Source organism: Pteronotus mesoamericanus, unplaced genomic scaffold (genome assembly GCF_021234165.1).
Source record: "Pteronotus mesoamericanus isolate MK-2021 breed Mesoamerican mustached bat unplaced genomic scaffold, CSHL_Meso_final scaffold_167, whole genome shotgun sequence".
Lineage (NCBI taxonomy): Eukaryota > Metazoa > Chordata > Mammalia > Chiroptera > Mormoopidae > Pteronotus > Pteronotus mesoamericanus.
The window spans coordinates 19,999,877-20,134,120 of NW_026555308.1; the positions used below are offsets into that span (position 1 = coordinate 19,999,877).

A 134,244-nucleotide genomic window follows, 5' to 3' on the forward strand; every position below is an offset into this window, starting at 1 on the left:
ACACAAGTTTTCATTTCTACTGGGTAAACTCCTAACAGTGCGATTGCTGGGGCATATGCTAAGTGTGTGTTTACTTTTATAAGAAACTGCCAAACTGTTGTCCAAATTTTTTCGTGGCGTGTGTGCGTGTGTGTGTGTGTATCCTCATCAGCACTTAGTGTTGCCAAGTCCATTTGTTTATTTGCTCATATTTTTTAAAGATTTTATTTATTTAGTTTTAGACACAGAGGAAGGGAGGGAGAAACATCAATGTGTGGTTGCCTCTCATGCGCCCCCTACTGGGGACCTGGCCAGCAACCCAGGCATGTGCCCTGACTGGGAATTAAACCAGTGACCCTTTGGTTTGCCAGCCGGCGCTCAATCCCCTGAGCAACACCAGCCGGGCTGCTCATATTTTTTAAATCATTATAATTAGTATCAAGTGGTTTCTCACTGTAGTTTTAACTTGCATTTTTCTAATAGTGAATGATGATTAGTGTCCTGTCATGTGCTTGTTCATCATCTATGTATCTTTGTGGCTGCAGGGTTTGTTCAAATCTTTTGACTACTTTTTTTAAAGATTTTACTTCTTTATTTATTTTTAGAGAGGGGAAGGGAGGAAGATAGAGAGGGAAACAACGATGTGTGGTTGCCTCTTGAGTGCCCCCAACTCGGGACATGGCCCACAACCCAGTCATGTGCCCTGACTGGGAATTGAACTAGCAACCCTTTGGTTCAAGGGTGGTACTCAATCCACTGAGCCGCACCAGCCAGGGCTGATTGGGGGTTTTTTTAAGTATATTGTATTGATTATGCTATTAGGGTTGTCCCATTATTTTTCTCACCTTTATTCCCCTTTATGTTTTGAACTCTGCATCTGATAGGCTGGCTATCTCTTCATCACTTAGTTCTTTTTCTGGAGTTTTGAACTGTTCTTTCATTTGGGCCATATTTCTTTGTCTCAGCACAGCTGCTATGTTGTAGGGGGTGGAGCCTTAGGTATTCACCAGGACGGGGCAACCCACATGGCTGCATGGTGGTGCTGTATGTGGGGGAGGGCTCAGAGATGGAACTATGTCACTTGCTTACCCTGCTTTCAGTCACTTGCCCACTACCCACAACCAAATTGGGCCCTTCAGGTGCTGATTCCTGGGTGGGTGGATTTGTGTACATTCTAGGACCCTGTGGGGTTCTCCAGTGGACTCTCCTGTGAGGCCGGGAGTTTCTCCCACACTGTAACCTCCACAGGTTTTTACAGCCAGAGGTTTTGGGGCTGTCTTTTCCCCCGCTGGAACCCTGGGTTGCCCGGCTTGTCTCACTCCCCAGTGTTCCTCCCAGTTTACCCACATGCAAATGTGGGACCGCCCAGTCCTCCAGCCACTGCCTTGCTGCAGGTCCTCTCCTCCCAGCTGCCCTTCTCCGCCCCTCCTACCGGTCTGGAAGTAATTTTTCTTCTTTAACTCCTTGGTTGTCGGACTTCCATACGGTTCAATTTTCTGGCAGTTCTGGTTGTTTTTGGTTTTAAATTTGTTGTTCTTCTTCTGGTTGTGCGAGGTGGCAAAGTGTATCTACCTACACCTCCGTCTTCTTTTGACCACTTTTAGTTGAGTAATTTGTTTTGTTATTATTGAGTTTTGAGGATTCTTTATATTATGGATACAAATAACTTTATTACACATGTTTTGCAAATATTTTCTCCCAGTTTTTTAGTTTGTCTTTCCATTTTCAAGTGTCTTTTGAAAATCTGATTTTGATAAAGGCTAATTTAGCACATTTTTCTTTTATAGTTCCTGGATATAGACGCTATACCTAAGAAAACCTCTTAAATTCACAAAGATTTTATCCTCTTTTCTTCCAGTAGTATTTTAATTTGGGGTTTTACATTTAGGTCTGTGATCCATTTTGTTCATTTTTGTGTAAGTTGTGAGGTATGGGTGGTCAAGCTTCATGTTCGGTTGTTCCAGCACCATTTGTTGAGATGACTACCCTCTCTCCCTTGAACTGCTTTTGTGCCTTTGTCAAAAAAATGACTGACCACATATGTGTGGGTCTGTTTACAGTTTATAAAATATCAAAATGTAAAAAACAAGGTAGGGCTTTACCTGCTAGAAAGAAAAAAGGAGGACTTTAGAAAGATAACATTAATGTAATTTTTTTCAAAATATTTTAGCCATCTTACTGGATGTATAGTTGTCAGTGGTGAAGTTCCCAGGAAACAGACTCAGAGATGGAGTTTAGTATGATGAAGGTTTATTAGGAAGTGCTCTTGAGATAAACACCTGTGGTCAGAAAGGAAGCAGCAGCAAGCAGAGGGAGAAGTTATACTTCCACCAGCTTGGCCCCGGAGGAAGCCCTAGAGGTGCAGTGGCCTTTCCCAATTATCAGAGTTGGACAAAATGGCTCCAGGCCAGGCATAGGCAGCAGCTTACCTGGACCTACACCTGGGGACCTCCCAAGAGGTCCCAGAACCAACACACCTGGGAGCTAGCTTCAGTTCACACTAGAGCACGACACAACCACCTCCATAAATGACACACCCAAAGGGTGGACTCAGCAGGCACCAGAGCCCCACTAAAGTAAATCCTGCTCCATAAGTTCAGCCCCCACACAACAGTTTATCAGCTGTAGTCATGGCCAGTACCCAGAGCCAGGCAGCATGAGGGTCAATCACACCCAGGGACATGCCAACAGCAACAAGGCTCAACTATAACAGGAAGACACACACAACCCCCACAAGGGACAACTCTTGAGCACCTCGCTCAGATGACCAGGGAGACCCCGTCACTGGGCCCACAGGATACCTACTACAGAAGGCTAATCTGCCAAGACTGGGAGACATAGCAGATCTACTTAATATCTAGAAAGAAACACAGGGAGGCAGCCAAAATGAGGAGACAAAGAAACATGTTCCAAATAAAAGGAGAGGAGAAAACTCCAGGAAATTAACTAAATTAAATGGAAGCATGCAAGCTACCAGATACAGACTTCAAACCATTCGTTATAAGGATGTTTAACAATCTTAGGGAAAGAATAGATTAATTCAGTGAGGACTTACACAAAGCGATAGAAAAAAAAAGAACAAGTTGGAAATTTTAAAAATGCAATAACTAAAGAATACATTAGATGGACTCAACAGCAGAATAGATGAAGCAGAGGATTGAATAAATGATTTGGAAAGCAAAGCAGTGGAAAACACCCAATTGGAACAGAAAAAAAATAATTTTAAAAAATGAGGATTGTTTAAAGAACCTCTAGGACAACATCAAGCATAACATTTGCATCATACAGCAGGTACCAGAAGGAGAAAAGAGAGAGCAAGAGATTTAAAACCTATTTGAAGAAATAATGACTGAAGGGGGAAAAAAAAGATATAATGACTGAAAACTCCCATAACCTGACAAAAGAAATAGACATACAAGTCCAGGAAGTTGAGAGAGTCCCAGACAAGATGAAACCAAAGAGGCCCACACCAGGACACATTATGATAAAAATACCAAAGGTTAAAGACAAAGAGAGAATCTGAAAAGCAGCAAGAGAAAAGCAGTTAGTTACCTGTAAGACTGTCAGCTGATCTCTCAACAGAAACTTTGCTAACCAGGTGGGAATGGCACAAAATATTCAAAGTGATGAAAAGCAAGGACCTACAGCCAAGATTACTTTACACAGCAAGGTTATCATTTAGAATTGAAAGACAGATAAAGAGCTTCGCAGACAAGAAAAAGCTAAAGTTCATCACCACCAAACCAGTTTTACAAGAAATATTAAAGGGATTCTTTTTAAAGAAAGAAGAAAAATATTAAAATATGAATAAGGAAATATCTCTCATTGACAAAGGAAAACCACATAATAAAAGCTTGGATCAACCAACTATAAAGTTAGTAAAAAGGTTAAAAAGGCAAAACTAGAAATAGCGTGTGTAATTAGAGCATTGAATTAAGGAAACCACACAAATACATAAAAGAAAAAATAATGACAAAAACATAAACATGGGGGGGTGATTAAAAATGGTAGTGATTTTAGAATGTGTTTGAACTTAAGTGATCATCAACTTAAAACTGACTGCTATAAGCATAGCTTGAAATATAGAAAGCACGTGGTAACCATAAACCAGAAATCTACAAGAGATAAACAAAAAAAATGAAGAACAAGGAATCCAAACACAACACTACAGAAAGTCATCCACAAACACGAGAAAAGAACAAGAGAATAGAACAAGAGAATAATAACACAGAACTGCAAAAACAATTGGAAAACAATAAAATGTCAATAACTATATATCTAATAATAATTACTTTAAATGTAAATGGATTAAATACTCCAATCTAAAGACATAGGGTGACTAAATGGATAAGAGAACAAGACCCATATATACACGGTTTACATGAGACTTACTTCAGATTGAAAGGCACACACAGATTGAAAATAAAGGAATGGGAAAAGATATTTTATGCAAATGGAAATGAAAAACAAGCCGGGGTAGCAATACTTATATCAGATTAAATGGACCTTAAAACAAAGAGTATAACAAGAGACAAAAACTGGCATTTCATAATGAGAGAGGCATCAATCCAACAAGAGGATATAATTCTTGTAAACATTTACACACTCAACATAGGAGCACTTAAATATATAAAGCAAATGTTGACAGACAGATCAACAGTAACACAGTAATAGTAGAGGAATTTAACACCCTACTGATGTCAAAGCATAGGTCATCCAAACAAAAAAATCAATAAAGAAATAGTGGCCTTAAATGACATATTAGACTAGATGAATTTAATTGATATTTTTAGAACATTTCACCCAAAAGCAACAGAACATACATTATTTTCAAGTGCACACAGAACATTTTCCAGGATAGGCCATCTTTAGCCACAAGACAAGTCTCAATAAGATTAAGAAAATTCAAAGCATATATAGCATCTTCTCTAATCACAATGGTATAAAACTAGAAATCAACTACAAGAAAAAGACTGAAAACACACAAATGTGGAGGCTAAATAACATGCTACTTCACAATGAATGTGTTTCTCATGTTATGGAGTTGATTTTTGCATTGAACACAAACAGTAAATAAAAAGAAATGAGTGAAAGAGCAAAAGAAGCAATGAATAGGTTAATAAAAGAGTAAGGAAGAAAGCCAAAGATAATTTAAGACAAATTAAAAAGAAAACACAGTGACACACACACACACACACACACACACACACACACACACACACAGTCTATGAAACACAGCCAAAGCAGTCCTAAGAGGAAAATTCATAGCAATACCAGCCTACCTCAAGAAACAAGAACAATTTTAAATGAAGAATCTAGCCTTATATCTAAAGGAACTAGATAAAAAAAAGAGCAAACAACCCCAAAGTGAATAGAAGAAAGGAAATAATAAAGATCAGAGTAGAAATCAATGAAGTAGTCTAAAAAAATACAAAAGATCAATAAAACCAAGAGCTGATTCTTTGGAAAGATAAACAAAATTGATAAACCTTTAGCCAGATTCATCAAGAAAAAGAAGGAAAGGATCTAAATAAATAAAATCAGAAATGAAAGAAAAGTAATAATTGCCCTGACCTGTGTGGCTCAGTTGGCTTGGCGTCATCCCACAAAGCAAAAGGTTGCCAGTTTGATTCCTGGTCAGGGCATATGACTGGATTGCAAGTTTGTTCCCTGGTCGGGGTGTGTACGAGAGGCAATCGATGTTTCTCTCCACATCAATGTTTCTCTCCCTCTTTCTCCCTCCTTTCCCCTCTCTCTAAAAATAAAATAAATAAAATCATTTTAAAAAATAAAGAGAAGTAACAACTGACACCACAGAAATATAAAGGATTATAAGAAAATACTACAAGAAATTATATGCCAACAAATTGAACAACTTGGAAGAAATGGACAAATTCCTAGAAACATACAGTCTCCCAAGACTGAATCAAGAAGAAACAAAATCTGAACAGACCGGTTACTACCAATGAAATCAAATCAGTTATCAGTAAACTCCCAACAAAAAAAAATCCTGGACCAGATGACTTCTCAGGTAAATTTTACCAAATATTCAAAGAGGAATTAACATCTATCCTTCTCAAACTATTCTAAAAGAAATTCAAGAGGAGGAAAGCTCCAAAGCACATTTTATGAAGCCAGTGTTGCTGTGATACCATAACTAACCTAAAACATTACCAAAAAAAGAAAGAAAGAAAATTATAAGCTAATATCCCTAATAGACATAGATGCAAAAATCATCAACAAAATATTAGCAAATGAAATATAGCAATACATTAAAAAGATCACATAACATGATCAAGTTGGATTTATTCCTGGGATGGTTCACTATCCACAAATCAATTATGGGATACACCACAGAAACAAAATGAAAAATAAAAATCATACTATTGAATGCATATAAAGCATTTGACAAAATCCAACATCTTTTTATAATTAACTCTCAGCAAAATGGGAATAGAGGAAACATACTTCAACATAATAAAAACCATATATGACAAACCCACAGCTAACATCATACTCAACAGTAAAAAGCTAAAGCCGTTTTCCTTAAGATTGGGGATAAGACAAGAATGTGCACTTTCACCACTTTTATTCAACGTAGTATTGGAAGTCCTAGCCAAAGCAATAAGACAAGAAAAAGAAATGAAGGCATCCAAATTGGAAAGGAAAAGTAAAACTGTCATTATTTGCAGATGACATGATACTATATAGAGAGAACCCTAACAATTCCCCAAAGAAAAAACTATAAGGGCTGATAAATAAATTCAGTAAAATAGTAGGATTCAAAATAAATATTCAGAAATCAATTGTATTTCTATATACCAGTAACAAATTATCAGAAAGAGAAATTAAGAAAACAACTCCATTTACAATTACATCAAAAATTAAATACCTAGTAATAAATTTAACCAAGGTGATAAAAGAGCTGTGCTTCAAAAACTAAAGAAGATACAAATAAATAACAGTATATATCATGCTCATAGATTAGAAAAATCAACATCATTAAATGTTCATATTACCCAAAGCGATCTTCAGATTCAATTCAATACTTAGCAAAATACAAATGACATTTTTTACCAAATTAAAACAAATATTCTTAAAATTTATATGGAGCCACAAAAGACCCCAAATAGTCAAGGAAATCTCGAGGAAAAAAAAAAGTTGGAGGTATTACACTACCTGATATCAACCTATACTACAAGGCTAAAGTAATCAAAACAGCATGGTACTGGTATAAAAAGAGATACATAAACCAACAGAATAGAATGCAAAGCCCAGAAATAAACCCATGCCTATATGGTCAATTAATCTATGACAAAGGAGGCAAGAATATGCAATAACATAAAGAAAATCTCTTCAATAAATGGCATTGGGAGAACTGGACAGATACATGCAGAAAAAAATAAAAATAGACAATTTTCTTATACCATATACAAGAATAAACTCAAAATTAATTAAAGACTTAAATTTAAGACCTGAAACCATAATACTCCTATAAGAAAACATAGGCAGTAAACCTTTTGACATCAATCTTTGTAATTTTTTTTATGGATCCTTGGGAAAGGGAAAAAATAGAAAAAATAAACAAGTGAGACTACATCAAGCCAAAGAGTTCTGCAAAGCAAAAGAAACTTTAAGTGAAATAAAAATACACCCACTCAATGAGAGAAGATATTCACCAGTTATACATTTGATAAAGGGTTATTATCCAAAATATACGAAGAACTCAGAGAATTTAACACCATCAAAAAAATCTGATTTAAAAATGGGCAGAGGACCTGAATAGGCATTTCTCAAAAGAGAACATACAGGTGGCCAATAGACATATGAAAAGATGTTCAACGTTACTAATTATCAGAGAAAAGCAAATTTGAACTACAAGAAGATATCTCCTCACACCTGTCAGAATGGCTATCATCAATAAATCAACAAACAACAAGTGTTGGAGAGGATGTAGAGGAAAGGGAACCTTTGTGCACTGTTGCTGAACTGCAAATTGGTGCAGCCTCTGTGGAAAGAGTATAAAGAGTCCTCAAATAAATTAAAAGTAGGACCATGATATCACCCAGCAATGCCACTTCTGCATATTTATCCAAAGAAATTCAAAACACTAATCTGAAAAGATAGATGCATCCCTATGTTCATTACAGCTTATTTACAATAGCCAATACATGGAAGCAACCTGTGTCCATCAACAGGTGAATTGATAAAGAAGTGATGAATACATACAAAGGAACATTACCGGGCCATAAAAAAGAATGAAACCTTGCTATCTGCAACAACGTAACAACATGGATCGACCTAGAGGGCATTATGCTAACTGAAATAAGTCAGACAGAGAAAGACAAATATCATGATTTCACTTACATGTGGAATCTAAAAAGCAAAATAAACAAACAAAACAGAAACAAACTCATAGATACCAAAAAACAAAAAAACAAAAACTGATGGTTGTCAGATGGGAGAGGGATTAGAGGGATGGGTGAAAAAGGTGAAGGGATTAAGAAGTCCAAATAGGCAGTTACAAAATAGTTACAGGCATGTGAAGTACAGCATAGGAAATACAGTCAATAATATTGCAATAAATATATGGTGTCAGGTGGGTACTAAACTTATTGAGGAAACATTTTGTAAGTTATATAAATGTCTAACCACTATGTTGTAAACCTAAAATTAATGTAACACTGAATGTCAACTGTAATTTAAAATTCATTTTAATTTTTAAAACTCTGGCTGGTGGGGTCACAAATTCATAGAAGACTATCTGAGCAATACACCTTTGCAGTCAGTCACAGAAGGGGTATGGCTTTGGGTTTTCATTTGCATCTCCCCTCTACTAAAGAGGGTGAGTGCCTTATACACGCTTTTGGCCATTTGAATGTATATTCCTCTTTTAAAGGAGCCCATGAGAGGGTGATAGAGTGTCTTGGGGCCTCATTGAGACACAAGGGGACCCCTCTGTAGCATCGACTTCTATGCATATAGCAGAAGGAAGCAGCACCCAGGGCAGTGGAAAGCCAGGCAGACCTGGGTCCAAATCTCAGTCTTCCATTTCCGAGCTGTATGCCCTGAAGAGTAAGTCAATTTCTCTGAGCCTGTTTCTCCTTCATAAAATAACTGGGATTGTAATTAGGGGTGGAGGAAAGGAGGATAGGAAGAAGATGCCCTGGCTTTAATCTAAACTCTGGTACTCCAGGATTTAAGAACACCCAGTTAATTGAGAGGACCAGTGAACTTGTTCCCATGGGTCAGTTTGCAAGAGAGACCCAAGAGCTTCCCAGGAAGAGGCTCATGCTGAAGAAAGAGAAATGTAAGTCCCCAGTGCATGGAAGATCAGTCCTTTAACCTGACCCTGAGCTCAGCCCTCCATGTCTGAGTCCCATGGGAGAACAATGCAAGAGAGAAGTGGAAGAATTCTGTATCAGTGGTCTGTTGCAGTGAAAACAACCATGCCACACTTAGTGGCTTAAAAAAACAACAAATACTTATTTTACTCACGAGTCCATAGTTTGGGCAAGGCTCAGTGGGGACAGCTCATCTCTGCTCCAGGCAGCATTTGCTAGGGTGGCTGAGGAAAAATGATCTCGTTTCCAAGATGGTGTACTCACATGGCTGGAAGGTAAGTACAGGTTGCAGGGAGGGAACATCAGATCATCCCCATGTGCTGACTGGACTTCCTTCTAACATGGTGGCTAGGCTCCATGAGCAAGAAAACCAGTGGGAGCTGTATCACTTTTTATGACCCATTGTGTCACTTCTGCTAGAGTCACAGTCTACACAGATTCAAGGAGAGGGAGAAATGTCAAAGTCACATTGCATGAAGACCATGTGGGATGGGAGATATTTTTGGAAAATACATAATTTGCTGGGAGCCCTTTCCCAAAACCTCTGCACAATTCTGAGAGCTGATGCGGCACTTTTTGTAGTTGTGTGACCGTGGATAGCCAGCCTGGAGGGATCCGTGAGGAGAGGAAACTCCCTTTTAGGGTGGTGGGGGCAGCTCAGAGGCCTGGGCTGTGGCCAAGCCAGGCTTCATGCAGGAGAGGTCCTCAGCCTTCCCAGAAGTCTGGGCCGCAGTGGGGGAAGGAGACTCCAGCTACAGCACATCTGCTTTGGGTTCAGCAGAAAGCCTGAAAGCAGCCTCCCAGCTTGGAAGTCAATCACAGTAGGAGGGGACTCCTGGAAACAAACAGCAGAAACTTTGAGAGGCATAGAGGTCTCATTATAGAAGAAAGGAAATAAGCCAGAGGAATACTTTTTATTGTCATTGATATAACCATATTTTTCTCCCCAGCCTGGAGAAAGGCAACTTACAAGAGAGAGAGTATGTCAAGTGCCCATGACATCGCTTAAAACATTGTAAGACTTCAGCAATTGCTCTTCTGAACTCTCTGATATGTTCCCCACCCACAATAAGCCTTGATTAATCTATTACAGGGAAGGAAAGCTAGACTTCTTGTTCTCTTGGTGTCCACCACCCAGTGGGCCCTGTGACTGATCGCCAACAGATAACACACAAGCAGCTGATACAAAGGTCCCCAAACTGCCATCAGGACTGAGACTTGACACTGCAGCATCAAGTGTCCAGGCCCCATACAAAGGGCTGGTGAGCTCCCATCAAGACCAGGACCATGGGAGCCAGAACAGGGTTGGTCCCAAGAGCCAATGACCAGGCAAGGGATTTTCCCAGAGAACACTATTAGCTTCCTGTGGCTGCTATAACAAATGACCAGAAATTTGGTGCCCTCAAACAACAGAAAGTTATTCTCTCAGAAGTCTGGAGGGGAAAAGTCCAAAATCAGTATAACTGGGCTGAAATCAAAGCTTCAGGGGAGAATTCTTGTGGCTACATTCTGATGGCTGCTGACATTCCTTGGCTAATGATCATATTATTCTAATCTGTGCCTCTGTGATCCTACCACTTTCCCCTCTTCTGCCTATGTCAAATTGTCCTCTGCCTCTTTTTTGTAAAGTTACTGTGATTACATCAGGACCATCTGGAGAATCCAGGGTAATCTCCCCATCTCAAGAGCCTTAACTTAATCACATCTGCAAAGACCCTTTTCCATAGAAGGTAATGCGAACAGGTTCCAAGGTGTTGGACTTGGATATCTTCAGGGCCATTATCAGCCACCACAAGCACAGACACAGGGGTAAGTTTGAATGATGATCAGGAGGGAGGCTAAGGTTGGAGCAGAAGGAGGAAGGTGGAGATCTATATGCAGAAAGTACAGGAATGTCAACAGGAACGAATCTAGAATCAGGAATCAAGTAGACAAGAGTAGGTCAGGAAGCCAGCCTGAGATGGGGCCAACAGTACCAACTGTGGAGTATAGCTGGTTGTCCCTCCTCCCCCAGGGACAGAGCAGGAAGCAGAACCCTACCATAGGAGAGTAGGGGAAGGCAACCAGAGCAGTGGGGGAAGGCTGGGAAAGCCATTCATCCATACTGATCTTTGGACAAATTACTTCCCTCATTGGAAAATATAATGTACTGATTTTGTAAGAGCGGGCAACTTTACTGCTTTGTTGGGACAGTATTGTAAGTAACACAGGTCAAGCTCCCGGGCCGGAATAGGAGGCTGGCAGAGGCTTTGACAAGGTCCAGAGATGGGGTCTGATGCTGTCGTGGCTGGGTTTTGACACCCATCCATCCATCATCTATTTGCCAAATGGGCAGCATCCACTGAAATGATCAAGACAGGATGGGCAGACGAGCAGGAGGTGGCAGCCTCAAAGGCTGTTTTAGTTGGTTCTGCGGTGTGATTCCAGTGCAGAGCCATGGGTGTGAATGTCCTCAGGATCAGCAGCAAGAATAATTTCCTCTGAGAACTTTGGGCCTCAGGGTTCAATTACACTAGCCAATGACAACTGCCACTTACAGTCAGGCCCTCCCATGTTGGTGTTACCATTTTATAGATGATGAAACAGAGGCTTCAAGAGAGTAAGTGACTTTCTTGGGGACACACAGGAAGGAAGCCACAAGGTTAAGAGTGACCCTGAGCTGCTGGAACTCCACACCAGCTCCCCTCACCAGATGGGCAGTTCCACCTGAAAAGGCCATCAGCACACCCGGTTTGCTCGGCCTCCGGAGCTGGACCCAGCCTTCCATCTACTCAGGCCTGGGGTGTAGAACAATGTCTAATCCTCTCACTCTGTTTGGATGTTGAACAGTAAATTAAAGGGCTTCATTATCTCATTGAGAGTGGAATGAAACAGTTTGGAAAGGCTGGTGCACTAACTGCAATCAAGTTCTGAAAGGTTCTTCATCGCTGGAAGGAACGTCCCCTGATAAATGGCTCTTTTCACAAAGATGTGGCTAACATGTCATAAGCGATCCCAGCAGTGTCCACTGCAGCTGCTTCTGCATCTTCACAAAGGATTTTAAAGGAACAAATTGCTTCCCAAGAGAGCGGATCTTCTTTGCAATGTCCAAAAAGACGACCTGGGCACAGCTCCCTCTCCTGTGACCTGCTGAGATGGAACCCGGGGGCCACTTCGGGTCTGCGGTTGCTCGAGACCCCAGGACACCCCACCGGCCAGTTGCCAGTCATGACAGGTGCACTGTGAGCCACTCCACAACCTTGAATGAAAACCACTGCAGGGGAGGTCCCAAGTCGTCCCAGCTCTGCCCGCCCTGGACCTACCATTCAAACTAGGCCGTGTGTTAGTTCCACAGGGTTCAGCCATGATCGTCCTGTCCCCAAGATTTAATGACCAACATCTCGCCCCCCTCCTGGGAGGCAGCCATCCAGAGATTTGCATTTTTAGCAATCACACCTTCAGAATCTCAGGCACTGACCCTCTCCAGAATTCGCTCCCAGGGGACTGAAGGCCTGCAGTAGGGCCAGCCTTAGGAACAGGCAGAATAACAACAGCAATAATTCACATCCACCAGGCACTTCCCATTGGTCGGGCCTGTGCTCAGCATCTACACACACCACCCCAAGTCCTTACAACCACCCCAATTTACAGATGAGGAAACGGAGACACAGGAATGTGAGAGGTAGAGGTGCGGAGGCCCCTCAGTGTCTATTTTCCATCATGTCAACCTTTTGGTTCTTAGAGGCTACAAGGGCTGGTCCTCAGATACAGATTATCTAACACAAGCGCGCGTGCACACACAGACACACATACACAGAAAAAGACAAAAAGAAAAAAGAAAAAATATTAAAAAGTCACCGGCTAAGAAGTATGTAGGAAGAGGGAGGAGACAGGAAGAGGGTATGGAAGGAAATGACTCAAGATGGAGAGAGAGAAAAGAGGGAAAGATTTAGTGGCCTCTCTCCTGCCCTAGCCCTGCCCAAGATGGCACAGGAGAGGGGACGGGGCTCCTGCTGTCCCCTCTCTTGAATCATGGCACTTGCCCACTGATTCAACCAATGGGCAGAGGGTTCCTTAGGTACCTCTGCATGCTCAGCCCTGGCATATGCTCTTGGGAAACCTAAAAAAAGCTGGGTCTATAGGCTCCTCTTCTCCTAGTGTCCCCTAGCCTCAGCCTCCCAATCTGCAGTATGGGCATACGAATCCCTACCTCCCCGGAGGATCAGGTGCAGCCACATACATGCTGGCACCAAGGAAAACGTCCGGACACACCAATTTCCTTCCTTTCCTCCTTCAATGAGGGCAACTATGCAAGCCAGGATAGGAGGCACAGAGGGGGCCTGCCCTTAAGGCCAGGCTGCCGAAGAACTGCTTACTCATTGATTCATTCATTCATTGGACAAATATTCACTGAGCATCTACTGACTGTGTGCCAGGAACAGCTCTGGATGCTTTCCCAAAGGCATTCTTTCAATTAATTCCCATGCAAAGGCATACACACAAATGAGCACGCACACACACTACCACACATGCACACATGCACTCGTGCGCACACACATGCACATCCTATGAGAGTGGCACCATTATGCCCATTTAACATACAAGGAAACCTAAACAGAAAAAGAGGACTTTACTTGCACAGAACCGAAGGGGATAGAGGCCAAATTCAGAACAGGTCTGGCTCTCTAGGAGGCAGGGTTGGCTGGCTGGTTGGTTGGTTGGTTGGCTGGTTTCCCATAACCCACACCATGTATCGTGGTGGAGCCTAGAGATACCTAGTGCCTGTGTCTAAGTGTGGATTTGCAGCAAAGAGGCTCACATCTGATTCCTGGGGGCCCCTGACAAGGCCAGGCAGGGAAAAGTGACCCTGTCCCTGAGCTCAGGATAATGGCTTGTGGGGATAAAGCTATGACTATTTACATTAAGCCAGTCCACTATACTTTGAGGACCAGTAATCCTTTCCTGCTGGGGGATAGAGGGGCATGTGGGAGGGGCATTTCTAGAAAGGAATCAGAGAAATCTCTTCCCACGGCCCTGTGGAAAAGCATGGGAAAGGAAGACTGAGGCCTGGGACCCCTCAGGGTGGACCAAGGGGGGAGTCCATTTCATGAGGCTTCTCCCTCACTCAAGAACCCCATGGCCCTCACTGTTGTTTGTCAAACCTAGGGGAGGAGATTCAAGGTCAGCTCACCTAGGACTAGATAAGGATCCAGAAAAAACCTGAGCCCCAGAACCAGACACACTTTGACCAAACAGAGTTCTCCTGACACTCCCGTCTCTTTTCTTTTTTCTGCTCCCACCCTGTCTGAGCAGCCCATGTGGATAAAGCCCATACTAGGCCTCCCTGTCCCCTGGGCATTGCTTTTTTTGGGTCCAGAGACTTCAGATTAAAAAGGAAAGGCGTTTCCAGGGTCCACACTCTCCCAGCCCAGCCCACCCACCGCAGCAGGGTGACTGAGGCCTGGAGAACCGAGAGAAAAGAGAGGCCCAGGCTCCTGGAAGCAGGATAGGGCCTGGGCCTGGCATTCATACCAAGTGCCCCCGGTCGTTCTGACACCAACCACAACTTGAGAACCGCGGCTCTACCGCTGTGCTGTCCAATAAAAATATAATGTGAGCCATATGTCATTTTGAATTTTAAAAAGTAGAAAGAAACAGATGAACTTAATTTTAATAATATATCTTACTTAACCCAATATCCAAAATATTATCATTTCAACATGCAACCAATATAAAAAAGATTAATGGGATATTAATGAGATATTTTACTTTCTTTTTTACACACCAAGTCTTGAAAGCCAGGGTGTATTGGACATTTCTAGCTCATTGCCACCTGAACATTTTATTCTCATCCACAATATTTGATCTGTATTGAGGTTTCATAGACTTCCCTCACCAGGTTTTTTCAAAGTAGGATGACCAACTCACCCCAGTTTACCCAAGTCCTGGTTTTAAAACCTCAGCCCCCTGCCCTGGCTGGTGTGGCTCAGTTGGTTGGAGCATCATTCCATAAACCTAAAGACTGCAGGTTTGATTCCCAGTCAGGGCACATGCCTGGGTTGCAAACTCAGCCCCCAGTTGGGGCGTGTTTGAGAGATAAGATCGATAATGTTTCTCTCCCCCATCAATGTTTCCCTGCTTCTCTCTCTCCCTCCGTTCCTCTCTCTCTAAAATCAAAGAATGTCCTTGGATGAGGATAAAAAATAAAAGTAAAAATATAAAACCTCAATCCCAGGAAAACCAAGACAGTTGGTCACCTTATTCCAAACATACTCACTTTCCAATAGCTGAATCAAGTATCAGTTTTAAATTTTAAATTAATTAAAATGAAGTAAAATTAAAACTTTGTTTCTCATTATACTGGCTACACTTCAAGTGCTCAATAGCCACATTTAGCTCATGGTTACCATATTGGAGTCAGGAAGCCTGTTCCCCTTTATATATGACCAGCCATGGAGGACGGGGCTTGGTTTTCTTAGGAAGGCTGTGGTTTCTTCATGGTCCTAAAGGGCATTAACTAGGGGAGTTATAGAACGAGGCCACATTGAAGAAGAGCTACCATGGCAACATGAGCATGGATTGGGCATTAGGAGGCCACTGTAACCATGTAGGACAGGAAATATATGCCCTGATGGTCATGATGGTCAAGACTGAAAGAGAAACTGGATTACAGAGGTGTGCAATATGTAAAATCATTAAGACTTGGCGACTGATTAGACATTGGGGCAGGGGGTGAACAGGAAGCAAGATGTAGCAATCTGGGATGATTCACCGGTAAACCTCCCCCGTCCCCTCCCACCAGCCCCAAGATGATTCCACGGTGGCCCAGTTATCTATTGCTGTTTAGCAACCCATTCCAAAATATAGTGGCTTAAAATAGTATTTTATTATTATCTTTCATAGTTCTAGAGGTTGATTAAGCTCAGCAGAGTATTTCTCACCCAGGGCCTCCCATGGATTTCTGACAAAGGCTTTCTTACCACCTGCCTGGTGCTGGTGCTGGCTGTCAGCTGGAACCTCAGCTGAGGTTGTTGGCTGGAATACTGCTATGGGCCAAACCATGTCCACGTCCCCCACACCAAATTCATATATTAAACCCTTAACCCCCAGTACCTAAAAATGTGACTGACTGTATTTGGATATAGGGCCTTTAAAAAGGTAACTAGGTTAAAATGAGGTCATTAGGGTGGGCCCTAATCCAACAGGACTGGTGTCCTTATAAGAAGAAGAGATTAGGCTCTGGCTGGGGTGGCCCAGTTGGTTGGAGCTTCAGTGCCATGGAAAGGTCATGGATTGATTCCTGGTCAGGGCACATACCCTGGTTGTAGGTTCAGTCCCATCAGGGCACATACAAGAAGGCAACCAGTTGATGTTTCTCTCACATCAATGTTTCTCTCTCTCTGTCTCTCCCTTCTTCTCTCTCTAAAAGAAATGAAAAAAAAAGTCCTTTTAAAGAAGAGGAAATTAGGACACAGATGTGCATAGAAGGAAGACCATGTGAGGATACAAGGAGAAGATGGACACCTACAAGCCAAGGAAAGACTCTGAAAGGAACTAACCCTGCCAAAACCTTGTTCTTAGACTTCCAGCCTCCAGAACTGTGAGAAAATAAATTGCTGTTGTTTAAGTCCCCTAGTCTGTGGTACTTTGTTACACAGCTCTAGAGAACCAATGCAAATGCCCACCTGTGGTCATTCCGTGGGGCCCATGCTTCCTCATAACATGGTGTCCCAAGAAGAACCACGTGGAAGCAATACCACCTATGACCTAGCTTGAAGTCAAGCAGAATCATTTCCTCCGTAGTCACAGGCCTGCTCACATTCAAGGGGAGGGAACGTAGACTCACTTCCTAATGGAATGATTATCAATGTCATGAGGCAAGAAGAGCATGTGAATAGAAGATCTTGCTGTGGCAATCTTGGAAAATACAGTGTGCCATACCAGGTTGGCAACTGGAGGGACTGAGAATGGTGTCGCTACCCAGGACAGAGATTACAGGAAGAAGAATTGATGGTCTAAGGCGGGCTAGACAATGAGGTAAAATTTAAACAGGTTGGGTTAGCCAAGCCTGTGGACACTTAAGTGGATGTAGCCAACCACCAGGAAGTTAAATATGTGAATCAGGGCCACAGAAATATGTTCTAAGCTGGAACTGTCAATTTCGGGGCCATCAACATATTAGAAGCTAGAGCCTGGGTACACCCATTAAGTGAAAGAAGATGAGGGTGGAGGGAATATATCAGCTACCTATTCTTGTATAATAAACCATTCCTAATCCTAGTGGCTAAAAACAATGATTTATTATTTTTCATGTTTCCATAGACTGGGTAGATCTTCTGGTTTTACCTGGCTCACTCACGTAGCCACATGCAGCTAAACACTGAGCTGGAGGGTCTAAGATGGTCTCACGCATCTGGCAGTTGGTGCCAGCTGTCAGCAGGGGGCTGGGTTCAACTGCAACAACTAGAACACTTGGACCTCTCTCTCCATGTGGTCTTTCATCTGGTCTTCTATACCGCATCATGGTTTCAGGGCAGCATTTAAGTGAGTAGTCCCAATTGGCAGGACTTAGCAAGCACATTTGCTAATACCTCACTGGCCAAAGAAAATCACATGACCAAAGTCAATGTGAGATGCCTTACCAGCAGGCATGATTCATTAGCAGCTATTACTGCAAAAATATACTACAGAAAGGAACACCAGAACTTCCGGTCAACATGGAGGTGCAGGTAGACACATTTCACCTCCTCACACAACCGTAAAAAGAATTACAACCAGATCTCAAAAACAAATAACACCCAGAACCACCAGAAAACCAAGCTGTATGGAAGTCCAACAACCAAGGATTTAAAGAAGCCACATTCATCCAGGTGGGTAGGAGTGACGGAGTCACAGAGACGGGGCAGACAGGCACTGTGGCATGGAGAGGCAGCTGCAGCAGCGGCAGAATGAATGGTCCCACATTCATATGTGGTAGATTAAAATCAAGAGGGATACCTTGGGAACCAGAAATCCCAGCCCTAGGCAGACAGTACAAGGAAGATAAACCCCCATTACCTCTGGCTGTAAAAACCAGTTGGGGTTTGATGGCAGAGGAAACTGCCAGGTTTTCACTGCTTAAAGGGCACACATGGGCTGAGAACATACGAAACCCCAGAGCAGCAGCTGGAAGGGTGTCAATCACATAGAGAAAGCGGGTGAGGTGACTGAAAGCAGGGCAAGTGCTGGGCAGGCCTCCATAGGACAGACAGCAGCACTGTCCCCTCTCCGAACACCGCCCCCTCACCACACACACAGAGCCACAAAGCAGTGAAGTAGGTTGCCCCGCCCTGGCAATTACCTAAGGCTCAGTCCCACACAACTTACAGGTGACTTTTTTCTACATAGGTTGCACTACTAAGACAGAAAGTAAAAGTAGCTCTCCCTAATACACAGAAACAAACACAGAGAGGTTGCCAAACTGAGGAGACAAACAAATATGGTCCAAATGAAAGAACAGAACAAAAACCTCAGGAAAAAAACTAACAAAATGGAGGCAGCCAACCTAGCAGATGAAGAGTTCAAAACACTGGTGATCAGGATGCTAAGAGAACTCATAAATAGGGCCAATAAATAGAGAAAGAAGTGAGAGACACATTAAGTGAAATAAAGAAAAACCTACAGTAACCAACAGTGAAGAGAAGGAAGCTGGGATTCAAATCAACAATTTGGAAAAAAGTGAAGAAGTAAACATTCACCCAGAACAGAAAGAAGAAACAGAATTCAAAAACATGAGGAAAGGCTTAGGAACCTCTGGGACAACTTTAAGTGTATGAACATCCAAATCATGGGGGTGCCAGAAGGACAAGAGGAAGAGCAAGATATTGAAAATGTATTTGAAAAAATAATGAAAGAAACCTTCCCTAATTTGGCGAAGGAAATAGACATGCAAGTTCAGGAAGTACGGAGAGTCCCAAATAAGTTGGACCCAGAGAGAAACACACCAAAACACATCATAATTAAAATGCCAAAGGTTAAAGACACCAAGAGAAAATCGGAAAAGCAGCAAGAGAAGAGAGTAACTACAAAGGAGTCCCCATAAGACTGTCCCCTGATTTCTCAAAAGAAATTTTGCAGGCAAGAAGGGACTGGCAAGGAGTATTCAAAGTGATGAAAAGCAAGGACCTACAAGCAAGATTTCTCTATCTAGCAAAGCTGTCATTTAGGGTGGAAAGGCAGATAAAGTGCTTCCCAGACAAGGTAAAACTAAAGGAGTTCATCATCACCAAGCCATTGTTATATGAAATGTTAAAGGGATTTATTAAGAAAAGGAAGAAGATCAAAACCATGAACATTAAAATGACAACAAACTCACAACTATCAGCAACTGAATCTAAAAAACAAACTAAGCAAACAAGCAGAGGAGGAACAGAATCATAGATATGGAGATCATTTGGAGGGTTATCAGCTAGGAGGGGGAAGAGGGAGAAAGGAGGAAAAGGCGCAGGGATTAAGAAGCATAATGGTAGGTATAAAATAGACAGAGGGATGCTAGGAATAGTATAGGAATTGGAGAAGCCAAAGAACTTATATGCATGACTCATGGACATGAACTAAGGGGGGTATTGCTAGAGGGAAGGGGGTACTGGGTAGAGGGGAGCAGTGGGGGAAAAATTTGAACTGTAATAGCATAATCAGTAAAATATATAAAATAAATACATACATAAATTAAAAAATTGTATAGTATATACATTATACATCAATAAAGTTGTTTAAAATTTTCTTAAAAAGAAAGGAACACTAGGTGATCCTCCACTCATTTTATAGTTGGGCAGACAGAAACCCGGAAGAATCAGAGAAGGACCAGGAGAGCACAGTGCTAAGGAATCAAGAAGGCAGTGAACTCCACTGGGAAAGTGCCTAGCCAGAGCTTTCATGACCTTGAGAACTAATGTCTCATCCTAGTCCCAACCTGAAACTGTCCACTGGATTTGGCAATATAAGGCCAGTTTCTTTAACATCCCAATATTAATTTCAGTAGTCAGTTTTACGGAAATCTTAAGCACCAAATGCAACTCCAAATACAAAAGCCATTGTACAAATCAAATGGAAAGCCCACAGTATTTTCAAATGGTTTTTGACCAAGACCCACGGTAAGGAACACCTTCAGGGGTGTCCAACCCATGGTCCATGGGCCACAAGTGGCCCAAGATGGCTATGAATGCAGCCCAACACAAAATCGTAAATTTACTGAAAACATTATGAGATTTTTTGTTTGTTTTTTTTAGTTGGTGTTTGTGTATTTAATGTGTGGCCCAAGACAATTCTTCTTCCAGTGTAGCCCAGAGATGGCAAAAGTTTGGACACCCCTGCATGCAGGCACCAAATCAAGATCCGGTGCACACATGCACACAGGTACACACACAGGGAAAATGAAAGTCTCCCGAAACACAGGAAAGATAATAGCAACTTACCCTGACTATGTGCAAAGCTCTATGCCATTCCTTACCAATTGTTTTTTTAATGCTAGTTCTGCCTTGCTATTAATTTCACCATGCGCTCATAGGTCATGGCCTACAGACTGAAAAATACCGGCGTGGCCATCCAGAGACAGCTTTGTTTGGTTTCACCTGCAGACTGTCTATTTAAAAATTGAGTTTTATGCCTTCAGGCAGGCCTCCCTTCTCCTGTACCATTTCCAACTGTCTGATACTCAGCTGCTTCACACATTTACGTTACTTGCCTGGCCCTGAGTGCATTACTTTTGGGGCCTTCTAGATCTCTAGATTCTAAAGGAATAGGTATATGCATTTATGCATCCCATAAATATTAAATGCATGTCTCACACATGCCAGTCACATTGCAGGAACCAGGAATACAGCAGGGAACAGAAAAAATCACTGCCTCAATGGAGTTGAGATTCTAGAAGAGGGAGACAGAAAACCAAAGAAAAGTAAGAATATTCTTTATTAGAGGGTAATACATTCTCTAATGACAAAACAGTAAGGGGATTGGCGTGTTCGAAGATCAGCATGCAGGCTTCACACCCTTTTGTGGAAATGAGGGAACCTAATACGTTCCTACCTAATAGAGAAGGGGTGAGAAAGAGTGTGAAGGAGCACAGCCAGAACGTCCTCAAAAAGAGAGTTCCCAGCCTGCCCATCCCATCTCCAAATTATTCTACCAAATGGCAAAGCACTAGTAACTTTAATGCAGAAAATTTCAAAACCGGTCAGCCATTAAGGGGAACCACTGAGGGATACGGTCACTGACGCACAGGCCCTGAGGTGGGAAGCCTTGCGAATGTATTTCACACTTTCCCCCAACTCTGCCTTCAAAGTCACCATCACCCCCTCTCCTGCGGGATAAATGGCCCCCTCATTAGCTCTGCACACAGAACCCCTCTCGACCAGATTCCTGGTGACTGCGCCTGCCTTATCTCTGACTTTCCTCCCTCACATTTTCCGCTCCAGCAAAGCCAAACACAACACGGTGGAGGCTTTCACGCTTCTGTGCCTTTGGACACGCTGTTCCTACTGCCTGGAAGGCCCCTGGCCTGGATCCCCGCGCGCCCCCGCCCCCCTCCTCGGCGAGCTCCCATTCATCCTTCAGAACCCAGCCTGCAAGTCCCCTCTTCCAAGAAAAACCCTTAAACTTCTCGGCCCCATCTCTGTCCCCAGCACCCCTCTTGTTTTGCTTCTCTGCACTGTAATTAACGGTTTCTCCACATCTCTCCCCTCCCAGACTCGGGCCTCCTCCAGCGCTGGAGCTGCGTTGGATACTAGCTTTGACCCCAATGCGACCAGTTCTGAGCGCTGAATGACAGAGCTTGCACCTAGGCTCAGGCTGGCTCGAAAGCCCCCATTTCTCCCCTCCGCCTACCCGATGGTCCCGCGGGGGCCCGCACTCGTGCATTTCCCGAGCACCAGGCTGACCCCTCGCTCGGCCGCCCATCCCCTGACATCAGCAGCGGGCAGAGCCGGGCAGAGCGCGACTACAAGTCCCGGCACGCCCCGCCGCCGCCGCGCATGCCCAGCGGGCCGGCGTTTGAGTGGCAAGTTGTTTGTTACAGCGAACACCAGCTGCTCTCCGCGCCGGGCGCCGTGCGCCGCCGCTCCGCCAGCGCTGCCGCCCTCGTCCGCCGCCAGCAGCTCGCCGCCCGTGGCCCCTCGCGGCTTGGCGGGCCTCTCCTTTGTCCGCCCGGGCCCGCCCGCCGCCGAGGTCCCGGTCCCCGGGCCGGCTGCCCGCGGCGCTCGGTGCCGGCAGGGCGCGCAGGGGGCGGGGGCCGCGGCTCGCCCCCCGCGGATGAGCAGCCGCGGAGCGCGGGCGGACGATGGAACTCCACATCCTAGAGCACCGGCTGCAAGTTGCCAGCGTCGCCAAGGAGAGTATCCCGCTCTTCACCTACGGCCTGATCAAACTTGCCTTCCTGTCTTCCAAGACCAGGTGAGCGCGCGGGGACGCGGCGCCGGCCGGGGAGAGACAAAGAGGCGCACCCGGGCGGCTCTCCTCGCCGCCGCCGCTCGGAAAACAACTTCCAGCCCCGGGGAGCGCCCCCGCCCCCCAGCTCGCCTTGCTTTTGACAAAGGCACCCAATCTGCTTCAAACGGGGTCCTTTCACCCTGACCCCCTAAAATGCACCCCCGCCTCTGTCTTCCCCCATCTCAGCCCCCTCCTTGTCCGCCCCTCCCCGAGATCCGGAGGGCCAGGGAGGCTGCAATGACGAATCCGTGAATGAATGAACGAACGAATGAATGAATGAAAAACAGGTGTGGGGACGCGGCAGTGGAAAAAACAAACTACCACCCTCCCCATCCCCCAATCCCTCGGTTGGGCCGGCCCCCGTCCAGGGCCGGGAGGGTGGCAGGGGGGAGGGATTCTGCTGAGTGCGGCGGGTAGCATGAAATCATTAGTGGGTGTTTATCTCAAGGTGCTGCGGCGGTTGCTGACGTTGTGGGGGGCTGGGGGAGGGCAGGAGAGGGGCCGCGGGTGACGGTCGCGGTGGTTCTTAATCCTCGGGGTCCGGGAAGGTGGGAGGGGGGTGTTTTGCCGAACCGTGGAAGGGGGAGGAGCAGGCGTGTTTATGGCTCTGCCTTGAGGCTGGGCTTGGATGCTGCAGGAGGAAAAATAGTTGAAGGCCTTGGGAGGTTGAAGAAAAACAAGTTGGATTTTCCTAGTGCCAGGTCAGGTCTGACTTTGTGAGCCCTGGTGGGTGCTTGGATTAGGGTGTTTTGTTTTGTTTTTTAAGGAGCCGGAGCCCAGTGGAGTGTGAGTACCAGCTGAGCTAGCCTCTGTAACTTAAATCCCTTGTTTGCCCACCATTGTGACTGTTCAAAGGGATGAAGTTGTTGCTGGTTGGGTTTTCAGAGGCTGAGGTGGAGTTGGTTCTCCCTCGCTGCAAATGAATGAATAAATTACAGGTCAAGGTTAATGTTAAAATGACGACCCCTAAGTAGCCCCCTTGGGCGCTGAGCTCAGGGGAGCTCCAGGATGCAGGGAAATAATTCAATGCGAGCCTCTTATCTGGCTGGTAAAGTTCTTGCCTGGAAATCTCACTTTGATGTTTGTGTCTGAGCGGAGAGCTCAGTCCCGCCATTGTTTGCAAGATGGAACGAGATCTGCCAGTGGCATCTTGTTTACTTTCTTCTCAGGCTGCCCGATGGGGTCTGAAGGGTTGAAATCCTTGTCTTTGCTGGGTCCTGACTCCTTTGATTGCAAAGGTAATTATTAAACAGGTTATTTAAAAGCAAAAGCCCACAGCTCAGATTCTGAATCTCCCCTTCCCTCCACCTACCCGCCCCCCCCCCCCCCCCCCCCCGCTGTTGACACCCACCATCCTGCACCTACCTGCCCTCTGTCCCCCACCCCCTACCGTATCTTGAGTTCCAAGGCTGGAGTAAGAGAAAGCAGCCTTGTTTTTCCAACCCTTGGCCCTCAGCCCCAGGCAGCCCCCTGGCTGATTTCTCGGCTACCATTCAAACTGGGATGATGACTCAGGCTGCGGCTGTTCTGGCCTGGGTGCTTGGAGGAGGGGGCATTGGAGGGCTTCTTAGAAAGGCCCAAAAAGGGCCAATCCCTCTGCCCCTTTCCATTTGTGGAGGGTCTGACCCTCTTCCAGCCCCACCCCAGGGTCCAGTTTGGAAGACTCAGAGACAGGCATGTCCTGTGCATGAGCGCCTGCCCACCTGTCTAACCATGGAAAACCTACCCTTCACTGGGTCCTGCTTCTCCCTCTCCTGCAGCGGGCAGCTGGTCTGAGGCCCAGGTGACCAGTGCAGTCTCAAGATGACTCAGAGGTCAAAGGTCATCTCCAAGTCTCTAGGGTCTGGCTCAAAAAGATGCTGAGTTCATTTGTCAAATGGCTGAAAGCTGCCTCCTGGCACTCCTGGCCAGGACAGTGGCTTCAGGTTCTGACTAGCCCCCTCGATGCCTGCTTGACAGTGGCAAGGTCCCATTCCTTCCCTGGCTCTCACTTTGTTTGTCTGTGATAAAGACAGCACCACTTGGACAGCAAGTTTTCAGGGAGCTGCTGTGTGTAGCATGGGGTCGTTGTGGAAATGGGCTTTCTATCAAGTATAAAGTGTAGTGGAGTGTGGATATATTGTTTAAGCTATTCTGAATGATTGGTCACCCAGGTAGACTTTTGGTTCTCTTTGATTTTTCCATCAGTACCTACCCCCTAGTGGTGGCCCACAGCCCAGTCATTTTCCTCACCCCGCCCCCAACCTAAATTCTGAGCAAACTAGTACAGCATCCTCCCCCTAGGGTCTCTCTGCAGCCTGTTTACAAGTTTTCAGTCCCTCTCTGTAGGGAAGACTCCTTGCATGGTGTTTAAGGCCTTTCCAGATCTGGATCCAGAATCCTTCTCTTTAGCCACTCTCTGGCAAACACTCTGGTGACTCACAATTTTATCCTTCGCTTCACATCTCTGTGTTTTGGTGCTTCCATCTCAGCCTGGAACCCCCTTCCCCAGTAAATTCCTATCCAGCCCTCAAGATCTGGTAGTATCACTATGAAACTTTCCTGAAACCCCCTTCCCTCCACCCCAGCAGACTTACTCACTTTGTCCCTCTGGTGCCTACCTGGTGGAGGCTTGGGGAGGAATATGGCATTGGTAGATACTCACTCTGTGGAGGTGCAGCTGGGTCCAAAAGATGCCCCTTCCTCTTGGAAACCCAGAGCCTGGTAGGGGAAAAGGACAGAAGTACTCACAATACAGTAGGTGGAGTCAGGAAGGGCTGGGGGGGGGGGTGTCAACTGGGGTGGAGGGAGTGTGGGGGACTGCCTGAGGGAAGCATGTAGACTTCCTGCAGGAGGTGGCACTGGATCTTAGGGCTTTAAAATAGGAATTAGCTAGGTGAGAAAAGGGATCCTGGTCCCTGATTCTGCATATACCCTGGTACAATCCTTTGAATTAGGTTTTGCACCTGTTTTGCAAAGGACTCTGAGACTCAAAGGTTAAGTGACTTGTTCAAGGTCACACAGTAAGCAGTAGAGCCAGGACTTGAATCTGCCTCTTTCTGGTATAAGCTCAGGGGTTTGCTATTACAGGTTGCAAATGATGCCCATATGCAACAGTTATGACCAGCCCTTCTATTTGCAACGTACTGTTCTAAAGGCTTTAAGAGCACAGAGTGGCACCCGCAGGCTTTCTATTATCCCTTCTGCCCCGCCTTTGTGGCCTTTGTCTTCCAACAGGAATGTTTGTCCCTCATCACCCCCCATCTAGACTTTCTACTTTCTGATGGCCCAGCTCAGATGCTCCCTCTGTTTAATCTTTCATCACTTCTCAACTTTTGTCTGTAACAGCATGTTGTTTGCTTGTCTTATTCTCCCACCTAGATTATAAACTTTATGCTCCAGAAGCATTTTGTGCATCTTTTTATCCACTCTCCTCTGCACACCCCACCCCACCCCCCGCCCCCAAGTACCAGAGATAACAGTACCGTCATTGATTTCACCATCTGTCATTAACAGGTAAAGACTCTGGGTTTGGAGAAGTAAAGTGCCTTGCTCAAGGTCACACCACTGGGAAGAAACAAAATTGGGATTTGAACCAGGTCCTCTCTCTACTGTTCTTAGCACAGTGCTTTGTAGGCACTTAGTAACTGCCTATTTGATGGATGTTCCACTCGGGCACAGAGTGACCCAGATTTCAGCTGGAGTCTCTTATGAGTGCCCTTGGGGGCTGGAAGAAGCATGGCAGGCAGATCATACCTGGAGAAGCAAGGCCCAGGGCCCCAGCCTGGCTCTTTGCCCCAACTCAGGGCAGCATTTGGGTACGGTCAGAATAGGGGGTAGAGGCCATCTCAGTGCACTTATTCTAGGCACAAAGCTGGAAGGCAAGACCCTCAGTGAGCAAAACCAAGGCTGTCCACAGAGCTTCCCCCTGACCCTTGTGATCAACTGAGGTTCTGTAACCTGGCTGAAGACCCACTGTAGCCCAACCCACCCTTCTCCATAGCCTCACCTATATTGGCTCACAACCGTAGACCCAGACTCCCACAGTCACACACACACACATACACACACACGCACACACACACACACGCACGCTGTGGTGTCTCTAGCCTCATGCCTTTGTTCTGTCTGCCTCAAATGTTGCTCTTTGCCCTACGCTCTTTGTCCACCTACTCATTCTTTTAGATACCATTTTAGCCCCACCACCTCCAGGAAGTCCTCTCTGAGTGCACAGCTGAGCTCAGATGCACTGATATGATGGGCTTAATCTCAAGAAGATGAAATGTGACCCACTGTGGAATATCAGCAGGACACCTTGGGCTACAAATAATGAAAAGCCGTTACTTAGCTGGCCTACACAGTAAGAAGTTTGAACTTTGCATGATTGGTTATAAATCGGGCTGCTCTAGGGTTGGTAATTTAAAGGCTTGATGATGTCATCAAGGACCCCAGTCTTCCTGTCTTTGTATTTGGCCATCCTCGGCTTACTGGTGTCGTTCCCTGTGGAACAGCAAGGGTAACTCTGGGCCTTACGGGCAGGAGGAAGCCTAGTGGAGGGATAGGGTTGTTGTCTCAAGGTATCTCTGAGAAATCCTTTCCAGGAACATGCCCCGCTCCCGCACACACTTCCTCATGTCATTAATCAGACTGGGTCACATGAGCATGCCTGCACCAATCACGGGCACATAGATGGAGTGAGACCATCACGGACCAGTCAGAGTTCACCACTGCAGCAGGGGCTTGTGGCCACCGGGAGGTGGAGGCTAATGCCACCCTTCTGGGACTTGGATTTGTGCTCTGCAGCCCTGTAAGGCAAAACTGGGAACACTTATTAAGTATACAGTGAAAGCATTGATGACAACTCCATGTTGGCCAGATTGTCCTCCTTTTACAGATGAGGACACCGAGGAACTTGAGTGCCCCAGGACACACACAAGTGGCAGAGCTGGAATTCAAATCCAGGAAGTCTGGTTGTAGAACCTATCTTGATGACTGCTAGGCCAGGCCTAAAAGCATGCAAGTTTGGGCACACCTTCCCCTGGGACCACTCAACAGAGGTGTCACCAAGAGGCCATAGCACTGCTCCCCACAGCAAGGAAGTGAAGGGTGGGGGCAAAATCATTATCCTGAAATGTATTCCGGTGCAGGAAGCTGAAAGTCCCCAAGGTGAGTGTGCAGTAAGCACATGTCTACAGAAATACCAATCTTGTGGGTCCCCATCTGTCTGTCTCCAGGGCAGTACAAATACTTAGCACTGCCAAAGCCCTCTAGGCAGCATAAACAAAGGCCTGGAGGCTGGAAAGAGAAAGGAGTATGCAGAGTACAGACTGGCCCACTGTGACCACTGCGTGGGGTTTGTGCAAATGGTATGTTTTCTTCATGCAGAAATCCCGCATCATGCACTGCTGTGTGCAGAGCCCACAGGGAAACACAAAAGGAGCTTCTGTCCCATGGGGGAGAAAAAGGGGTGTCCTCTGCCAAAGCTGGAGGCCCAAAGGCTCAGATGGAGGAGTCAGCTCCAGGAGCTGAGCAGAGGCCATGGGGCTCAACCTGGAGGATGTCGGGGTTCACCCTGAATCCCTGACCATAGCTCACCTCGCTCAAAACCCTTCTCAGACTGTGCCCGGCTCCTGCTTTACTTGCCTTACCTGACATTGTGAATATTCCTTGATCTAACTTCTTGTGTCCTCTCTGGCTTTGTCTTGTCCCTACACCACACGTGCCCTATTTTTAGAGTAACTCGTTAGTTTTTAAATATCCCAAATTCTTTGACACTGTTCCCTTCAGAAGCTGGAACTCCCCTGCCTTTAAGTGAAGTCTGGGTTATTGACTTTCTTCTAACTGGTAGAAGGAGAAAAAAGCAAGGCCGCGAAGCAAGGGCTTTAAAGGATAGCTGCTACTGTGTGTGTGTGTGTGTGTGTGTGTGTGTGTGTGTGTGTGTGTGTGTGTGTGTCTCTCTCTCTTTCTCTCAGTGTGTGTGTCTCTCTCTCTCTCTCTCTCTCTCACTCATCCTTTGCTCTGGGGGAAGCCAGCTGCCATGTTGTGAGGAGGCCACCCTACGGAGAGGCCCTCAATGGAAAGGAACTGAGGCCTCCCTCCAACAGCCAGCCCATGACGGAGCCACCATGACAACAGATCCTCCCCCTCAGGCGAGCCTTCCAGTGGCCGCAGCCCCTGTCAACAACTTGACTGCGACCTCATAACAGGTCCTCAACCAGTTGAGCCATGTCCAACCCAGTTCTTAACCCATAGGAACTGTGAGAGAGATATGTATGTTGTCTCAAGCCAAGAAAACTTTCGGGTCATTTGCTATGCAGTAGATAGCTAAACCAGTGACTGTTTATCATCCTAGTGGGGACACTTTTGAGAACAACAGGGAGCACTAAAAACAATTGCCCTGGACAACAGGGCAAACCAGAATGTGGGATCGCCATAGCTTTGTTCCAGACAGACAGCTCTCACAAGTCCTTAAACCTAACACAGACCCTTCTTGGAGTTGGTACAAGCATCAGCTCCTCCAAGAAGCCACCCTGGGGCTGGATGATTGGCTTCCTGGGATCGCCCATGCCTTGGGTGGAGCTTGGAGGGCTGGTCCCCTCTGTCTTTGCCCCAGGTACATGTCCAGGCCTCAGGACCAGTGCTCCATGGCACTGACTTATCTCCTGTAGATCACAGGAGGCCATTGTGAAGGACTGAATTGGCCTCTTCTGAGCCTCTACACAGCTGGCAAGGTTTTTTCTTATAACAGACCTCTTGGATGAGGAAAGAGCCCTGAATAAGCCAGCCTAGTCCCACCAGACCCTGTGCTGTACCTTGGCACAGACAGGCAGGCCTGCTGAGTTCTCCAGAAGCTGACGGTTCACCCAAACCCTTAACTACCCAGTTTGGTGTGCGTGTGTTAAATTAAAACTTCTCAAGGGAAACTCACCTCTAGATGCCTTACATTTGTCCTTGCCTTAAATATAATCTATTGGACATACTCTGCCCTCTGAGATAGGTGCCTGAGAGCTTAGGTCTCACCTGTCCATGCATATTCGTAGCAGCAGCACTCACAGCAGCCAAAAGGTAGAAATAAGTGTCCATCAGCAGATGAATGGGTAAGCAAAATGTGGTGTACACGTGCAATGGCGCGTTCCTCTGCCTTGAAGAGGAGGGTAACTTTGACACGTGCTACCGTATGGGTTAACCTTGAGAACATCATGCTAAGTGAAATTAGCCACTCATAAAGGGACAAATACTGTCTGATTCCACTTACACAAGGCACCTAGAATCATTAAAATCTTAGAAAGTCGAAAGGTGGGTGATGGGGGCGGGGAGAGGAGCCGTGAGGAGTTGTTTAACGGTTATCGAGTTTCTGTGCTGCCAAATGACAGGAGTTCTGGACATGGGTTGCACAACAGTGTGCTGTGTGTACTAGTCAACTGTATACACTTAGAAATAGTTAAGATGGCAAATTTTTTATTATGTATGTTTTACCAAAAAAAAAATTTTTTTTTAAAGAGGTAGGAGCCTAACAAGTGTGGGGAACCAAAAGACAGTGTGGCAAGTGGAGGCCAGTGAGCTACGGCAGGGTGGTGATAGGTTAAGGCCAGCAAGACAGTGGCCCTGCGCATGTTATGTATTCCCTCATTGAATCCTCACAACTACCCTATCACACAAGTGCCGCGATAGCCCCGTTTCACAGATGAGGAAACTGAGGCACTAAATAGTTCCATACCTTGCCCAAGATCACAAAAAACACTACGTGAAGAGTAGAGTTGTTGTTGTTGTTGTTTTTAGGAGCAGCTTTATGGAGACAAGTCACCTATCGTACAGTTCACCTTCTTACAAGTTTACAGGTTAGCCCTGGCCGGGTTGTTCAGTTGACTGGATGGCAAGTGTCCGCTCGGGGGAGGTGGCGGCTTCTGCCCCCATGGCGCTGCCCGTTTGTTCTGCTTCAGAGCCATCGGAAAGGGCAGTCTGATAGTTGCAGAATGGAATGACTAATTCAGGTTTTCATGTGATGGGGGGAGATTTTTCAGATCTGGGGGAACTGTGGGGACTGATGTAGGCAGTGGAGGCGGGGTCTGCAGGCAGCCTGCTGCTGCAAGATCAGGTGCTCGGAACCAAGAGTGCCGGGGTCCTCCAGTTGGCCTTTCAATGGCGTGAGCCGTCTGCTCACAGCAAGGCCTTCGGGGCCATTCTCTGCGCCCCACACTGGGAAGCTCTGCCTGACTGGTGCTTCTACACCCCAGACTTGGCGTGTCCCAAATGATGCTCCCACCAGACCTGCTCCCGCCCTCCTCTGCGTCACATCCATCTGTCTCCCCCCCGCCACGCGGCCTATCTCCAGGCCCTTTCTCTCATCCCTCCTTCTCGGCACCTGGACCACTTTCCCTTGTCTCCCTTCATTCAGGCCCCTCACCCGACCTCCACCCAGTGGCCCCCCAGGAGGAGGATCTTTGCTTCCCAGGCCTCTTTCTCAGCAGGAGGGCAGCTTTGATTTGCACATAAATCCAGTCCCCTCCTACCCAAGTGTGAACTGCTCTGGGATGCAGTCCAGACCCTGAGGTTAGCCCCTGAGGCCCTGCCCTGTGGACTCTGCCTCCTCGGGTCCCTCCCTGCCTTCTCTTCTTTCATACTTCATTCTAGCTACCCCTTGCCCTGCACTGCCCCTTTCCCTCCTCTCTGACCAGGACACCCTGTAGTTTGCCCCCAATGTCCCTGCCGTATGAGTCTGGTGACCTGGCTGTGCCGTTGTGAGCTGTGCAGGCTGGACTAGCCACTTCGCATCCTGAGCCCTGCTGTCCGGTCCGCAAGGCCTGTCAGTGATGTGCGAGGCAGTGGTGTTTGCGCAGCCTGGAAGGTTTGGCCCGATGAGAATGGGCGTCTCCAAAGGCCAAGCCTGACAAGTGTGGGGGCTGTGGCTGCCACCTCAGTGGGCTTGAGCATCAGGGACTCTTCTTATGTGTTCATCCCTCCCAGGAGGCCTGCAGGGAATGGCTCTTCTCCATGGTCCTCAGGACATCGAAACAGTATCCATACTGTGCTTGCTGTGGAGCAGTTTAAATGTGGCATCAGAGGCAGGTGCAGAGTTCTCGTCCCAGCTGTGTGGGGTGATGCAGGGTGAGCCATAGAAGTCGGAAGAAACCCCATTCCGCCCCATTCTTTTCAGAATGGGAATTGGGAGCCTGCAATAGGATCCAGAACATCGAAAGGGGTGGGGAAAGTTTAGGGGCAGGGCTCTCGGGGACAGGAGATTTTCCCTGCCCCAGCTCATGCCCTTCCCTGCCCCACCTTACAACCTCCAGGGCTGGGACCTGTCTCTGATGCATTTCTTCCCTTCCCTGGAGGGATCCTCCTACATCCCCATTTTGCCCCTGGGCTTCCAGGTGACCTGTCTCAGCTGTGCAGGGCTTGGCCCCAGGAAGGTGCCCTGGTGTGGGGAGGACCCCATGGGGAGCCTCCTGGGAGGACTCGTGCACCCACCCAGCTGGACCCTCTGAGCTGAGCAGTCCTTCCGGGCGGGTCGTCCAGCCAGTGTCACAGTTGGGAATGAGGGGGCGGGAGAGGCATTGGGAAGGACACCTGTAAATGAGGAGGGGGCCCAGTGGCTCCTCAAGCCAGGCTCTGCGGGCCCCAGTGGGTAGCCCAGGCATGGGGAGTGCCGGGCTTGAAGACACCGAGACCACTTTTTTTTAAAAATCTGCTCTTCTCCAAATACTCTTCGAAGATTCCCCCCCCCCGCCCCCAGCTTCCCTCTAGCCATTTCTCTCCCCCAGTGCTTCGGTCCAGATTGTGCAGTTGAACTGGAACTGCCTTTAGTTGTCATTTTCCACTGAAAAACAGAGAAGGTGGTAGCACCCACTCCGTAGGGCTGTCCCAAGGATTAAATGAAATCATGTGGATAAAGTGACAAAATGCTTAGGTCTGTACCTGGTCTAGAGTCCGAGCACGTAGGGGCTGTGGGGCTGGGAGATGGAGGCGACAATGGGGTTTCCGCAGCGTCACCTGTGCCGTGGGCCTCACTTTGTGCACCAGTTGTGCTGCTGAAATGTCCCGTGGAAAATCACACCATTGGAAAATTGCCCTGTGTTCATGCCCCAAGGAGTGCTGGTTCTCAAAAGCCAGGACCCCTGAATTCTTGCGTAGAAGGAGGGCTCTTGCATACCCCACCCCCACCCAGCACAGGATCTGTCCAGTGAGAGGAGGTTTTCTCCACATCTCGATTCTTCTCCCAGGTACAGGTTGAGGAGGGGCCCAAGGGAGCAGTTCAGGTGAGGGAAACAGAGCCTCCTGCCCTCCAGAGGCTTGTCCTTCCCCAGAGGGTGAGTCAGGCCCACCCGTGGTGGCTGGGGAAGTTGGAGGCTGCACAGTAGGGAAGGTTCTTTCTGTCCGCTGTTTCCCTTACACCTGGCATGAGCCCCTGGCCCTCAAGGCTTCCTTCTCCACTAGTTCACAAGTGCACCCAACATATGAGGTTGGGGGGCACAGATATTCAGTCCGTAACACCACCTTTGGAGAGTTATTTCACTTCAGTGAGTCTCAATTTTCTTATCTGGAAAATGGGGGTGATGCCGCTGGCCCCTGGGGTATTGTGGGAATCGCATGTGCTTGCACGTACCCAGGGCCCCGCATCCAGGAGGCACTCAGCAGACATCGGCCTTCACCAGCAAGGCTTCCCTGAGCGTCTGCCAGACTCTACAACCTTCAGGTGCCCCTGGGAGGTCTGGGGCTCTGGGAGAAGTGATTTGGGGCCTTCTCAACTGGGACTGGTACTCTGGTCTCTAAGCAGAGGCTAAGTGTGGGTCAGGCCCCAGGAAGGCCTGAGCCAGCCGTTTGTCTTCACGACGAGTCTGGAGATCTTGGGAGACCACCCCTATCCAGGGTTTACCTACCCCTGCAGGGCCCAGGCTTACAGGGGCGGGGGCCGGCAGGGAGGTCCAGCAGCTTCTACTGGGAGCCCTGCGTGGAGAGAAGGCAGAGCGCTAGGGTCAGCTTTGGGATGACAGTTCACCGGGCCTATTAGGTGGTCAGGGTCAGAGCCCCCCACCGCTGACCCTGCCCTCCGAATAGAGGGTTGCAGATGCGTGGAAGAGGCAGGGAACCCCATCATCCTTTGAGGCTCCTCCCTCCTCCTGGCAGCAGGCTATGGCTGGGATGTCCCCCCGCCCCTCCACCCCACCCCGCCCAGGCCCTGCGCAAGAAGGAGAGGATTGGTGACTGCCAGGCCTCCAGGCACAGGTAAACAGCAGGGCTGGGGCCTGACTCCAGGACTGTCTGGCTCCCCACGCCATGCCCCGAACCACCACACCCTGCTTCCTGCGCCGCCTCAGCGCACCCCGCTCTTCCCCTGCTCCCCTGCCTTTGCCGTCCACCAGTCCTGGCTCCTGCAGGAAGGCCACCCTGCCTCTTTGTTTTGTTTTGTTTTCTCACTGTAAATTTGAATAGCTAATAAATTCAAAATTCATTAGAATTCCAAAGATATAGAAAGTTGCCCTGTAAAAGCTCCCTCCCACTTCTGTTCTTCAGCCACGCAGTTCCTGCCCCCACAAGCCGGGAGATTCATGGGAAGCCTGGGTGATATTTCCTTTTTGTGTGTATGCAAACGTGCATATGTATTATTTTTCCTCTTTGTTTTTTAATGTAAATTGCTGTTAAACCACGCTCACTGTTCCTGTTCTGCACCACGGCCTTTTCAGCTGACTTACTCTTACTCAAACTGCTGCACAGTTTTCCACGGAGCGGGAGGCCATCCCATCTTTAACCTGCCTCCCACTGGTGGACACACGTTCCCAACCTTTTTCGTTGTTGTTTACAGTTAATGCTGTAACACATAACCTGGTGCACAGACATCATTTTGTGTGTGTGGAGATATGTTTGTAGTGAATGCCTAGAAGCATGTGTGTCAGTCAAGTCCTCACCTGGTGCCTCCAGAGAGGGGTGACAGGTTACACTTCCTTCGGGGCCTGCTTCCTGCTACCTCACCACCCAGCCGCTCATCAGACAGCCTAGTAGGTAAAAGACCCCCTTTATGTCACCTTCTGTCTTGGCGGGGGAGGGCGGTGTTTGTGCATATGTGTGCCGGCCCTAAGGCATTTGGTTGTCTTCTTGTTTATGACTGTCACTTCATCTTATCTCTCCATCCAGCTCGCAGGTCCTCAGTGGGCTGCAAGGGTCTTAACGGTCTTTCTCCTCCAGAGTACCCGGCCTGTAGTCAGCCCACCATCACTAAGGCCCTGCCTTTATTTGCTCTCTCTCACCTGGGTGTTTGCTCGTCTGCATGGCCAGCCCCGCACGTGCAGGGGCAGGCCGCAGTCTGCCAGGCCTCCTGGCCCAGGTAGCCGGGCCCACACTTACCCATCCCCAGTGTGCTCAGCCCTTGAAGCTGGTCCACCCTCCTGCTGTGCTTACCTGATTGGGAGGCTCCAGGCTCTGGGATCGGCCGGGCCTGGGCATTGCCCTCCCGGGGCCTGCAGGCCACTGGAACATGGAGCTGACAGCTGTCCACAGGTAGTGTGCCAGGCCCCATAAAAACACCTTCCCACCTCACCGTGGAGAGTAGGCAGCTTCTGTCCCCTTCCGCCCTCAGAGGGCTCTTGAAGAGGCTCCCCACTGCTGCCGAAGGCGATGATTACCTCTGACGCCACCCAGCTCCTGTGAGGGCAGAGAGGACGCTGGTGCCTCTGGGGCCCAGAGGTTTTCATCCCCTTACCAGTCACACACACACATTCTGTCCACTTAGCAGCTCACAGCCTTTGGCGGGGCGTTGACCTCTCTGAGTTTCAGTTTCTTTATCTGCAAAGTGGGGTGATAATGCTGACGTGGCCAGCTGGTCAGAAGTGCGGTATTACATCATGTTCTGATTACTTGTTTCCTTTTTTTCCAACGCCACTGTCTCCTTTATTTTCTCTGACTCAGTAACTTTGGGAAATTGGACATGGCCCCCGGGATGTTAGCCATGTGAAGATTTTAATAAAAGTGAAACATTTGGCCCACAGCCCATGGAAGGCCCTTGGGGCCTGGCCCCCTCACATGTGGGGCAGGGCCGATCAGCCACTGGGCCACCACCAGGCTGCTCTGCGCAGCTCAGAGAGGTGACGGCAGGTGTAAACCACGTAAGACAAAACAATTGGTGAGAAGATTGAGTTGTGAGAGGCTGAACCAGCCTGGGGGTGTCTTTGTAGATTTTAGGCTCCAGTCCTGACTGCAGGCAGTTGATTCCACTGTTAGCCGGGGACACAGGGCAACATGACAGCTCGGACTTGGTGTTTGCAGGTGTGTTGAAGCCATCGCTTGACCTGCAGGCCAGGTGCCTGAGCACTTTGGAAGGAGCAGGGTTTCCTGACCCCAGTCTGGGTAGTAAACAGGGCTCTGTGTGGACTGAGCCTGCCCTGGCCTGGGGCAACCTGGGGCGTGCTGGGGAGAGTGGACTGATGAGTTCTCTGCAGCAGGGCAGGGACGTGCAGGGCTGATGGCTGGGGACAAAGTGGTTGTTACAGCCCTGTCCAGTCCCAGCCCTGAGGTGTGGGATGGCACTGTTGGGGTAACACCCAATTCTTGGCCCCTCTGGGCTGGACCAAGCCTGACATCTTCAGTTTAGCTCTTTTAGTTCATGGATTTGGAACTGAGTCCCAGAAAGAAAGGACTTGCCGTGGCACACAGCAGTCACGGCAGTCCTGTGCAGACAGGCCCTGGGGAGCCACGCAGCTGGTCAGCTAAGGCAGTTCCCAGGCCCAACACCAGGCCGTGCAGGTGGCGATTACTCATAGTTGTGTCAGGGAGGCTCAAAACAGATCTGTGGCGGCTGCGCTGGGGAAGGGGGCGTGGCGTGGACTCAGCTCCTTCTCTCCTGCCCACCCTTGTGTTCTCCCCACTGCACACTCTGTGTTGGGCCCTTCCCTGAAAGGCCCTGCCTTCTCTCTTTCTGTCCTCTCTGTCCTGTGGACCCAAAATTGAGGCCCCATGGAGGGGTCCAATTCTGGGAACCTTTTTGAGCCCTCCATCTCCCCCATCTGTGGGGCTGTTAATACTTAACTTTTCTTCAGCTTGGGAATAGCCCCATATAGCTTTTCATGAGCTTGTATTCATTTCAGCCCTTTATCCATCACCTCCAGTCTTTTTTTTCCAGTTGCTTCACAAGTGTCTATGTTGTCTTTAAGGATGCTATGGACTGAATGTCTCTGCATCTCCCAGAACTCATGTGCTGAAAAGCCCTGACCCCCAGTGGGGCTGCACTTGGAGATCAGACCTTTAGGGAGGTGATCAAAGTTAAATGAGGTCATAAGGATGGGGTCCTGACACCATAGGATTAGCTTCCTTCTGAGAAGAGACAGCAGAGAGCACGTCTGTCCACTCCTGTGCACTGAAGGAAGGGCACAGCAAGAAGGTGGCCATCTGCAAGCCAGAAAGAGAGCCCTCTCTAGAAACTCTGCTGGCACCTTGATCTACTTCCAGCTTCCAGAACTGTGAGAAAATCAGTATCTTTTCTTTGAGCTGCCCAGTGTCCAGTACTCTCTTCTGGCAGCCCTGGCTGTTGCTGCCCTTTGTCTCCCCACCCCCAGAGGAAAGAGCCCAGGATCTGGACTGGTTCAGATCTCTTCCTCCCACTGATGAGACTCTGTCCCAAGCCTAGGTGTGCCCATCTTGGAAATGGGAGGGTGGAAAGAAAGGTAAGTAGGTCAGCTGTTCTCAGGCATGATAGTAGCTTTCCTGCCCTATCTTCCTGGTGCAAGGTTGAGCTCATTAAATGTGCTTATTCTCAGTGCTAAACATTTTCTTCCATGGGTTAAGCAAACAACCGGGGGCTTTTGCTGGGATACGTGGGATAATGTGAGCATCAAACTCAAGACCCTACCCCATGCCTGCAGCTATTCATTCACTCTTGAGGACCTCATTGAAATTCCCAAACTCATGGAGCTGGAGAGGCAATTTGATCCTGAAACCGTCTCAGTGCCAATGGCGTGGGGTGAACCACAGTTGAACGGCCAGGCAGGGTGGGTCCTGGAGCTGCAGGCCGGGAGTGGGACAAGGCCTCCGTTTCAGCAGAGGTTTGCTTGCATCTGAGTGAATGATGGGTTGGAAAGTTCTAGAACCTCACTCCATATCTGTAGCCTCTTGCCACATATGGCTTCTTAAATAAAATAAAAAATTCAGTTCTTCAGGCTCATGAGTCCCACTTCAAAGTGCTCAATAGCTACATGGGGCTTGGGGCAGCCAAGTGTCCACCATTTCCTTCATCCCGGGAAGCTCTACTGAACAGCTCTGATTTAGAAGGTTGTTTGGACTCAAGAGAGAGAGAATGCCAGGTTCATTTTGGCAGTGACTGCCCTGACTCAGAGTTGGGCAGAGTGGGGTCACCCCTGGCTGTATGTGCCATTCAGGGGCAGGTGCTGGGATACCCGCTATGAGCCAGGCAGTCGCGTGTGGTGGAGTGGGATGAGACTGAGCCTGCACTGGCAGGGCTGGCAGGAAATGGCTCCATTCTGGAATCGCAGCCACTCACAGACTTAGCTCTTCCACGTTCTACGCAGGCACTGCCACTTTGCAGATGCCTTCTCTGAACCGCAGGCCCCCAGCTCTCCCCGGCTGCCCTTCTGTGCTCATTCCCCGCGTCACCCCCCTTATATAAACACATCATCGTGCCTGCCTCACCAGCTAGCGCAGTGCTGGGCCCGTGGAACCATGGTGTCCAGGGCACTGGCTTGACAGAGCCAGAACCACAGTTCTTCCATCCCAGGCCATGTGTTCTGACACGGGAGTGACAAGGTGCCCGCCCAAAGCACAGGGAGGCCCAGGACATGCCCAGGATCACCCAGCTTGCTGACTGAGAGTCAAGACTCGCCTTCCTTCCTAACTCACAGCTGAAGGCTCTTCCAGGAGAGTGACAGGGGAGGCCTGACATGTCAGGCAGGGCTGACCAGGCCAGGCCCTCAGGTGCTGCTGCCCATGCTCTGGGCTTGGGCATCGGAGAGATTCCAGGAGTCAGGCCGCAGCCCAGTTGGAGCAGTGAGCTGCTAGGACTCCCAGGTTAGTGTCCAGAGCTGGCAGATGTCACAGGTCACTTCTGTATTAACAGGTTTACATTTGATTAACCTACTCCTGACCTCATAGACAGCCCAGGGAGCTCTGAGGAGTCCCACAGGCTCTTCGCCCCGCCCCGCGCCCCCCCCCCGCCTCCCCCCGCCCCCCCGCAACCCATGGTCTTCCAGGAGCTGACCACACACACCGAGGCCTCTCACCATTTGGGAAATGGACTGCCCCTAAAACCCAAGACACTTGAGAACTTTGGGGGGTCTGGGAAAGGAAAACAGGGTATTTGTAGGCCAGAAGTGTTTTCTTTGGCCCACCAAGTGTGTTTTTTAAAAATTACACCAACATTTCAACATTAACATAGATCACAAAAATCTGTATTTCCATTTTTCCTTGAAAAATTGGAAGCTCTTACTCCAGGGCCCACGTGGTTATAGCGTCTCAGAGCTGAGTGGCAGCTGCCCCCATTTTAGCAGGAAGGGAAACCCCCACCCCTGGTAGCCTCAGTCCCTTCCACTCCCGGGGTCCCCCCACACTGAGACCAGGTACCAGGCCCATGTGTCACCCTGCTTTTACCAGCCTGTTTCTCCCCACTGTTCTTTCCCAGAAGTTCAAAGAAGAAAAATAGACTGAGAGGGCCACACATTTCTTGGTGCAAATGGAGAATGTTCCTGGGTATTTCACATGGAAAGCATTTCTTACTCCTGGTTCTCTTCACCTGAGTATTTTGCCATCCTTTGAGCTATAATCCTTGTTCTAGACATTTCCAGACTCTCTCTTGATTGAATCCTCCTCCCATCCTCCTTCCCGCCCCATTTTGTTTCCTGTCCCTGGGACCCCTGCAGAACATAAGTCTGTCCTTGCGGGGAACTCAGACAGATACTTGGTAAAGACAGCGGCGGCTGGGCGCGGCTGCTCTTGGCATTCCTGCCCATCGTCCCAGGCTCCCAGCTGGAGGAGGTGGGGGCTGGAGGCTGTGTCGGTGCTGACATGGCCACAGGCACGGCCTCAGTTTCCGGGTCCTGCATCCCAGCCTCCCCTGGGGCCCCCTCTGGACCACGATGGATGGGGCGTGAGCCCAGCCTCCACCACCTGAGAGAAGATGGGGCCCAAGCAGGAGCAGTGAGGGGCCTGCGGAGATCAAACAGTGGGATCCTCTGAGAGATGCAGAACTGTCTCTCCTGTACTCAGCCAAAGTGAGCTGCTTAAAACAGATACCCAATCTGTTACTCAAACATTTCAAAGCCTTTTGTTGTTGTTGTTGTTGTTAATGCACCTCAGGTGCACAAAATTTGATTACTCTTCATCCTTGGTTTGTGACATGCTTACTGATGCTGCTTTTACTTTCGTTTTGTTTATTCTTTGAATAACAGTACCCCCACTGCAACTGTGACGTTGATGGTAAATGCTGTCCACCCGTGCTTACCTTGTCCTTGACTTTTACAAATGGTTTTGTCCGTGTATATACCTGAAAAGGGTATTCGGCTGTGTATCATCTTCTGGGCTTGCGGTTTTCCACTCACCTTTGTGTTGCAAAAGTGTAGAAGATACTCAGTGTTTCCTCGGCTGTAGACAGTCCAGCCACACTGCCATGAAATAGTTCTCTTCCTTGAGTTAGGGGTCTCTCCTGCCTGGATCTCTTCCTCCAGGCCTCAGCCAACACATCCCTCCTGAGCTCTTCCCAGACGCCCCAGCCCAGGGAGGCCTACACTGCTCCCTATCCACACCTTTCTTGTTCCACAGCCCTCACCTAATAGACTGCGACAGGGCTGGGCGTGCTGTTTCTGCCAGCTCCCCACAGCAGCAGGTTCCTGTCCCATCTCCGCAGGGACGGGGCCTCAGCACAGGGTATTGAAAGGCCAGGCCACAGGTCCCGCCCCATGGAGAGGGTGAGGCCTGGGTGGGCTTGGATGGCCTGAGGTGTGTAGAGCAGTTCTGTGGGGTGAGCTTGAGCCACTTCTGTGGAATTACAGGAACTGGGGGCATAGGAAGCCAGCCAGGAGATCTTTTTAAGAAGGATGTTCATAGCAGCTCTATTCAAAATAACCGAAAACTAAAAACAACCAAATGTCATCAGCAAGAGAAAGGATAAATAAGACTATACTATAATACATTATGACTATAAATAGAAACATACACGTATATTCATCAACAAAAACAACTACATAAAATACAATGGATTAACCTCAAAGTCAGCACAGGGAACAAATGAAGCTGGACACAAAAGAATACGCACTTCATGGTTTGGAGGTGCTAAAACAAGCTCCCTGGAGTTGGGCCAGTAGAAACTGGGCGTAGCGACCAACAGGAAAGGGACAGAGAAGACTCTGCCTTGAGGGAATGTTCACTATCTTGATTGTGGGGGTATACAGTTGTCAAAACTCATCAAACTGTACACCTAAAATCTGTACGTTTTATTGCAGTAAATTATGCCAGGGTTTTAAATAAAAAGTTGGGGAGGAAAAAAGAAAATGTTTTCTGGAAGAAAGAATGATCCAAGCCCAGACTTGATGTCATGAGAAGCATTTCTCGCCTGAAACGACGAGTGCCTTTCAGGAGCTGCTGCAACTGGCCCTGGTCTAGCGAGCGGGTGTCGCCGAGGGGATGGTTGAATGTCCTTTCTCCTTGCCCGTCTTTGCTTCGCCCACTCTGCCCCTCAAACCCTTGTTCTGGGGACCCTTGAGGCCCACCGTGGGGTGTGAGCCACGTGGCCACCTTCAAGCAGATCACCCAGCATGTCTGCTCGACTGTAACATGAAAAAGACCCAAGGAGGACAGGAAGAAAGGCGAGGACTTCTCTTCTCTGCTAGAGAAACAGCAGCCGCATGGGGCGGGCCCAGCGAGTACAGGTGCGGCCAGTGAGTCGCACAGACTGACCAGAGCCAGGAACCGGCACCCTGGCAAGACCCGGAAGAAACGGTTCCCAGGGTTCCCAAGCCTCCCCACCACCCTCTTCCAGCCACCACTCCCTCTTCTGCACTCTGTCCCAGCTTCTGTTGCCTCCATGCGACTCTGCGTATTCTTGAAGCATTTTTGGTGCCAAAACCAGGACGGTCCCTGGCAGACCAAGAAGGTTAGCCCCCCAGTTATCTTCCTGCTGGCGTTGAGGTGAACAGGCATTGCTGTGCCCAGCTTGAGCGCGCCCCCTGGGTGCTGACGTTGTCTGGGGGAAGGGGGGTCCCTCAGAGGCCTCCGAGGGGCCAGCAGGGGCTCCTTGAATGAGCTCTGCCCTGCAGTCAGCCGCTCGCCCGGGGTGGGCCACCAGAATGTGGTGGCCAATTCACTGGGCTCACCCTGGTCAGGCAGCCTGACAGGATCCTCCCCTGGTCAGGGAGGCCCAGGCATCCGGCGGGGTGGGGGGGAGGGGGGAGGCTGGCTGAGCACTCTCTCTGGTTTTCCAGCTTCAGCCAGGCACCCTCCACAGGCCCACTGGGTGCTTTTCAGAGTTCACCAGGTGAGTTCAGTGTGCAGCCAAGGCTGAGAGCTAGTGCTTTAAGCAGCACAGAGCTGGGTGTTAATGCAGTGTTTTTGCCCACAAGCCCTGTTCCCATTGTGGGAAGAGTGACAGTCCTGTTGGACTTTTTCCCTGTCATTTTTCCAGATGGCGCAAATATCCACGGGTCCCTGAAGGGTAGAATTAAGACTAGCGGGTGTCAGTTAAAAGGAGGCTGCATTAATAGAGTTTCTAGAAATAAGCTACCCCAGGATGGAATAAATTGCTTGGCAGGGGAGTGAGCTCTCCCTCCCTAGAGTTATGCAAACAGAGGCTGGGTCTCCACCTGTCCGGGGTTCCATTACTGAGGGAGGCGGCGCGCAGTAGCCTCCCGCCTCGATTCCAGGCCTCCCTGCGTTCCGCCTTCCTGTCTGGGTGATTCCAGGAAGGTCCCCCCTTTGTGGTTTTGATGGGGAACCTGCGGTAAACTGTTCCACAAATTAAACAAACTCTTGCAGTTCTTTCCCCTCTGCTAATTTATCTGGTTCATAAATCTGAACTCTCAGAGTGGGTTTGCTGGACGAGTTTACTTGGAAGTGTCCCTCCCCGACTCCCCTTCCCCCTCCTGGTTTAAGGCCTGTTGTTGGAACAGGGCTCTGACCGGCAGGGGCTTGTCGCCCAGGATGCCCAAGGAGAGGCCCATGTGAGGGCCTGGCTCCGCTGGGTTAGGAATCTGAGAGTAAACAGATCGGGTTTCCAGTGTCAGCTGGCCACAGCTATTGAAAATGAGAATGTTCTCTGAGATGACTCAGCCTCAGCCTCAGGGTAGGGGCAGCCCCCCGGCCTTGGCTCTGCCCCGGTGGTCGGTGGTCGGCTGCAGGCCAAGCCCGCAGGGGACAGCAGAGGGTTTTTCGAGGGAGTGAGAGGTCTGCCATTATGGCCCATCCTATCAGGAAGAGGGCACAAGCTGCAGTCTCGGTTATGTGACAGGTTGCCGTCCTCAGTTTCCTCATCTGTGAAGTGGGGACAGCCATTCCTCTCTCAGAGGGCGGGCGTGGGAAATGAGCCCAACACCATTCCAGCCGGTGTCGTCAGAGAAGTGCAAGTCAGAAGCTGGGGGAGAAAGCCAGAGTCACAGTGGCTGGAATCCAGGGAGGGGCAGGGAGTGGGGGGTGTCATGTGAGACCCCCTTAGGAGCCACCTTCATGGGGAGGAGAAGAGAAGTCACTACAGGAAACAAACGAGGAGTGTCAGTGTCAGAAGTGGGAGGAGGCCGTGTGGGAGAGCCTAGTGTCCAGGGGAAGGCCTTGGCCAGCCATGCGGGGTCCAGCTGGTAGGTCAAGGACAGGAGGGCGTGAGGGAGGAGGCCGTCAGGTTTGTGTGGCGGAGGTCATTGGTGAGCTGAGCTGCATCTGATGGAGGGTTGAGGCCTCCCAGTGGCAGGGGCCAGAGGGTTGGTGGTGTCCAGCTGGAGGCCTGTTCGGTGGCAGAGGGGAGGGAAGAAGGCAGTGGCCTGAGGAGGAGATGGGGATGCGGGACGCTTTTTTTAGGATGAAGGAAACTTGAGCCTGTTTGTCGTTCAGTCAAGAAAGCCAAGTATAAGTGAGGCGCCTGTGGGAATGGGGAAAGAAAAGGAAGGCTGCCTTGGTGCTGTTTTTCTGAGGCCAGAGAGAAGGGCTCAGACAGATGAAAAAGCAGAGATGTTTTGAGTGTAAGTGTTTAGGCCACTGTTTGGCCTAAATGGTAGGAAACTGGAGGTGCAGGTTGGGGTTCAGATCATGCCTGCCCGTGAGACGTGCGACACAGTTGAACAGATCCTGTTTGGGGGGTGGGGCAGGAGCCAGGCCCTGCGGGGATTTCTGAACTGGAGGTCATCGCTGAGGACGACGGTGCTGGACAGGGGTCATCTAAGGATTGGAGCCAGCCAAGGGGGCCACCCAGGACACCCTGCTCCAAAGCCAGTACAGAAGTGGAGTGGCCACAGGAGATGAGAAAGGCACTCAGGTGACCCAAGAGCCAGGGGCACTCAGAGTTGCCAGGCAACAGGACAACAACTCCTCGCAGTACCCCTGCTTGGCTCCAAAGTCCTGTAATAACAGCCCAGGGACTGTCAGTTCCCAATTAATAGTGTCAGGGACTTGGGGGGTGGGGGCAAGGACTGCAGATAGCTTTAGGGTCATGTATTTTGATTGTTGTTTTTAGCATGCTGAAAAAAGCTGTTTGCCTCCCTGGAAGGCTAGGAGGTTGTGTGTCTCTGTGTGTCCTCACTGTAGAATGCAGAACAGAGCAAGTGCAGTAAGCTTCCAGTTATGTCAGGGGAAAAGCAGGGGAACATCAGTGCCATTATCCAAACGGAAAGGAAGGAAAGAAACCGGTGCTGTTGAAGCATCCACGTGTGCCTGGGGCTCTATCTACAAAGAGATGCTGGCCTCTCCCCTGGCCCAGCAGTTGGTGGGCTTGTGCCCTCTTCATGAGTGGGGACACCAGCTTGGGGCTGTGTAAGTGTCTGAGGCCGTGGAGCTGGTGCCATCAGTGGGACTCCAATCCAGGCCCCCTGACTCCAAAGCGCTGTTTCTTCCAGAGCATTAACCACTACCACAGCACCGCCCGAGGGTCAAATAGAGGCTGAGCTGTGAGGGCCAAGTTGAGGGCTGAAGATAGATCTGTGGAGCCAAGTGAACCCCCAAATCACTGACGGGCCAAAGTCAAATGGAATGGCCCAAATGGCGGGGATTGTAGTCTTGGAACCAGTCCCCGCATTCGTCCTGGGACTGCTGCCTGGTTCTGGCACCTGGACGCCTGTCAGGCCGCCGCTTCTGGCGGCCCTTTTGCTGAGTTTCCTATACCTGTTTTCGGCCCAGCAGGCCGCCCCAGCTCCAGCTCTGCGGCTGGGTCCTCCACGCCCTTCTCGGGGACCCCAGGCAGTCTCTCCCTTGCCCTAGGGGACCTCCGCTCCTGTTCAGGACCCTTGCCCATCAGCATCCTTGCATGATCCGCCTTATTCATTTATCTAACTAATCAGTGTTAATAATGTAATCAGTTCATGTTAAGCTAGAGCAGAAATAGGATCTAGACAATACCCTACTTTTAACCAAACCCCCACCCACACCCAAGTGAATCTGTGTTCTTCATTCTTTTGCTTCCTTTTCATGTAGTTATATTGCAACTGCATGGAGTCTAGGTGTTTTCAACTCTAAAAATAGAGTACCATGCTGTATTGTAACATGTGGGGACTTCTCCATCCACTATTATGTTGCTAAAATTCTTTCATATTTTTGCAAGTCATTGTAGATTGTTCATTTTGACTGTTGGGTAATGTTCTTCTGTCATCGTTCCCCTCTTCCAGTGATGGGTATCCGGGTTGTATCCAGGTCTTTGTTACTGGGAACAGGCTATTATAAATTCTTACATGTGAAAGAAGGTGGAATCCTCACCGGGAAGAGCTGAGTCATAGGGACTGTGCCTCCAGTTGCCCTCACCCTAGAGATTGCACAGCCGGGTGGACCCAAGGCAGGAACTGCCTTAACCTAACAGAGCATGAGCTTTTCTGTCTGAAAAATGGGGTAGTTAGTGATGCTACACGTTCACTCAGCACCAGTTATGCGCGGCTGTGTGGAGTCCTGTGGTAGGCAGGGAGCACGTAGGAGAGAGATTCGGCCCTGCCTTCCAGGAGCAGATGTCTCACTAGTGGAGACAAGCCTGAAGTGAGCGATCTCAGGACCACACTGGCTATTCCCCGCGCTGGGGAGACAGACTGGCGGGTATGAGAGGGCAGTGGGACGGGAGCTGGGCAGGGCTCCGTGGTCCCTCGTGAGACTGCCAGGAGGAGATCATGGAACACAGAGAACCCAAGAGCCTGCAAGCAGAAGCTGCAGTCCCGTCGGCAAGGCCTGAGCAGCCCCCGGGCAGGCTTGCGGCCAGGGACGTCCAGTTCCCCCTCACCCGCAGGCCAGTGGCTCCGCTCCACTGCTTCGAGTGGCCGCACTTAGGCCTTCTTAAGCACATCCGTGTATGTTTAGTGCCTCCTTAAATCCTAAACCAAGGGAGGTATTGGTAAACCTCTTTCACAGGTAAGGAACCTGGGGCAAACGGAGGACCAGTAGTTGTTCCGGCCTCATCTCAGGTAGGCGGGAAGGCCACGATCCACCCCTGGGCCTCTTCCACCTTGGTACCCCCGAGGGAAAGAGGAAACCACCAGTCCTCATTTCATATGTGCCCTGCACTTGGGTGTGTGTTCACAGAGCAAGAGGCTGGCCTTTCCCAGACTCTGTTCCTACTCTGGCGTGACCCTTCCAACCCCGCCCGGCGGCACCAGGCCACGGGGACAGGCAGCCATTCAGCAGCCCTCCCGAGGTCTGTGCTTTGGGCCTTGGGGCAGGGCCAGGGCAGCCCCACAGCCCCCGGTTCCTTACTTGCCCCAGGTCTCCACAGAGGAAAGGACTGCAGCAGTTGGGGCCAGATTTAAAGGCGATTAAGTTCTGCCGATTCAGAATCTACTGAATTTACCGCCTCTGCCTGCCAACCTCCTTCCTGGTGCCTCCAGCCGGAACACTGGCCAGGGCAGCCCGTTGCTCCCTGCCTTGGCCTCACGTTTCTCCCCCAATTTGTTGAATAGTATTTCCTGGCCACAGACAGACCCACACCTACCACCGCCAGCCAGATGCAAACCACCGTCAGCTCTTGCCAGGTCCTTGAGGAAGAACAGTCTCCTAACTGGTCTCAGGGCCCTCACCCAGTCCTCACAGTGGCCACAAGGCTCCACCCCGCCCTCAGCACCTCTGATGTCCTCGCCTGTCGTTTCCCTGCCCTACCACTCAGCCAACCCTGGCCTCCCTCGCTCCCGGCATTTCCCGCCTCAGGGCTCCACACGGTCTGCTAGCCGTGGCCTCCCTGGGACAGCAACACGCCGGCTCTCCTACCTCCTGCAGGTCTTGCGGGGCCCTTGCCTTCCCTGCTCACCTTTTCTTAAACTGCGGCCAGATATACATAACACCGATTTTCCATCCTAGCCATTGTTAAGTGGCCCTGAGCACATCCGCATTGTTTGCTGACCCGCCCCCACCATATCCATCTCCAGAACTCTTTCATCATCTCAAACTGAAACTCTGTATCCATTAAACAATCGCTCCCCATTCCCCGCCACCCCCAGCCCCTGGCAACCCCTTCCTGCTCCATTTTTAAATTATAAACCCCTATTCTGCCAGCCCTTGCCCTCCCTGCACTATTTATTTGCGCGGCATTTTGCACCATCATCTGACCCACTATGTATCGTATTTACTCCCCCCACCACATGTAAGCTCCGGTTGTCTCACTTAAGGTGTGTCCCTAGCACCTGAAATGGCAGCTGACTAGTTTATTGAATGACTGAATGGTCCGGCTTTCGGCTCTTGCCTGGGTCTCAGTGGCTTTTCCCAGACCTTACTAATGCCTCCTGCCCTTTTTTTAAAAAGTTTTATTTATTTTTAGGGAGAGGGGGAGGGAAAGAGAAGGAGAGGGAGAGAAACATCGATCAGTTGCCTCTTGCATGCACCCCAAGTGGGGACCAGGCCTGCAACCCAGGCCTGTGCCCCGACCGGAATTGAACTGGCTGCCTTTGTGTTGCGACACCCAACCAACTGACCCACACTGGTGAGGGCCCTGTGCACCCCTTTTTGCACTCCTGCCTGTACACGACCCCCTAGAATTCGCAGGCAGTGTTGCCCACACTCTGTGATTCTCCTGGCCGCCTGTGACCAAAGCAGATTCTTCTCTGTCTTAAAAGAAGCTGCTCTTCAGGATGCCCTTCAAATCACAGAACCAATGCAACTACAGCCTGAACCATCACCTGTAGTAGTTAAGAGACCGTAGAAATGAAATGTAAATAACATGAGAGACATATTGAGGATCTAGAAGAAACAGATGAAAATGCTGCCTCTGGCTAAGAGAACAAAGGCTGACACCATCCTTTGGAAGGAAAAGCCCCCAGAACAAGTGAGGCCCGCACCCTGAGGTGGCCCCAAAGCACTTTCTCTCACTTGCTACGCGTTGTGAAAGGCTCCTGTGCTGCCCCGCAGAAAGCAGCAGCGAGGCCAGCAGCTGGGGCTAGCAGGGCCGGGCCCATGGCCCCTGCGTATCCCGCTGTGATGTCCTGCAGAGGAAGATGTGGCTGGACCCCCCGCATTCCAGACTGAATGGGCACTTTGTGAGGAAGACTCCTGGCCTTCGAGGTGCTGAAATTCAAAATTGACTCCTGGGCTTTCAGAGGCTCTACTTGAAAGAAAAAAATGAGAACGGTTTATAAGCAGGTGCCTGGAACGAGCTGGAAGCCTATTTACAGGTCCCATGTGAAGGCTCTGGGTTCATTTCAAAGCCTGGCTGGTCAGACTGTAACTGCAAAGGTCTGGACTTGTTCTGTGAGGAGCTGACAGGTGACCTCAGCAGGGTCTGGCTGGCACAGGGCATTGAGACCCTGCAGGAAGCAGGCCTCAGTCCAACAAAGCTAGGTCCTGCTTCCCACAGACCTGAGCCACATACAGGCAGCCTTTGCTGAGCCCTGACTATATAAGGGGTCTTTGTGGTCTTTGGGAACCAAGAGGAAGTGAGCACAGCCGGTGGGGGAATGGAGAAGGCAGGATGGATGCTGATAGGAGCTTCCACCCAGTGGCGATCTGTCAAGCCACCCCGCTGGTGCCCCGACCTGGATGGTCCCTGTCCTCGGACACGCCAAATGTCTGTGGAGACTGCAGAGTCCTCGGTGTGGTGGATCAAGGAGCAGGGTCGGGCCCAGGGCTGCAGGTTTAGCTCCAACACCAGATTCACTGGCAGTGACAGGCTGGGTCTCGCTTCCCTCATAAATCATTCCTCGGCTGCCTACCTGGTGAGAGCTGAGCTGCTGGGCAGCTGAATGGAGACTTTTCAGCCAAAGCTTGTTGCTTGAGGTCAGTGTGTAGGAACCAAGTGTTTCAAGATCAGAGACTCAGCTTAGTCCATCTCCCCATTGACGCAGCATCACCCCTGCAGCCTGCCTGCCTGGGGCTCAGCCCCTCAAAGAACTGACAGCTCACTGCCTCCCAAGCCAGCCCATTGGTCTCAGAAGTCAGCTGGCTTTAGAGCTTTTCTTTACTCGGAACACAAGCTGGCCTCCCCGTTGCTTCCCCTTTAGCTCCGTCTGCCCACTAAGAAGAAATAGCCAACATATTGAGTGCTTACTACAGTCATACTGGGTATTCATCGCTTATTCAACAACAAACCTATGAAGTAGATAGATACTGTTACTATCCCCGTTGTACATGTGAGAAAGCTGGGGCACAGAGAGGTTAAGTAACTTGCTTATGGTCGCACAGCCATAAGCAGCAACATTGCTTCCATCCATGGTCCACAATAACCACGGAGATTTAAAGGTGGTGACTGGAATCTTCCTCTAGGCCAAAGAGAAGCAGTCTAGGGTCCCCTCAATTCCTCTGGGCCTGCTCCATGTTGGCCATGAGGCTCCGAACAGACAGGGGCTTCCTGGGATAGCCTGCACTATCCAGTACGTGTGCTGTGTTCTCAGAGCCCCAGGATGCATTGGCACCCCCTAGGCGGGGGACTTGCATGGTTCTTGGGGCGTTTCCTGAAGCACAGTGAGCCAGGGCTGTCCCAGAGCTACTGTTCCCCAGTCTCCCTCCTTCATTGGTCAGAGCTCTAGCGTTGTATAGCCCGTCTACCTGAAAGCTTCTGCAGGATCTGCCAGCAACCATTGCACACAGCTGCACAGGGTGTGTCCTGCCCAACCCTACAGGCACTCTGCACACGGACTGTGAAAGAATGGGCCCTCTCCCCGCAGCTCTGATGCACCCCTTGCCCAGGTCCCTGGGCAGCAGATCTGCCTTGGGTTCTTACTGGAACTGGTTGGAGTTTTTGCCTGCCCTTGAAAGTATTTTCCAGATACTCAGTGGTTCTGGAATCATGTCTCCATTCCTTGCTGGCCAGAACCCTTGAGGTCCACCCTGCTGTGGAGCTGGCACAGTTCCAGGTGGCCCGTGCACTGCACAGTCTGGAACTGGATGCGAACACGAGCCTGCCTTGAAGCTGCCCCTCCTCATACAGAGGAGTGAAGCCGCCCAGGGCTCACCACTCCCAGGTACCAGGTTGGGACTGGAACCCGGGCTGCTTGGCTCCAGGACCGCGGCCCCTGTCTTGCTCTCCCAGGCCGCGCTCTGTACTCCTGTTGTTCCATCCTGTTCCTAAGTACCGTGAGGGCATCTGGAGGGCAAACAGATCTCTTCCTCCTCCGGCTTCCTAACAGGCTGGCTAATTGCTGGGTTTTGGTCATCTTTCAAGCTCCTTGTAGACCAAGTACAGAGAGGCCACAAACAGCGGGGGCTGGCATCTGGGGTGCGGATTTAGCCATGACTCATTGAAGAGTGCAGGGTTGGGACGAGAGACTTTAGTGTTTCCCAGAGGAGGTACATCAAGGCAGTGCCACACCAGGGGAAGCAGGGCTTGTTCTGATTAGGGCGCCTGTCTTTGGAGATAGGTGTGGCTGTCGTCTACACTTTGGCTCATCAGACAATGAGTGTTGATTGTGTGCCCAGCCAGTATTCATCCTAGGTGTGTGCGCAGAGAGCCCAGAGTCCTTGCCTGTGAGAGTTTATGGTCTGCCAGGGGAAACAAGTATTATTTGTAATGGGTTGTGGAAAGTACTCGTCATACGCTGTTGCTCACATTCTGCACTGCCCACTTCTAAGGGCATGCTTCGCATACACCGCGAGATGAGAGAAGTCTCCCCTGGAGTTGTGATGTACCACCGACCCAGCAGCCCACAGTGGCCTTAGCGTCCTCTTGTAGACACAATGTAAGTCAAGGGAGGACCCACCCCTCTGCTGGAAGGTGAGAGAAAGGGGGTGGCTGGTGCCAATCGCAAAAGGTTTTACCCCAAAGAAAATGCTTATACTGGCCCTGACTGGTGTGGCTCAGTGGGTTGGGCGTTGTCCCACAAGCCAAAAGGTCACCAGTTTGACTCCCAGTCAGGGCACATGCCTGGGTTGCAGACCAGGTCGCCCAGCTCGGGGCGTGTGAGAGGCAACTGATGGATGTTTCTCTTGCACGTCAATGTTTTTCTCTTTCTTCTTCCCCTCTAAAAATAAATAAATAAAATCTTTGTTTAAAAAAAAAAAAAGATGCTTATACTGGGTCTTGAAGGGTGAGGTAATCACATCAGTGACATATTTATACCCCATCTACACAGAGGCCGGTGCTGCCTTCTGCCGGTGTTCGTGCCTCCGGGATGATTTATGTGGTCTATTTCTGGAGTGTCCCTCACAGCCGAGAGGGCATCGGGAGCAAATGCCACATCTGTTTGCCTTCCCAGGGCTCCCTCAGACGCTGGGTGGCCACTCCCCCACCCAGCGAATACCCGCTCGTGGCAGGCCAGTGACGGGGGCTTCCCAGGTCTTTCTGTGTGCACAGGAGTCCCCAAGAAGAAGCTAGGCCAGACCAGTGATTGCCCCTTCCTAAGGTGATAATTTGCTGTCTTCCCGAGCAATTATAGATTTCATTTGTCCGGGCAATAGTTGCAAATTGAATGTGGGACAGGCAGGGACAGAGATGTCATTTGAAAACCAAAGAGCTGGAGGGAAGTGGAGGAGGGTGTGCTGTTGGTTGGGCAGAATGTCAGGGGGAAAGAGAATAAATGACACCTTGTTTACAACACTGGCTCGAGCATTGCCTTTAAGGTCAGGTTCACCGAGGTATAATTTACATGCAGTGAAATTCACCCTCTTTAGGGTACCGTTCTTTGAGTATTGACAAATGTATAGGACCCTGTAACCACCACCACAATCAGAGACTAAACACGTCCACCACCCCAAAAGTTCCCAGGCCCCCTCTAAAGTCAACCCCCACCCAGCCTCTGGCAACCACAAATTTGTCCTCTCTCCTTAGAGTTTTGCTTCTTCCAAATGTCACGTGAATGGAATCATACAGTATTCAAACCTTTTGAGCCTGGCTTTAACTTAGTAAAATGCATTTGTGATTCACCCACATTATTGCACAAATCAGTAATTCATTTCTCTTTGTTGCCAACCATTACCCCATGGTGTGGACGTGCCGCAGTTCATCCGATTCTCTAGTTGAAGGGAGGACACTTGGGTTGTTTCCATTTTGGGGCAATTACAAATAAAGGCTGTAAACCATTGCATACAGGTCTGTGTGCGCATATGTTTTCATTCTCTTGGGTAAATACCCAGGAGTGGGATTGCTGACTCGTGTGGTCAGTGTGTGTTTAACTTTGTAAGAAACTGCCAAACTGTTTTCCAAAAGGCTGTATCATTTTGCATTCCTACCAATTCCAGTTGCTCTCATTCCTTTTGAAAAATTGAAAGAATAAAGTTCAAGGGTGCTGCAGCAGTTCTGTTGATAAGGCTCAGTTTTGCAGGGCATCTGACTGGACAGGGGTCCCGGAGGAGAGAGGTCCATGGTTCCTCCGGCCACCCAGTCCCCTGCACCACTGCATCCCTGTCGAGATTCCTTTTCCACTTTAAGCTTTGTAGAGGTGATATTCAGGCCCTTGCTGGGGTTACTCATAGGGCCTCTTTCTGTTACAGTCCCCGTGACAGATGAGTTTTACACACTGGACGTGGAGCCCACGCTGGGCCTCACGCTTGCGAGCTGTGAGGCAGGGTCAGTGCCCGCGTTGCCTGCGTCCTGCACCTCGTGCACACCGTCTCTCCCTGCCGCTGCACCGAGAGTGTTAGGGGGTCCTTTGGCTGAGGGGAGGACAGGGACAGGCACTGCAGGGTGATGTGTCTGCCAGGCACCAGGAGTGTGTGTAGAACCAAGCCCAGCAGGGACAAGGTAAAGAGGGACAGTGATTGCCAGTCCCTGACCTCGGGAAATTGGTGGTCTTTGTGGGGGGAATGAGCATCAGACATCCCCAGGCTAAGCAGTATTACCAAAGGCAACGCGTGGCAGTTCAGGGATCTGTACCCCAAAACCACAGAGATGGCCACACACCCTCCTGTGCAAGGAAGACAAGTGCCTGAATGCTGGGCTGTCCGTTGGGTGATGTGAATTAGGCCCTAAATGACAGTGGGAGCCCTCCAGGTGGTGAGGAGAGGGCCAGGGTGGTGCGGCAGGCGGCAGTGACGGAGGCCTGGAGGTCCGAATGCGAGGGGCCCGTGGGAAAGACGGTTCGTTTGCATGACCCCTGCCAGGGCTGCCCTTCAGCCACTTCCTCCCTGAAAAAGTGGGATCTGAGACCCACAGATTTATATGGATCCTAGAGTCTGGCTGACTCTCAGGTCCCCGAAGATTGGGGGGTGCAGAGTGGATGATCACCATCTCTAGGGCTCTCTGAGACCCCCTGAGAGTCAGAACTGGGAGGGAGGGGAGGGAGAGATCAGCAGCTTACCAGAGGTCACCAGCAGCCTGGGGACCGAGTTCTGGGTAAAGAGTCATCTGCTGGGTCACCAGTGTCCTGCCAGGACTAATGCAGAACTAACACGATATCCTGTGTCTGTCCATCCACGCAGGTGCAAGTTCTTCAGTCTGACTGAGACACCGGAGGATTATACCATCATCGTTGATGAGGAGGGCTTCCTGGGTGAGTGCTTCTCTCTGGGACGTGGCTGCCTAGTGCCATCCTCAGCGCTGGCTGCCTCCCCCTCATTTCTGCCCCCACCTGCTGGTGGGGTAAGAAGTCAGCAGAGAGTCTTCTCTCCCTGTGTCCTGGCTGATCACCCCTCCTTCTCTCTGCCCCAGAAAGGCCTCACAGCTAAAAGGGTCGACGAGACACAAAGCTTACTTAGCCAAGAACTAAAGCAGCCGAGAAGGAAGAGACACGTTTCACTGAGCGCCTGTTGTGAGTGAGGTGCCTTAAATTGTCCTCAGTCCTTATTCCCATGGAAGCAAGCCCCGATTACTGTCCTTCATGATTTTCTTCTACATTTTTTCCATTTTTTAAATTGAGATGTAATATACATACCATAAAGTTCACCATTGGAAAATATCCCGCAGTTCAGTGGTTTTCAACATCCACAAGGCTACGCAGCCGTGAGCACTCCATCCCAGAATGCTTTTATCACCGCCCAAAAGAACCCCATTGCCTGTTAGCAGTCATTCTCCCCTCTCCCCACATTCTCATAGTTTTATTATTAAAGTTTCTATGTTTGTCCTACTCTAAAATAACAACGGGCGGCATTCACTCGCGCTGACCGACACACGTTAATTCCTGGGGAGGCGGTGCGCCCACGAGTGGCTGGAACAGGAGGGCCGTCGCAGGCCCGGGCTCATGCGCACGCGCGGCACCCCCCAACTCTGCTGTCTGCACTGCGTTCTTCAAAACACTCGGATTCAACACGATTAAGAAACAGCCCCACCCCAAAGACAACTAGTAACTTTTTAGTGTTTCCTTTCCAACTTTTTCCCCGTGCATGGGATGTCTCTTTTTAATTTACTTATAAGCATGGTAGAGATAGAAATGGCTTCACTTAACATTACAGCTTAAAAGTCCCTGTGATAGCACGGTCTTTCACAGCAGCCCCACTTCCTTGCCCAGTGCTCTAAGGTCAGAATTAAAGTTGCTTTAGTTTTTCTCCAATGATAAATGTATAAACTCTTTAAATGTGTAACTGTTGTTCTTATTCAGGTTGATTCCTAAAATGGGGTCTGAGAAATGGCATACAGGTCAGAAGGTGACTGTTTTACAGATCCCGATTCATGTTGAAACCCCCGGAGAAGCGATTTCTCGGCCTCTGTTCGGTCATCCTTACCTGCAGGCGCTCCAGGGCACCAAGCCAGTGTGTGGGGTGGGCCCAGCCTCCACATCTCAGGGACACAGTGTCCTTCCCTGTCTCCCAGGGGCCTCTGGGTGGCCAGAGCAGGGATAGGAGGCGCCCCTGTAGTCACTCATTCATTTATTTATGCAGCAGACGTTTTCTGAGTACAGGAACCACAGATACATGAAAACCATATGCTCAGTAAACCCAAACACCTTTTTCACTTTCTTATGGGCACTCGTGCCTCTGATGCAGAGCTATTGAGAATCATGGCATCTCAGACGTAGAATGGACGCTCCAGAGTGTCTGTTCTCTGGGAATAGATATTCTAACTAAACCTCCTCCCCAGAGGAGACTAAAACCTCTACTAACGTCTCAAGGCAGCAAACGAGAGAACAGCAAGAGCAAGGAGAGAGGGCGGCCGTGGGACCTGATAAGCCAGTTCCGCAGGCCCTGGAAGCCCATATGTGCAGGAATTGTCACTAGCCAAGGAGAGGTCCCACAGAGGAGGGGCTGGTCGTCTGAGCCAGCCCCTGGGGTTGCAGGAGGCAGAATTTCCTGAGGACCTGGGATGTGCCGGCATCTGGCTAGGCCCTGGAGATGTGGCTGGAATTGAAAGACACCACATCTGCCCCCAGGAGCCTGGGGGCTCTGTAATGCCTCCCTTCCAGGCTAGCAAAGCGGGATGCTGGGATAGCTCTTGTTGCCCAAGAAAAAATTGTGTGCATTTAAAGCCGTATCTCTCATACGCCTGTTGTAGAGCTACCGGGAAAAGTATACAAAATAAGACACACCTATACCCAGCTGCAGAGGTGCATCACCTCCTGGGGTCATTCCTGTGGCCTGAGGGTAAAGAGTAAAGACCCGTTTTCTAAGAGGGAAGGCTGACATTAGGTGCTCAGAGTCCCTTAGGGATAGGGGTCCATTTGAAGCAGGAAATGCTGTGGTGTTTCCCCACAGACCAAGGTCAGGAGTAGCTGAGCAAGAGGGCGGGCCAGTGTGTGGCCAGGGTAGTTTGGGAAGGCCCACAGCGAGCAGGATTTGGGGTGGGGGCTACTGAGTTCCAGCCTCTCGCCTCTGGGCGTTTTCTCTTAGGAGGCTCCTCTTCAGAAAGGGAGTTTGGTCTGTGGCTGCCCCGGTGGGGCAGGGAGGGGCGCTGGTTGTGTGAAGGACGGTGCCCTGTCTCCCAGTTCTGCAAACACTGCTTCTCACCCAGGGGCCTCCCTTGGCCAGGGTGCCTTCATTATTCGCTGGCCTTGTTGTCAGCATGAGGCTTTCTTGGTTAGGAACTAGCAGCTCTCCGTGATTCACATGTACATAAAATGCGGAGCCTTTCCTGGGAGGGTGGGACAATTGTCAGTGACATTAACCAGACAGCTCTCTTGTTTCATGTGGAATTTTAGATGTTCTTGGCGCAAGGGGATGCTATGTGTCTTCGTGGCAAATGGAAGGGGTTTCTGTGTATGTGTGTCATTTGATCTTTTACACATTTAATGAGCACTTACTATGTGCAATGCTCGATGCTCTCAGGGACCAAAATAATACGAGGGGCAGCCCCTGTCCTGACCGCCGGGTGGTGGGCAGCGTCTTAGGTTTGCAGTTAAGCGGGACACAGTGCTGATCAGGACCCCTCCACTGGCCCCCACCCATCATGGTCCCCTTGCCCGCTTCAGTGGCACCTGTACCACACGGGGGCAGGACACCCTCCTTAGGCCACGACTGGCCAAAAGGTAGAAGGAGGAAGATCCAAATTCAGATCTCACCCTGCTACTCACTGCTTATTTTTCTTGGCAAGCGGCTCAGCGGCCTCATCCCAAACACAGTCACCTCCCTCCTTCTCAGTTCTATAAGGCACGCACGTGGCGTACAAAGCACTTCAGTGGACCCGTGCAGTTCAAACCCACATCGTTCAAGGGTCAGCTGTACTCCTTTACAGTAAGGTTGAACATTTGTTAAACTCTTGATACATTTTACCCCACTGCCATCCAGAACCAGCAAGGCCTCCACCAGCAGCGTAATAGCAGAAAGGCTCTGGCATTTGATGAGCACTTGGCTGGGTGCCAGGCCCTCAGCCAAGCACTCGGCGGGGATTATCTCATTTAATCCTTCAAGTTCTTCCCCAGTGGATCCTGATTTCATCATCCCACATTTGAAAACTAAAAAAACCGGGGCCCCAAGGTCACAGAGTCAGGGTTAAACACCCCGGCCCAGGACATTAGTGCTGCAGGCAGGGTGGTGGGGGAGGAGCCCGAGCCACACGGGCTCTGTGGGGCCGCGCAGCACAGGGAACCACAGGTCCTGCGGCCAGAACCCGGGACTCCTGGGCATGTGGGGGCTGCACTCAGCAACAGAGTCGCCCAACTTCGTGACAGGGAGTGTGGCGAGACACTGGTACCTCCTCTACCAGGGGGCGTCCTCAGCTCCAAGAAGCTATTTTTAGGGTCTTGAACAATGGGCAGTGACAAATATAACCCATTTCTGTCTTGGAATGGGTCCACTTTCCCTGTTGGAAAGAGCCAGCTTGCCGCCTCCTAGCGGCTCATCCCCCGGGCCCCAAAGCAGCACCTTGGACACCCGAGGCTTGGCCCAGGGTGAGGATGAGGCCCTTCCTTCTCCCCCAGAATGCCGGGGCAGCATTTGGGGTCCTTGGGGCTGGAAGCAGCAAACGCTGTGGTCGCTAGCTGCTTTTGCCACTCTGACAAAGCTCACTGTTCTGGAAGCCTTGGAGGGGTGACCGCTAGTCCGTAGCTGACTGCCCTCTCAGTCCAGCCTGCCACTTAAAGAAACTCGGGAGCTTCTACCCAGGGGGGCTGAGAGCCAAAGGTGGAATTATGAGAACTGCAGAATTGAGCTGAACCTCCGGTTCTGCAGAACATGTTTGCTCTGACGGTCCTGGGGCTGAGAAATCTCTTTTCTGACACCTCGGGTGATGAGTAGAGAAACTAGACACAGCTACCTGAGGTAGACACAGCTACCCTTTTAAAGCGTTTTCTCCTGCTCTCCCTCCCAAACATTTTCCCTTTCCTGGGAAGCTGCCTGCCTCTCCAGCCAGCCTGGCCAAGGACTGGCCCTTTTCAGCCAGCAGGACCAATGGGCTTGCTAGGCTGTGGTCACCATGACGACCAAAGCCAGGCAGGTAGAAGCCTGGTGGGGCCTCACTCAGTGTCCGCTCCTTGGAAGCCATCTTGCCTGAGGCCAACACAGCCTTCCCTGGGGAATTATCATCATCATCATCACCACCATCATCATCATCTGTGTGCGGGCCCCTCTTCTTAGCCCCTGTTCTTCCTGGGGACCTGACCCTTCTTCCCATTTGATGCCCAGGGCAGAGCTTGAGGGTGTCAGACCTGGGTTTGAATCCAGGCACTGTTCTTCCCTAAGTGATTTGAGCAAATCGCTGCCCTCTCAGAGCTCAGGTTTGGGGTGTCTACAGTGGAAATAGCAGTCCCTGTGTGGAGTAGGTTCAGGCAGGTGCCTATGATATGTAAAGAGTCCTGTGCTCAGCTCTGTGGCTGCATGTTTGTGGAGACACGTGTGTCCCCACAATCTGTGTATAGGCTTCTCTGGGGGCTCTCCGCAGGGTGGGGCAAAAGGGATGGATGGTCCCAACATACGGAATCCAGGTCTTTGTGAGCTAGTCAGGGAGACCCAGCAATTGCTATTGCTCTGAACCTCCCCCACCCCGCCCCTGCCAACCCCCCAGGACTTCCAGGCTCTCAGGAGAGACTTGGACGACAGTCCCCACACACCTGGCGGCAACATCCTCCGCAGCCCTCCTGGAGCTGTGTGTTCTTCCAGAGAAGCCCAATAGGCAGGTGTGATTGAAGCAGGGAGCAAGTCCAGGGACCCCGTCCTGTCTCCTCCTGGCCTCCCCCCCACCCCCAGCCTCCTGGGAGGTTCCTGGGAACCCAGTTTGAAAACCACGGAACCCGTTCCACTGGTGTGAGGGGGTGATGGCAGCAGCTGCCACCCAGAGGGTAGAGAGGTCTAAAAATAATCAATCATTGCTGGTTGCTGAGTGTTCATCATTTCACAGTTGAGGAAACTGAGGCCCAACATAGGTAGACCACATGTCCCTATATATTTCCCAACCTACTGGGCCGACTCCTGTGCCCGAAGTCCTCTAAGGGCCTTCCCAGCTCCGTCCTCCCACGACAGACCCTCCAATGCCGATCCCATCCCCCTCTGACATCCGAGGGCGCTCAGGCCCGCAGAGCGGGTCTGGCCGAGGTCACTCAAGCGGCCCCAGGGCTCAGCCCCCGCCTCTGCAACGTTCTCTGCCTTGGAGACCTGGGGCCCATCAGTCACAGGCCTGCCTTCTGTGTCCCCCTCCAGAACTACCCTCCTCGGAGCATCTGAGTGTGGCAGATGCCACCTGGCTGGCCCTCAATGTAGTGTCGGGTGGCGGCAGCTTTTCCAGCTCCCAGCCCATCGGGGTGACCAAAATCGCCAAGTCGGTGATCGCCCCGCTGGCCGACCAGAACATCTCCGTGTTCATGCTCTCCACCTACCAGACGGACTTCATCCTGGTAACTGCGGCGCCCCGCCCCCGGCCTCGGGCAGCCCGGGCAGCCCCTGCAGGCTCCTGTCTGCGAAGTTCTGTGGTCCCCGTTCTCCGGTCAGCTCTGAGAGGGCAGGGGGCCCTCAGGGTCAGCCGCCAAGTGTTAGCATGACCCAGGCTCTAGGCCTCTGCCCCACCGCCCCCACCACCTGCCTGCCGTGCGAGCCACACTGGGTTTTGCCTGGAGGCCAGGAATTGAGATGTGGGGGGCACACGTGTGGGTGGGATACCCTCCCAGCTGGACATGGGTCTCCCCACTCCCCTGCCCCTCCCCTGGGATGGCAAGTATGTGTGGTCATGGGGCCAGCACCAGGTCCTGGCCACCATGTCATTCATTCCTTCTCCCTTGGGGCACGGCCACCCTCAGGAAAACGGGCCTGGGGAAGGAGGGGCGGACAGGTCTGGGCACAGCATTCAACGAGGGTGGGGTGGGGGACAGACGTGCACCTGCTAGCCCTCGGTGTGGCGTCTTCTCCCCCCCACGTCGTTCCTGCTGCCCTTGGGGAGGCGTGCCCCGGTCCCAGGCTCCCGGCCCTCACCTGGCGGCAGGAGGCAAGGATGGGGAAGCAGGTTCTGGGGCAAACTCTCAGAGTGAAAGGGTCACTGCCCCAGGCCTGCTTGATCCAGGGACCACAGGACACTCATGTCCTCGACTCCCCGTCCCCAGGTACGTGAGCGGGACCTGCCCTTTGTCACCCACACCCTGTCATCCGAGTTCACCATTCTGCGGGTCGTCAATGGCGAGACAGTGGCAGCGGAGAACCTGGGCATCACCAATGGCTTTGTGAAGCCCAAGATGGGTGAGTGCGGCTCTGGTCAGGGAGGCCTCAGGACGTTGCCAGGTCCTTGAAATAGGCCAGTCAGAGAGAGACAAGTACCATATGATTTCACTTACATATGGACTCTAAGGAACAAAATAAACTAACAAAGGAGAAACAGACTCGTAGGTACAGGAAACTGACAGCTGTCCGGAGGGGGACTGGGTGAAAAAGGTGAAGGGATTAAGAAAGAAAACAGACACAAACAGCAGTGTGGTGACTGCAGGGGTAAAGGGGAGCCGGGGGGCGGGGGGCGGGGGGGGGGACAAAGGGGGAATAAATGGCAGAAGGAGACTCGACCTTGGGTGGTGAAAGCACGATGCGACAGACAGATGATGTGTTATACAATCGTACACTTGAAACCTGTATAATTTTATTAACCAAGATCAGCCCAACAAATTCAATTTTGAAAAAAGAAGACGTTACCAGGTCCTGCCCTAGACCATCCCATTCTCACAGCATCAGTTGAACACCAGGCATAACACAGTTCAGAGTCCTGGTCAGACCCCGCTCCCGAGGTCTAGGAAGGGTGGTGGACGTAGACGCAACCAGCGGTGACCAGAGGCCGCTCCCAGCCTGGGCCCCGGTGTCAGGGCGGACCTCCCCGGGGTGCTGACTCTCGAGCTGCTGGGACACAGGTGGGAGCTAAGCCAGAGGGTGAAGGTTGGGAAGAGCATCTCAGGCACATAACACAGCCTGTACAAAGGCCCAGGGCCCGGGGGAGCCTGGAGGAGCAGAAGAGCGGAGGACGGTGGTGGAGCCTAAAGAAATGGCAGGGCAGGTCTCACACGGCCTGTGGCCAGCCCTCCCCAGAGCGCCTACCGGCGGGCCCCACCCCTGTCCCGGCCTCCACCCGCCCCCGCTGCTGCTCCCTTACCGGCCTCGGCGCCCCTTGTCTTTGTGCTCTCACAGTCCAGAGGCCTGTCATCCACCCACTGTCCAGCCCCAGCAACAGGTTCTGTGTCACCAGCCTGGACCCCGACACGCTGCCCACTGTTGCCACACTCCTCATGGACGTCATGTTCTACTCCAACGGGTAGGGCCCCCTTGGGTGTGAGGGCCGCAGGGTGGGCTGAGAGGAGACGTAGCTGTGCCCAGGAGCCCCAGTCTCGGGGGAGGCAGACCTGCCCTGGGTGCTAGTCTGAAGGGGGAGACAGATGCACCCTTGGTGCTTCTAGGAGCTGGAGACATGGCTCTACCCAAAAGCACCATTCTGAGAAGGGGGACATGTAGATGTGACAACAGCCCACTGTTTCCTGAGCTCCAAGGGCAAGCCCAGTCCCTGAGGAGCTAGGGACTCGAGTTTTTTCATTCGGAGGATGACAGGCTTTGCATTTTTTCTCAGAACACACTTTAAATTGAGGCCAGTACCGGGTCGGGTGGGTGCAGGTTCCAGGGAGCTGGCAGTGACCACAGGTTGTACTGAGACGTGGGCCAACACAAGGACAGAGAAACCCTGCCTGGGAAGGGGCAAGCATCGCCTTCCCTGGGGGCCGGCTGCGTCTCCGCAGCGGGAAGCGCTGCGCTCGCCTCCGTGAATGCCGTGGAAGCGTGTGCATCTCATAGGTGCTACCACGGGGATGACACTGGCTCAGGGTCACCCAGCAAGGCAGGGGAGGGGCTGGGACCTGGCCCTGCTCTCCCAGGCCAGGGCTCTTCCCGATGCCTCAGGCTGAGGCCAGCGGGCAACGCCGGAGAGCCAGGCAGGGGTCGGGGTGCGGTGGGCCCTCCACTCCCCCCCTCACCCGCACACCTGCCCCCAGCGTGAAGGACCCCATGGCTGCCAGTGATGACTGTGGCCACATCCGCTTCTTCTCCTTCTCCCTCATCGAGGGCTACATCTCCCTGGTGATGGACGTGCAGACCCAGCAGAGGTGAGCCGGGCCACAGCGGGGAGGTTGACACAGGGTGGGCTAGGCTCCTTGATGGGTGCAGCACCCACTTTGTCCCTTATAGGTCCTCACCACAACCCTTTGTTGCTGGTGAGCTGGCCCCGGGTCATCCATGTGCTGTTTGTCCCTCAGCCCCCTGTGCTGTTCCATAGCCACAGCCACACCCAGCCTTGTCTTCCTGTCCCCCTACCCGCCAGTCGAGGAGGGTGTAGAGCGAGTGGGTCAAGGGCTCGGCCGGGGTCCTCAGGCCTGTCCTGTGGCAGGTGGAGCCCCGCCGGCAGGGAAGGGCCCGTGGAGGGCTGGCCAGGGAGCACCATCTACATCAACTCTCGGGGGTTTTTCTCTCACTCCCTTTCAAGGTTTCCTAGTAATCTGTTGTTCACAAGCGCGTCTGGAGAGCTCTGGAAGATGGTGCGGATTGGAGGGCAGCCCCTGGGATTTGGTAAGCCCTGTGGGGTTCAACAGTGGGGCTCGGGGGGGCGCTGGGGGTGCCGCGTGCCTCCGAATGCCGGGGCACTCGCGGCAGCCGGAGTCAGTCTGCCTATGCGTCGTACCCTGTGGTGCAGATGGGGAGCCTGAGGTCCCGGACCAGTGAGTGACAGGAGGCACAGGCCCCTGGAGGACAGGAGGAGTGGCTTCAACCAGAGCCCTCCTATTTCTCCCACTAGAAAAGTAATGCCTGCTTGTTACTAGAACACTGGGGACATGGTAACAATTGAAGAGGGAAATAAAACCACTCCTTAGTCCCACTGCTCACAAGTCATGGCTGTTCCCTTCCCGTGAATAAGTTTTACTGGCCATCTCGTGGTAAGTCTCAGACATCCCAGTGCCTCATCTTTTCTGTTCTGGGAAGAGGCACTTCCTCCCCCAAAACCACAGTGACCTGATCCCACAGGAGGAGATCCACAGTAACTCCCTAAGGCTTGGCCTAGGGCCAGTTTCTACAGTTCTCCATACAGGACCTTTGGTAGATAGCTTTTTCCATAAGCATTTTCTGTGGGGTCCTGGGCCTCAGACCCCTGGGTTAGAAGGGCCATGCGACACCCACTTTGCCAGCGCTGGGTGCAGGCAGCGGGCTCCGCTGGGAGCGACTGAGGGGGGCCTGGAAGTAGAGCTCTGTCTTGATTAGAAATGATTTTCTTAGGCTAGACGGTAAGACCCGAGAGCAGGAGCCCAGAAGGTGCCCTTGGCACATCACAGAGTGGTCATTTCCAGGGAGCATCCTTGGCAAGCCCCACGGGTCCAGCACACCCTGATTTCTCACAGACAGGGTGCAGGACGTCTCCAGTGACACTCAGGCTGCCCCAGGGGCCATCAGGTCACCCCTGCGGGCTTTGCTCCTGGGACAGGACGTGAAGGTGGTGGCGCATTTTGACCTGGGGGCAATGGGCTGTGAGGGAGCCAGCTTCTGCCACCTACCTCCGCCTTTCTCACGAGCTCGCAGATGGATGGCAACCTGCAGGACCGGACAGTGTCCCTGAACTCTGCTCACGTCAAGGCCGAAGCCAGAGCCATCCTGGGGGCAGGACATGGCACGGCTCTCTCGGGGGCCAGGAAATGTACACCGACAGCTCCTAGTCTGACCCTGGGCCCCGCCTATCTCTCTGGCTGCCTCTCGCTCCAACCCCAGCGTTCCTCCTGCCCGAGGAAGGCAGCAGATGTGGGCAGGGTGTGTTGCTTAACCCCTGAGCCTCAGTTTCCTTATCTGTACAATGAGGATGAAGATAGACACTGCGTCACAGTGGTTCTGAGTACTGCGGGAGGTGTCAGGGACACCGTGTGCTCAGCAAGCAGCAGTTGCTGTCACTGTCACATAGGGACCAGGTGGCTTGGAGAAGGTTCAGAAAGGGAAGGCTCCTGGGAGGAGGTGGCTCTGGAGCTGCCTGGTGGGTAGTCACTGGGCTGTCGGGCAGGGTGGCAGTGAGGCGCAGCTCCCCTGCACGTCCCCCAGGCTGCTGGGCCCCGGGGACAGAGTCCAGGGGTAGAAAAGGTGGGAGAAGAAACTTGCCGGGTCATCCCAGGTAAAGGGTCAGGGTCCTGATGCCAGGCCAAGGGGTCTGCCACCACTTCTTCCTGCCGAGCTTCAGCAGGTGAGGGGAGCAGCCAGGAGGAGACACTGGAAGAGACAGGAAGACATACACCTGCTCATCTTTTTCTCTCCAGCTCTGCTTCTGAGTTGACCAAAGTACACTCAGTATAATGATATTAACCAAAAAGTCCGGATGAAGGAGAAATAAAGGCGGGATAGTAAAGGAAACAACGGCCCCTGTGTTGGCAGACATCTGCATGTTGCTGTCAGAGAGTTTGCTTGTCCTCGTGGGTAGTGACAGGGAAAGGGACGTGTGAGGCACCCATGTGAGCCGGGCAGGCACCAGCAGGACCTGCCTCCCGAGGAGGGACAGGGTCTTAGAGCCGTGCTTCTGGCTGTAAAGAGGCCTGCAAGGAAAACAACTTAGACTCTGACAGGTGCTAGACGCGCAGGTCCCCTATGTGTTTGACCACGGTTGGAGTAAATATATTTTACATCATAACCCAGCACACACACCCGCAAACCACTCGAACTACAGTTTCACAAAACTGCTCTCATCTAGCCACACGTTGTGTCGTCTGACCTTTCCTTTTCCATGGTGTCATTTTATAAAACACTGGTCACCGGCCTTCTAAATCATTGTCACAAATGGGCCACAACCTGCAGTTTGAAATGCACCATTCTAGACCCTAATCCCCTCTCCCCCTTTCACAGGAATACTTGTGTCCGTAGCTGAAGCTGTCGCGGGTCGCACCCAGTCTCCATCACATAGACGCATGAGACAGTTCCCAGGAGTGTAGGCAGGAGGCCTGCACAGCCACCAAAGGGGCCTCTGGGTCCAGCTAGGAGCCCCCAGCAGACCAAGGGAAAAGCAGGGGCTTGCGAGGCCCTACACGGTCACTGCACAAGTCCCTGGGGTGGGCCAACAACCAAAACCGGGGCCAGGGAGTGGGAGGTCAGAGGGGATGCTGAGTGTGGTGACCATGGGGGTGAAACCCAGGTTAATTCCCAGGTTTCAGCCCCAGAATTTCATGAGAGCTGGACTCAGACTCTCCACCCCCCCTCCCCCTCACCTGTAGTCAGCGGGGACAGCTTTGGGGAACTGCGTCATCATCAAAATCAAAACAGTGGCTTTTAGGAAAACACATGGGTTTTTGTTCAAGAGTAGTCCAGGTGGTCTTTCTGTAGGAGGAAGCCTTGAGTGGAACATTTAAATCAAGGAGGAAGCTGCAGTTAAGGATAAGACCAGCCCCAGGCAACGCCGAGGTTACCTTGTCAGATGAGGGGCTGGGAGACCAGAAAGCACCACAGACCGCTGCTTCAAATGTTAGAGGGGATAGGAAGTCACATCCCAGCCCCAACCAAACGCCTGAGCCTGCCATTAGGACAGGCAGGGGCCATCACCCCATGGGGGCTCTGATGAGGAAACTGAGGCTCAGAGAGAGGAAGTGACTTGGCCATAGCCATTTGTCTAGAAGAAAGTCAGTGACAGAAAAGAGGGCCTGACCCCATGAGCCTGTTGCCCACACCGCCTCCGGCTCTGTATTGGAGAACTCGAAAGATGGCAGGGAAGATGAAATAGGGCTACGGGGCATGGAGATAGGCAGAGGGTAACCAAAGTTAGAACCGGGGGGAGCCCTAAGCCTGAAGAGCTCACTGCTGGCCAAGGGAATCGGAGAAGGCTCATGGGTAGAGCAGCCTTTGCACTAGGCCTCCAGGGGCAGGGGTGAGAATTCTCGGGGAAGCCTGGGTGCAGGACAGGCGCTGCTGGCAGCGGGACGGGAAAGGCTGAGAAGCAAGGAGGGCCCAGGGGGCGCTGGCCAGCGTCCTGGGCAATGATGCCACATGGAGGCTGAGCACGGTCCGCTCCTCTGTCCGCAGATGAGTGTGGCATCGTGGCCCAGATCTCCGAGCCCTTGGCCGCTGCAGACATCCCCGCCTACTACATCAGTACTTTCAAGTTCGACCACGCACTGGTGAGTGTCTGGCCCGGCCCCCTGGCACAGGACAGCCTGTTCCAGGGGCTCATGGGTTTGCTGCCTCCTGCCCTTTGCAGGTACCAGAAGAAAACATCAACGGCGTCATCAGCGCCCTGAAAGTCAGCCAAGCAGAGAAGCATTAGAAGGGTGTCTCTCTCCGCCCTGTCCACGCCCAGCCCTGGGCCCGGCCCCCACCTGAAGATTCTTCTTGCAGTATTTCTCAACAGACTGGAAAACCGTCCCTAGGTCCCCCAAAGAAAGGGCCACAGAGACATCCCCATTTGCTGACTTTGCCCGGCCTGGAGCCCAAGCCAGGACCTCCCGAAGCCCTCCTGCCTTCCCAGAGCCCCCAGACCCTCCCGAGTGCACCCTCATCTCGTCCCCCACCCCCAACTCCAGAAAATGAGGTCTGAGGCCCAGGGAGCTTATGAGCTGACCCACCTCCTCACCGGGCCTCACCCACAGTCGGGGGCAGACTCCGAAGTAAGCCGGCGCCTCCTGCAAGACACCGGGGTTCCAGTTCCCATGTTTTCTTGGGGGACAGGCCAAGCAGGGCTGAGTTCGTGGAGCCTGGGGAGGCCCCCATGAGGGCGGGGAGCTGGATACTGTGGTTGCTGGTCTCTGGTTCCATCAGCTCGGGGCTGGTTCCCGGAGTGGAGGCTGGTGGGTGGCCCTCGGGACATGTGCTGGTGGGGCGCCAAGCTGGGGAAGACCCGAGCCCCCCCCCCCCACCCCCACCCCCCGCAGAACCTCGCCTGCCAACCACAGGGCCTGTGCCCCAACTCCCAGCGAGACTGCCAGCAGGGCCCTGCCCAGACCCTCCCCACCACAAGCTCACTCCTGGGAGGGCAGATCCCAGGAGACCCACCAGCGTAGGGCACACGCTCCTGTCCCCTCTGCTTTCCCTGGACCTGACTCAGGCAGGCATAGCCTCAGTCTCTCCCAAGTGGGGGTACTGCCTGCCTTCCGGGCCTAGGGTTCCTTAGGTCACCCTCACCTCCCTAACAGTTGACTAGGCCAGCACAGGGCTCCCCTGTCATCCTGTCCCCTCCCTTGCCCCACTTTGGGGGACATAGAAGGCCTCTGCCCCCAACTCCCCTGCCTGCCCGCCCCTCAGTCCGGGGACTGTGGCACTCATGAGTACTTGATCTGGGAGGCAGCTTATCTGAGCCTTAATAGAGAAAACCGTACTTTGCTTTAGTTTCTTATTTAATGTATTTGCGCCCAGGCTGTGGTCAGCAGCCATTTCAAGATACAGGGCCCGTCTTCCGCGTCCTGTCGGGGCCCAGAGGCCCAGCATCACTTGGCTGGGGCCCTGTGGCTCCGAGGACAAGTGTGAGGACTGGAGGCCTTGGCCCTCTCTGCGGAGCAGGACACTGGGAGCAGAGGTCTGTTACTAGATGGGCCCCAGGGCGCCCCACACAGGGCGGCCCAGCCAGGCCTAATGACAGGCGCCCAGGCAGCTGTGGTTCTGAGCATCAGAGGGGACCTAAGGGCCACAGGGAGGTGGACAGCTGGGTGGCAGGCCGGCTGAGGCGGCTTGTCCCCCTAGACGGTCTTCAGAGAGAATGGGGTGAGTCCTGTGCCTCCTCCCCGGGAGCCTTTGAAGCACACAGGGCCCGCTGTGGCCCCTGCCCTTCCTGGGCTCCTCCTGGGGCATCAGCCGACGTGCGCTGCCCGGGAGGCCCGGAGGAGAAGGGGGGTTCTGGTCCGGTGGATGCCCGTGTGGGACCCTGTGCTGGAAGCCCCCGGTTTAGGAACTGTCCGTCTGGGCCCTGGTGGATCCCAGGGCCCCCACACTGATTAGGAACCCGTGGGTGGTTTTGGTTTTTGTTTTTAAGTTCATTCATTTTGCACAAAACTCCGTTAACAACCAAAACGTGTACATTGTTTGCTGGTTCCAAAATGGAGGTGGCCAAGCGGGCAGGGCAACGCGTGAAGCCCTGGGCCCCCCCCCCCCGTTCTGTCCTTGGAAGGCCTCGGTTTTCTGTGGCGCGCCTCCCCAGGCCCCTTCCTGTCGGCCCCGAATCCTGTTACTTGGCTTTTTCTCCCTCCTGAGCAAGCGTGTAGGCCCCGTGACCCCAAAAGTGCGTGCTCCCCAGGCCCCTAGGGCGTATCTATTGTACACACATATAAATACCTGTGTTTTATGTTGATATAGATATATACTGTAAATAGCATATATACTTGAGCAATATATATGTTAATATATACCGTGTGGGCACGCACACACATGTGTGCGGTATGTGGACGCAGACCCCACTGTGTGTGTGCGCGTGTGTGTGTGGGCGTGAGGGTCTCGCCCGCCGTGTCTGCCGTGCACACAGGCACGTTTGAGCCACCATATATTTTTAAATCAAGTATATAGGCAATACAACTCTGAGAGAAGCCGGCCGGTTGCCTCAGCCCTGACATGAGAGAAAAACAAAACCAGCAGCCCAGGAGCTGAGCGCCAGGTCGGGGGGTATCGAGCGTCCCTCTCCCTTCTCCCCAGTCTCCCTGGAGAGCTGGATTCAGCTCCTTCCTGCACCCCCACCTCCACAGCCAAGACCCCTGACAAGCTCATATTTGGAAAACGGTAGAGCAGGGAGGGGAGGAGTTGGAACCTCTTGCTTTCGAACACACCAGTCCCCTTCGCAGTGCTCCCGGCCTGAAGACCCAGGCCGGCTGGACGGTCACCCGAGTCTCCATCCAGATCGCTCCCCTTGCATGGCTGTTTTTATGCTGGCGACTTACCTGATTTTTTTCACCTGCAAACTTAGAGACCTCGGGCTCTTTCCCCAGGTGTCCTGGGGGCTGGCCCCGTCTAAAAAAAGATTCTGTGTACGCCCTTGGTGTTGTGTCCAGGGAGAGGGTGAGGCAGCTGCCACCCAGGAAACCCTGCCCTTCATTTTGCCCATCCTGCTGTGCAAAGAGGCCCACAGAGGCTGGGCCGGCGCGTCCTCCCGGGTCTGCAAGCCTGCGCGCACCTGGCATCAGCAGTCAATGGTTTGATCTCCACAGCACCCGAGGGGTGGTAACGAGTGCTTTTCCTAGCGCTCCCAGTGGTCAGTTGCCCCCCATCTACAGGTTTGCTGGGTGTGGGGGTCTCCAGACCCCAGGCTGTGCTTGGAGGGAGCACGTGCCCAGGGCCACCAGCAGTGGCCAGAGGAGTGTGCCCTGTCGGGGTGGAGGCTGTCCTGGCTCTGGCTGGGGGAGCAGCAGGGGAGGATGACCAGGTTCTTGGGCAAGGCGGCCTCAGGCCGAGCAGGCCAGCCCTGTGTCTGCTTCAGTGCCACTCCCTGGGAGGAAAGGTTCAAAGTGTCTAAACGCCACCCTCGCCCCTTGCCCACCTCACACCATACACTACAGAGTGGGGAGAGCGCAAGGAGCGGGGAGGGAGGCAGTGCCGTGAGCACCCCCTTCTCCCTCATCCCCAGTGCTAAAAACCTGCCTCTGCTCCATCCTCAGCTTGGACCCCCCCTGGTTCGCAGGAAACCCCTGCTCCCTCAGCATGCCCCCCCATCCTCACCTCGCAAAGATGGGCAGTGCCAGCTCTGCACCTCCTTCCTCCCCAGGGGTCTCCACAGCCCCGCAAGAGGCGGCGCCCATACCAGTGCCCTCCGCCCAGGGCACACACCTAAGCTGGAGAAGCGTGCAGACCTCCCCTCCCCAAGATTCCGGGGGTCGCAGCCCCCGAGCACCAGCAGCCTCTCCATCCCACCACTCACAGGCCACAGGCCCCTGGTGGGCGGAGAGCCAGGTGGCCTAGAGCTGCCCACTGCCCCCACTCTAGCAGGGACCCTGGCCTCAGGGACCAGCGTAGCCTCCCGAAGACAGCGTGTGGCCTGGCAAGGCTTGACCGCTCTGAGGTGACAGAATGCCCTCGCAGCCTGAGGAGCTGGGAAGGGCCAGATCCCTGTTTCAAGCCAAGGGTACCATTTGCCTGATAATCAAAGGTGAACCTGCCTACCCACCCCCAGCCCCCCGGCCCCACTTCCTGGGCAGACTTTCAGGAGCCCCGTGGTCACCCTGGGCTGCCTTCCTGAGCCTTTGGATTTGGATGCAGGGTCCATGAGGGCCCTTCCCAGCCCCAGCCAAGAGAAGAGACCTTGGGGATCTCCAGCCCTGAGAAATTATTATGCCACTTCCTGAGCGATCACTGGGTGGGGGGTAGGGAGAAACCCCCCCGATAGATCTGTGCCGCTGTAAGGCAGGGCTGGGGAGCCACCAGCCGCTGCTGCCACTGCCACCGGGAAATGGGGTTGCTGTTGGCATGAGAGGAGCTTTGGGGAGGACCCGGCTACTCTCCTAAGGGAGAGGCTAGGCCTAGAGCTGGCAGTAGCCCTTTATGTAAGGAGGCCCCCTGGGAAGGTGGCCCACGGAGGGCCGGCTTGGGAAGAGGGGCCCCGGGTTGTCATGAGGGGAGTTAGCCCTGGTATAGCTGGATCTCAGAGCTCACCCCAGCTTTTTATGTATCTTTTTTTCATTTTCAAATTAGAGGCAGCCAAAGGACAACCTTAATCCCCTCTCATAACCTTTGCATAGACCGTGGGAGAAAGCCTCGGGGTGGGCCGTGGCCTTCAGCTTTGATGTTCGCGCACACCTATGAAGTCTGCTGTATTGGGAAGGTAAAGATGGGGTCTCCTGGGCGCAACAGCCTGCTGTGCTTGGGGCCGATGGCACTAGGAGTGGCCTGGGGGAGAGGCCGTAGAAGCCTGCAGCCCAGCCCATGGCACCCGTGGGCAGCTGGGTGGTGAGGGAATGTGTGGCCCTCGGTTCAAGGGGTTGGGAGGCTGAGAGGAGTACAGGGCGGCCTCTGCCCTGGGAGTCGGAACACTGTTCTGTGTACGGCCACACGTGTTTGTGTTTACACACCATATGCGAGTATGTACTGTGTCATACACGTTAACAGGAGTGTAAGAGCACACGTGTGCAGAGTCCAAACCTGAGCTAAGGGGCTGGCTCAGTATTTTGGGGTCTTGGTAGCATTCTAACCTGTGCACCACATGTCAAGGTCAGGGTGAGCAGAGGGGTGGCAGGCCCGTAAGGACTGCCCTGGCCCGCTTGACTTTGTTAAAACTGCTCTGCGGTTGGGGCGGAGGGGTCCTGTGCAGGGACTCTGTCCACACGGCCGGCCTGGAAGGCTAGTCCTGCCAGGCCGACTCTTCAGAGGCATCCAGCCCCGAAGTCGGTGTTCACAGAGAGCAGTGTGCGTGCCCGCACCCCTCACCACCGGGGCTCCTCTGGGAAGAGTGTCCAGCCAAGTTGGAGACCAGGGGTCAGGGGAGGGCCAGGATGAAAAACTGGCCAAATTTAGGTCCCAAGACTGAGACCAAGTGGTCCAGGAAGAACTGAGCAGGGCTGGCTCCAAATCTGGGGTGGGGGGCACCTAACACAAAATCCCCAAGCCCTCTCCGTACTCTATGCCAAAACCATTTCCGTTACCCTGAGACGGGGGTTAGTGGACGCTGGGTGCGCAGTGGGGCCCCGGCGGACCCTGCCCTGCCCTGCCCTGCCCGGGGCCTCACCTTGGGGAACTAGCCCTCGCCTGGCGTGCCCCAGGTCACCAGCAGTAGCAGTGGCGCCTCCATCTGTCCCTGGGTGAGAGGAGAACTGGGCAGCCTGACACCCGGGCCCCTCACACTTACTTTGTTGAAGAAACAAAACCCTCGAGATTCATGTACTGTATGACGGAGAGAAAAAAGTACCTAATGTTCCCCCCAAAAGACAGTATATTTTGTACTTTGTAAAGTGTTCATTAAAATGGAGGCAAAAAATGAGGTCATGTGACAGCTGTGTGATTTTGTTCAGGGCCAGGGCCCCCTCTCCCCTTCCCTTTCCCCATACACAGGCCGGGGCCGGGGGTGGGAGGGGAGGGAGACAGAAGCCTTCCAGCCCAGCACCCAGCATCTGGGGGAACGGCCCCCAGCGCCAGAGGGGCTGTATTAGTTACTGGATGCTGCGGAATGAGTTTCCCCAGACATAATAGCTTGAAATGATTGTTTACATGTCCCGGTGTCTGTGGGTGGGGAATTCAGGAGCCGTTTGGACAGTTCTGACCCAGGCATCTGGGCCAGAGGCTGCAGGCATCTGAAGTTTGGCTGGGACTGAGGGATCCATGTCCAAGGGGGTTCATTCACGCAGCCGCTGTTGGCAGGGGGCCTCAGGCCCTCTCCCCACAGGGCTGCTCCATGTCCTCACAGTGTGGTGCCTGGCTTCCCTCAGAGCACCGGATTCAAGGGCCACGGTCAAAGCCAGAATTTCCCCCCAACCTCAGAATCCACACACCATCACCCCCGTGCTCCCAGCTGATCTGACACACGAGCAGACCACACAAGGGCAGGAGAACCAAGAGGCCAAGGTCATTGGGGCCACCTTGGGGACTGGCTACAGCACCCTCATCCCCCCTCAAGCCTCTGGCAGGGGCCCGGGGGTCAGGGCAGGACAGGGCCTTGCTGGTGATGGGGAGGATCAGCGTCCCTCCCACAGGGCTCTGACCCTCAGCTCTTGCCCTCTGGGCAGGTGGGCACCATGACCACCAAGGTAAGAGAGGGAAGCGGGCCTGAGACCAGCAGGTCATGGAACTTGGACAAACTTCACTGCTCCTCGCTGATGTGTTTCCGTGGAAGGCAGGTGTGAGCAGGGCAGGGTTGTGCCCCACTGGCCCCATCCCCACCCCGCCTCACCCCTGCCCGCAGGGGCTGAAGCACTCTCTCACTACCCCAAGCCCAAGGAAGTTCTGGCTGCTGTGAAGGCATTTCTTAGGCCCCCTCGGTCCTTCAGATACCCCACTGGAGCCACGGCATCCATGGGGACTCTTGACTGCCCCAATACTCTCAAACCAGTGGCAACGGCCTCCCTTTCCCGCTGCTCACTCGCATTCATCGTCACCCAGGCAGTGCCAGACTTTGTGCCAGGAGCTGGAGACCCAGATGAATCTGTGATGTCCAGGCAAGAGTTGCTGTAGGAGGCATAGAGACGGGAGCTGTTCCAGGGGGTGCAGTTCCAGGCTAGACCACAAGGAGGTGCCATGCCCTGGGACTGGGGAATGACCTCTGCGACAGTAGGGGGAAGACCCTACTAGGCCAGGGCCCTACAGGGAAGATTGGTAACATGGAGCGGGGGATGGAGGGTGGGGGGACCCAAGCGGAGGAAACAGCGAAGGCACAGAGGACCTAGAGAAAACTGTAGCTGGAATGGGGGTAGTGGGTGGGGGGAATGGACAAGGCTGGTAGGGGCTGAGGCAGAAACGGAAGGTGGGTGCTCGCGCGGGCCAAGGGCCTCACACTTTCCCACAGGCCCCGGGGAGCCATTGAGGGCGTCTAAGCAGGAGACCACTTCAGCCTCTGCATGGTGGGTCTGTGTTTTATCACCTGTGGCGACAGAGGTGGGATGGAAGGTGGCCTCGGTTCTCTGGAGAGATGAGCCTGGCTGGCTCAAGAAGGGCCGTCCCGGCGCAGTGTCGGGGGCGGGGGCAGTCGTGCACGTGTCAGTCCGTCCTCAGAACCGTGAATGTGCCTCTCCCCCAACCCGGGCATAATTCCTGCTGGGAGCAGCTTTAGCCAAAGCTGCTGCTTGGCAGGGTTCTCACCCCAGAGCATATTGGAATCCTCTGGGCAGGGGCGGGAGAGGGTGGTGGGTTACCCATGGCCGGACTCCACTCAGTCTTGGCTTCAATATAGTTTTAAAATCTCCACCTGCTCTCAAAAGGTAACAAAAATAAGGAAGAAAGAGCATATCATGTGTGGTCACTTAGCCTCTCCTGGTTGTACCATGGGAAATTCAGCCGAGGGGCGGGGGGGGGCGGGGGGCGGGTCACAGTGGCAAAGAAAGCTGGGAAAAAACAAGCTCTCAAAGAGAACGCGTGGGATAAGATCGCGGTGATGGCTGCACCACAGACAACATATGCTCAAAAATCACTGAATTATACATTTTAAAATCATTTATTGTGTGTGACTTACATCTCAGTATTTTGGAAAAAAGGGAATGTGGTAGAAAATAAAACAGGTGTGGATGCAGAGGATGAAGGATGGCCCAGACAGAAATGTGTGTTATTCTGACAGCTCTTGACAGTTAAAGAAATGTCCTAAAAAACACAGTGAAGGGGAGCACAGAGAAGGAAGAGGGAGATGGGGGCCAGAAACCGAGGGGCGTACCTTGCAGAGGCTGGTGGTGGAGCATCGCCTTTGAGGTGCTTTCCCAAGAGCTCTGCCTGAGCGGAATCAGCGGAAGCTCAGGCAGCCGTCGGCCAGGCCTGAAGCCCACGTCTCCACACTGCGGAGCCTGGGCCCAGAGAGGGTCCTGTGGGGAGGGAGGAAGTGTGGAGAAGCAGGCAGAGAGCCCCTAACGAGCCTGCCGGGAACAGCCCAAGTTGTACTCGGGGAAATAAGTATTCATTGTCTTGGGACTCAAAATTACAGAGTATGTTATGGATTACATGATATAACCGTCAAAGTTAAAAATTGTCTCAACGATTCCCCTCCTAGGTATATAACCCAAGAAAATTGAAAACCTTCACACAAGTGCTTGTATGAGACTGTTCCAGAAAATATAAAGCTGGGCCAATATAAAACTTGTACATGAATGTTTTGGGATTATTCACAATATCCCAAAGGTGGAACCAACCGAAATGTCCATCAACTGATGAATGAATAACCAAAATGTGGTATATCAAAAAATAAAGAGCGAGCTACTCTATTCGATCAGCCAGGGTTGAGAAGCCCAGGGTTAAGGAGTAGAATCTGCCCGAAGGCTCCATCATGCATTCCGCCTCCTTGGCTGCTCCATAGGCAGGCAGCCTCATCTTTTGTCCATTCAGAGGGGGGACCAGAGGCAGCAGCCCCCAGGCACAAAAGCTGGAGCAAATGCATCCTTCTCACCACCGCATCCCGAGAGCCTGGCTGGGCCTGGAGTATGATGGGTACTAAGGGGTGTGGATATGTAGCCCTTGAAGCCTCTGCTTCACCCTCGATGTTCTCCCACTGGAAAGAGGGTCGGCACCTGCAGCTGTGGAACAGCTTACAGCCACGAGCCTGAGCCTGTTCAGTTCCTGGCTCCAAGGGTGGACTCAAACAGGGCACTTTTCTGATGGGCATGGCTTTGCGTTCCCTAGTTTCCTAGCACTTCAGCTGCCATTATGCTACCAGAGCGACAGCAAGACTTTTCTCTGCTCCCCCACGGGCAGCCTCCCCACCACCAGCTACAGCCCACCTGTCTGCTACCCTAGCAACACAGTCGACTCCTGTTTTAAGGAGTTGACAACCAGCCATCTGGATTTATCCTCTTAAACCTGACTGCTGAGCATGCACCTCAGCGTGGCCTCAGCTCTGAGAAAAGAATAGCTAGGACTCCACTGTCTCCAGCTCAAGTGTGACCTTAGTGGCTGCTGCTCCATGTTCAACAGCAAAGTTTGAGTGAAAGAAAGGCTGGAATTTCTTGATTGGGGTAGCCTGAGTCTGAGGGTAGCTGAGGAAGATTGCACACACGGGCGAGAGAAAGGCAAGTGTGGGGTTCTGGGGGAGGGGCAAGCTCCTGGGACCCAATCACAGGGCAGGGCAGGTGCTGGGGTGATGGCTACTTCACAGAGCCAGTGCTGGGTGCTGCCCCCCAGGCCGTCTGGGAAGTCTGTCCCTCCAGCAGCCTGCAGTTGACTGAGGCACTCGATCAGCTCTCATGATGCAGCAATTGTGAGAAGGGCCCTCAGAACAGAGGGAACAGCGTCTGTCGCTGGTCAGGAGGGGCCGGGCCCCTTCAGGTAGCGGGACCACGGAATGATGGGAGAGGACAGTGTGGATGTTCCCAAACGCAGCCCGAGCTTTCACCGTGTGCAGGCAGTGCTGGGCGCAGGGTACCGTCTCGTGGCTCTCGGCATCCCGCTGGCTTGTCACACGGAACACAGTGCATAATACAAGTGTTTCCTGAATACATGAGAATAGTGGCCGACCACATTCAAAAAACAAGAATGGTCGTGACATGATTCTGAGTGTCAGGGACTAGCCTTATGTGAATGGCAGGGCAAGTGACTTTTATTAACTGACTTAAGGTTTTGAGAGCCAGTAAGAACCACCCCGCTGATCCCACTTTTGGAGCGGTGGCCCGCATGTCTGCTGGGGGCTCAAGATGAAAGATGGAGACCCAGGCACCTGGGGAAACACTGTCCACTGGGGGAGACGGTGGTAGCCAATGACGAGAGTCCCCACACCTCTCAGGCGGCACCTTTCATTTGGGCTCTGTTCTGGCCTCGGCTACTGACTACAAATACGTGAGTGAATGAAATCTGAGTATAAGACGAGAGAACAGTCAGAGGACAAGTCAGAGTTGGCCCGTGGTCACACCACTTGGAGTGTCACTCACATGCTCCCTGAAGTGCGAAGAGCCCGAAGCTGCAAACACCACCTTGACACAGGGACAAACTGATCAATCATAGCAAACAAGCTAATGGCGTAAGTTTCTGTGTTAAATGCTGGGAGGGGCTGGGGCAAGGGGACAAAAGCTGATAAAGGACACAGGTTGTCCACAGCGGACTCTTGAAAGGGCCTCGTGGTGGCAGAGGTACTCCGACCAGGAACTACCATTCCCGCAAAGGGCACGCCACACCACCCTGCCAGGCAGACCGAGCCCAACCGGACGAGTTTTAAGACAAACCCAAAGATGCCCCTTATTAGACCCTGGTTCCTACGTCCAAGGTGGAGGTAGCTGTTGGATCTGAATCTTGGAAACTTAATAACCATTCATAAGACAACAAAGGCCCTTCACCTCCCCCATCACCTATGGGCCCCACCCTTCCAGATGCTCACCCTCCACAAATCAGCCTGTGCAGAAGGCGCGTATTCGCCAAGGACTGATTACTGCTCTTCACCCCTGGGGCAATGTGTTCCTCGGCCCATCCAGGAGTTTCAGGAAGGAAAATGACAGCCTGTTTTGAATTTCTATTTCGAGCTTATGGAAAAGCTTTGCTGTAATAAACAAAAGAACTGGTCCCCCACAGTAGAGCATGAGCCCAGATAAGGGGCCCTGGGCTGCTCCCCCAGACTCCATGTAGCTGGTTCTCGTCGCCTCAGGTCACAGCCAGGACATCGGCTCAGGGATGATTTCACTTTAAGCTGCAACCCCCACACGCCACACATCTCCTTCTGTTTATTGTTCCACAGCCCACGTAACCACCTAACATACTTTGCATTTTGCTTGTTTATTGTACACTCCGCCCCCTAAAACATAAGTTTAAGGAGGCCTGCTTACAGAAATGTTGCTGCCACATGCCCCAGGGGGTACAGTCCCTGGCATGTAAGGGGCACACAGTAAGCTTGTTGAGTGAATCGGTAAGAGGAAGGGGCGCAGGCAGGCAGTGAGTGAGATCCCAGTTTGTGACATGATCACCAGTTATTTTTATACTTATTTTCTTCCAACTGAACTGTGTGTGGGAGTAGACTGTTCAGAAAACAGTTTTCAAGCAGAACTGTCTTTTACCATATTTTTCACTGGCTTCTAGTAGCCTCTTTATCAAAAGCCTTGTTTCTGAAAGCTAATCTCTATAAATGATCGGGCAAAATAAAACTACCTCTACAGTTCTTTAAAATAAAAAAGGCAGAAAATAGACTTTATTCCAAAAAAAGGTTTTTAAAATATTTTTTTTAAAGAATAAAACAAGTTACATTATTAACTCAAATGTTTTTCACAACTTTGAATCTTTCTTCTCTGAGGCTGGCACGCCAGCCAAGCTTTTGTGGGATGTGTTCAGAGCCCTCAGCCCACAGGAATCTGGCCTTGATCTTTTTCCTGCGGGGTCTTCTCCACTGTTCCAAGCCAGGCGCAGAGAATGGTTACAAGGCTGGTGACAGTCATGAGCCCATGTGGTACCGAGCTGGTGCCCACCGATATTTTCAGGGAGAACCCCAGTCCAAGGAAGGGATTTCGGCATGTGCCCCAGCAGCAGGCTGGCCGTGCGCAGCCGCCTGGAAATGGCTGGGTGGAAGGGAGGACCTGAATGAAAACCCCAGGCCGAAGCCAGCCCGGCACTCTCCCTGGGGCCCACGCACAGCCTGCCCAGACACCCGCCGAGGGCTCTGCCGTGCTCCGAGGCTACAGCACCTCTCCTGAGCATTGCATTCGGCCAGGCCTCCTTTTAAGATCAAAGAAAATGGCATGCCACGGGAGCTAGGTTCTTGGACCAGAAGTGACGCCAGAAGCCATCCTGTGTCCCCTGGAAAGAGCCGAGACATTCTAATTATCCTCGCCCTGTGGGGGCCACACAGCCCGGGGACTCGTCTTCCTGTAGATCAGGCTGACGAAGGCAGCCCTTACGTGTGAATTCAGCAGGTCTCACCTCCAGCAGGGACCATGGTCCAGAACTCCCAGTACGTTCCTCCTAAGGGCTTTAGAAGAGAGTGTCACACGTTGTGAAGGATCACACTCTGATCCTCTCTGAGCCCCATCGAACCCCGCTGGCTGCCCCTGCTAAGCAATCTGAGTGGTTCCGAGGCCCGAGCCAGGCTCAAGCAGGCCAGGAAGGAGATTCAGACCAATGATTTAGCCAGAGTCACCATGTGATCCACACCACACGCCACATCCACGGGCTCCCCAGGCATCGTCACCTGAAAAACAAGACCCAGCACACCATGAGGGGAAAAGGCCAGCTTGGAGGCACACAGGTGTGCAGGTGGCCCCATTGGGGCCCGATCCTGGCTCTGCCTTGGCTCCCTCCCCTGGCAAAGGGGATACTAACAACCTACCCAGCAGGTCTGCTGGGATGAGTCAATGCACTCCCCATGGAAAGGGCCATCCCAGCTCCCCACCTACTCGACAGCAGATGTTGCTGCTCACACCTCCCTTCCAAGAGGCCGCTCTGGGCACAGCACGAAGCCTGAGTGCACACCCCACACAGGTCGGTCCCCTCGGAGCGTGGCCCTGCCAGAGGGCAGCACTGGTTCTCAAGCCAGGAGTTCAGAGACCTTTCCTAGTGATTACCACCACGGCCCACAGGAACAGCTTGAGAAACCCTTTCTCCTGCCTCCAGGGTCCACTTTGGGAATGAGGCCCCCTGGGCCCGGTGTCTTTACTCGCTTTGCCCACCAGCTCCAGTTCCAGACACAGGCACGTGAGTCACGTGTGCCCTCAGGGAGGGATGTTTACTGTGCCTCAGAAGGTGCCAAAGGCCTGGCCAGCAGTCCTGCCGACGCTGCCTGTCCACGTGGGCAGCGTTTTGTCCCAAGAAGGCCCAACACTCCAGGTACCAGCGGGAAGTCTCCGGGGGTACAGAGGCTCCAGCCTACACGGTGAGTGTAGGACTCACTGTTCTACAGCCTGGCCTTGGAAATGGGTGTGCCCACGCCCATTCTCCAGAAAAGGGGCCCTGTTCTTTCTCTTATTGATGACGATGATGATGATGATGATGATGATTTTGAACAGATAATACACTCATATGCCTACAATATAAAATAACATTCAATGGAAAAGAATAAAAAGGCATTAAAGACGTGTTACTACCACCCATCATCACCGCCCTCACTTCCCACCTTCCCTCTGATATGGAAACTACTTTTAACTCGTTTCTCGTTGTCCTTCCAAAGGTTCTTGGTGCAAAAAGAAGCAATGCCGTGGACAATGTTTTCTTGGGTGCAAATTCCAAGACACTGCACCTGCACCCCTTACTCCGCAGACCTCAGCCAGGGCGTGACGCTGCTGTTCTAACCAGATCTGAACCCTGCCATCCTGCCCTTGTGGCTGCGCTCAGCTGAGCAGTGTGACAGCTGGAAAGGCGACCTGACACAGCCCGTGGAGTTTACTGAGCTTAAGAGGGGAAAAGCCTAATCCAGATGGCCTGACCTAAAAGCCCAGAGGCAGCAGTGCTGAGGCTCCACGCCTCTGGCCTCTGGCGCGGGAGACAAGTCCATTAAGGACTCCCGGCCACAAACAAATGAACACTAGTAACCAAGTAGTGCTTCCCGCCCCTCCCTCCCTAAACAAACGTCTTTAGCAAAACCTATTAGCGAAATCACTAAACAAACAAGAAGCAGCGCCCGTTTGTCACAAAGGCTTGTGGACTGAGAAAGCGTTCCAGGCTGGCCAGGGAAGCAGAGGAAAACATGCTGCTTCTGTAGTGACTGGGCCCAGGCAAACTCTTAGCAACCTCCCGGGCCATTAGAGCACATTTCATTGACCACCGCCGGGGAAAGTGCCCCTGTCCACACTACTCTGCAGCCAAGCTGCTGCGCTTACGCACCTATGCCCTTGTTCCCCAAGTGCTCTGGCCATTAGCGCCCAAAGCAGAGTAAACCACTTGGCTTTGGTTTACTCACCAGGACAGTGGTCTTGGCTGAGGCGGGCGGGCCTGGCCTCTAAGGCCCTCCCTCTGTGGGGCAGCGGGAGGTTCCTCCTGCGGAACAGGCACTCACAGTCTCTGAACTGAGTCCAGAAGAATGCCCTCAGCCATGTTTTATTTTTGTCCTCATCAAGGTTAAAAGGAGTTTCTATTCTAAACCAATTTACACTCACAATATTATTGCAAAGGGAAACAGTTCTAAAAACCAAAAGCACTTTTAGTCCAAGTGACTTAAAAGTTTAAGCAGACTCAGTTGAGGAACATCTCTCTCCACATTTACACGTTCCTAAAACAAACACCCACCAGGTGGAAGACAGAGGAAGGGCGAGGAGCACAGACCTGGGACTGTGAGCGGGCCCGGCCAACTGGCGGCTTCCCTGACTTGGCTGGACCTGCACTTGCCTTCCTGGCACCACACGGGCAGGCTGAGAAAGGCAGAGAGCTTGGCCCGCAGGGATGCGTGCCCAGAGCGCCCAGCTCCCACAGCGCACCCCTCTCCCGGGCCGCCAGAACCACCTTGGCCTGTGGCTACTGAGGCAGCCGTGCCAAAAAGAGCCCTAGAAGTCAGGGGGTTTCCCAGCTTGTGCTCCCAAACCCAACCTGGTGCTGACCCGAGGGGCTCATGGTGAGGGTCACATCGCAGCCCCACCCAGAGCGCTAGGAGACGGGGCCAGCCCCTTTGACTCTAGTCAGTGTCCACAGGTGCACACACACTGCGAGGGAAGAGCAAAAACTGTCACAGGCTGTCCTGAGGATAAGAGAGAACGAAGGCAAAGCATCCAGCGTGCTGACAGTCTGCTGCCCCCTTAGAAAGGCTGCACTGTCTGGGGAAGGTGAGTGCTTTTCTCAGGGCTGAAAGGTGAAGGCCATTCAAAAACTGCCCCCCGCAGCCGGCTCCCATGCCTGCGGTGCTGCCTTTCAGGGCACAGGGTCCTGTAAAGACCAGACGACACCTGCGCAGTGTCTCTGCCTCCACACACAGCCTTCTCGCTTCCGCTGGGGACCCTGACTCTCCAGCTCAGGCCCTCGCAGAAGACGGGGGGCTACTGTGAGGTTAGCGTCTCACAGACAGACACAGCTGAGTCTGAACCTTGGCTCTCCTTACAAGATGTGTGGCCTTGAAGAAATCACTGAATCTTCAGAGCTCTGAGTATCAATGTGTAGCAGGAAAACATCCTGAAAAGCTTCCAGAAGGAGTGGTTTAAATCAGGTGGCTCAGATGTCACTACCTGGGCCTACATACTGAGGGAAAAGCCCAGGTTCCGTGAGTCCAAGAGTAACTAGTTGGTACCACTGTAGGAACTACAAATAAGACTTTACTCTTTTTTTTTCTTGAAATACTTTAAAAATGATGCAACACAGCCCCTACTGAAGATTAATAATAAAATACAGGGATTTTTTAAAGGCTAAAAATCTCCTATAATTTTTTAAAGTGAGTATAACAGAACAGACAGGAGCAAGGCCCAGCTGCTCAACAACAGACCAACTGAATCTTGAAGGAACCCGGCCTGGTTGGTCCAAGGCCTGGTTCCTGCCACCACCCTGTCCCAGAGCCGCAGCCGGGCACCTTCGGGCGGGCACAGAGCGGGAGGACCGGGCCGTCAGATCTCAGCACCATACTTTCGAGCCCTCTCCTTCACCCGTCCCCCCCAACTCCTATCAAAAGGTAACGAGGGAACAAAGTAGCTCCACAGACAGTTAGGGCTCAACAAGCATATGAAAGGGAGGACAACAACTTGGTGGAAAGCAGCCGAGTGTCCTTTCCCGGATGGTACAGAGGCAGAGACGGACACACCCAGAGGGAGGCTGGGTGAGTACGGAGTCGGCGAGAGGGTGCCTGGTCCATATGGCAGGGGTGTCTGCCCCAGCAGCCGGCCGCACCCAGCTTCACAACAGGCCCAAAGGTGGCTCAGCCACTCCAATAAGGAAAACGCTATAGGATTTCAAATCTTATTTCATGCTGTCCTTATATCTTCACTCTCATTTGGAGGAAACGAAGGCAGGTGGGGAGCCCCTAGTCAAGGCATTCATCCAAAACCCAGCTGCTTCATTATATCCTTAGCTTCCCCTTGGAAAGGTCGATTTGGTGGGGTTCAAGAGAGGGCAGTAAGGAACTACCAAGGAAACAAGTAGGATGTTTAAATTCACATTATTGATATATGGTACCATCCACTATCCACCAACTGACTCTCCATTCCTCACACGTAATGGTATTTCCAGGGAACAAGTGCGTAAGCGCCAACCAGCTTAAGAACAACTCTGGTGCACAACCATCTTTTTCCTAACAAGTTTAAAGTCTCCATTTTGACCTGTTCTCTTAGAAACTGCACCTACTGTGTTTATAAAGGAACCAGGGCCTGCCAAGTTCACAGAGACCCAGGAGAGTCAGCAGCTGAGGGAAGGGCCAGTAGAAACAAGCCCCTAAAATACCAAAGAGCCTCAAAACACCCTGTAGTGGGTTTTGGACAGACAAATCCTTGTTTTATTTAAATTATACATATCTTCTGCACTTTACATGTGTTTTTAAAAGATACTTTACACAACTTCAAAACACATTATTAAAATCAAAGTTTTAAAAAATACTCAGACATACGCACTCTCACGCACTCTCACGCACACGCTCCCATATGCAGAGACTGTCTCCAGAGGGAACATCAGACACCAGTACTGCTGAGACAAGACATGGGAAACCTATTGTTCATAATACACTTTGAACCAAGGACATGTGTTCTATGTTTAAAAAAAAAAAATAGCTTTTTTTAGAGCTTAAAAAACTTAGTAAACAACACTAAGATAAACTACAATTGAAGAAGTTCCCCTTTAATTTTGAAATGAGCCTCGTTGTCTAATTGCATCCTCCCCTTAAGGAAAACCTTTGCTTTTTCACTTTGGTGGCTGTGGTAAGGCATTCTAAATATTAAACATCCTGCTTTCCTTTAAATTCACTGTAAACATTCCTCTGCACAGTCTCGGCAAACAGCTCCCGGGACGCCAGCTTCTTCATTTCAAACCTCTCCCTGTCAGGGCGCCTGGAGCCTCGCGGCACCCAGCCTGCCGCTTGCTCCTCTCTGAGGCTGCCTCTGTTTCCCTGCTCCGCATCCCCAGGGGCAGCTTCCGATGCGGCTGCTTCCAGGGCACCAGGGTACTGGAACCCCACACAGGCCATTCATCCCCCCACACTGGTCGTCAACAGGCCCCAGGAAGAAGCGAAAGGCTGTGAGCCTGCAGTCAGAAAAGCCAGTGCTGGGCGCTTGCTCCGGCTCCTCACCTGAGTGGCCTCACCTGATGCTACCAAGCCCGAGGAGGAGCGCAGCCAGGACCCAGAAGCGGGGGCAGTCCCAGGGACCTAACGCCAGCCCAGCTGCACACAGGACACTGCTGCCACAGCAGGTGAATCTGCCCTGTGGACCTGCCCTCAAGCCCACCCAGTCCAGTCTTACCCTCCACGGGAAATACTGGTCTTCTAGGCGGCCGATTCCCAGGCACCCTCGAATGTTCTTGCCCCATACAAACAGCTCTCCTTTGTCTGCAAAGAAAAACAGTGGCTTGGTTGGGACTAGACCAAGGGTAAGTCTCCAAGAAGAGTGGTGAAAACAAGCTTTCCAGAACCTGGTACAAACAGAGCCCAATGATAAACTTCAGCTTCTACCAGAGAGTAATGCTTTCTTTCGAAAGAAAAAGTATATGGCCCCCAGACCAGGAATATGCCCAAGCCCAGACTGACACTGTATCCACCACATGCGAGATGGGTCTATGCATGGAGCGGTGGGCCAACGCGGCCCTTGCTCGCAGCCTGCTCTGCTCACCCCCGGGGCATATGCCCCTCGCCCACAGCTGTGTCCGACCAAACCCTGAAATCTGAGCATCCTCAAAGTAGGATGATCATCATTCCTTGTCTGAGCTTCCATTTCTCAGGAGTATTCAGTCAAGTAACACATGGTGACTGGGACCTCTTTGGGCTGGCCTACGTCTGTGTGATTAAAGCATGTACGGTTCCCGTCCTCATGGGACGAGTCGAACAGCTAGAAATAAACAAATGAGCCAACCAATACATACATGCTTACAAACTGTGAGGAGTGCCAAGAAGGAACAGAACAGAGAGGGTGCTGCAGAGCGCAGCCCGGGAGCAGGCACCGAGGCCGGGGCTCTGGGAATGCCGCCTCCAGGAGAGGACCCAGACCACGGAGGGCAGCACCCCACAACCCGGCCTTTGTCTCTGACTTCCATCCACGTCAGCTCTGGGACCCTGTGGAGCAGAGGCCTGCTTAGCCACCCACATCTGGCAAGCAGAAGTAGAAAAGACATGGAAAAGCCAGGACTAAAATAATCTGGGCTGATTAAATACGGAATCCTTTTGTCTCAAGCTGTCAGAGCTCCTCTGGTCTGACCATCCCCTCTGGTCCTCTACCCTCAGATTTTACGTGTTTAACAGAACAATTCAGTCTGGCCCCCAAAATGTTTGCAGACTTCAGGGTAAACTAACGAACTCCAACTCCCAGCAGGCCATATGCAAATGCCAGGCACACAGACGGGAGAAACCCGAGCTCTGATGCTCCCTCTACTGAGGGACAGGACTGGCTCTTAGAGGGGGGCTGCGGCGTCTTGGGGGAAAGCTATGGGGCAGCGATCTTCAGCCTTTCCCATCTCATGGTGCTCATAAACTAATTGTTTTAATCATTCCTAAAACTTTGTGGCACACCAAAAAATATATTTTTGCCAATCTGACAGAAAAATAGGTATAATTTTATTAATTTACAAAAAGATAATAATAGTAAATGCCTAACATTTTTGCTCCAAAGTGACTTTTTAAATTATCAGGTGCCTATATTTATATATATAAGGATTTCTGGTACCAAGAATTAACCAATCAGACACAACTTTATTATGCAATGTGACCAATAAGATGCAACTCAATTATATGATCTATATATTTATGGTTCAAGACAGGGCATTCAGACCAGATGGCTACTGTTGTGTTGGCTGCTGTCATTTTCATTTGACAGCCTAAGGGGAAAGAGGTCAGTGCCCCTGACTAAATAGTCAGGTATTGTATGTTTTAAAAATTCTTGTGGCGCCCTGGTTGAAAATCACTGCTAGGTAGGAATCTCACTTTGGTGCGACCCAGAACGGCCACATGGCGTGGCGACAAACAGTCTACTCTACTGGAAGACTTCATACGGTGGGTCTTCAGGTATGTGACTTTGCACATAGTTTAAGGGGCATCCAACCTTTTGGCGTCTCTGGGCCACACTGCAAGGAGTTGTCTTGGGCCACACATTAAGTACATGGCAGCACGTAATCACTGAAGAATCTCATAATGTTTTAAGTTAACTCATGATTTTGTGTTGGGCTGCATTCATAGCCATCCTGGGCTGCACGCAGCCCAAAGGCTAACCCCTGTTTAGAAGTGTCTGGAAAATAGCCCACTGGTACCTCCAGAATTAGTCCACAATAATTCTTATTTACTGAGCTGAAGTAGCTTTGAAAAACTGACATGAACTAGGCTCATTTGCAAATGGAAGTGGCTGGCTCTGCTTGAGTGGTAGCGAGGGATTCTCCACCCCCGTCAGCACAGCTGCCGCTTGGTACTTCAGTGCACACAGTCAAGCAAGACTCCAACCCACCAGCACAACAGTCCACACTACAGCCTGTGTGTTTTAAGGCCCCAAAGCCTGGAATTCAGATAACACTGAATGGTGATCATCTGGAACAGTCCTCATGTTAGTATGGGGCCAGAGAACACAAACAAGGATGACCCGAACTGACTGTCCCAGCCCAGATGTTTAAAAGAAAACAATTACTTACCATGAGACAAAAAGATTTTTTAATTGCAAGGAAACAGTGAATTTGCTTGAGAATCACAAAATGAAATTAAAGTAATACAGTCTTGACGATTCAAGTCAACTAAGGAGGAACAAACTGAACCAACAGTCACTGTGGCGGAATAGATGTAATCAAGAAAAGCACACATTCTGGAGGTCTGTAGAGTAACTGGATACGTTATTGCTGTGTAATTTGGCAAACCTTTGAGAAAATCTCCATTTCAGCCTTCCCTTTGATCATTCTCTCCCCAAGTACTTGGGAGAAATCGGGCAGATTTACTTCCACAAAACCACAGGATGGTCTTACAAGTCTGCCCCTTGCCATCCCACGTTCCTGGGTCAGATCGGGGTTTGGGCTTGGCCAGGCAATGGGATTAAGCCCCACACGCTTATTTCCTAATTACGCACTGTGGACGTGCCAAACCTCTGCTGGCTTCCCCCAGCACCCCAACATACTCAAGGGTCCCCTCTCCCACCATGACTGGTATCTTCTTGAGAAAATTCACTCTCACATTAGCCTAACCACAAACCAAATGAACCAAAACAAAACTTCGGGATGAAAAAAAGACACACATTATACAACCTCAAGCCAAACAACTTCTGGATTAGCCGCTCTCTTTAATTATCCACACAAGGGTACCGCTCCACTAAATGGATAGAAACTGAGAGCTGCCCACAGTTTGGGGCTGAACCTGAGAGAGTGAAGTTCTATCGGTCTTTGGGGCCTCATGGCTTGGTCACTTACTGGTGAGGGCAGCAAAGTGGCTGAGTCCACATCGTATACGGGAAACCTGGACTTCTGGGTTGAACTCCGTCAAGCCAAAGAGAGTGGGTGGAATCATTTCTGGAAGAGCAGTTTCCACTAGGTTTGGTCCTTTCCCAAGAATTCCATAGCCCCAGACAAAAACATGTCCTTCTCCTACATTACAGGAAAAACAACGGTCAGTAAGTCAAACCAAGAGCAGCCCTCCACTAGAAATTCAAACTGCACTACCAAGATACATTATATCCACATGCATTTTCTTTTCTCCTTGCTTGGAAAGAACATGCTGACAGATATTTAAAATAATGTTTCTTTTCTCTTCTTTCAAATTCTTGCTTGTGGAGTATGTCTAGCCAGCTCACCAATCTCAGAATACAAACTCCCCACATCTTGAGGGTAACCAGGACAGGACCAATCCATAAATCACCCAAAAACCCCATGTGAACACCAGGAGAGGCTTTGAAGGACAGTTTTTCGTAACAGCTCTATGTTTCACACTGATCAGAAGACTAAGCCAAGTACTAAACAACTTTTGGCCAGGTTCCTAAAACTCTTAGATGATTTTTTGCTTATAAAATGTTTAATATTCATCAGAGGTACCAGATGTTTAATCCCAGAGGCATGGCTCTCAGTATCTAAGCCCTAAGGCCCCTCTCCTATCTGCCTTTCACTTCTTGGCACAGCCTCCCTGGAGAAGGCAGAGCTGCAGGCTCTGGTCCAGACTAAGGGACCGGGAGAAACTAGTTCGTTCTCTGTCCTGGAGGTCTGCTACAGGATCACTATACTCTCTGCTGTCTGCATATAAATCGCGGCTATTTCTGTCACAAATGTCACTTCACCCTCTATTAGCTGAATTCAATCCAGCTTGATCTGCCCCCAGCCACATGCCCTTCCTCAGGCTGAGGTCGGCTGCCTCTGGGTCCACTGCACACCAGCCCTTCCCCATCCAGCCCACCCAGAGCTGCCCAGGGAGTCTGCAGAAAGGTCTCACCATTCAACACAGCACAGCCTGTCCCACCACATGCAGCCTGTTTCACCTTGCCCACTCCTGAGAAGGGTAAACACCGGGGAATGTTCACCTGAATCAAAGAAAAGATCCATACTGTTAGGAAGACAAACCGGTGAGAAATAACCTGGTGTTGGGTATAGAGCAGGTAAGTCCCAGTTCATCCGTTCGTACCACAAATATTTCCCAAACACTGAACATATGCTAACCTTCTAACTGGGTGTTGGGAATATGAGGGGAGCAAGAGACCTGGTCCCTCTCTTAGTCTAGTGGAAGAGGAAGATGACAGCCCAAATTAACATGAAATTAATTTGTGCTGAATGCAAGCAAGGAAATTACAGGGTCTTGAGAATGAATGTCAGAGAGACAGATCTAGTTTGGGGGAAAAAGCAGTCGGAGAAGGCTTCATCTTCTCCTCCGACCTGAAGGATGAGTGGAATTAACCAGGCAAGGGGGGAAGAGCAGGATATGCCAAGTAGGGGAGATGGAATGTGCAAGGGGAATGAGGTGAGCATGGCACATTCGGGGAAGTTAAACAAGGTGAGAGTGGCCCTGACTTGTGTGGCTCAGTGGGCTGGGAATCACCTCCCAAACCCAAAGATCGCCAGCTCAATTTCCGGTCAGGGCACGTGCCTGGGATGAGGGCCAGGTCCCCGGATGGGGCATGCAAGAGGCAACCTATCAATGTTTTTCTTGCACATCGATGTTTCTCCCCCTCTCTTTCTCCCTTCCCTCTCTCTAAAAGTAAATAAATTATTAAAACAAAAAACAAGATCAGAGTGGCTAAAGCAGGGTTGCGGGGCGGGGGTGGCGGGGGGACAAGGGAGAACACAGTGCAAGACACTGGTGGGGAGAGGGCAGCCAGATCACGCAGGATGCTGTGAAATTGTGAGAAGGGAACGTGATGGACAGGGGTAACAGCGGAGAAGGATCAGAGCACGGGGATGAGCACGAGTTCACCTTGGGACGTACTGAACTCGCGGTGCCTGGAGACGACCAAGCGGAAATGTCAAGTGCTCCTTGGTGTTGTCTGGAACGCTGACATGTAAGCTGGAGCATCATTAGCACATAGGTGGTAACGGCAGCCAGGGTTATGGATAAGGTCTTCTAAAGGGATAATATGAAGAAAAGAAGAGCAAAGTCCATGCCATGAGGATCCTCAACACTTAAAGGCCTGGCACAAGAGGAGACCCAGTAAATAAAACCAAGAGGCAACGACAAGAAAGACAAGAGAGCACTAGAAGAGTCTAGTCTAAGGGGCAAAAGAAAAAATGGTTTTCACGAAGATGTCAAATGCTTCTGAGAGGTCAGGAAAGATAAAGAGTGAAAATGTTCTCCAGATTTTTTATTATTATTTTTAGCAGCATGGACATCACTGGTAACCTATCAAGAGCTACCCAGCAATCTAATACAGGTAGAAACTAAGTAGAAGGGACTGAAAAATGAATAGGAGATGAGGAAACACAGAAAGTAAAGGCGGCTCCTAGGAAGCCTGTCCTAGAAGGGAAGCAGGAGGTAAAGTAAAGGGGTAGAGAGAATGGAAGGAGACGGAGGAGTCCACACAGGGCTTTGTAAGAGGGAAGACACATGAATCAGGTACAGACTGGTGGAGGGACCAGTAGAGGAGGACAGACTGAAGTTGTGGGAAAGAAGGCCCAGCAGATGGAGTATGGCCTCTGAGAAGGGGGAAGATGGGATCCACAGGAAGAAATACACCTCCTCTACTGCTAGAAAAAGGAACGTGTCCAGGTGAGAGTGTACAGGAGTCACGGTAGGAAACCAAGACCATTCTCATCTGACAGCATCTGTTTTCTCTATTAAACAGGAGGCAAGATCTGCTGAGAGTGAGAGACGGGAGGATCAGGGGTTTGGAGAGCGGAATGCGGCCAACTTAGCTTTCCAGCAGGATTTGGTCTTGGCACTTCTACTGAGGAATAACTTTGAAAAGCTAGATTTTTAAGTGTTTTAGTGACAGCCATGAATCTTCATAGATCCACTTTCAAATGGAGGCAGCTGAAAGATAACAGTCCCTAAATAGAGAAGGAATGAAGGGCTTGCCAATCCAGAAAATGTACGCCTCGATGAAGGGCCGCCAGAGCTGGGGCCTGGTTCCCCTGCTGGCCCCCGGGGAGCTACTTCACCTCACGGTGCCCTGGCACAGGGCCTGCGGTGAGTGCTGAGAAATACTCCAGCCGAGAGCCATTGGAAACATACCGCTGTTGTCACTGACAGCGTGAGGCTGAGGCCACAGTGCAGGATCATGGTTGTGAGGGGCTACTTCTAAGATGACCCCCTGTAATCCCCATCCCCTCCTATTCACACCCATGTGCGATCCTGCCCTACGCGGGAGCTGGGCCTAAGTGATTTGCTCATGATGAGCAGAATTCCAGCAAAAGCAAGGGAAAGTCAGTGGCAAGATAAAATTATGAAACACGGGCTTCTGTCTCGCTGGCACTCTCTCTCCCTCCTCATTTACTCAGCCTGATGAAGCCAGGTGCCATGTTGTGAGCTACCATGTGGAGAAGGCTACCTGGCAGGGAACCACGGAAGGCTTGGCCAACAGCTATTAGCTGGCCAGCTGCCAGCGAGAAGCTGCGGCCCCAGAGCAGCGGTCCACAAGGACCCGCCTCCGGCCAGCCACCACCAGTATGGTCCTGAAGGCAGCCCTCCGCTGCTGAACCCTAAGAAGACTGTAGCCTTTGAGACCTTCCGAGCCAGAAGGCACAGCTAAGCCACCCAAAGATTACTGACCCACAGAAAATGTGGGACAAAACACTGTTGTTTTGCCCTGACTGATGTGGCTCAGCTGGTTGGGCATCGAACAGCAAAGCGAAGGGTCGCTGGTTGCTGGTTCAGTCCCTGGTCGGGGCACATATGAGAAACAACTAACTGATGTTTCTCTCTCACATTGATGTTTCTCTTCCTTTCTCCCTCCCTTCCCCCCTCTTTAGAAATACATAAATAAAATCTTTTAAAAAATGGTGTTTAAGCCACTAAGTTTAGGGGTCATCTGTTACACAGTGATAGGATACTGGACCTGTCCTCCACAGGAAGGCCACGGGAGACATTTCCTCAGGCCTTGGCATTAGGAAGAACAGCACTTCTCCTGAACACTTTATTTGCTGTTTATCTTACAGAAACAATGAATCATTTAAATGACCATGTTTTCTTCTTTGCTTTGGCTACTAGGAAGCTCAGAGCCAAATCCCTGACCACTTTAGCCACTGTGCCAGACCACGGAGAATGCATTTTTTCACCTTATTAGCTGATCTTCAGTTTCCCTTTGTGCCAGTTTATCATTAGTATGCATTTAAAACCCCTTCTGTATTTGTCAGAAGTTTGGTGATATTAAGGAATGTATTAGGTTGGCCGAAAAGTCTGTGTAGTTTTTTCTGGAAAATAAAAGACACATTTTTCATTTTCACCAGTAACTTTATTAAATTGGATATTTTGAGTATATTGGCTATCCCTTGCTATTGGCTTCTAGTGCGTAGAGGCCAGGGGTGCTGCTAAAGATCTTTCAATGCATGAGACAACCTCAGAGCAAAGAATTATTTGGCCAAAATGTCAATAGTACCAAGAAACTTCGCAAACCACGTTTAACACACTTGATCAGTCACAGCATCTTCCCCATACACTGCACAAATCTTTTTTTGCATTTCAGTTGCATTTTTACCTTTCTTGAAATAATAAAGAATAATAATATGGCGAAAATGTTGTGTATCTTCCTCCACCTTCAATATTAAAAAGGCTGCACAAAAAGCCACCAATTTTGATAAATTTTTTAAAAATGTATGCTGATGACTGCTGTCACAATAGAATCTAACAAAATTGTTTCCAATGAAGTTAAAGACACAAAATGAACTTTCTGGCCAACCCAATAGTAAATTTTTTTAACTAGTCCTTATCTTTTAGAGATACATACTGAAAGTTCTATAGATAAAATATGGTATCTAGGATTTGCTTCAAAATAATCCAGGGCAGAGAAGTAGATAAAATTATATATGCAACAAAACTGGCCATTAGAGAGCACAGGAGTTTGGGGCGGAGGGAGGTTAACGAAAACGTCTGGAATTAGATAGCGGTGATGGCTGCACATCCTTGTGACTCCCAAAAGCCACTAAATGATGTACTTCAAAATCATGAATTTTATCTCTATTTTTTTTTAATGGGCCATTAGCTGGTAATTGTTGAATATGGGTGATGGGTATACAGAGATTAATTATGCAATGAGCTTTACTATTTGTTCGTATTTACTTAATAAAAACATTTAAGGTTCTACTGTATTGTATAACCGGCGGCTCGCTTCGAAGAGAAGGCCAGGCTAGCGCTGAGGGGAGGCTGCAGGCAGGCCTCCTGAAGGGCTGCGGGTGCTCTAGTGCTCGACCTGGGTGGGGCCACACAGGTGTCTTCATTCAGCTGCCTGCTCACGATCTGTGTGCTTTGGGGGCATATACATTTCACTGTAACATCACAGGAACTTGGGTAAAAAGCCTCATATCTCTATAGAACAAGACAGGGTACCCAGGCACACGTAAAATACTGCTCTAAACCAGGACTATCTCGTCAAAGGATTGATAACAATCGCTTTTGAACCCAAGCTTTCTTTCCGGACTCTAGTAAGGCTGTGAGGAACTTGGAACCTTAGAGAGGCAGTCTTACAACAGGTTAGGTTTTAACATTCTAGCACTTTATACATCACACTTTGGTGAAGAACCTCCTGCAAATGTCCTTAACACGTTGTATTTCCAAATCTCCCAGCGCCGCGCTACACTGGCCTCATACCTGTGTGGAGTCCGTGACAGAAGCCAGCTGCAGGTACTCAGAGTTGCCCCAACCAAAGAGGTCTCCAGCAGCGGACACAGCCAGGCAACAATCACCGTAGGTGGCAACCTGGACAATGTTCACGCCAGCAAGGTCTCCACCCAGCTTGGTAGGTACACTGGTAATATTGTAGTGACCCAGACCTAACATAACAGAAAATACTTACTTTTAATTACTTATTCTCTTAACACTTACACAGACTTACCATATGCCAAACACATTCTAAGCACTTTACCAATATCAAAAAAAATCCTCATCTGTTCCTCTGCATGCTATGCAACTTCTGTCTCCATATTCTCTCAAAGGAGGAAAAGGACATACGTGTAATTGGATCATTTTAAAACCCTTGGAATTTTCCAGGTCTAATTCAAGTTAGAAAATTTCTCAAGATGAAATCCCGCTAAACAATGAACCTATTAATAGACATTGCATATATTACAACAAGAATTTCCTAATGTCCTATTGGGCTTGCTGGAAAATAAAGGAAACCTCTGAGCCCATCCCACCCGAAGCCTCCACACCCCACTCCCCCATCTCCAATGGAGGCCCTTAGAGTTCCCACACATTAAACTCGCTAAAACACAAGATCACAATAAAAATTACTAAACTCATAAGGATATACACCACCATTGAGTGACAGTCAACAGAACCAACAAACAACAAAATATTTATACCCTCCAGACTTCAGACACTGGAATTATGATAACAGAAAATAAAAAAAAAAAATAACTGTGTGCAATGGTCAAGGAAGAAAAGAAGGAATAAGACACCACAGAAAATGGCCAGGCAAATTTGGAAAGGACACAATTAGAAATGAAAAAATATAATAAAAATAGTAAAAATTAAAAACTCAAATGGATGGACAAAAAAGACAAACCACAATCTAGGAAAAGATATGTGCAACACTGTAACTGATAAAGACTACAGATACAGAACATACGGAAAATTCCTAAAAATCAGTAAGAAAAAGACAAATGAGTCAATAAAAATGGGTAAAAACACCACATACATTTCAGAGAAAAAAAGCAAAACTGTTCAATGAACACATGAAAAGATCCTCACGCTCAGCAGTAATTAGGAAAATGCAAATTTGAACCTCGATGAGACACTATTTCACATCCGCCAAACAGGCAAAAACTTTTAGGTGGACAATACCAAACTCTGCCCAGGCTACGGAACAACACCCTGCTGTTGTGGAGGGAGGTTACTTGTTAAAACTCTTTTGGAAAACAACCATTGCATGGTGTTCCAACCTGCACAGCCTATAACCCAGCACTTCCACTCACTTCACTAGCCCCCTGGAACGCCTGAGCAAATGTACAAGGAGACACGCTGATGATCACAGAAATACTGCTTGCTACAGAACACAACGCTGTAAACCATCCAAATATCTATCAACAAAAAAAAATGAATAAATCGAGGTGTACTCCATAGTAGAATATCATACAACTATAAATATGAAAGGCACTCAGCAAAGAAGCAGGATACAAAATCAACGCACAAAACTCAACTCATTTCTGTATATTTACAGTGAACAATCCAAAAAAGGAAATCAATTGTGTTTACAGTAGCATCAAGAATAATAAAATACTTTGGAGTTACCTTAAAGAGATGAAGGACTTGTACAATGAAAACTACAAAACACTGCTGAAAGAAATTAAAGGAAATATATATAGATGGAAAAACATCTTATGTTCAAGTATACTCCCTAGTAAAACCCTAACAATGTTGTTTGTTTTTTATTTTAAAAATTTCATTTATTTATTTATTTTTAGAGAAGGGAAGGGAGGAAGAAAAAGAGGGAGAGAAACATCAATGTGTGGTTGGTTGCCTCTTGAGCACCCCCTACTGGGAACCCAGCCTGCAACCCAGGCATGTGCCCTGACTGGGAATCGAACTGGAGACCCTTTGGTTCGCAGGCTGGCACTCAATCCACTGAGCCACACCAACCAAGGCAAATCCCAACAATTTTTCCTGCAGAAATGAAAAAATCCATCCTAAAATTTATATAGAATCTCAAAGGATCCCACATAGTCAAATGATCTTGAAGAAGAAGAATATTGGAGATTTCAACTTACTATGAAGCTACAATAATCAAAATAGTGTGGTACAGGCACAAAGGCAGACATATAAACCAATGGACCAGAATACAGTCCAGAAATAAACCCTCACTTACATGGTCAAATGATTTTTGAAAAGAATCCCAAGACCATTCAATAGAAAAAGGACAATCTTTTCAACAAATGGTGCTGGGACCGGGTATCCACATGCAAAACAATAAACAAAATGGGATCTTTAGCTAACACCACAGACAAAAATCAACTCAAAATGGAACAAAAACCTAAATGTAAGTGCTAAAACTATAAAACTTTTAAAAGAAAACCTAGGGCAAAAGCTTCATGACATTGGATTTGGCAATGATTTTCTTAGATATATGACCCCCCAAGCACAGGCAACAAAAGAAAAAATAAAGAGAGTATATCCTGTGCTGGTTGGTGTGGCTCAGTGGATTGAGCACTGGCCTGTCAAATAAAAGGTTGCCGGTTCAACTCCCAATCAGGGCACATGCCTGGGTTGAGGGTTTGGTCCCCTGGTCAGGGTACCTGTGGGGGAATGAACAAACTGCAAATATTTATAACATGGCTGAATTTTTAGAAACATGATGTTGCATTTAAACCAAGTTACAGAAGATATATACAGTATGACCCCTAAAATAAGCAAAACTAGTCAATACATTATTGAGATTGAGAGAGAGAGAGAGAGAGAGAGAGAGAGAGAGAGAGAAAGAAACTTTTTGTCCCCTCAGAGAAAGGAATAACAAATAAAATTTTGGATGGCTGGTCTCCCTGGGGTTAAGGCAAACATAAAAAAGAGGAGTAGCACACAGGTAGAATACAGTACTGAAAATGTTCTAGGTCTTAAACTGGGTAGTGGTTTCACCAGTGTTGTTTTATTATGTTTTATAGTTTACATTTATGTTGCATGTTTTAAATTTAAGACAAAATTCATATAACATAAATTCACTATTTCAACCATTTTAATTTTTTTTAAATCCTCACCCAAGGCTATGTTTATTGATTTTAGAAAGCAAGGAAGGGGGAAGGGGAGGGAGACAGAGAGTGAGAGGAAGTGAGGGGAGAGATATCAATGTGAGAGAGAAACATCGATTGGTTGCCTCCCCAGATGCCCCAACTGGGGATCAAACCCACAACCTTTTGGTGTATGAGACAACTAACAGAGCGACCCAGCCAGGGTTCAACCATTTTGATGTATACAATTCAGTAGTTTTGGGTATATTCATGTTGCGCAACCAATATCTCTAGTGTAAGAACATTCGCATCAACCAGAAAGCAAACTCATACCCATTTAGTGATTCCCCATTTCCCACCTCACCCCCAGCCCTGGCAACCACTAATCTACTTTGTCTCTATGCATCTGCCCACTCTGGACATTTCAAATAAATGGAATCCCACACTATGTGTCCTTTTGTGACTGGCTCAGATGTAAAGTGCAAGGGAACCCTGACCAGTGTGGCTCAGTCAGTTGGGCCTTGTCCAAAGCAAAAGGTGGCTGGGTTCGATTCTTGGTCCGGGTACATTCCTGGGTTGTGGATTCAGTTCCTGGTTGGGGCATGTGAAAGAGGCGACCAACAGATGTTCCTCTCGAACATCATGTTTCTCTCCCTTTCTTTCTCCCTCCTTTTCCCTCTCTCTAAAAATAAATTAATAAAATCTTTTCTTTTTTTTAATAAATAAAATCTTTTTTTCCCTAAAGAATGACAGCGCAAGGGAAAAGGAGAACCACCAATTTAGAGAATGGTGAGGCAAGCCTTGCCTAAGGAGATGACAGCCATGCTGAGGCCTACCGGGTAAAAAGGGGGGCAGGGACGGGCACCCCAGGCTGAGGAATGGTGTGCGGAGGCCCCGCGGCAGCAAAGGGGAGGGCAAGCTCCAGAAACTGACTGCGGGGAGCCCGTGTGGCTGGGCTCAGAGCCCAAGGCAGTGAGGCCAGAGGAGGTGTAGCAGGTGACAGAAAGTTTCGGGAACGGCACCAGGAAACGGTGAGCCATGGCCACCTCCAGCAAGTGGGACTGTCCTCTTCACCTTATTCCTGTCTATGACGTTAAAAATCTATCAACAATTTTCTAAATAAAAAGCCGCTTCTTTAAAACTAGCTACACACCATTTAAAAAATACCGTGGTATCTTGGTGCTCATCATTAATTCATTCCAGAACCCATGACATGTACCAAAACCTACAAGTACAAGTACCGAGCAAGTGACAAGTGATGAAGCATTTTCTCTGGCAGGGCGGCATCACAACTCATACACGTTCTACCAAGCACAAGTCCTGGGCGAGCACCAAGTGCTGAAACATATTTTTCTTGTCAAAATGCAACAAGTAGAAGGTTTGACCAGTTCTGAAGTCGAGGAAAGAGACACTTCAACTTTATAGTTACCAAAGAAATGCACATTTCAAAAACTGGTACAGTAATTAAATTAGCACACTTAAACGGACAATTCTCATTGGTAGAGAGGTTATGATTAAAGTGGTTCTTCTGTACATTGCTGATAGCAGTATAAATCGGTAAAACTTTGGGAAGTAATTTAATAAAACATTCTGAAAATAATGAAAACATTCTAAACCTTTGTCTCACTCCTGAGCATTTATCCTAGGACAATAATTCAAATGAAAGAAAAAGCTATTTGTCTATATATGATGTCATAGATATAGATCATGTTGTACATCCCGCCCCCCCAAAAAGCATGTCTCCTGACAACAGGGTAATGATTGAGTGATTATTAATTTGATACTATATCATACAAATATTAAAAACTATAACTGTGAAAACTGTACCAACATGGAAAAATGTTTTATGCAAATTTAAATGATAAAACAAGCATATAAAATCACACCTATGCTATCATTACAATATAAAAGATGTACACATGTGAACAAAGACTGAGAGAATGAACAAAGACTATCTGGTGGTGGTACAAGATTTAAATTTTAAATTTAAAAGCCCTTCCTTCAGACAAATATCAAAACCAAAAAAATTAAATATACAAGGTGATTAAGCTTATCCCTTATTCCTCCCTCCCTTAATGATATTCTTCTGAAATCAGGTAAACTTGAGCTCCTTTTAGGTGGCATTTGCTTCTCTTTTACAAGGCTCAAAGCTCCTTTGTTGACGGGTGGCTCTAATCCTCCATCCACTCCTTCATCGATCCATTTCTATGGGAGCCATGGGTAAAGGGAACGGGATGGGAGAAGCAGAAGAGTGTTCCCCGGAAGTCAAATTAAGGAAGGTGGGTGCTAGTCTATGAGAGCCCTATGGCTCACAACTCCACACTGCACTATCCCCAAGGCTGAAAGGTATAATACCTGTTTGCCCATCTGCGCCCCATCCACAAGAATAGACTTCTCCTTTATCCGTCAGAAACAGGCTATGGTCCTGACCACAGGCGACCTGTCAGACAGAGGTGAGGTTAATAAAAAGAAATCCTTAGAAGCCCAGGGTCTAGTCAATGGACCCAAAGCCTAGTAGCATTCTCTATAGCTCCTGAGCACCAAGCAGGCTGGGTTCAGCCAAGCAGGCTGGGTTCAGCCAAGCAGGCTGCCCCGCACCGCCTCTACCTTTTATTCATTCTCAATGCACTGCAGCCTAGCTTTTGTCTCCCACTCCATTAAAACTGCTCTTGCTAAAGTGCCAGGTGTCTGAAGGCATCCATCACCTCCGCACCAGAGTAACCACTCCCTTCTCCCAAAGCCTTTCTCCGCTGTCTGTCTCTTCTGCCTCTCTAGTAACATCCAGTCTTTGCCACTTGCTCAGTCTCTACTTCCTACCCTTCAGTATTGGAATCCTTCAAGGTTCTGTCCCCTGCCCTCTTCTCTCCTCAGTCTTCATACTTCCCTGGGAGACTGTATCCATTCTCAAGGCTTTTGCTGTCTCTTCCACACTGCTATCTCCAGTCCCAATGAATCTTTAGAGTTCAGACCTATTTTCCTAACTGCCTAATGAAAAGCACCCTTAATCGACCCTGGCTGGTGTGGCTCAGTGGATTGAGCACTGGCCTGAGAACCCAAAGGTCACCAGTTCAATTCCCGGTTAGGGCACATGCCTGGGTTGTGGGCCAGGCCCACTTGCAGGGAGTGTGCAAGAGGCAGCTGATTGATGTTTCTCTCACACATCTATGTTTCTCTTCCTTTCTCCCTCCCTTCTCCTCTCTCTGAAAATAAGTAAATAATATCTTAAAAAAAAAAAAAATCACTGATGACACATGTGACCAAATCTTGACTTCACAGCCTTGAATAAAAAATATTTTTTTTAAAAAAAAGCACGCTTAATTGAACACTTATTATGTCAGACACTGTGCTAAGTCAATAACCAATACAAGTCAATAGAAAACAAGAGTCTCAGAGAAGTGTGCTAACTTGCCCAAAGTCATCCAGTTTGTACGTGGAGAAGCAGGGAGTTCAACTCACATCTGTGTGACTCTGAAGCCTGTGCAAGAAGCACTCCATCCTACTGCAACTTCACTCTCTCGCTTCTCCTCGCTTCCCCCTCCCAGCCAACCCAAGCCTGCTCCTCCTCCAGTACACACCCATCTGGGCTGAGGACATCAGCAGCCAAGTCCTTCGCCTATGGAGCCATACTCAACTCCCTCTTGCTCATTCCCTGCTCAAATCCAATCAGTTCCCCTCACAGGTCTCTGCACCTGTCCCTTCTCCCATGGCTTCGCAAGTGGCCTTCATCACTTCCTCTCCCAACTCTACTCCATACCATGGCCAAAGTTCTCTTTCTAAATGTAAATAGATCATGATTTGGCTGTCACTCCCCCTGCTTAGAACCTTTGATAGGCCCCCACTGCCAAGAGGAGGAAGTCTAAATTCCTTAGCAAGGCATTCAAGACCATGCATTGTTCACTCTGAACCTGCCTCCCAATCTACTCCACACCACTCCCCCATATTCATACACAACTCCCGCCGCACTGCACGTTCTCAGCAGTCAAAGCCTCCCGCTGCTCCCTCCCCTCTGCCAGAAGAAAACTCTTCCTCCCACTAGTCTATCCGATCCATTCCTCTGCCACCTTCCCATGATACCTTTTCTCCCTTCCTTTCCACCCTGGCCAGACTTAACAATTCCCCTACTGGTACTTTCATAGAGATTTCTGTTCACATAACTTGCTTAGGCATTAATTTTAAGTGCTGACCATGTGTGAGGCACCGCCCCAGGGATAGGAATAAAATAAGCAAGATAAAGCCAGCCTGGCACATCCACAGCGCTCTGATACAGCTAGTTTTCTTAGTCTGTCTCTCCCATTAGAGTGTTATCCCCTAAACCTTATTAAACTGTGGACCTTGATGATCTGCTGCAAATGCTGGCCTATAGTAGGCAGGCAGTAATTTTCACTAAAATAATTTATTAATTCAGAAAATCTGCCTACCAAATTTTCCATCACTTCCCCCAACTTTACCCCTTTCAAAAGTACCCAAGGGAGCAGGATGAATGGCTCACCTGGACCACCTGTCCGTCGAAGTCCTGCATTCTGTGGACTTTGTGACTTTCGCTACACCAGAAGCAATTTGAGGAGAAACAAGAAATATGTTCACGGTAAGCTGGGGTTCTGGCCCCTCCCCTGTCACCCTCACTGTGTGGCCCCCACATACATAGTGACTGTTGGGGAAACTCTCAAGGTAAAATATAAGGTGGAATCAGGCCAAAGTGTAAAAGTAAAAGAAAACAAACAAAATCCTTCGGTGATTTTCATACGCCGCCAGAGTCGAAACTGGTATTTAGGACCCACTAGTACAATGCAATGAATGGCAGGGAAATTTTTTTTAAAGACTAAATGAGTATGACTGAAACAGAGGGGCATTTTTTCTGAAGTTAACCAATTTGGTTAAGAATACAAAACTAATTCAAAGAACTTCTGCACATCACAATCAATGCTCATGCACCCTCCCCCCCACCACGCTGCAGGGGAACGATCCTCGCCACAGCTTTCTGGTGAGTTCTCTCTGCTCCTGTCACACAAAGGGGACCTCGCTTCTTGCTCTGTGGGCCTATCACTCAAGAAATGTTTAACACTTAACACAACTGGGGGAAGGGGGAGTCCTTTTAGGAACTTACCTGTAAATTTCATTTTCGACCACCTTTCTTCCACACTGCCCGTAAGAATTGTTTCCCATGCTGAAGACTGAAAAAACAACACCCCCAACTGACTTCAGTTCATGGAGTCCTAGAATGTCAGGACTAGCAGGGGGTCGCGAAAGTGGCCACAGTCCCGACCACTCACCCTAGATGTCATTTCCCCTCCAACATTCGCCGCATGTGCAGGCAGAGCCACAGGTGTCTCGGGGTCTAGACCCGCCGCACCCGTGTGCGCCACCCGTACTGTCCCTTCTGCCCTCCCCCGCAGGCCCCAGTTCCGCCTCTCAGGAACCCCACCTTACACCAGGGAAGCACCTCCTGCGAAAGGCCTCGGCGCCACATTTCCTGAACCTGTCACTAGGCTGCCCTTGACACAAAAATCCCTCTTGAAAAAGTTCCTAAACTCTACCTTCACCTTTTCCTACAAAGCACACTTAAACAGAAAACAAAACTTGAAAAATTTAGTCAGGCTGGTCTGTCCCTAGGAACCGCTCTTCTGGAGAGGGTGGGGTTACCCACCAGCCTGGACTCTGAAAGCCCCCACCACTTGGAAGAAGCGTTAGCAAACAGGTTTCTTTCAGAACAATAGAAAAAACCATCTGCACATGGAGCCCAGCTTCATGACTTTATGCAAAGGGAGTGGGAGGCCTACGTAAGGCTCCCTGGTATGTTCTGTCACATTTATAGATACCTGAGATTCTCCAAGAACCACAGGGAGCAGAAGGCATAAAAGTTTTAGCAAGGTCTGCCCAACACAGCTCTCTTGAGCATCCTACTGATTTGCTCAGGAAATGTCAACAGCTTCACTAAATACACATGGCTCAATCAAATAAGCACTTTAGGCCTAACGGCAAGAAAGCAATTCTCCCACAGTCCACCAGTCTTGAACAAAGCAATTCACCTCCTTCGCTGTCTGTGAGCACAAGAGAGTGGGCTCTGCCGCAGGAGACCTGTAGCACCCGCGTCTCCTGAGGTCTGTCCAGAGGCAGTGGAACTGGCGAGGGCTCCAAAACGTACTCGTATCCCCTCACTGAAACAAAAACAACAGGTTCATCACACTGATTGAGAGTCACAGCACTCCTAACGTTAGAGATCATAGTGTTCATCTGCCACATTTTTATTCAGTCAGATATGGGAATGACTTACACAAAGCACATAAGCTAGTAGCAAAGCTAAGACCAGAACTCTGATCCCCAGCTCTCAACCTACTATATCACATTGCCTTCATTACACACTGGATTACTGGAAAGCATATTAATCTTATTTAAAAATCTCTTCGCGTGTCATTTAATACTGTTTGAATTTTTAAGGAAAGTAAAAGCATTTTCTTCCTACCGACTAAACTTCTCAGTAAAGTGAACAACAGCAAATACTGTTACATTAAAAGGACACACACACAAAAATATATACAGATGCATTTACTTGCATATACATTAAATCTCTGTAGAAGGATAATCTGGAAACTGTTAACACAGGCTGTCTTCAGGGAGAAAAACCATGTGGCTGGGAGGTAAGAGGTGGAAAGCAGACTTTTCATCATATATTCTACTATGCCTTTAGGATACTAAACTACATAAAAAATAAAATTTTAATATTTAAATAAACAAGGGGGAAAGTTTTTTTTAAAGTCACTCAAAAAAAACCCAAAAAACATTATTGTTCTTTACAATCCCACTGAAGAAGTGAGACTGGTTTATGTAAAGAATTTCTCTTGTAGGTTTTAAAAGATGAGCTTTTGAATATTTATAATGTAGGCTGGAGTTAAGGAGAAAATCTGCAAATGTACTAGTTCTCAACCTACACCCCACTAAATAACTCCTTTATTTTCTCCTTTGCACCCCATGTCTAAAAAATTTTGCCTACCAAATAAATGGCGTTGTTACTATTGTAATAATATACTTGCCCATTTGTCTCATTAGTAACTAATACAATATTCAGACACAGCTTTTGATCAGGATGGAATAACTGGCTTATCACAGTAAGATGATATAATTCTAGGCAAAATCAATGAAACTACACAATGTTGTTAGCTTGTACAGCCTTATTAGCTGAAAATATATAGCACTTTAGAACACTGAGAAGTAACTCATATCCCCCATTACTATCTTCATAGACCCCTAAGGACCTGGGAAGCTGTAAATACATAACATTTAAAGGGAGTCTGGCTCTAGCTCCAACTACCAACTGACAAGAATATAAAGGATTGTGTTAAATGGGGATGCACTCAGCAAACCCCAGACTGGAAAATTCTACAAGATAAACAATGTGGTTTCTTTAATAAATAAATTTCAAAGATAAAAGATTAAAACACAAGACACTTTTAAAAGTCTTATCGACCAATTGCAATGTCTAGACATTATCTGGATCTTGATTCAAATAAATTTTTAAAAACAAAATAAAAATTTAATGACATTTGTGAGACAACTAGTAATTTGCACACTGACTAGATATTTGATGACATTATGAGATTATACTGTTATTATATTGTTAATTATTTTTAGGTGTGATAATGTGCTTCCTTTTTTTAAAAGAGTCTCCATTTTTTTAGATACGTACTGAAATATTTAGGAGTGAAATCAATTAATGTTAGGATTTGCTTCAAATTTATTGAGAGGAAATGAATAAAACAAGACTGGCATGAGTTCATGGCTGCCGAAGCTGGGGACAGTACATGGACGCATTAAACTATTCTGTCCATTGCTGCATATATCCAAACTTATACCTAATAACGGTATAAAAGGTGTGATGTGGCATCTTACAGCTACTAAAACTTCAACACTAACTTATAAAATAATTCAAATATAAAATTAAGTGGAAAAAAAGGCAGAAAATAAAGCATATGCCATGATCAAAATAAAATACTTTACTGGTATATAAATGAGAAACCAGGAAAAGATGAAAAAGAAGGTGTGTCCTAGTATGTCTGTGTAGGTAATTTCTCCCTTAGTTTAAAAATGTTTCTTATTGTTCTTAAAATGTTGTTTGGCTAATGTCTACTTTTTAAAATGTCGCTATAAATCATTTCTAGCATTTTTAAAATCAAACTGTCAAACAACTGGAATAAAGCCTCCATCTTAAGGATTATGTTGAGTTTTTCCCCCAGACCATATCCTAGGTACTGTAGAGTATTCCAGGCTATCTCCCAGCTGAGAAAGAAAGGCCATCTCTTTGGAGCCAAGAATGAACATCTTTACTTATCAGCAAATGCCTTTTGCCTAAAAGTTCAATAATATTACCAAAGAGGCTGAAAAACAATCTAATCAAAATGGTTTCAAACAACATCCCTTTAACACTCTATTTTGTTGTTATGCTTTGGTTTATTTAATTATACTCATGAAAAGCCAAAGGGAGCTCTCAGATCAATCACAGCAGAGAAGAGCCAACATGACAATGCTCACTTTTATCTTTCCGGCTCCTGTGAAATCCAAGCTGAGAATCTTTGTTGAGTCCCATACCCCAAACTTTCGTAACATCCTTGGTTTTAGAGGACAGCAATGTGAACCCATAGCCACAAGCAGCTGATGAAATCTGAAAAAGAGTTCCCATAAGGCATTAATCGATTTGTGATATCGAGTTGTTTTCAGCAATTTATGGCAGGCTATTTACCCAATCTAAGAACAAATACTATTAATATATAGCACATTTATTCAACATTTACAATGTGCTAAGTGTTTGATATGTATTATATACCATTTAATTTTTACAATCACCCTATAACTAGGTATTATGATCATCCCAACTCACCCAAACATAGTCTAGCATATTAAGTTGATAACTGCCTTATTTTGAATCCTGGCTCTATCCCTTACCAGCTGTGTGACCCAAGATAGATTACTTAACCTTCTGTATCTGTTTCCATCTCTGTAAAGTGGAGATAATAAGTATCTTTCTCATTGGGTTAGTGTGAGGACTAAATGAGTACAACTAAAGCCTTTAGAGTAAATAGTGTCTGATTTAATGTACTTATTGTTACCAGGAGGAGTAGTATTTGGCAGATGAGAAAATCAAGTGGAAGCTGGGGTCGGGGAGTGGGGGAGTGGGGGAGGGAGCCTACTAAGAAGGGCTGCTGGTGGCCAACTGGGATCAAATTTAAAAAAGCAGAGCCTAGCAGCCATTTCTGCACAGGGGCTTCTCACACCAACTGCACTTCAGGGAGAGGCCTGTGCTGAACTGCCCTTACACTGGGTTTCTTGCCATCTGAGCCAGCCGTTACAAAGGTTCCTAGAATCCTATTCCAACCAATAGGACTGAGATTTTCCCTATCCAATCAGACCTGCACAGTTCTGACCAGTTGAAGCAGCTCTATTCTGACGAATCAGGATAGTACCTTTTGGGCCAATCAAACTGCAAGGATTCAGAGTCCTCATTTACCAACCAGGGACCAAGGCCAGGGATTCCCGTCCATATATCCCGTCCATATATCCCTCTGGCTCAGAGAGCGCACTTTCCACTGAAGACTGTTTCCCTGGCTAGAGAGGAAACACCCAAGATGTTTTGCCAGACTATAGTGGAGCAGACCAGCACACAGTGGAACAGAGTAGAGCCACCTAGCTGCAGAGGGGCCTGGCCCAGGGGTGGCCTGACAGCCGTGCTGTAGCACTGTTTGAACTGAAGAAAGTATCCTTCTTCACTACACCCCGAATTGGGGATTCCTGTTGGCATTTAATTGGTGCCAAGAACAATCAGCTTACACAAGATTCCTCCTAACATAAGTTAAAGATTAAGTAACTTGCCTAATATAGTCATAAAGCAGGTAAGTGGAAGCTATCTGATTCCAGAGTGCATATATCACCAAAAAGCCTAGTTAAATAAAAAAGAATAAGACACATAAATAAACAAGAAGGCATGACCTATACTAATGATGAAAAAGCAGAAACTGACCCTAAGTAGACAAAGATGTTGAATTTGTCAAAGGCTTTAACAAACTATTCTTCATGAAAAAATTTTCTGTGTTTAAAGAATTAAATTAAAATATGATGACAATGAACAAATATCAAAGCTGACTAGAAAAATAACAACATTAAAAACCTAACTGGAAATTCTAGAGTTGTAAAGTAGAATAACCAAAAGAAAAAATTCACTATATAGGCTCAACAGCAAATTTGAAGTGGCAGAAGAAAGAATCAGTTAACTTGAAGAAATAGCAATAGAAATTATTCATTCTGAAGATCAGGAAAAAAAGATTAAAGAAAAGTAAACAGTGCCTCAAAGACCTGTAACAAAACAAATGTATCAACATTCGTGTAATGGGAGTCCCAGAAGAGCAAGAGAGAAAGAAAGAGGGAGAAAAAAATATTTACAGAATTCATGGTAGAGTCAAAAACATACAAAGGAGAAAGGAAAGTCTAATAAATGGTGCTAAGAAAAGTGGGAAGTCATGTGCAAAGAATGAAACTAGACTGCTGCCTGACAACATACACAAAAATTAACTCAGAAATGGATTAAAGATGTGACTGCAAGACCTGAAACAATGAAACATAAAAGAAAACAGTCACTGTATTTATGGACCTTGGTCTCAGGGCTGGGTTTGGGGGGAGGGGGCAGGGGGTGTGTGTGTGTACAATGAAAACATAAAAGAAAACAGTCACTGTATTTATGGACCTTGGACTCAGGGCGGGGGGGGGGGGGTGTGTGTGTGTGTGTGTCAGGGCTGGGTGTGTGTGTGTGTGTGTGTGTGTGTGTCAGGGCTGGGTGTGTGTGTGTGTGTCTGTGTCAGGGCTGGGTGTGTGTGTGTGTGTGTGTGTGTGTGTGTGTACTCGATCTCAAAGGCAAAGAAAGTGAAAGAAAAAATTAATGAATGAGACTACATCAAATTAAAACTTCTGCAGAGCAAAAGAAACCATCAACAAAACTAAAAGGCAACCAAATGAATAACAGAAGATACTTGCAAATGATACCTCCAATAAGGGGCTAATATCCCCTTAAAGATACACATAAAGAACTCAAACTAGTCAACAACAACAACAAAACAATCCAATTTAAAAATGGGCAGAGGACCTAAATAGATACTTTTCCAAGAAAGACATGCAGATGGCCAACAGATATATGAAAAGATGTTCAGCATCATTAGTTACCAGGGAAATCAAAACCACAATGAGATACCTATTAGAATGGCTAGTATCAATAAAACAAGAAATGACAACTGTTGGAGAGGATGTGGAGAAAAGGGAACCATCACACACAGCTGGAGAGAATGTAAATTGGTGTGGCCACTATGGAAAAGGTATGGAGGTTCCTCAAAAAAATTAAGAATACAGCTTCCATATGCCCTAGCAATCCCTGTTCCAGGTATCTACCTGAAAATCTGAAATATCTACTATTTGTAAAGATATATATATATACCATATTCACTCCAACATTATTCATAATAGCAAAGATGTGGAAACAACCTAAGTATTCTTCACAGCAAACTGAAAAAGACATAGTATGTACATACAATGGAATATTAGTCATTAAACAGATGAAATACACATTATGGCTGATGTGGTTCAGTGGATTGAGTGCCAGCCTGAGAAACAAAGGATCACCAGTTTATGGGGGACTCCAGCCCGCGAAGCCCCCTAATTTGCCGCAGATGGAAGAAAGAGTCGTTCCAGATACCATTTGCCTGTCAGGGAAAGGGGAAGGCGATTCTCTCAATGAGAATGTCCCGACCCCTCTGCTCAATGGCTTTTATTGAGAGGGTTATGAGCGGCGGATAGGTAGCAGGAATGTATATGTAATCTAATTACATCAGTAACTTAGGCTTACAGAGAACAGGTGATGTTTAAAGAAGACAACAGCAGGAATACACCAAACTGCCTGGGTCCCAGATAAACAAACATTATGGTGCCAGGTGGGATTTGGATCAGGGTCTAGGAATTTTGTAAATTTCCTTCCCAGCCTCGAGCTGGTTATCTGGCGTAAGGTCTACAGAGCTTGAGGGAGAAACAAAGCATGCTTCAAGGAGTCTGATTTACTCCTAGGCCTGATTTACTGCCGGGGCCCTCGGAGTTATTAGCAGGTCCTGCCTATTGACCCCATTACCAATGTTCCAGCCAAGTCTTACAGTTCCTCTCCCAGGCCCCAGATTGCACAGGACTACAGTCCCCGATACCACTCAAAGCGGCCCCCTACACCGGTTCAATTCCCAGTTAAGGCACATGCCTGGGTTGCAGGCCAGGTCCCCAGCAGGGAGTGCTCAAGAGGCAATTACACATTGATGTATCCCTCCCTTTCTTCCTCCCTTCCCCTCTAAAAATAAATAAACAAAAAAAATTTTTTTTAAAAAAGCGATGAAATACTGCCCTGGCCTGTGTGGCTCAGTCGGTTGGGCATCATTTCACTGGCAGGTTTGGTCCCCAGTTGGGGCACATGCAATAGATGTTTCTCTCTCACATCAATGTTTTTCTCCCTCTGTTCTCCCTCCATTCCCCTCTCTCCAGAATCAATAAAAGAAAAAAAGATGAAATACTGCCATTTGCAACAACATGGCTGGATCTTGAGAATATTATGCTAAGTGAAATAAGCCAGACAGAACAGGACAAGAATGGTTTGATTTCACTCATATGTGGAATATAAAACAAAAAGCAACAAATGAACAAACAAAACAAACATGCAAACAAACAAAACAGCAAACTCATAGATACAAAACAACAGACTGGTGGTTACCAGAGGGGAGGGAGTTTGGGGAAAAACTAAGAGGGTAAAGGGGATCAAATACATGGTGATGGAGAGAGACTAGACTTCAAATCGTGAGCACACAATGGCATATATATATATGTTGTATTATAAAGTTGTACACCTGAAATTTATATAATGTTATAACCAATGTTACTCCAATTCCACTTAAAACTTTTAAAGAGTAAACATTAGTATGTGAAAACAAAGAAAAAAATAATTAATGCCAGAAAATTTACCAAATTTTATGCAAAACATAAATCTACAGATCAAACTTGCTCAATGAATTAAACTCTTGAAAGACAGAGAAAATCTTAAAAGCATCAAAAGAAACAGATTCATCAAGTACAAGGGAACAACAATGTTAACTGCTAACTTCTCATCAGAAACCATGGGGACCAAAAATCAACAGAATAACATATTCAAAGTACTAACAGACAAAAACTGCAAACTAAGAATTTCATATCCAACAAAACTATCTTTAGAAAATGAAGATGAATATAGAGATTCCCAAAGGCTGAGAATTCATTGCTGGTGGACCTGCTATTACATATCTTAAAAAAGTCCTTCAGTCATCAATGATGTATAATATACTTCAAAGTTGCTAAGGCTAGATCTTAAATGTTCTCACCACAGAAAAGAAATAATAGCTCTGGCCAGGTAGCTCAGTTGGTTAGAGCACTGTCCTAATAAACCAAGACTGCAGGTTCGATCTCTGTTCAGGGGATATACAACATCAACCAATGAATGCATAAATAAGTAGAACAACAAATTGTTTTCTCTCTCTCTCTGCCCCCTCCTTTCCTCTCTCTAAAATCAGTAAATAAAATTTTTTTTTAAAAAAAATAATAATTATGTGATATGGCAGATGTGTAAGCTAATGCTATGATGGCAATCTTATCGCAATGTATAAATGTATCAAGTCAACACATTGTACACTTTAAAATTACACAATGTTATGTCAATTACATTTCAATTTTAAAAAAAAGAAATACTTCAGGCTGAAAGGAAATGACAGCAGATAACGAACAATAACAAGAAGAAAGGAACAGCACCAGTGAAAGTAATTACTTAAGTAACTTTAAAACACTGTATAAATATATTTTCTCTTTTCTTAAATAATTTAAGACAACTGCATAAAACAATTACATAATTGTATTGTAGGCTTAAAACATAAAAAGATGTAATATATTTCACAATAACCACAAAAAAGACAGAGGAGGAAACAAAGCTATGTTAGAAGAAAGTTGTTATAATTCTTAAGAATTAGGTCACTACTAACCTAAAGTAGATTATGATAAATTAAGACACATACTGTAATCCCAAGAGCAACCACTAAAAAAAGAACTCAAAAACTATAGTTAAACACCAAATGAAGGAAATAAAAAGGTCCACTAGAAAAATACCTTTTTAACACAAAATAAGAGAGGAACAAAAAAAGATAGCAAAATGGCAGGTGTAATCCACAATATCAATAATTACATTAAACAGACATGGATTGAGTAACATCAGTGAAAACACTAGCAAATATTGTCAGGATCAATTTTTCAGAACTCTAAAAGTTTACTAAAGGCTTAGAGCAATTCAGAGAGTGTTTACTCAAGAGAAGCAGCGGAATCTCAGCAAGAACAGCAGGATTTGCATGTTTTAACTTGCCCTATTCCCATTCACCTCTCTGCACTCTGCACTAGCCTTGAAAACCAACAGCTTTACAACCACAGTGAAAATCAGAAATCTGGCAGTTACTGAAGGGGACAGAACAGAATTGGAATGTCAAAGCCCCATTTCCCAGAGAACATTCATTTGAACTATCTGGTGGTTCCCCGGAAGGCCCCACTTTATTTGGCCTGACTCCTTAGCAAAGATGGAGCAATTTATTGTTTATGGGCCATTAAGGAAATCTCTGTCCAATTACTGGCTGTCCACTAAGCTAACTGAACAGAGACATCAGTGCCCCCACATGACAATGAATATAAACTTTACCAAATTAGTTCAAAGAAGTCACTAAACAACAATGAACAGCAACAACAAACAACCCTGGGGAGGTGGGAATATTTTATTTCCAGAGTTGCCACATTGTATCATTTTTAATGAGCCGTTTTCAATAACAAAAAAAAGTGGAAAAGAACAATAAATTATAGCCTTTACACAGGAGGGGGAAAAAAGCAGTCAATAGAAACTGTTCCTGAGGAAGCCCAGACTTAAGACAAAGATGTTCAGGTCAATTGTTTTAAACACGTTCACAGAACTAAGAGAAATCGCATGTGAGAAACTAAAGGACAGTATGAAAACAATGTCCCACCAAAAAGAGTATCAATAAAAAGACAGAAATTATTTTTAAAAAAACCAAATAGAAATTCTGAGATTGAAAAGTACAATAACTGAATTTTAGAATTCACTAAATGAGCTCTCATCAGATTTGAGCAAACTTGAAGACGGGTCAATTGAGATTACCCAGTCTGAGAAACAGAAAAAGAATGAAGGAAAATAAACAGAGCGCCCGGACAGGTGTGGCTCAGTTGGTTGGGCATTGTCCTGCAAACAGAAAGGTCACAGGTTCAATTCCTGGTCAGGGCACATGCCTGGGTTGCAGGTTCTGTCCCTGGATGGGGCACGTACATGAGGCAGCCAAACAATGTTTCCGTCACACACTGATGTATCTCTCCCTCTCTTTCTCCCTCCCTTCCATGCTCTCTAAAAATAAGTTAATTTTTTAAAAAAGAAAAATAAACAGAGCTTCAAACACCTGTGGGACACACCAAGCATACCATCATGAACGTAATGGGAGTCCCAAAAGGAGAGGAGAGAAAGGAGTGGAAAGAGTACCTGAAGAAATAATAAGGTATAGTGGATGAAATGAATAGGGGCACAGAGGTCTTCAGGGCAGTGGATACAATCTGCACGGTACTATAATGATGGGTACGTGCCATCACACATTTGTCCAAATCCACAGAATGTACAGTGGAACCTAATTTTCAAACTTAGTTCATTCCAGAAGGCTGTTCAAAAAGTGATTTGTCTGAAAACCAAATCATTTTTTCCCAGGTATCAGCATGAAAGGTTGTCAGATAGAGAACCAAAGTTTTGTTTGACAACTGAGACATTTTTTCAGTGAACTTAGTCAAGAACCGAATTATTTGAGATGGGAAATGTTCCAGAACCCAGGTATGACAGTACACCAAATGAATCCTAGTGTAAACTATAGACTTTGAGTGATTGCAATGTAGGTTCATCAACTGTAACAACGTACCCAGTGGGGAAGGGGTGTTTCGCTAATGGGGGAGGCTATGTGTATGTGGGCAGGAGCAATATGTGAAATCTCTGTACCTTCTACTCATGCTGTGAATCTAAAACTTCTCTAAAAAACAGTCTTCAGAGGCCCACTCCAAGACACACCATCATTAAAACAGCAAATATCAAAGACAAACAGACTCCTAAAGGCAGCAACGGAGAAAGAAATAGTAACATATAAGGGAGCCCCAATACAGCCAGCAGCTGACTTCTCAACAGAAACACTTCAAGCCAGAAGGGAATGGCAAGAAATATTCCAAGTCATGAAAAGCAAAGGCCTGCAACCAAGGCTGCTCTACCCAGCAAGGCTCTCAATTAAAATAGCAGGGGAAATAAGGAGTTTCCCAGACAAAAGAAGGCTAAAAGAATACATCTCCACCACACCAGCACTGCAAAATATGCTAAAGAGACTGCTTTAAGATGAAGAAAAAGAGTCTATGAATACCCAGGTTCTTTCACAGTTGCCAATACTTGATATTACCAATATTTTATATACTCATTAATCGGATTGTGACAATGATATTATGGTAATTGTTCCTTTATTATTTGTTGAAACTAAACCTGTTTTAGTATATTTCTTGCCTATTTCTATCATTTTTTAAAACAAGCTTTAAATGACTTTTTGGTATTCTTTATCCATTTATTGATTAAAGATTTGTAGAATTTTTTCCCTAAAAAAAAAAACCTTTAACCATTTTTTAGATGTGTTGCAAATACTTCTCTATTCTATTCCTTGTCCTTTAACTTTTTATATGTATGTTACTATACAGTTAAATGTTTAATATAGTCATATTGTCAATATTTACTATATAGCTTCTGGGTTTGAATATTTTACTTCAGGTCATGAAAAATATTAGTTCTATTTTCTTCTAAAACTTCTTAGATTCTACATATTGATTTTTATCTCACCTGAATATTTCTTGTATAATGTGTGAAACAGGGCTCTATATTTGCTTAATTTCAAGTAATAGTGGTCCATCCATCTTATTTGTTGAATAAGCCTTATTTTACCCATTGATTTGAAATATCAACTTAATCATATATTGTTAGAGAGATATATACGTTTGACTCTAGAATGCTCATTGTATTTCACTGATCTACTTGATTATTTCTGTGCTGGTGTCATGTTGGTTTAATTGCTGAGACTTTATAATGGTTTTAAATTTTTCTATTATTTTATAATTAACTTTGACATTTAAAAAAATAAATAAAATCAATCTGCATTTAAGAAAGAAAGAGAGAGAAAGAGAGATGGAACTCCTACCTTTTGCAACATGTATCGAACTGGAGAATATTAGGCTAAGTGAAATAAGCCAGTTGATAAAAGACAAATACCATATGATCTCACCTATAAGTAGACTCTATTCAACAAAATAAACTAACAAACAAAATAAACCACAGCCACGGAAACGTGAAGCAGACTGAAAGTGATCAGAGGGGATGGGGGAGGAGGACAATGGTGGAAAGAAGGGGAAGGGACTAAATAAAGAACATGTATGAATGACCCATGGCCATGGACAACAGAGTGGGAATTGACTGTGGGAGCAGGGAGTCGGGGTGGGATGGGTGGAGGGGAGTAAAGGGGTAAAAACTGAGACAACTGTAATAGAATAAATATGATTTATAAATTAAAAATTAAAAATAATTAAAAACTAAAAAAATAAAAAGTCTTTAAAAAACATTTTCAAATATAAAACATTTTAAATAAAAACATGAACTGTGAAAGCCTAGAAGCAAAATGAATTCCCCAAAAATGAAAAATTCAAAGACATCCATACCTAGAAATATCATAGTCAAACAGTCAAAAAAAAAGAACAAAGAATTGTGAAAGCAGCAAGAGAGAGGTACCATCACATAAAGGAGATCCTCAGTAACATCAGAAACCATGGAGGCCAGAAGGTAGTGGGATGACACATTCAAAGTGCTGAAAGAAAAAGAAAACTGTCAACCAAGAAATCTATATTCAGCAAAACTATCTTTAAGAATAAAGGATAACAGCTCTGACTAACGTGGCTCAGTTGATGGGCGTCATCCTACAAACCAAAAGGTCGCTGGCTCAATTCCCAGTCAGGGCACATGCCTGGGTTGTGGGTTTGGTGCCCCTGTCAGGGCACCTGTAAGAGGCAACCGAGTGATGTTTCTCTCTCACATGGATGTTTCTCTCTCTTTCTCCCTCCCTTCTCCTCTTTCTAAAAATAAATAAATAAAATTAAAAAAAAAAAAAGAATAACAAGGGCGGCTGTTTAAAAATAAAATGAAAATAATTGTTGGCTAGGATACAGGGAACTTGCTTGTGGGAATGTAAAGTGCTGCAGCCACTATGGAAAACAGCTTGGGAGTGCCTCAAAAAGTTAAAAAATATAATTACCAAATGATCCTGCATTCTTATGTATATACACAAAAAAATTGAAAACAGGGACTGAGATACTTGTACACCAATGTTCACTGTAGCATATTCACAACAGTCAAAAGGTAGAAGCAACTCAAGTGTCCATCAACAGATGAATGCATAAAATGTGGTATATGCATACAGTGGAATATTATTCAGTGGTAAAAAGGAATGAATTTCTGATACATGCTATACAATATGGATAAACCTTGCAGACGTTAGCTAAGTGAAATAAGCTAGACAAAAAAGGACAAACATTGTATAATTTCACTTATATGAAATATCTATCATAGGCAAATTCACAGAGACAAAAAGTAAATTAGCAGTTACCGGGGACTGGGAGTAGAGGAAAATGGGGAGTTAATGCTTAACAGCCACAGAGTTTGTGTTTAAGTGATGAAAAGTCTTAGAAATAGCCCCAGCCAGTGTGGCTCAGTGGACTGAGTGCCAGCCTATGAACCAAAAGGTTGCCAGTTCAATTCCCAATCAGGGCACATGTCTTGGTTGCGGGCCAGGTCCCTGCCTGGGGGCGTGTGAGGGGCAGCCAAACAATGTGTCTCCCGCACATTGCTGTTTCTCTCCCTCTCTTTCGCCCTCCCTTCTCCTCTCTCTAAAGTAAATAAATAAAATCTAAAAAAAAAAAAGTTTTAGAAATAAATAGTGGTGATGGCTGCTACAACACTGAAGTAATTAATACCAATGAATTACACTTACCACATTTTTTTTTTACCACAGTTTTAGAAACTAATATGTAATATACCAAAAGCCATTGACTATACACTTTAAATGGGTGAATTGTTTGGTGTGTGAATTATATATCAATAAAGCTATTTTTATTTTTTAAAAGATTTTATTTATTTATTTTTAGACAGAGGGGAAGAGAGGGACAAAGAAGGAGAGAAACATAAATGTGTGGTTACCTCTCACATGTCCCCTACTTGGGGACCTGGCCCGCAACCCAGGCATGTGCCCTGACTGGGAATTGAACCGGTGACCCTTTGGCTCATAGGTCAATGCTCAATCCATTGAGCCACACCACCCAGAGCAACATAAAGCTATTTTTAAAAAATACTTTTAGAAAGAAGAAATAAAGCTACTACTTAATATGCAAAAAATAAAAGAATTCATTACTAACAGACCTGCCATATAAGAAACACTAAAGGAAGTCCTGAGTCTGAAATAAAAGGACACTAGACAGTAACTCAAACCCACATGAAGAAACAAAGAGCACTAGTAAAAGTCACTTCATAAGTAAATACACCTTTATTGGATAAAATATAAAAGACAGTATAAATGTATTTTCTGTCTGTAACTTTTTCTCCTGATTTAAAAGAAAACTGCATAAAGCAATAATTATAAATATGTATTAACGGACACAAAAGGTATAAATATGTAATTTATGACAATAATAGCAGAGTAGAGCAGGAAGGGTTGGAGCTATAAAGAAATAAAGTTTTTGTTTAGCATTGAAACTTAGTATTAATCTGAATTAGATTGCTTTAAGTTAAAATGTAACCCAATGACAACCATTTAGGAAAAAAAACTTCAAAAAACAGTAAAAGAAATAACAAAGGGGAAAAAAGAAAAAACAAGGGAATTCAAGTGGTACACTAAGAAATAGACATTTTACACAAAAGAAGGCAAAAATGGAGGGGCAGAGAAATAAAAAAGGCATCAGACAAATAACAAGATGGCAGGCAAATAGCCTACCTTTAGTAAATTACATTAAACACCAATGGGTTAAGCACTCCTGTTGAAAGGCAGAAATTGGCAGAATGGATAAAAAGAGAGAGAGAGAAACAGGATCTAACTATATGCGGCCAAAAGAGACACATTTACATTCAAAGACACAAACAGGCAGAAAATGTGAAGTTAGCAAATGATATGTAACAGGCAAACAGCAATGACATGAGAGCTGGAGTAGCTACACTAGTATCAGACAAAACAGAATTGAAAACAAAAAAAAATGTTACTAAAGACAAAGAAGACATTTTATAATGATAAAAGAATCAATATATCAATGCACCAAGAAATACAACTATAAATATGTATGCACCTTAGCAAAAAAGCCACAAAATACATGAAACAAAAGCTGACAGAACTGAATGGAGAAACAGACAATTCAACATCAATTGAAGATGTCAAATTCCACCATCAACAGCTGATAAAACAAATAAGCAGAAAATCATAAAGGAAATAAAAACCTAAACACTATTGACCAACATGACCTGTCATCTATAATCTGACATCCACCCAAACAACAGCAAAATGCACATAGTTCTCTAGCACACGTTAGATTATAAAACAAAGTTTCAACATATTTAAAAGAACTAAAATTAGCCCTGACCAGTGTAAATCGGTTGGGAGTTGTCCTGCAAAGTCAAAGGTCGCTGATTCGACTCCCAGTCAGAGAACAGGCCTGGGTTTTGAGTTCGGTCCCTGGGTGGGGAATATGCAAGAGGCAACCCATTGATGTTTCTCTCTCACATAAATGTTTCTCTCCCTTTTTCTCCCTGCCTTCCTCTATCTCTAAAAATAAATAAATAAAAAATATTTTTTAAAAAAGAACTAAAATTAAATAAAGTACATTTTCCAACCACAAAAGAATTAAATTGAAAATCAATAAAATAAAGAAATTAGGAAATCCACAGTATTTAGAAATTAAATACTTCTAAATAACTCATGGGTCAAAGAAGAAATAACAAAAGAAAATAAATATTTTAAGGTGAATGAGACAAAAATACAACATATCAGAGTTTATGAGGTGCAGCTAAACAGTGTTTATAGGAAAACTTACAGCTTTAAACAGTTACATTAAAAAAAAGAAAAAACACCTACAATAGCCTAACCTATCACCTTAAGAAACTAATAAAGAAGAGCCAACTAAATCTAAAGCAAGCAGAAGGAAGTAAGTAATAAAACTTCAACTGGAAATCAATGAAACAAAAAACTGAAAAACAACAGAAAAAAATAATTAAACCAAATGTTAACAAATATTAAGCTAGACTAAATGATGAAAAAAGAGATATCACTACCCACCCTATAGAAACATAAAAGATTGTAAGTGAATACTATAAGCAACTTTATGCCAACAAATTAGATAAGTGACACAAAATGGACAAATTCCCAGAATGACACAAATTACCAAAGCTGACTCAAGAAGAAGTAAAAAGGCTTAATACACCTATAACAAGTTTAAAAAATTGAATTAGTAAAAAAATAAACATAAAAATAAATAACCCAGAAACCTCTTCATACAAAGAAAAGCCCAGGCCCAAATGACCTACCTCATTGGTGAATTCTACCAAACATTTAAGTAGAGCATAATACCAATTCTTTAAAACTCTTCCGGCAACTCATTTTATGAGAACAGCATTACCCTGATACCAAAACCAGACAAAGAAACCACAAGAAAAATATTCTCAACAAAATATTAGCAAACCAAATCAAGCAATACAAGATTGGTTTAATATCCAAAGATTAATTAATGGCATATATCCTATTACTAGAATAAAAGACAAAACCACACAATCACCTTAGTAGACAGAGAAAAAGCACTTGAAAAAATCCAGTCCCATCATGACTTTGAAAAAGCAAAGAAACTCTCAACAAAATAGGACCAGAAGCGAACATCCTCAATTTGATAAAAGAGATCTATAAACATCATACTTAATGGTGAAAAACTTAATGCTATTTCCCTATGATCAAAAATAAGGCAAGGATGTTGGTGTTCACCATTTGTATATAACAGTGCAATCAGGCAAGAAAAAGAAATAAAAAGCACTCAAAATGGGAATAAAGATGTAAAACTGTTTTTATTCACAGACAACATCATTCTATATATAGAAAATCCTAAGAAATACACAAAAATCTTTCTAAGTTCAGCAAGGTCACAAGAAATAAGGCCAATATAGAAAAACCAACTGTATATCCACATACTAGCAATGAACACTCCAAAAATTAAATTTAGAATAAATTCTATTTACAATAGCATCAGAAAGAATAAAATGCTTAGGAATAAATTTAACTAAAGAAATGCAAGAGTTGTACAGTGAAAACTGCAAAACAAGTTGAAAGAAAATACAGATCTAAATAAATGGGAAGATAGTTCATGTTCATAGAAAGGAAGACACAAAATTGTTAGATGGTATTTGGGTCCAAATCGATCTACAGATTCAACATAATCCCTATCAATATCCCAACAAGTATTTCTGCAGAAACTGGTGAGCCAATCCTAAAATTCATATGGAAAAGCAAAAGACCCAGAATAGCTAAAACAATTTTATAAAAACAACAACAAAGGTGGAAGACTCACATTTCCCACATACAAAAAAACCTTACCCCATAGTATACACAAAAAAAATCAACTTAAATGGCTGGCTCACAGACCTAAATATAAGAACTAAAACTAAAAATCTCCTAGAAGAGAATTATCTTTGTTAGCCAAGATTAGGCAAAGATTTCTTAGATACCAAAAACGTGATCCACAGGAGAAAAGCTGATCAACTTAATTTCATCAAAATTAAAAGGCTGCTCTTCAAAGGTCACTATTAATTTTTTTTAAAAAAGACACAAACTGGCAGAAAATATTTGCATCATCATATATGTGATTAAGAACCAATGGCCAGAAATACATTAACTTACAGCTCAACACTAAGAAGAGGTAAACAACCCAGCTTTTCGTCACCTTGAGCTTAACCTCCCTGTTTCTCTTGATTTCCCCTTTCCAGTTAAAAGACCGTTTGTTATCCTTGACCGAAGTCAGGGGTTAAACTTGTCAAATCTGCTTCTTTTTCATCACCCACCAGGATTCCCACAGCCATTCACCCCTAAGCACCTATTTCTGCTCTCTGAGTGCTGGCTTCCGAGATAACCGCCCGACTGAAGCTATCCTTTGCTCTGTGATCTTTTTCAATCTGAGTCAAGTCAGAGGCCTCCTGTGCCAAACCACCCTAGCGCGTTCAGGCCACTCGCCCTTCCTCTCTCATTCCGGTTACTGCTCCAGTAATCCTTCCTTCCCAAGTTGTTCACCGACTCCACCTGGCCCATTTTCTCTGCCCCTTTAAAGTCGTCTTTCCTAACTGGAACTTTGGGAGTCCCACTTGCCCGAGTGAGAATTCCACTGTACGTGCACCTACCAGCTGTGAGCCCTGGGACCTGTCCCTTAACCTCTCTGAGCGAGCCTCCCTTTCCTTCTCTGTAACGGTGGTGACAACCCCCGCTTTCTGGGGTGACTTGCAGACACGAGCGGGCGACAACACCTGGCCCATTTCAGCCATTCGGTTAACACTGGCAGCGCCCCTAACGCCTTCCCCTCCTGGCCCTACTGCCTGCTCCGGGGTCGTCCTCCCCGAAGTTTAACCACCTAATGTCCCCAACTTCTCAAACAGAGCCAAGTGCCTCGGTAGGGGGAAGGAAGAGGTTGCACCTTTTGATCCAGCTCCAGGCGGTAGGGCACGGGCTGAATCCTGCGGCGCGGCCGCAAGCCGCCACGGGGCTGGGGCCCGGAGCCGGGCAGCACGAAGGTGGGCACCCCCAGCGCCCCGGAGAAGCTGAAACCCCATACGAAGATGCGGTCGACGCGAGCCGCGCGCTGGCCCACGTACTGGAACACAGGCGCATCCGCCTCGGCCTCCGCCGCCTCGCGCCGGCTCCGCGAGCGCCCCGCCGCAGTCCAGTGCCCTCGCCATGGTCCCAGCCCCGGCCCGCTTAGCCAGCGCCCCAGCCGAGCCCCCGGCGCCAACGTCGCCTGTCCCATTCTCTGCCTCGCGCCTCAGCGGCTCCTGGGCGCCGCCATCTTGCGTGACCCTTGACCCCACTACCAGCGGAAAAGCCTGCGACCAGGTTTACTACTGGCTGAAGGCAAAGGTGCTGAGGGCAGCCGAGGTCCCAGGCTGGCAGGAGGGCGGGGCAGAGCCAGGTATTCGAACCTAAGGGAGCGGACCTTGGAGAGCCAGTCGTGGCCCTGCTCGCCTAGTGCGCGATCTTTGTCCGAGCTCAATCAGGTGGCCTGAACTCATTTCCCTTCCCGCACAAAGCGCGTTTGCTGAGCATTTCCTCTGGCGAGCGCTTTCATTTTGTTGCAAGACTCTTCACTTCTTAGCAATCAGCAGAGGTAGAACTTCAGGTGTGGCGCACTCTGTGCAACTCCAGTGTAGTGCTCTCCCCTACCCTCTTTTACTCCCTTTGCCACTGTCTCCCGTCATTTCTTACCTAGTTGCAGCTGTTCCTGCTCCCGTGAGGATCAAGCCACTCAATCCGTGCTCCAGCCACAGTGAGATGAGATAGAATGTAGCTCTTACTATTATCATTCGCTGCCCAAAAGCCTGCAACGATTCCCTGCTGTTTTCAGTACATCCTCCCCCGAAGTCACCTTGACCCCTCAACCTGTCCTCCAATTGGCTGAGGTGGTTCTACTTGTAATTTTTGAAGCCCAGTGCTGTTTCAGGCCTCCCTGCTTTGCCCACTGCCTCCTCTCCCTGCAAATGTCTGTCAAACTCCTCATTTTCTAAGTTTCAACTCCAGAAGGCAGGAACTTCAGTTTATTCAGATGATCCTCAACAATTTTGTACTAGGTTTTAACATGCCACCAGGAACAAGGGAGGACTCCCTTAGGAATGAATGACTCCGGAGTGTAGGGACCTGGGTTCCAGTCCTGACTCTGCTACTGACTTGCTACATGGTATTGGGAAACTGTCTCCCTTCTCTGGATCTCACCTCCAAAATAAGGAGGTAAAAAAAATTAATACACAAAATGAATTTTTTTTTTCATAAATGAGGTGTTTGGACTTCACGGCCTGGAGGATCTTGCAACAGATTATGATCCAGGACAGCCTTCCCAAATCCTAGTCCCAAATGCTGAGGGCAAACTATTTCCTCCTTCCCTTGCTTCTATTTTTTCCCCTCATTCTCCTTACATTGCTTGATCCCTACAACTAATCCAGTTTAAATATACTCCCAAGACCAGTTACTTTGTTGTTCTGGAATGTGCCTTGTAGTCAGTCTGTGAAACGTGTTTTTACTGTTCCACGGAGAAATGTGGTTGATGTTTTACCATTCTGTGGGGCTGTTTTACAAAGGGTGATGAGGGAAAACTGATTGATAAAATGTGGTAGCCATGAAACTGCTCCTCGAAGGCTTTCAACTACAGGGAATATAATTAGCCAAATTTATGAGATCAACCGTCTGCTAGGCTATGAACTCTATCATCTGTTTACACTGAGGCCATGCTTCCTTTAGACTGCTCGCAGAGACTCAGCAAGTGAAGCAGGAAAACACACTCAGGCAGACCTGTTCCTGAGAATGAAGGGCTCCTCTGATGGTCAGCTTTGGCTGGAAAACTCCCCAGTGGCCTTACCAAGCCTTCCCTAGACTATACTGCACTCTACAACACTTTTACCCAGCTCCCCTTTCCCTCTGTCACTGAGGGTCAGACTTGCATCAAAGCCTGACAGAGCTCACACCTTTCCCAGGCTCCGCCCAACCTCCATTTTTTCTTACAGAGTATTTCCCCTACTAAAATCCTTGCCCATTTAATTCTGTCGTGTTACAGTTAGTTGTCAGAGGATACAACTAACATATAAGGAGCCAAGGCATGAAAAAATGAAAGTGTGAGCCATTAGATATCCTGGGAAGAGTGTTCTTAGACAAGGGGCACAGCAAGGAGAAAGGCCCAGAGGTGAGAGACTGCTTGGGTGCCTGTGCTGCTAAAGGACCCAAGGAGCTTAAGCTGATCCAAAACAGTTCTGCACAACTCTTAGGTTGTTTTTAGCAGATGATGATACCCACCAAAAACTTCTCCTTGGTCATGGTGGACTAAGCCCCACAACTTCATTACTTGGTTATAATAAAAGCAAGTCTCAAGCCAAATTTTGTCACATAGACATTTACTTTAAAACATTCATTAGAAAGTAAGGATCACGTGATCTGTAGACATGTAAGTTTAGGAAATTTCTAGCTCTCTGTCCTTTTAGATGTACCTACTGGCCCTGTGCATGAAAGACTTTCTCAAAGCAGATAGAACATTACAGAAACAGAGTTGTGTTTCCCTTTTAAGAGCAGTTGGCATTATAGTTGACTGTCCATCTCTAAGAGTGAAGGCCTCACTGCATCCTCATATCTTGTTCATGTAAGGGAGAGAATAGCATAACAATCTTGTCTATCAGGTCTTGTCTAGCACTAATTTCACAAATGAAAGCCTATTTTTCACATCCTCCCATGCCAATTATGTCAGTTATCAATTTATTGCCTGTCAGCTCCAAATCCATTCTCTATTTCCTCTTTGAAAAAATAAATATGGGGCCCTTTAAATATTTTTTCCTGGAGAAACATAGTAAGGGAAAGAGGTCATCATCCCTCGGTCCCGGTGCTTGAAGAGCGTCTCCAGCACCCAGCTCCTGCAACAGTTGGTGGCTAGCAACACAGAGCAGCCAACAGCTTCCTCCGGCAGCCCCCTGGTGCAACGTCACATCACAGCAGAGTACCTCCTATGAGGTACCTCCCCATGAAAGACTTTCCTTGGCCCACTGCAAAATTGCTGTGAAGTGCCCAAGCGCACGGTACTACAGTGACCCCTACCATCCCTGAGCCATGGTTATGCCCTCTCCAACCTTCCTCTGTCTTTAGCTTCTACTTGGGCCCCTGGTAGGTTGGATGATGCCTACGTACATTGGGGAGAGAAGTTTCCTTTGCTCAGTCTCCCAACTTAAATGCTAATCTCTTCCAGAAACATCTTCACAGAAACACTCAGAAGTAATGCTTAACCACCTATCTGGGCATCCATCCTATGGCCCAATTGAGTTGGCACATAAAATTAACCAACTCAATTATTAATACAGTTATGAGATATTTATGTATGAAATACATGTACAATTTTCAACTGTTTTTTCATTATTATCCCTTTTTATACGTTTATGGTCTCCCTGATTTTTTGGTTTTAAATATCTGTTTCTTTACAAACTGGTAATGATAATAGATGGTAGGCTTTTTCTTTCTTTTTCTAATATATATTTTATTGATTACGCTTTTACAGTTTTCCCATTTTTTCTCTCCTTTATTACCCACCACCCTGCACCGCCCCTCCAGAAGGTAGGCTTTTAAAATATCTTTACTCGTCAGAATTTAAAAATTTATAATCCTATGTGGGTCTCTTGAATTTCTAAAACATTTTACTTTTAAGAGATATCCAAAATACAGAACCTCTGGTTTGAGATTTGGGGGACAAAAGGTGCCGAGAGGAACTCTGCAATGTGAGCCGTGGCCACTGGATGGCGATGCTTGCCTATCAATTGTGGTTCCTGTTACCCGAGAAACTGAAGGGAAGAGCTAAAAACCGGTTTCTTCCTATGAAGAGCTTAAGTTATAGTCACAACTACGCTTTCCTGTTTTACTATCAAAAACTTGGCAGTTTTATACTCGTATACTGGCTGTATGCTGGCAATTACAGTACTTGCGTTTTTGTCCAATCTGTTACTTGGAAAAGATGGCCCTACAGCAGTATCAGCTACTGGAATGTATTAAAATGTCTGCTGTTACCCAAGCTAAATTTTCCCACCATCTATAATATTATCCTCAGATGTTCTAATTTCTTTGTTAATTTGGAGTAGCTGAAATTCTCTAATTTTGGAAGGAGCAAACTTAGTCTAATACATTTTCATTTTTATTAACTTCCAATTATACAATTAATGTGTGATTTTTACCTTTGTAAAAAAAAAACTAATAAAACTATATATGAAATGTTAATGGAAAAAATACAATTAAAAAGTCTTTAAAAAACACTATATATGGATAAGGCCAAGGAGCTCCACATATATCTGGTGCCACAGAAAAAAAATTTTTTTTTTTATGTTCGTGTGTTTAAAGAATTGGAATGTATCTTATTCTGCAACTTAGTCTTTTCACAACAACACTATATTGAAGATAATTTTATAATAATTTTTAGGCATACCCCATTATTTTTCACTCTTGCATGTTAGTATGAATAAACTAGTACACCTTATTTAACCATTCTTCACTTGGAGGACATTTGAGTGGTTTCCATTTTCTTGCCATTGCAAGGAACATTCTTGTACAAGTTTCCTTTTGCAACTGAGTGAAAGTATCTCCTAGATAGATGCTGATTAACAGAACTGCTGGGTCACAGAAAATGCTTATGTTAAAAAACCTTAATATATGTGTTTAATTTGTTCTACAAGTTGTGTTTCAACAGTATATGAGTGGATTCATTTTTTCCATATACCCAACTCCTGATACAAATTTCTTAAATGTTTGTCAACTGGGTACTTAAGCATATCTCATTTTTATTTACTTCGTATTTCTGTAATCTCTAGAAAGGTTGAACATCTATGGTAGCTGGCATTTCAGGTTTCTACCACGGAGAATAGTTTGTTTATTCATATCCTTGGCCACATTTCTATGGGTTGTTTGTCTAATTTGTGGAAGTAATTTATATGTATATTCTGCATAGAAACACTTATGTGTTGAAATATGTTATTCTATCTTAAGTATAGTGTCTTTGACCTACAAAATTTTATTTTGATGTAGTCAGTTTTATTAATTTTATTCATTAGAGCTTTTGGTTTAGACTTTTTATCCAAGATACAAATATATTCTATAATAGCTGTAAAACACTTAACCTAATACTTTTTAAAAAATTATATTTTATTGATTTGGCTATTACAATTGTCCCAAATTTTCCCCCTTTACCCGTCTCCAACCAGCACCCCCAACTCCATCAAGCAGTTCCTCTACCATTGTTCATGTCCATGTGTCATGTGTATAAGTTCTTTGGCTCCTCCATTTCCTATATTGTACTTCACATCCCATGGCTTTTCTGTAACTACCTATCTGTGTTTCTTAATTTTCTCACCTCTTCACCCATTACCCCACACCCCCCTCCTATCTGGCAACCATTAAAACGTCTTACATTTCCATGATTCTTATTAAGTGAATACATAAGTCATGATTCAAAGTAAGAATATGAGTCTCTGTTCTTCATGTATGCTTTGTTTTTTAGGTTCAACTGTTGGTAGATATGTATTTTTTGCCATTTTATTGTTCATAGTTTTGATCTCCTTTTTCTTAAATAAGTCCCTTTAACATTTCATATAATAATGGTTTGGTAATGATGAACTCCTTCAGTTTCTTCTTGTCTGGGAAGCACTTTGTCTGCCCTTCCATTCTAAATGATAGCTTTGCTAGATAGAGTAATCTAGGCAGTAAGTCCTTGCTTTTCATCACTTTGAATATTTCTACCAGTCCATTCTAGCCTGCAAAGTTTTCTTTGGAGAAATCAGCTGACAGTCTTATAGGAACTACTTTGTAGGTAATTGTCTGCTTTTCTCTTCTGGCTTTTAAGACTCTCTCTTTATCTTTAAGCTTTGACATTTTAATTATAATGTGTCTTGGGGTGGGCCTCTTTTCAGCCATCTTGTTTGGGACTCTCTGAGCTTCCTGGATTTGCATGACTATTTCCCTCACCAAATTAGGGGAGTTTTCTTTCACTATCTTTTCAAATAGATTTCCAATTTCTTGCTCTTTTTCTTCTTATGGCACCACTATGATGCAAATGTTGGACCTCTAGAAGTTGTCCGAGAGGCTGCTTGTGCTAGCCTCATTTTTTTGGATTCTTATTTCTTCTTGTTTTTTGCTTCCTTATCATTAATTTGATTCTCAGCTTCATCCACTCTATTGTTGTCTCCCTGTGAAGTGTTCTTTATTTCAGTTAGTGTATCCTTCATATCTGACTGGATCTTTTTTATGCTGTTGAGGTCCTCACTATGTTCCTTGAGCAAACTTATAACTAGTGTTTAGAACTCTACTTCTGATAGACTGCATATCTCTATTTCGTTTAGCTTCCCCCGTCCTTTGGAGTTTTGATCTTTTCTTTCATTTGGGCCATGTTTTCTTGTCTCCTCATTTTGGCAGCCTCCCTGTGTTTGTTTCTATGTATTAGGTAAACCTGCTTTGACTCTTTTCTCTTGGTAGTGTAGCCTAATGTAGTAGATGTCCTGTAGGGTCACAGCCTCCTCTATCACCTAAATTGGGTACTCAAGGGAGGCCCTTCGTGTGAGCTGAGGATACCCTCATCTTGTAGTTGAGTCTTGGTTGCTGTTGGCAGATTAATGGGAGGGATTAACCCTAGCCAGTCAGCTGCAAGGATTGGCTGTGGCCACTGATCACCAACCTCTGCTCTCTGTGGAAGATCAGCTGTATTGGTGACTGCGAAAGGAACTGGGTATTCATAGGCTCTTTTTCTTCATCTTCTTAAAGCAGTCCCTTTAGCATATTTTGCAATGCTGGTTTGGTGAAGGTACATTCTTTTAGCCTTCATTTGTCTGGGAAACTCCTTATTTCACTTTCCTTTTTAACTGAGAGCCTTGGTGGGTAGAGCAGTCTTGGTTGCAAGCATTTGCTTTTCATGACTTGGAATATTTCTTGCCATTCCCTTCTTCCTTGTAGTGTTTCTGTTAAGAAGTCAGCTCCTGGCCGTGCTGGGGCTCCCTTATATGTTACTACCTCTTTCTCCCTTGCTGCCTTTAGGATTCTCTGTTTGTCTTTGACATTTGCCTTTTAAATTATCGTGTGTCTTGGAGTGGGTCTCATTGGGTTCCTCTTGAATGGGACCTTCTGTGTTTCCTGAACTTCTGTGACTTTTTCTCTCCTCAAATGAGGGAAGTTTTCCATCACTTTTTTCATACAAGTTCTCTATCCCTTGCTCCTCTTCTTCTCCTTCTGGTATCCCTGTTATTCAAATATTATTACTTTTCAGGTTGTCCTGCATTTCTCTAAATGCCTCTTCATTCTTTTTTGGATCTTTTTTCATTTCCTTGTTCTTTTTGGGAGCTTTCTTCTACCTTATCCTCCAGCTCACTGATTTGATCCTCTGCTTCATCTAGCCTGCTTCTGATTCCTTCTACTGTGTTCTTCAATTCAGAAATTGCATTCTTTATTTCCTCTTGTCTCTTATTGATAGTTTCTATGTCCTTTTTCATGCTGATATAGTTTGCAGTAAGTTCCTCATAGTTTCCCTGTGTTTTTTTTGTAATTCTCTCTGAGCTCACTGAACTTATTGAGTTTCCTTATAACCATTGTTTTGAACTCAATATCTGATGGTTTACTTACCTCTATTTCATTTAGTTCTCTTTCTGGGGATTCCTCTTTTCCCTTTGACTGGGAGGTGTTTCTTTGTCTTCCCATTATTTGTGAGACTCTTCTTTTTTGCTTCTGCTTCTTAAATTGATCTGTCTTGATTTCCTGACTTTGTGTCTATGATAGGAGACAGCTGTTTTTTTCTTTCAGGATCTGCCTCTGATGATGTCAGAAGTTGACCCTGTATGACCTCAGGCAGTCTGTTCAAGACTTCCAGGAATCTGCTGCCTGTGACTGTCTCCTTCAGTCTGTTAATCTAGTCACTCTGCACTCAGCAGTCAGGCTTAGAGACACCACAGGGTTGGGCAGAGTCCCTCCTGAGGGCAGGGTTATTGGGTCCTCTCACGCTGCTGCCACTCAGGGGAGTGGTCTGCCTGAGCCAAATGGCTGCTGCTGTATGGGGGAGGTGTCAGCACTGGGATCCCACCAGCTACTCTCTCCAATCTCTCCCCAAAACCTCCATCTTTAGTCTCTTCTCAAGTGTCTCTAGACCACTCTGCACCTGCTTTAGCCAGAGATCTACTATCTACGGCTGCCACTCTGTACTCAGCAGTCAGGCTTTAGCAGTATCGGGCTAGGGCCAAGTCCCTCCTGGGGGTAGGGCTATTGGGCCCTCTCACACTGTTGCCACTCAGGGGAGTGGCCTGCCTGAGCAAGGTGGCCACTGCTATATGGGGGATGAGTCAGCACCAGGATCCCACAGGCTAATCTCTCAGTTCTCTCCCAAAGCCTCCTTCCCTAACTTTCCTCAGGCGTTTCTAGTCCACTCTGCACCCGCCCTTGCCAGAGCCCTGGGTAAGTAGTTGCAAATAAAAATTTATGCGTTGGCCCTTTAAACAGCTCTTTGCATCTCCAGCCACCTGTCTCAGGCAGAGAGCAATCCTGCTGCTTTTTGCAGCCGGCTGTTATCTGTGTACTTTTTGGGCTCTGGTGCTATAGGCTGGAGATCCCCACTTATGTTCTAGACCCGCTCTTCCCAGGGGAATCCAACTGGCCGTTTCAATATCCTTCTGGTGCTGCCACCCATGGGCACCCCTCCAACCTTCTCGAGTCTCTACTGCACTCTTTACCGGTTAGGTTGTGCTAAAGCTGATTCTTCTGTTTGTCCGAGGTTATAAGGCTCCTCTCTTGCTATTGTTCAGTTTTTTGTCCCAGGTGATTTCTCCACATTTCAGTTGTAATTCCAGATTGGTCCTGGGAGGAGATCAGTGTGACTTCTACTTACTCCTCTGCCATCTTGATTCTCTATTTTTTATATTTAGACTGGAATTGATTTTTATGAATGGAATGAGACCATGTTGTATACTTATCAGTATATTTCAAACAGATATATCATTGTCTGAAAATGATTTATTGGCTATTAACAGACTTTATCTGAAAGTTTGAAATGCCACTTATAATATATAATAAATTTCTGTATATATGGGTCAATTTCTGGAGACTACTCATTTCTACTGATTTTTTAAATTAATTTTAAAAATTGTTTTGTCCTCACCCGAGGACATTTTTTTCATTGTTTTTTTAGACAGAGGGGAAGGAAGAGAGAGAGAGATGGAAACAGTGATGTGAGAAACATCAGTCAGCTCCCTCCCAAACATACCCCAACCAGGGATCCAGCCCACAACCCAGGTATGTGCCGCTACAGGGGATCAAACCCAAAACTCTCAGTTTACAGAATGACTCTCCCAACTGAGCCTTACCGGTCAGGGCTGATTTATTCTTGAACCAATATGACAGTGTATCAACTGCTACAGCTTTATAATTTGCTCTGATTTTTATTCAATCAAGTCTCTCTTCTTTGTTCTTTTACAACATTGTCTTTGCTATTCATAACATTTACTTTCATATAAATTTTAAAATCATCTTGTCAAGTTGCATTTAAAAATCCCACTGGGGTTTTTATTGGTTGCATTAAATTCATGAACTAATTGAGAGAAATTAACTAGGAGAAAAATTACATTTTACAATCTTGAGTTTCTCTATATCATATAAATGTGGTATATTCTAATCTTACCATTGATTTCAATTATCTTCTTGAATGGTTTTAAACTTCTGCTTGTAAATATTCTTTTAAGTTTTCTAAGAACAGGATCTTCCACTTTTTAGGGCAGTAGCCTCCAAATTATTTTGATTACACATCCTGATGGGTTAAATTTGTATGAAAAAAATATATACAAATTACTTTATAAGTAATACACACTACTATACTAATATATAGTTTATAAAATATACAAAGTATTTAAATAGTGAGATAAAGATTAAATAATTTTTTTTTACTTAATTTTTAGAGTGGGGGAGAGAGAGACAGAGATCTGTTGTTCCGCTGATTCATACATTCGTTGGTTGCTCCCTACATATGCCTTGACCAGAGAGTGTACTCACAATTGTGGCACATCAGGACAACTCTCCAACCAACAAACCTGGCCAGAGCAAACAATGATTTTTAAACAAATGTCTTACTTTGTTAAACCATTTGCTTTCATTAAAAATCACTGAGGTTTCCCTGACAGGTATGGCTCAGTTGGTTGGGGGTCATCCTGCAGAGTGACGGGTTGCTGGTTCAATTCCTGGACAGGGCACATGTCTGAGTTGCAGGTTTGGTCCCAGTTGGGGTGTGTTCAAGAGGCAACTGATCGATGTTTCTCTCTCAAGTCGAAGTTTGTCTCCCTCTCTTTCTCCCTCCCTTCTCCTCTCTCTAAAAATAAGTAAATAAAATTTTTTAAAAATCATTGTAGTTGGAAAATAACAGTGGTAATATGATTTTAGTGAGAACAATGTGCCTGCAAATACTTAAACATTTCACGATACAGAAATGTGGAGGGCTGATTTTCTTAATATGGGATATAATTTATGTATAATAAACTGCACTCATTTAAACAGTTCAGACTGATAAATTTTTAAAAGTGTGTAATGTATTCATTCACCTGTTTGAGCATCATCACAATTAACATGCAGCATAATTCCACCCCCTACAAAATGTCTTCATGTCTTTTGTTGTCAATCCCTTTCTCCACCCCTGGTGCTAAGAAACTGATGTTTTCTGCCATTGTGAAAATAGTTCCTCGAATATGAAGCACTTTCTAGAATAATATGTATACATAGTTGTAAAATATGGACTTTGTTATGTCTGCATTCTTTGACTTAGTATGATGATTTTGGAAAGTAATCCATGTTTTTTACATATACCCAGAATTCATTCTTTTTTATTGTCCATTGCGTGGACATTCCATTATTTGCTTATTAATTCAACTGTTGATTGACATTTGGCTTATTGCTTGCATTGGATATAATGAATTAAGCTACTGTGAACATTCATGTACAAGTCTTTGTATTCGTATATATTTTACTTATCTTAGGTAAATACCTGTAAGTGGAATGCCTGCATCATATAGTTGTAGGATTTTCATCTTTCAAAAATGTCTTCTTGTGGTAAAATATACATAACAAAATTTATCATTTTAACAATTCTTAAATGAAAAGAGTGTATTGAGAATTTTAACATTTATGTTCATGAGGGATATTGGTCTCTGCTTTACTTCTCTTGCAATATCTTTGTCTGGTCTGGATATCATGGCAATGCTGGAATCATAAAATGAGTTAGAAACATTTCCTTCTCTTCAGCTCTTGGGAAGCTTTCTTTTTACCTTAAATGTTTAGTAAAAATCACCAGTGAGGTCAACTGGGTCTGTAACTTTCTATGCAAAAAGGTTTTTTGGGTTTTGTTTGTTTGTTTGTTTGTTTGTTTTAGAGAGAGGGGAAGGGAGGGATAAAGAGAGGGAGAGAAACATCAGTGCATGGTTCCCCCTCGCACATCCCCTACTGGGGACCTGGCCTACAATCCAGGCATGTGCCCTGACTGGGAAGCAAACCAGTGACCCTTTGGTTCGCAGGCCGACACTCAATCCACTGAGCCACACCAGCCCAGGATACGTGAAAAGGTTTTAAACTAAATTTCAATTTCTTTGATATAGGGCTATTCAAGTTACCTATTTCTCTTGAATGAGCTTTGGTAATTTGTCTTTCAAGATATTTGTCCATTTCACTTAAATTGGCAAATTTAGTGCCAAGAACTGGCTCATAATTTTCCTTTATGATGTATCTTGCTTGTTTGTTTTTTAGTTGCTTGTCTAGAAACACGTTAGGACCTGTACTCTTACTCTGAAATGAAGTTATTGGACCACTTCGAGCAGAGGCATGATATGAGTTACTAGTTACAGAATTCTTCTGGACATTTGTATTAAAAATAACCTGAAGAGGATTAAGGGCAGCATCAAGGAGATAAAGTAGTATTTAACTGCAAAAGACTACATTGGCTTGGACCAGTGAGGTGGTAGTGGTGGTCAGAAAGTGGTAGAATCTTAGTCAAGTTAGAGCTGACTGAGCTGTCAGAAGGATTAGTTTAGGTATAGAAGTAGTAAAGGATGCTTCTAAGGTTATTTGTCCTGAGTAACTGGAAGAATGGAGTTTTGTTGAGAAAGGAAGACTGTAGGAGGAACTGAGGAGAGGGTGAGACATGTTCTCCTCAAGATGCTTATTCATTCTCCGGGTGTAGATTTCAAAGTAGGCAGTTGGTTACATAGATTGGATTTGAGGGAAATGATTGGTACTGGAGATGCATACTGAGAGTTATAACCATTTCAATGGTATTTAAGGCCCCAACACTGGATGAGGTAAATTGAAGGAGAGCAGGTGGGAAAGAGATCCAAAACTAAACCCTAAGTTAGTGCTCCATATGAAGGTTGGGGTGGGCGGACCTGCAACAAACAGAACAGCCAGAAAAGTAGGCAGAACAATCAAGTGTGGTTTCTTAGGGGCTTAGAAGTGTTTCAGAGGATGTAGTGATTGGTTATGTCAAATTCTGATAGATCAATTAACTCATGGACTGAAAAGCGATTATAGATTTAGGAATGAGGAGGTCTCGTATGACCTTGGAAAAAACACTTTTACTGGAATTGTGTGGGTTAACTGGAATTGGTCCAAGAAAGAATGAGAGAGCCCTGACTGGTGTGGCTCATTTGGTTGGGTGTCATCCTGCAAAGTGAAAGGTCCCTGATTCTATTCCTGATCAGGGCACATGCCTGGGTTGCTGGTTTGGTCCCCAGTTTGGTTGAAAGGCAGCCAGTCAATGTTTCTCTCTTGATATTTTGCTCCCTTTCTTCCCTCCCTTCCCCTCTAAGAAAAATAAATAAAACCTTTGTTTAAAAAAAAAGGAATGAGAGAAATTTTGTATTTGTTAATTCACCTACTCACTAAAATGTACAGGTAAACTCAAAACCGATTTTTGCAGACTTGTGCAGACCGGCAGATTTGAGTTGTATGCTGCACATGGTCCCAACAGAGGTAGAACAAAGCAAACATCTTATTTCTGCTGTTGCACTGGTGTGTTTCATGCTATATTTTCACATTTGGGTTGGTTTTTTCTGTTTAAAATGTCTCTCAATTGCAGTGCTGAAGTGTTTTCTAGTGTTCCTAAGCACAAGAAGGCTATAGTATGACATATAGAAAATACTTGCTACCTAAGCTTCCTTAGGCATGAGTTACAATGCGATTGGCCATGAGTTCAACTAATGAATCAACAACATATAGTAAATAAGGTACCTTTAAACAGAAACATACATAAAACAAGGTTATGTATTGATAGGGTCACAAAAATGTAATGACCAGAGCCTCGTAAAAACCTTTTTATTTCCCCTGGGAGCAATGGTTCAGTCTTGCTAAGTCAGCATTTGCTATGACTTTATAGAACATAACTCTACTGAATAAGAATCAACTCTAACATAAGTATGTTTAAGAGTCTTTTAAAAAAAATTTTATTTGATTGATTTTAGAGAGAAAGAGTAAGGGAGAAAGAGAAACACCCATTTGTTATTCTACTTATTTATGCCTTCATTGTTTGCTTCCTGTATGTGCCCTGACAGGAGAGCAAACCTACCACCTTGATGATAACAGGATGCTGCTCCAACAATCTGAGCTGCCCAGACAGGGCCAAACATCTCTTTTTAAAATGATGTCAGAAAGGCAGGTACTTTCCCAACTAATTGTTTATTTATCTTTCCCTTGAAAGTCGATGAAAAAAGAAAAAAAAAAGCCATTTACTAGGAAGCATGTTGTTGGTAACCACTTAAAAAATGTCAGGATATTTGGGACACTTCTTTTTACAAAAGAAAATATGTAATTAGAACACATATTAACTTCAAGACAGCAGTTACCTTTTGTCAAGGAAAGGCAGAGGAATGAGGCTGTTCTTCAACTGTGTCTATAATTTTTTTTAATATAAATAAGGCATATTATCATAGATCTGAGCAATGGGTAAAAGCAATGTTCTCCTTTTGACATATTTAAAATAAATACATAATAATAATTCAGTAGGATTAAATAACACTATTATAATACTTGACTTCGCTAAATTGCCATCATCAACTGATGGACAGCTCGTGATTGTTTGACTGTCACTGACCCCATGGAAAGATCAGGACACGCTGTTATAGTTTATAGCAAACAACTCAATGGCTTTAAGGCAGCTTCACCGGTCACTGAAGACCTCACCCCTCTAAAGCTACACATTGCAACCATGCTAAAGTACATTAAATAACGGCAAGAGAGTCGGTCCACGTTTGGGGGCAGTATCTAGGGATGAGACCAGACACGAGCCAGCACTCAATCAAAGGCTTGAGAGGAATGAACAC

At 47.6% G+C, this 134,244-nt stretch overlaps 2 protein-coding genes across 4 annotated transcripts; one reads left to right on the forward strand and one right to left on the reverse strand.

Moving 5' to 3' along the window:
- Nucleotides 1-22,349: 22,349 nt before the first annotated feature.
- Nucleotides 22,350-71,964, forward strand: CASTOR2 (cytosolic arginine sensor for mTORC1 subunit 2). 2 transcript variants are annotated; one of them, XR_008530497.1, is made up of 10 exons: nt 22,350-22,727; nt 53,679-53,749; nt 59,259-59,452; nt 60,152-60,284; nt 61,215-61,338; nt 62,066-62,176; nt 62,554-62,636; nt 66,105-66,199; nt 66,280-66,685; nt 70,683-71,964. XR_008530497.1 is itself a non-coding variant. In XM_054589699.1 (9 exons), exons 1-9 carry the CDS (start codon nt 22,615-22,617, stop codon nt 66,343-66,345), a joined length of 990 nt encoding a protein of 329 aa, XP_054445674.1. In that variant the 5' UTR covers nt 22,350-22,614; the 3' UTR covers nt 66,346-68,151. The 2 variants fall into 2 exon arrangements, 1 of the variants encoding a protein (XP_054445674.1); XM_054589699.1 differs by lacking the exon at nt 70,683-71,964 and having other exon boundaries at nt 66,280-68,151.
- Nucleotides 71,965-77,749: 5,785 nt separating this feature from the next.
- RCC1L (RCC1 like) lies at nt 77,750-120,207 on the reverse strand. Of its 2 annotated transcripts, none has more exons than XM_054589700.1 (11): nt 119,838-120,207; nt 104,469-104,598; nt 101,972-102,100; nt 101,050-101,116; nt 100,435-100,486; nt 98,301-98,385; nt 92,878-93,059; nt 88,078-88,165; nt 87,069-87,242; nt 83,942-84,027; nt 77,750-78,774 (listed from the first exon to the last, which is right to left on the reverse strand). In XM_054589700.1, the coding sequence occupies exons 1-11, from the start codon at nt 120,165-120,167 to the stop codon at nt 78,697-78,699; spliced, it is 1,401 nt and encodes a 466-aa protein (XP_054445675.1). In that variant the 5' UTR covers nt 120,168-120,207; the 3' UTR covers nt 77,750-78,696. The 2 variants fall into 2 exon arrangements, with proteins under 2 accessions (XP_054445675.1, XP_054445676.1); XM_054589701.1 differs by lacking the exon at nt 119,838-120,207 and adding an exon at nt 113,869-113,901.
- Between the last annotated feature and the right edge of the window lie 14,037 nt (nt 120,208-134,244).

Coding starts and splice junctions, on each gene's coding strand:
- CASTOR2 (XM_054589699.1), top strand. CDS start 22,615: ATGGAACTCCACATCCTAGAGCACCGGCTGCAAGTTGCCAGCGTCGCC. Junction 61,339..62,065: donor GTCATGTTCTACTCCAACGG/GTAGGGCCCCCT, acceptor ACCTGCCCCCAG/CGTGAAGGACCCCATGGCTG. Junction 62,177..62,553: donor GACGTGCAGACCCAGCAGAG/GTGAGCCGGGCC, acceptor CTCCCTTTCAAG/GTTTCCTAGTAATCTGTTGT.
- RCC1L (XM_054589700.1), bottom strand. CDS start 120,167: ATGGGACAGGCGACGTTGGCGCCGGGGGCTCGGCTGGGGCGCTGGCTA. Junction 84,028..87,068: donor CCACTTTGCTGCCCTCACCA/GTAAGTGACCAA, acceptor TTTTCTTTGCAG/ACAAAGGAGAGCTGTTTGTA. Junction 78,775..83,941: donor ACCAGTATTTCCCGTGGAGG/GTAAGACTGGAC, acceptor CTTGTTTTTCAG/GTGACGATGCCTGGGGAGCC.